This window comes from Drosophila suzukii, chromosome 2R (genome assembly GCF_043229965.1).
Source record: "Drosophila suzukii chromosome 2R, CBGP_Dsuzu_IsoJpt1.0, whole genome shotgun sequence".
Taxonomy (NCBI): domain Eukaryota; kingdom Metazoa; phylum Arthropoda; class Insecta; order Diptera; family Drosophilidae; genus Drosophila; species Drosophila suzukii.
In genome coordinates, this window is record NC_092081.1 from 22,560,235 (window position 1) to 22,693,000 (window position 132,766).

The window sequence follows — 132,766 nt, forward strand, 5'->3', positions numbered from 1 at the left end:
CAGATTATATATGATGGTCAGCCGAGTGCTGAAAGATAAGATAAGGGTTTTTGTTATTTATATGACGCATTTTCTCGACATCAATTTAATTTTCCACCCAGCTGTTGGGGAAATCTGATGACCACTTTTGCTGAATTAATTATAGAGCTTATGAATACTTTGATATTCACATCGATTTTTCAAGCTATCAAATGTGTTATAAGGTCAATCCTTAAATAATTTAAAATGACATTTTCTTGGCTATAATATGGCATTATAATTCTACAACCCTTCTAAGACTATGTATTTTAAATTGAGATCTGAAATTCTGTACGACATTTAATTTAAATTTCCTATATCTAAAATGCATCTGCTTTCATGCTTGACTGGAAATGTCCTTGAACTTTGAACCATCTGAAAGAAAAACTTGGCCACGCAGCCAAATAAATATAAATGGCAAAACACACGACGTGCGGTTATAGAACATATGCATTTCAGAATACCCTTACTCTCAGAAGAACTACCTGTGGAACTGTTTGAAATTCAGAACTAGGGAAGTACTAATTCTTATAGATCTTGTAGTCATAACATGTCATTTAAAAAATGTTATTTTCAGAAACAAAAAATTTCAAATATTTTAATTCAATACGAAAAATGTTAATGGGGATTTACGTTTTCAAAATGTATTTCCAACAGATCTATTTTGGGGACACACTATCGAACAAAACCGGCGACTGTTGGCTCCCAACAGTTGGCCATCCATTTCAAATTTAATTGATTTGACGCAGGCTAGGGGTTCGAGAAGTGGAATCGCAATAATTGCACAAAATAAATTCTTTCGATTCAAAAAGTTTATTCACAAAACACACATTTTCAGCTTATTAATGCACATTATTTTGTATTAATACCTGGGCGTTCTGGCATTTATTCAGATTTTAGAATCGAAATCCACGACGTCACCGAACATGGGACATTAGTCACGCGAAAGGCTGAAATTTCGCAGCAAAGAACTTGGGCTAGATTTTTAGCCCCCTTTTTGGGGGTTGAGTTGGGCAGTTCCAAACCCATCCTCCTCTTGGGGGAGTGAAATTAAAACGCAATTGGGATATTCGAGGCGCAGTGCAATTATAATTATTAATATTGCGCCGCTTGTGTGCCTATGAAAACACCCAACAATGAGTTTTTCTGAAAAACAATAACATTGAAAACTCATAATCGATGGATTTACGATAAAAACTGAAAACAAAGAAGATCGTTTTCTAGGTATTCAGAGGGTAATAGTTTGTACTTAGCACCCTCTAAAAATGAGACGTCAACGAGGAACTTCAGATAACGCCTATATAAAATATTTGTTTATACTTCAAGTTGTTGAACTCAATGTTGGGAATAATACAAATGTAAATACCATAATCAACGAATCAACAATAAATAAGAAAACAGAATCTTTTAAAAATAGGGTTCTACGTATTCAAAAAATAATATTTTGAAATGGAACTCTTGAATTCAAGTTACAAAGTTTCAAAACTGCTGAGAACGCCCATAAAAAATTGTTTGTTTACACTCCAAAGTGATTGAACTCAATGATGAAAAAGATTGCATTTCAAAGGTTCCGAATTTACGCGTTCTTGAGATCTGTTGAGAACAAAAACATTTATCCATTGCTTTCTAGCCGAGTGAACAAGTTTTCCCCCAGTTTGTGTCATTAAACCGACGACTGAGTAAACAAAAATCGAAAACAGCAACAGCCGCAAAAATATTCTGCGTTCGTCTGCCGGAAGAAAATGAAAGCGAAATAAGTGTTGTTTAGAGAACCGAATATTGTTTACTGATCCGATCGCAGATAATGATGAATCGATCATCGGCCTATTCCGCGCAAAGCTTTCCAGACAGGGCCGAAATGTGTGCTAATACCTAGCGCCAGACTGATTTGAGGGGGCCAACACTTGTTAGCCCACTTGCTAGCCACCCTATAAGTACACCCACCTCTTCCCACCTCCCCAGAATTCTGAGACCCCGCATTGACGCAATTGAAAAGAATAACAAAATTGTTTATTTTGCGCTCGCCGCTTCGCAAATAATTCTCGTTCTTAAACCCGATTATTAACCATTTTTGTGCCCGGCCTTTCTGTTGTTATTCCAATTTTGTTTGTATTATTTTACAATTCTCCGTATAATTCCCATACAAAAATAATTTTTCCACGCCAAATTTGGTTTTGTTTATGAATTTGTATATAAACTGAAATATTTTAGGTCATGCTTTTTAGGAACTGTTGCCTTACAATATTTGAATGTATAATTTTATTTATTTACATTTTCTGAATTTTAGTGAAAAACAACACGAGTACAGTATACTAGTCATAAAAATATAGTTACTTGCATTTATTTATTGAGTGATATAATGTTCTATTGACTCATTCCGATTAGCTAACATTTTGAAATATTAATTTTGAGCTGAGTTTTGTTTTACTGTATGAGTACTAACAAATTAATGGTTAAGTAATATTTTATAGGGTACTCCTCTGTCGGTCCCCCTAAAATATTTATCTTGTCGCTTTCATTCCGTCACGGACTTCCAATTCACACGTTAAATCGTATTTTGTTTTGATTTTTCGACTCAACGATGCTCTGCATATTCGTGTTTTCTCACGGAATTTCATTTTTGGCTATATTTTTGGGCTACAAATCGCTGCATTATTAATCACAGCCCGTTATAAATTATTTAGTATCACTTTACAAATAAGGCGTTTCCCAGCTGGCCACCTTCGTTTCGTTTAATTTAAACTTGATCTACATTTGGCCGACGGCAAATACAAACAATTGGGCAAACAAACCAAATACTCTTTAAATATTTATATAATTTAGTACAATTATAGACTGTCTACAGATCGAGACAATATTTTTAGCACTATCGCGGCTGCTTTTTTCGGCTTGCGGCGCAATTTCATTTTCATTTCCGATTGCGGCTCTTCAAAAAACGAATTGCATGTGTAGAAATGTTTAGATATATAAAAAAGAAAATCTCTTATGAAAGTATGTATTTAATGGGGGGCACACGAGCCGAATGGGGTTTTTCTGGCTTATCTTCTTCTTCTGAGAGTGGGGCGTGTGCTATTGACATTGCACCCATTTGGTCATGAATCCGCTGGTCGTCGTCGTCTGGCGAGCTTTTTGGCTGACTGCTCGAGCGAAGAATTTCAGAATCTCAAGGCTCCATTTGGTTAGATACACCCCTAAAACTGGGTGAAGGATAACGACGAAAGCGTAGAGCCTTGTTCCAATTTTAGCGCGATAACAAAGAAGGAACCCCCTTAATATCAAACTTTGGTTTTCCAATCATATTAAAGTTTGAAAAACATATACGATTTTGTTAGAAAAAATATTTAAGATATAAATAACTTTATCCAAAATGGTTTCATAACAAATTCTACAAATATCAGTACAATTTAAACCTTACTGAAAATGTATTATATTATATTTTGTCAGAATCTAAATTCAATTTATTAAAATTACAAATAAACTTTTGTAATATTTGGATAAATTTCTCAATAATGTTCTAAATATGACAATGCTTTCCATTTTATGTTCTTTTGCCATTGGGCTGTACGAGCTTTATGGTTTTTTGTATGTGTTTTTCTGAATATTATCAAATATATTGTGGCCAGTCTTGTTGCCAACCTATAAACACTACATTTTAAAACATTTGTTTTTTAATGTTACTTTAATTTATTTAATTAGTTATTTTTTTGGTTAATTTTCTTTTTCTAGTTCGACTTATAGTCATAAATATAATGGTAGTGACTCTCTGTTTAATTATTTTATGTATCCTTATGACTATAATATTATTATGGTTTGCCTATCAACATATATCAAATGTTTTGGAATGATTTGTTGCCAACTTAGGATCCATTGGCCAACCAAAGGGTTTTCTTTTAATAAGGGGAATTAGTCTGTTTGCTCCGAACACATGCGAATCACATTCATCATCTAAATGCCGGCATTTGTGATTTGGCAACTGGCCACAAATATTCTAAATTCGAATGGGACTAGATTTGGCGTGGTCAGTGCCAGAGTGAGTCGCCCCCGAGTTGGAATTGTGCACCATGGTAACCACATGGCTGTTAGATTGGCCCTGAAAACACGTCTTTGTCAGGGGCGAGAATTCCCGGGCTTTTTTCTCTGCCGCCGCGTGCCCGGGCAACGCCTTCTAATTTCTTTAACATTTTCTTTCTGGTTGCCAGACAGAAGACCCTCCCCCTATTTGCCCCACCCACAATGCGGAAACGTACCCGTCTGTTTTGTCATCGAAGCGCCGGCGGAGATCACGGCACCAACTCGTGGCCATTGTTCCGGTAACCGGTGACGTCTCCTCGAGATACGACTATACATTCCCTCTCCGATTCTCAATCTAAAATCTAGATACATCGGGAAATACTTGGCATTGTACGAAAAAGTAAGATTTGTAGAATTGGGGGAATTCTCCTCAGCCAAACAAAAAAAGAAGGCAAACGAACTAAGACAATGCATTGATTGAAATACTTTTTGGCTATCTTACTTTCTATATGCGGCGTTCAATGTCAGGGTCGGTTAAAAAAGTTGAAGATCTCGCGAGGGATCTCCCAGTTCTAGCGCTAAATACTAAAATGCCATGTCAACGCCTGGCTGCCAAAAATAAACATTTTTAATTCAAAATAAAATTAATAAAATTCACTTTTCGGTTGCCACACACTGCCAACAATTTCATTTCATCAAATATATGTGTTGTGCAATGTGTAAATTAGATGTTGAATTAAACAAAATTGTAAGAATTTGTCAAAGAAAATAGTAAAGGGTGGGGTACTAAATTGATGTATGTACATATCTATTCTTGATAGAACCTGAGTTCTTTTTTTTTAAAGAATCGGTTATATCCGGTTTGGGGGTTTACTAATTGTATAATGATGTGGTTTTGTTGAGTACATCATAAAATGCATTACCAATGAAATCATTGAATAAAACAAATCATTGTGATATTCCTATACATATCATTTTTACCATTGAATATTGTAAACATGATATTGGGAAAAGGTATTATTTAGTTATTATTTACTGATAAAAGTATTTTTGATAATTGAGGTACATTTCAATTAATTGTTTTTCCATTTAAAAAAATTTTAGTTTTCGGCTTTTTTAAATTTTAAATTTAATTAAAACGTTTAGCTCTCAAATAGATACGATTGGATATGAAGTCTGTGTTTCTTAATGACTCACTAACCTATCAAAAGCGTTATTAAGAACTCCTGATATCGATAGTTTAGAATTCGTTTTAATTAATTGGCATCAAATGGATCGCTGACTAATGGAAACCAGCTGATAAACACAATTTATTCGCTGCGTGTGATTCATTATTGGCCAAACAAGTAGGTAAACGACGAATGACGAACAATCTCCTGATTGTCGGCGGGCCATTTCAATTGTAGTTCCAGTTGTTTGCTGTTTTGCCGGCTGATTTCAATTAAGCTTTTGGGTTTGAGACACACGAGCGACTGGCGCGTGTTTTCAATAAGACTGGTATCAATAGGAATGCACCAGACAGCCAGGCACGGAGCGGAACGATCAAAAAACCATTTGAAAACCCCTTTCAAAACCATTTTCCCAACTGTCACTCTGAAAAAAACGAAAGAATCGCCACCTGGCACGCATCCTGCAGAGGAATATACCTCCTGACTAATTGACATTTCTGGCAAATCCACTTTTAATCCTGTAATGCACATCCAATGCCATTTCCATGTCCTTGCTTCTAGCTAGAAAAAATCGATTCAGTGGGTGGGGCAGGTGCATTTGCAGGCGAGTGTCCTTGCAGAAGACTGAGGCGGAAGGTCGTTACTCAGCCATCAATCAGATAACCAAATATGCCTATAAATATAAAAACCTAAATGTTACCAAATAAAGAGTGATTGACGTTGATTGGCCTGATCTGATACACCGCCTTAATTTTCATTTTCATTTTCATTTTAATCATCTAAATCCACGAGTCTCCTGAGTGACAGCTTCCCTTTTGCTGTCATCCAAATTGGCCCACTAGAAGAGCCCGGATGAGTAATAAGCAGCACGTATGACTCTTGTTTGACTCGCCTGACAGCGGAACAAGCCCCAAAAAATTTATAAAAACACAAAAATAAAATAGTCATATATTTGCCGACTGACAGTTTCCCCTGTCTAAAACATAATTTGCAAGATGCGCCAGGGAACACGATCAAATATTTACTTGGGAGAGTGGTGAAACAATCATAAAAAATTAATTAATGGGATTTTAGACAGATTTAAGTAAGTAAGTGGAATATAAGAAACAGGTGACTGTTATTTGCATTTTGTTCTGGACAAAAACAAATTAAAAGGTCTTAAAACTTAAATAATAGATATATCTTTTGTGGAATCATTGTGTAGAGTCAAATACGATCTTAAAAAAAAACTTAGTTTACATAGATATTAATTCTAACAATTGGAATAATATAAGTTGTTGACAGACTTTGTGAAAATGGCATGCAAATCAATTCGTTTCATGTTTCTCAGTCTTAAACAGTAAATAAACTTATATCTTATGTATAATATGAGATTAGTTATACTCAGAAAAAAAGTGCTAGGGTCTTTTTGATATTCCATGGAATATCATAAACTAGGTATTAAAAATTAGTGTTTTCGATTTCTCCCTCTTCGAAAATACATATTAATGAAGTATGGGGTATCAACTTCAAGAGTAAACGGAACTTAAACAAATCAAATATGATTTCTTTATAAATATGTTTATCAGGGTAGTGGAAATATAATTTCAAGGATTTAATAATAGTTTTATTCCCGGGCATATTGAGTTTAATAAATGCAACTGGCTCCATTAATTTATATTTCGTCCTTTTATATTTTATGTAAATTACGTTGTAGACTTCATTCAGTTTCACATCCTGAAATCCTTCCCCCTTTTTTCATGTTTTTCGAGAATGGAATATAATAGAACATACATACATGCATGTCATATGGGGAAGTGAAGGCCTCGCCTTTTGGCTGCATTCAGAGTCAATGTCAAGGATGTGAGCTTTATAGAACAATGGAGGCTACGAGCGATGTGGCGCCCACTTATCCGCAGCCTTGACAATGGCCTTCCTCTGCCAAGCCCCCCTTTGGAACCAAACGTTCTGAGGGCTCTTTGAATAAATTATTCATGGGTGCAGCACGGACACCCCAGGGTCAAAGGGATTGTTTCTGGGATTGGGCTGAATTTCAGGCCAACTCGGAGGCATAACTCTTATCGGTTGTGAATGGGTTTCCCAGCTAGGGGGTTATTATTTTATTTCGGGATTGGAGAGTGGGTGGTGGAATGGGACAGGAACTAAGGGCTGCCTATCTCGACGAGTCTGCCGGGTTTATCACACATTGGGCTTCTGGTTGATGCAAAAATACCCGAAGGTTGCGTCACTTTTACCATTTCCCCATCCGAACGGAAACCTTTTTAGTTTAATTTCGGGATGTGGATGTGCCAGAAATGAAGAGCGAGTCGAAGCTCACGCGATTCTATTCGGGTTGCTCTGGCTTATTACCATTTATATTATCTATTCCAAAACGACGTCGCCAGCAAACACTTCCGATAATAGCACTATTGTACCTGAAGTAAGTGTAAGTGTATCTGCACAATGAAAAAGTTATTGAAGAAATATTTGGATAATGTATTTAAAAAAATATATTTTACTTTAATATAATGAGTAAACATGAATACTTTAAAATAAGTCCTATAGTTTATTGAAAATCTTTTACAAAGTTGTCATATACCAGCCCCCAATCGTATATTAAATGTTGTACAAGCGATGGATTTTTTTTGTTTTAAAAATGGTCCCATAATTTTTTGAAACTTTTTTATATGTATTTATATTATATGTATATCATGCAAAAATTAACCGGTCTTAAATCATCCAATAGTTTTCTCAGTGTCTCGTTTATGTACTCTGTCTGACGTGATATTGTTTGGAGCTTTGGGAAAGTTCTAGAGCTCCCCAATAAATGAATTCTCAAGTGAAAGCTAGGCCATAAACTCAAATTTCAAGTTGAATTCCTGACACCTGCTGATAATATCTGCTGATGGCTGCACATTGGAAGTAGTAAAGCACCTTAATCTTTCGCCGATTCCCTGTCAAGAGCCTCCAGACAGTCTGTATCAGTATCACGTTACCCCTTGCACCGATTAAACTTTTAGATTGGCCATGCCATAGTGGAACGGAAAATTCTGAGATAAGATGTGAACGATAAGGGCAAACGGAACATTTGTCAACATCAGCAGCTGTGCGAATTTCTTTCTTTTCCCAATTTTGTTTGGACCTTGGTAATTTAATTAGGCCGCCCGCCCATTCAAGCGTTCCAATTGTGCGGAAATCGCTGGGAGCCCGATTCCATATACTATATATGGTTGCTTCCGTCAACAAATATTTACCCTGGAATTTTTATGGCACAAACAGTGGGCAGTCGCCGGGATTAAGAGGAAAAAACAGTTTACCAAAGAGATTTTCCATTGTTTATTGTTTTTGTCACCATCAGCAATTAAATTGCTTTCTGGGAATTGCAGACTGGATTTCCAGCTTAGAAGAGGAAGCTCCATAAGTAGAATGTATCTGTCAGGAACCTTTGTTGACCCACTAAAAGATACAAATTGGAGATACCTTTCCGGGGGGAATATTCTGAGCAAAGCGCGTGTCCTGGGACAATTTGTCATCTAAATCCAAGCACAAGGAAAATCAGTTGGGAAATAAGAAAAATATCTTTTGAGCTGGAAAAAGAACAAGAAGGAAAAAGAGCTGCAACTCTCTTTCGCTGAAGAGCATGAAAATGAGGGTGGGCAGCGAAAAGAGAGCTTATATACACGCAAAAAAATACTTCGCTAGTTACAGAAATTTAAACTAAATAATAAATATTATGATTTTCTGAGATACCTAAGTGTATGCTTTAGGGGGCTTGTCGATGAATTCGATATTGCTGCAAGAATTTAAAATGGCCGGAAAATGTACATAATTTTCGTCTTTTCAACACTAGAAAGACGCGCTCGATAGAAATTCCGCAGTAATTCTGGTACCACTCTCTTTCGATAGGCAAGGCTGGCGGATATCGGTTATTCGGCCTTTTTCATTTTGGACCTAGTCGAGTAAGGATCGTTCTTTCCTGAATAATTATTTAATCAGTGGGCGTCGTTTTTATTCTACCCAAATTAAATCTACAAAAATAACAGCCATCCTTGGGCTTGGTAAAGCTTTTTCTTAACCAATAAGTTGCTGTCTATTAAACAAAGTAAGATATACTATTATTAAGTGGCAAAACCCCGATTCTTAGGAAACCATTTGGCTTATAGGAAATGTCTAAAAGAAAGACATCCTGCATCACGTGGCTAAGGGCACTTATTAAAAATATAAATTTATAATTTTAGTTAAAGTGATCTATCCTAAATCTTAGTGCTATCAAAGATATATTAAGTGAATAGCTGTTAGACCCCGAGAAGCCTAAGTCCTTAGTCGCTACCGCTTCATAAGTTAGCTCATGGTTTTAAACTTTAGGTTTGCTTTACATAAATAAAAAAAAAGTGAATAAGCAAATCTCCCCATGCGAGCAAGTGTTTGAGCCCCTGGAAGTGTTTTCCGAATTTCTATCCCCACAAAGTCAAACTGAAATGAAGTTTCTTAATTTATAAACAAAATTACAGCCAACAAATTGAAAAGAGCTTTCAATTTGTTGGCTGTAATTTTGTTTATAAATTCATCGTTGGAAATGGTGGGTAAGTAATCACTTATATATTTTTATTAACTGTATTCAAAAATATTGATATTATTAATTGATATTGATATAAAGCACGACTAATTAATCGCTTCCTCTTTAACCCATTTTCGAATCAAATTGGAAGCCCACTCTCCTTACCGACGGAACAAGAGCCGGAACCAGCGCGTGCACCCACTACCTTTCGTTGCTTTTCAAATCAATCGAGGTATGGAATAATCCATTAAGCTTAATAATAATTAAATATTTTTGTAATTTAAATCAAATCAAATCAATCAAGTTGTTCCCAGTGTATCCGCTACTCAAAAAGTATCTGGAGAGCGCCTCGGCTCAGCTAGCCGTCTCGCTCGCTCTCCCGCAATCCTCGCCGGGTGGGCGAACAAGTGCGGAGCGACCAAGCGGTCGTCTCGCTCCCACCCTCGAACCGTGGCCATCTGAGCAAGCAATGGTGCTCGTTTCTTTCAATTGTTTTTCAAACCTCGTTCGGAACGGACGTGTGCGCGCTTAAATAAGGAAAAAGTAAAGAAGTGAAAAAGTGTGTGACAAAGTGCAAATAAGCCACAACGCGCATGTGAGAAATCAAATCAAATTTAATTGAGAAGCAGAAGCATCCAAAATTATTGTATACATATCGGGCATACCGAGCGTGTGCCAGTGTTGGTGTTGGTGTGGTTTTCCCTCAATCGCAGTGGAAAATATGCAAACTGAATGAAAAACTCGAGAGCAGTCAGCCAGCGTCGAATTGGAAAAGAGTAACTCGCATTGGGGACACGCAGAGGTGTCTCGAACTCGAAAAAGGTAAAATTCGTTACACAAAAAACGACGCCAGAAAGCGATTAGCGATTTTTTGTCTCAGTGTGAGTGTGTAATTTCGGTGTACTGTGTGTGTGCGTGGATTTTATTTAATTTTTTTTCGTGTATGTGCACTGTAAAAATAGCTGAAGAGAGGGAGAGCTAGTGCTCTCTCGAGAGAGACAACTGCGACGTCATCGTTCACGCAGTCAGTTTTTTTAAGTGGCGTTTCTTTCTTTCTTTTTTATGTGGCTGCTGATGTGCTTCTTCTTCTCCTCCTCTTTTGGCTATCTGCTTTGTGGTTAATCTTTTGTTTTGAAACTCTTTATCTACGTCTGTTCTGGTGCTTCTGTGTGTGTGTGAGTGAGGTGATCTTCTCTCCGCTGGTACTTTCCTCTCTCTTTTTGTTCTTACTTTACTTATTTTGTTTTTATTCGTACACGTAATTCCCGTAGATATCGAACTCAGCTGCTTTTTGTTTTGATACGTGAAATCCATAATCAACCTGCTATCTTGCAGGTAGAAACAGAAAATACGAGAAGAAACCCGTTTTGTGGTCGAAAAAAACCACTTGAAATGTATGCGAATATCTGGGTGTAAAACGTTTAAAATCCCCGCCTGAAAAAGTATTAAACTTTCCATTACCCATTGAATTTACTTGTTTGTCGCCCCGAGAACATGACTAATTGCTGATTTAATTGTTCATTTGTTCAGCTTCAAGTGCTCAACTTTTGTTTTTATCGCAGTTGCTTGTCGCAATACTTAGACTGTTTCACCCCGAGTCCAATGATAACTGTATTGTTCCTTTGAAGGTGCTCAGATTCCCGTCGCGAACTTAATACAATACAAATATTGCCATTTTATTTACTGGGCAGTTCGCATTGCGCTGTAAACGCCTTGTTTTTGTTGCCAGGCACTCGCCAAATTCAGTTTCATTTGATTACTGGAAAGCTTATCAGTGGGCAGAGTTCACATACGATTGGAAAACAGAAAAGGGGGGGAATTGGGGGGTCTTATGGGGTCCAAACAAACAAAGGCAGGCCTCCTTTTTGTTTAGTATGGGTATGGTGTCTGCTGCTCTCATTTAAATGCCTGCAAAATGCTAGGAAAAATAACAAACAGCTCCGATTCCGCCTCGTTTCACATTGCTTCCTACTCCATTTGCAAATTGCGAATTCAGTGAATCCACTTCGCTTGGCAGTCAGCCAAACAATTTGTGTTTACCTACCGCGTTAAATTTCCCAAACGATTTGCAACTCTGGTTTCACACGCAACATAAAGCCTAATCTCAATTTAAACAGCTCAAAAGTTCAAACTAAAGTAGCACAGAAAAAGTTGTGGGTGTTACACCGATTTCAATCATTTACTTTTGGTCTCAAGCTAACCCATTTTCCATTTCAACTTTGAAGACATTTGGGTGAAGAGGCATCACAATTTTACCACGGAAAAATATTTAATAATAACAACCTTTTCCTTTTCAATATCCTAATATCTTGCCCCTAATTTAAGAATCCGGTTTTCGTGCCTTTTAAAAATCCCCCTATTTATGCTTTCTTAAAAAAGCTAAACCAGTCTTCAGATAAATTTATATAATATACAACAACGACACATCTTTTCCACTCAGTTTCTTTACCACCCCTGATTTTATTATACTAATATTTTGTATTATGAATTCCGTCTAAAGTGTATAGAACGGGAATTGGGAGCAGGGCCCAATGAACTTTCGATCGCTGAAAGCAAAACACTTTTGTTAGTATGTAAATAAAGTTGGACTAATCAAAGTTTGTTTAGCTGGCAATTCACACTTGTTTCATTGTCTGGTTTTTCCTTCAGTTCTTAAAGTTGCCAAATTCAACGGATCGGTGCTAAAGTGAGGCCATTTTTCCGCTTTATTTGTTCACTAAGTGTGCTGCAATTGATACGTGTAATAGGCTGTTGTATCTTCAGTTCAGTTTCAGTTCTATTATCATAGCTGGGGAATGTTGGTTCTGTTTGACTACCTTTGTCTGGGGGAACAGCTGTCAGCTGCTTTCAATGTTTTTCCCTTATTTGTTTTGATTTTGCAGTCGCGAGTGCTAATCAAATTTGTTTTAGGCAACGCACTGACAATCGCCAGACATAGTCTGTTCACTCAAAAAGGTATTCGCCTTGTATTTTAGAAATTGGGAGTCTTTTAATTAGGTTTTGTTCAAATAAAGTAAAATTTTATAAGGCTTACGGACTTGTTTCTGGGTCGCCATGCCTTTAAAACTGAAATAAAAGAAAATTTGTACTAAAAAACACTAAGTCTAAATTCTAAATCCCAGGGCAAATACTTTTCTGATTGTTGGAAATCCTCCGGCGCAATTGCAAGTGTTTCAGAGTCAGTCAGAGTCCCCAGTTCTCAGTTCCCAGTTCCTTTCTCTGTCTGCGTTATTCGCTGTCGTTGACCCAGTTTCTGTCCACCTTATATATTTACATATGTATATGCAAACAGATACACCACACAAACCCCACCAAAGTGGGGCATTTACAGAGTGAGGAAGTTAGTTCTGCGTCGTACTTGCTTTTATATTCCCCAGTTTCCCCAAAGTTTTCCTTTACACATACCATACATTTTGCTGAGTTTTTTCCGTTGGCCGATAAGGTCATTGTTTTTAGCTTACTCATTCCATCGCGATCTTTGCGTGATCTTCAATCTCTGACAATCAGTTTCAATTAATTGCCCGATTAGCTAGCTATACTTGAACCGCCGTATACTGTGTTCCGTATGCCAATCAATTTTCGCGACTTTCGCTTGACATTTTCCCTGGGGTAAACACTGATTTATTTAAAGGCTTTTGCTATAAATAACGCTGTCGAAATAGCCGCCTTAGCTCTTGGAAGCGGCGGTAAACTTCTCCGTATAGCTTTTTTTGGCGTAGACAAGACAACGGAGTGAATCACCCCGAGTTAACGAACCTCGATATCGGAACACTTGATTCCGTCAAGTCGGTTAAGTACCTCTTGTGGTTCCCCTGGCTGTATCTTACAGCTGCTATGTGTATCTGCTCTATAACTATCTGTGTATCTAACTGGGAGACTAGCAAATGCCGCCGTCTGGTCTCGATCAGGTAATAATTACAAACCCAGCAGCTGGCAAATATGCATTTTGCTATCTTTATGACGTCTGCAGTTCCCTATTTGCTTTTCAGATTAGAGAGCAGTGATAAATAGAGGCTGAAATAGGTGTGTCTACAACGCAATTCGTAAATCGTGCCACTTTTTTCGCAGCGGTTTGATTAAATTTATAATTTGCCGGCCCACTAATTAAAGAACCTTTGATTCCAGAGCTACACTATCAGCTACGGAGATTCCCGTTCACGTGCTACACGCTTGACTAGTTCCAGTAGAAACCCCTGCTCATGATTATCATCCCACTCTGAATTCCCATACCACTCCCCTACTTCCAATTCTTTTCAATTAACAGCACGCTTCGTTAAAAGTTTTCTAATATAGCGCATGGTTCACCAGCTGACTTGATTGCTATATGCCATAAAGCTAGACAATATATAGCGGCAATTCTATTGTATATTGTTTATAAAGAGAAATATAGACATCTCTATCTGTGAGGGGCGCTAGGTTGAATGTTAAACGGATCAGTCAGCTACAAAGTGACAGATTTTCTAAAGCGCACTCGAAATTGGATGTACGTGAAATGTTATTGATCTTTTGTTTACTGGTTAATGATCTTTGAGGTTATAGACCAAGTATGAGTAAGATAGGGCACTTAAAGCACCTGTTAGAGAAGAGCTTGAGATAGCTTCTCAATCCCATCCCAACTTATTACTCCGTCATCAGAATCACAATCGTAGCCGGAACACAATTTGCATTCTACGTAGTCGCGTGTCGAGTTTTCCGTGGCGGAAATGACATTGAACCTCTGAATGCACTTGCTCCCATACTATATGATATGATATGATGCGTTGTGGGAATGAGAACCGGTTCCCGGGGCAGTTGATTGAACGAACAGGGGATGATTCAGGCCATCAAGTGATCAAGTGTGTGGCAGGTTAAGGCCATCCCGTATTTAACCCAATTTTAACACATTTCTATCATTTCTATCTCTTTGCAGTCTGAACAAAGCGGCAGCAGGATACACGGATTTCCCAAGCAGGGCGACCAGCGGGAAAAGCTCCGGGGAAAAGAAAAGCGGCCAGCAATCGTTACACTGTTTCGCGCGGCGGGGAATGGTATATTTCTTGGGGGATTGGGGCATGGGAGATTCTGACTTGTCGTCATATCAGCAACATGTTCCAAATATACAGCAGCCGCAACGCATCCATGGACATGATCTACTCTTGCAACAGCAACAGCAGCAGCAGCAGCTCCCGCAACAGCAGCAGCAGCAACGCCAGCAGCAGCAACAACAGCAGCAGCAGCAACTTGTGGCGCAAATCTCCAGTAGCCTAAGCCAGCTGCAGCCGCAGTTGCAGTTGCAGTTTGCCAGTGGATCCAGCTTCCTGCAACAGGGCACAAATCCCTCGCCATCCAACCAGCAGCAACATGTTGGCCCTGTCAGCAGCAGCAGCCTCGTAACTGCCAATCTCCAGCAGCTGTCGGTGAGCAGCAGCAACTCCAGCAGCAGCAGTAGCAACAACAACGCCACCAGTGGCTGCAACACTCCCACCAAGCCGCAACCGCAGCAGCAACAACTACTGCTCCCAGAAGCAGCTGCTCCGGCTGCCAAGTCCTTGAAGAACCCGCAGCTGAGCAAGGATCTTCTGGACAATGAGGATGAGGTGGCATTGCACCCGCTCTCCAACCAGGTGAGTAACGGAATAAGCTGCATTCAGTGTCATGTATCGTCGAATCATTTGTTTCTTAAAGATTTCTTTTGGGGCTCTATAAAATCCGATTTTTCAAGATGTTCTAAAGAATTCGCGTTACTCTTTATAGGGATAAAATCCTTTGATCGTTGGATTATTAAAGTTTTTATTTGGGTTCTTTTAAGAAATTGATGATTAAAATAACCAATGTCAGCCATATAGAAGTTTATTTAAGCCCCTTAGGCTACCTCTTTTTGATCTCGGAGAGTAGGGCGCTGTATAGGGACTGGCAGAACTCCTCGAGTCCCGCGTACGCGTTCTTCTCGATGAACGCCTTGACCACAGCCCACACGGACTTGAGGAACTTGACCTGGGCGAAGACCAGGACGTCCGTGTACTCCTCGACGGTGGCCTTCAGGCAGAAGTGGATCAGGACGACAAAGGCGTCCGCGTAGGGGATCTCGGCATTGACGCTCTGCACGTCGATGGAGTACAGCTGCCCGGGTTGGCTGCACTCGCGCATCACCTGCGTCTCGGTGACCTTGGCCGTTTTGGGCCCGACGTTCGCCTGGAGTGCCACGGTCACCGTGACGACGCGCTCGTTCTGGCCAGCGGCGTTCCGCTTCCAGCCGCCCATGCGCAGATCGGTGGACTTGCGCCGCTCGTGGAAGCTCTGCAGGAACGGCGAGGCGGAGAAGAGCATGTTGAACAGTGCGTCCACTTGCACCATCAGTCGCTCCTGCAGCAACTTGCGGCCCTCGTGCGACGCACTGCACCGGGCGGTCAGCTCGTCCGGGTTCCTGGTTCCTAGCATGATCGGGGCCGTTTTTAGTTGGAGTAATTTCGATGGGCTCGTCTGTATTGAGTTGCGGTCGCCCTTGGCCTTTTTTCCACTCTTACCGGATATCTGCCGGACGTTCTCCCTGCTGGTGATCGCCGTGCCCGCCAGGGAATTGCACTGCGCGTTCTTGGTTTGCAAGTGGCGATGCGATCGGCTTCTATCCGTCTGGGTGAAAGCTGATTGCCTCGGTGATTGGACCGCGGGCTTCTTCTTTCCGCCCGCCGTCAAGTCGACCTTGGAGCGGCTCTTGTCGTCCTTGCCGCCAGTCGAGTTTCGCCGGTTGCCCCAAAAGAAGCGGTGCTTGGTGTCAGCTGAGGTAAGATCCTCGTCCTTAGTCTGTGGACCTCGGCTGCTAGTGGCTGCTTTTCGGCGGGAAGGGGAGCTGCGGCTCATCCGGTTGTTTTTGCTGCTGCCCGCACTGGACGGCTTGTCCATCACCAATAGTTTTCCAAATCGGTGCTTCAGCCGGGCCTTGTGCGACTTCATATTCTCTAGCCAACGTTCAACGTCATCTTCAATTAAAACATTGTCAATGACCCCGTAAAAACGAAACACTCGAATTTTGTCAGTTAGGTAAAGGAACTAAACGGATAACCAGGCCCAAAATGTCATGGGTGTCTGGAGTTCTTTGCTCGAAAGTCTCTCGACAAGCTAGGTATTTTTGGCTTTTTTGATTAGAGCCAAGAAGTGACGTAGGAGACGATAAGATATCAGGCCTATGGCCACGCGCCAGTCATATAATTCTAAAATAGACTAGTTAGATTATCTTTAACATGAAGTGAAATCATAATATAAAATTAAGAATCGCGTTGAATTTTTCGGGGATAAAAACCAGACCTAAAGAATTCGCGGTGTACTTTTGAATTGATAAAAATTGTTAAAATTATCTAAAGAATACGAGGTTTTCTTTTCCAAAAGGAATAGAATTGAAATTAACCAATTGAATCCTTTTAAAAAAATTTTCAGATATTCCTAAGAATTCGCGTTTTTTAAAGGGGAACCGTTTTTTAATAAAAAAAACGTTTGAAAGCACAGCGGATATGCTAAATAAAAATGGGAATCGTAGAAATGTATAATAATAGCTTATTTTACCCACTTGAGCTTGAGCTTGTAGAAATCGGATTAGATTTGGCACCATAAAGATAATAACATACCACCATCATTCTTTTATTTTAATCCCAAACTTTTCTTATCAAATGTTAATATATTTTTCCTTATCTTCCAGGTCGGAGGACACACTCGCCTGCTGCTGCTCAACCAGTCGACGGTGATCAAGCCGCTGAACCTGCGCGAATTGGACTTCTACCAGAACATTCCGCAGGACATACTGAAGTTTGTGCCCAAGTACAAAGGTAAGATACCGACTGTTTCACCACCCGCATCAAAAACTGATCACACGTTTAAATACCAATTATCGATTCTGTCGAAGCGCTTCATTTGCTCTTTCGTTTCGAATTAACTAATTCATACAAAAAAAAAGAAAAAAATATATATAACATTCTGAATCGCGCCAAGCATTTGTCATGTGTCTTGAGTTCCGAAATCGCCAATTTTTTATTGAATCGAACTTTTGTTTTTGTACTAACTCGCAACAAACAAAATGATAAAGCCAAACAACCAACCAATTTGCGTTTGCTCCTCTTGTATCGTCCCTAGATCAAACCAATCGCATTCGAATATCATTTTATTTATAGTGTTTTTTTGCTCTACTATATATCTAAAAAAATGTGATATCCTTAGTCTGTAAGTTGATTATTGAAATGGAAATAAAACCGATCTTAAAAAAAAGAAAATAAAAAAAAGAAAGAAAGAAAAACAAACAAAAATAAGAAAAGAAGTGACGTAAAAAGACTGAACCATATACAATAATATGTAGCTTTAACGATTTGTAAAACAAAAGCGAAGATCGAAAATAAAAGAACCAAAAACGTTATAGCCGCCACATGCCACAAACATTCTCTGACTCGACGACGCCTGGAACTAGTCACTAGTCCGGGTCCCTGGCTCAGAGACCTTTTCCGATTAAACCCCCTTAGTTAGTAGAACAGACAACAATGGGTAAGTCGCAAACCAAACAAAAGAAATCAACCAAACTCCAACCCATAAGTAAAGTAAAGTAACTCTGATAAATGTTAAATCCCCTCCATAAGGATTGTACAGTTTTTGCCAGCAAAAATTGTACAATCGCTTGACTGGAAATGGAACACTTTAAACCCACATGATGCACTCCCTCGATTCGGCGCATGTATATATACAGAGATTATGATTGCCCGGATCGGGGGGCGTGTCCCCGCCACTACATGTACGTCTATGCTCGTATTATCCAAAGGTTCGAGGTGCCTGCCTGACCTGACAGACCCGATCGAGATCTGCCGCCGTACCAAGCAAACCTCACCGAACCGAACTGAAATGATCCGAACCGGAGCCTCCTCTAACTATCGGGATCGATCGATAACCGGGAAAAAGGGAAAGCGTAATGCCGAACCGAATCTGAGTGTAAAGAATTCTTTTTTTTCCGCAATGCAACAACGAAAATCGAGTTTTATTTTATGTGTTTGTTCAGAACGCACATCGTGCCGCCCTCCTCCCCTCAAACGTTGTGTTGTGTTGTGTAGTCATCGTCGCCGTCTCCGCTCCGCTCGTCTCATCTCGATATCGATCCCGATCCCTAGCGATCCTAAGCGATCGGTTCCGCCCTGCTCTCTCTGTCGGTTAGAATGCAGGCGAGCCAAGTCGAATGGGTTTGTATGATTAAACACATCTATCTATCTATATTTTACATATGTTAATTTACCAATATACCATACAAATACGATACGATAGTTAAGATTACCCAGTTTACAGTACGTTAAGTTAAGTTGAGGAAAATCGAAACATCCCAGTGAGATAATCTGACAGTTCTTGTATCCCATGTTTCCACTTTCTTTTGCACTTGTTACTGCGTCGGTTCTATCTGTCTATTGATCTGTTTTGCACCAACCTAGTTTAGGAATAGGAATAGTTAATACTTCTATTTAAACGCATAAACATTTGGAAGCCATCTGATTCCGTCTGATGTTGGAACTGCATGAAGCACTGGTCGAAAACTCATTGCACCAAAAAAGAAATTTTTGAACACTCTGATCAGTTGATCAAAGAACCATATTCTGGCCTTGATCACCTGACCAGAGTTCCATTGCCATCTTCCATGAGAGTTATCGTGTTTGTCTGTTCTGAAAAGCATTTCGTGTGTCTGCTAACCAAAACTCGGGAACCGCTGCCTCAGCCTCCATTGCCACATCTTAATAATCCTCCTAACCCATTAAACCCCGTGTCGATTCGATGCTAAACTACAAAAGAAAACTACAACCAGATGAGAAATACTTGCTCGTTCGCAGTTTAGTAATCCCTTTCCCCGGCTCGTCTCTGTGTCCATTCCAGGCGTCATGCAGGCCACCACCATGGGCGGAGTGAAGCTGGACAAGCGCTACTCGCCCAGTTTCCGGGATGAGGCCGCCGCCGTTCCCGTCCGCAAGATGAGCGCCTCCAAGAGGAAGCGGGACGAGGTGCTGAGGTGGGTACACTATATTATAATGAACCCTGAACCTGGATTAATTTTTGATTTTGTTTGCAGAATGAAGGTGCACAAAAATGGACAGGCAGCTGAGGTGATCAAAAGCATCTCTCAACTGGACAACACCAATAAGCAATGTAAGTTACTCACCCACCAAAACGTATAGCGAACTGTTTTCCCAGAAAACCGATTATTTATATGGTTACTCCCCTCGTGAGGTTTTTGTTTTCCCATAAAAATAGTAAAAGCTTGTTGGAAATGTAAATTATTATCTGTTAAGCTACCATAAATAATTTTTAAAATTACCCAAGTTATAGGCTTTCAACAAAAAGTGCGCATGTAGACAATGGGATCTTCAATCTTATTATTGAATTCTTTAGAACTATTAATGACGTTACTTCCTTTGAAAATTGGTAAATTATATTTTTAAATGTAAATAATAATTAATAATTATTTTGGTCAAATACTATAAGATCTTAAATCATAAAATTGTATTTTTAATTTATAAGAAATATTTTTTTTTAGCTCCGAATGTGTACAGGATTTCTTAGAAATACTTTTTCTTGTGGCTATGTATCCAAATCCTCAACGAAGTAACCTTATTTTCCTACCTTCCCTTGCAGACTTCCTTATGCTCGAGAACATCACCTCGCAGTTCCGGAATCCCTGCATCCTGGACCTGAAGATGGGCACTCGTCAGCATGGCGATGATGCCTCGGCGGAGAAGCGCTCCAAGCAGATGGCCAAGTGCGCAGCCAGCACCTCGGGATCGTTAGGTGTTCGCCTGTGCGGAATGCAGACCTACCTGGCCGATCTGGAGCAGTATGCCAAGCGGGACAAGTACTGGGGTCGTGAGCTGAACGAGGGCGGTTTCAAGACGGCCCTGCACGACTTCTTCCACAACGGCTACCGTCTGCGAATTCGCGTCATCCGCAAGATTCTACAGCGCCTGCTGCAGTTGCGCCGGGTGATTGAGAAGCAGTCGAGCTATAGATTCTACTCCTGGTGAGTCAGGGGATGATAAATAGTTTCCCTAACTAGCTGATTCACCCATGTCGAATACGATACTAATGATTTATTTATCATTTACAGCTCACTGCTCATTGTGTACGAGGGCTTCGAGGAGAATCCGATGGCCTACCCGCCCTCCATGGGCGTGGACGAGTGGCCGGAGGCACCCAGGTCGGCCACCGTGCCCGGCACCGTCTTCGACTACCATCCGGAGAACAGCATAGACGAGGACGATCTGGAGGACGAGGACGAGGCGGGACACGAGGCTGGCGACGAGCTGGAGGGGCACGACACCGACGAGGATCTGCATCTGGTGGCGGCCGACAGCGGCAACGCCTCGGCCACCAACAGCAGCACAGGGGGCGATGCCTGCAACTACGATGCGGATGCCTCCAACGATTCCAGCTCATTGCTCAACCTGGCCACCAGGCGTCACCTGCACAAGCGTGGATTTGCCGAGGCAGCGGCGCGGGGCGTCAAGCAGACGGCTGCCAACAACACCACCACCGACGAGGAGGAGGAGGAAGAGCATCCGGCTGCCATGCCGCCGCCAAGGAGTTGCGGTGTCATGGCCGCCAAAGCAGCAGCGGCTGCGGCTGCAGCTGGCCTGGCCGGCAAGGGCCAGGGCGCATTCATTCCAATCTCTGAAGAGACAGTATTCCTGGACCCCGAGCCAGCGCTCCCCAGCGTGACGACCTCATCGCCACATTCCGGTGACTCGTGGATGAACTACAGCAGCAACAGCAGCGACGACTTCTCCGGATTGTCGGAGCAAATCAAGGCTGTGGCCAGCGGGCGGCAGACATGTAAGAAAGATATTAGTTCATAAAATTTATAGATTGTAATAACCATTTCTCCTTATTTGCAGGCAACAACAGCAGTGATGACGCCAGTTCAGATTACGAGAGCAGCATCATTGGACCCACAGAGGCCATGTTCAAGCGCTACAAGTCGCAGCAATCTTTTGACGCCGCCGCAGCTGCCGAATCAGCTTCCTCCCCGCCCCTCACTGCCGGCAACTCGAGCATCTCAAACGGAGGCACCACAGTGCGCTCGCTGGTATCGCCCGCCTCTTCCAGCGCCTCCTCCCTCAAATCCGTAAAGGGTGCGGTGAAGAGGCTGCGCTGCAATGACGACGACCAGCAGTCGGCGGCCCTCGGGGAGTGTGACTCCAGGGAGGCCAAGAAGTCCGTGTCGGCCGTATCCTCGCCAGCCAAGACCGCTCCGCAGCTGCGCAGCTGCGAGAGCATCTCCACCAGCATCTCCAACCCGAACTCCCTGCTGGCGGGCCTGCTCCTGGACAACAACAATGAGCAGCGTCGCAATGCGGCCCTGCAGCACAGCTCCAAGTCGCTGGACATGTCGGCCCCGCCAACGGATGACAACCAGTGCTTCGTGGACGTCCGCCTCATTGACTTTGCCCACACGGCATTTGTGCCGCGCAACGGCAGCATGCTTCCCACTCCGGCGGCAGCTCCAGTGCACCACGGACCCGATGGGGGCTTCCTCACCGGCCTGGACAGCCTCAACCGCCTGCTCAACGAGATCCTGGCCGAGGAACGCATCTAAGAGCAAGAAACAAAAGGAATATGAATATGGGAATATGAATATGGGGAACTGGGGGGAACACAAGTTAAGAGTACAATTTGATTTCAGCATACCTAAATTGTTGTAGCAACATGCGTTAAATTATGAAACAAAATCAACTAATCTTTAGAAATTCGAAATGTGATTCAAGCAAACCTATTTAACAACCGGATATGGATATGTAGCCCCTAACTTTTAATCTTTAACCGACGCGTAACATTAAGTGAAGGGCGGAGCGTGTTCCCCCGATCTATCGCAGCATTTGTGGAAAGCGAGGAGCAGAGAATTTTAAAGTAATTTGTGAACAAGTCGCTTCCAAACGTAGATGAAAGTAATTAGTTTCTTAGATTGATTGATTGTGCATTCTGCATTTCACATTCAGATCGAATATGAACTGTTTCGGCAAAAGTGCATATAATTAAACCTTTTTTGAGAGTTCTCGTGGAGCACACCTATATATGTATTGTACGTTCAAGCGAGGACACTCGGATCGTGCGTTTTTATACCTAGCCATTACAATACAATGCAAAATGACAGCGACAGAGCGTAATGATCAGTATTTCGTTGTATGTATCTATATGCTTAAAGTCTTAGCCCGTTTCCTTTTCCAATTGTAGTGACAAAGTTTCGAAGAGCCGGAGTTTACTATATACATATATTATAAAAATACACGCAAAAACACATTTTTAAGTTAACGATTAAAGAGAGAAACGCTATTAATATATAGATCCTACAAATATTACTATTACTTATTGTGTAACTAGAGAATTAAATGGAAAAACAATTTATGTATATTTTCACTTAAGCACGTTTTAAAATTACAAATGTTCTACAAATTGCAAAATACCTTTAATGAATAAATAAATATGGAAAATTAATGATGGTTCGTTTTTGAAAAAGTCAAATTGGCGCCAAAATTGATAGTCGGTTGCGGTATTTTTTAGTCCCTCCCGGCGATATATCGATACATCAGCTGTTTTAGGTCTATCGTCTACTGTTCATCTCTAAGTCAACTGTGCGTATTAACAATTTTTTTTAGGAATTTTATATTTCGGCTGATTTTGGTTTAATTACGAGTATTTAGGTGTGATAAATAAGTTATAGTTGCATTTAAATTGGGCGTGCACTTGGTTCACACAGTATTTTATCTTAAGCAGGCCTTAGAGCCTGTCAAACGTAAACATTCTTATGTAATTGTTCAGGGCTAGGTTAAAACATAAATTTCTCCTGGAGGATACTGATCTTTACTGAATTCCAGTGCAGCAATGGGCGGACATCACGGAGAACCCTACACGGTGCCGCATGCATCGGCCTACAAGGTGGAGAATGTGCCCCAGCTGGTGGAGGTTAAGGAGGCACTGGCGCGCCAAGGATTGAAGGATCCCTGGCTGAGGTGAGCTATTGGAACGGGATCATTCTGCTTTCCCCATCTCATAAGTTTTATTTTCCCAGGAACGAGGCCTGGCGCTACGAACCCAAGGGCTTTGGCACCCACAGAACCCGCCTGAACACCTTCCTATTCCGCGGACTGGGCGTGGGATTCGCCGCCTTCCTGGCCACCTGCGCCGTGGAGTACGCCTTGGGCATTGGCAAGGGCCAGGGTGGACATGGTCATGGCCACGAGGAACACGACGATAAGGGCCACCATTAGCTATATTGAATAAACCCCATTGTGTTATCAATCCAAATCTGTTTATTCGCAATACATATACGTGTAGGGGTTTTCACTAAAACTAAAGTAATCCTCTGATCAGTTGATACGCGGCTTTAGCTCGTCGTAGCACGACCGCAGGAAGATCTGGGGCTTCTTGGCCGGGTTGAAGTACTCATGGCCCTTGGACCAGTCGTAGCCCACGGCGTAGGCGAAGATCTGGCCGTTGGCATTGAATCCGCACTTGGTGATGGACTGATCCATGGCCTCACTGGACTTCAGCTTGGTGCGGGCATCCTTGTCCCAGAAGCTGAAGGTGCCATCGGAGCCGACGGTCACCAGGGTGCCGTGCACCGGGTGGAATGCTATGTCATTCACGGCATAAATGTCCTGGAAGCCCGAGGTGCCCGTGGAGCGGTGGCACTTGAAGGTGAAGTTGTCTTTGGGATTCGCCGGATTGACGTACTGTATGGCCACGCGACCCTCGATGCTGCCCAGGGCATAGCCAGTGGGCTCCTTCTTCTTGTCCTTGAAAATGGAAATGGCACGGTGCTGGTACTTCAGCGGACTCTCCTGTCGTTTGTACTCCGTGGGGCTGTTCTGCAGCGAGTATATGATGAGGCCCCGGTTGGCAGTGCCCACCACGGCCATGGGGTAGTCCACATCGGCGCAGTAGCAGCGCTCGGGGAGGTTGATGGCCATCATGGGATTGGGAGACCGCGTGTCCCAGAACTAAAGGCGACAATGATGAATGAAAAGTAGGTTTTTCCTATTAGATGGGCTTACCTTTAGAGTCTTGTCCCAGGACCCTGTCATCAGGCATGTGTACGTGGGACCCTTGACCATGTGGCACGTCTTTACGGGACCATCGTGGGCCGCCACCTGCATCACCTGGTCGGAGGCCAGGTCCCAGAGCTTAACCTGCTTGTCGCAGGAGGCGACGAACACCTTGCTGCCGTCGTCCGACCAGCAAACGTCCAGCACGGGTCCGCCCATGGTCTTCATGGATTTTGGAACGGTCGCCCCGTTTTGCTCCACCTCCCAGCAGCGCACTGTGCTGTCCCAGCTTCCGGCCATCAGGAAGTTCTTCTGCACCGTGCTCGGACTGAACTCCAGCGCCGAGACAGAGTCGTCCGGGGGCGAGGCCACCTCGAAGTCGTTCATCCGGTTGGTAGATTGTGTGGCGCCAAACATGATCTTCTGCTTCAGATGTCGCAAAATGTTTGTGTTTATATTATTTCGCCGACGAAGGAGAACCTATCGGTTATCGGTCTTCAGCACGCGAGCAGAAAAGTGTGACCAGACAGTCCAAGAAACCGCGATGCGAGAGCCGGATGATAGCTTATCGATATAAACCGAGCTCCCCTATTGGCGGGAAACCAAATTGATTTCAAAAAGTAAAAAGCTTACATCTTAGGTTAAAAATAATAATAAATGGTTATACAAAAACTAAGAAGAAATACAATAGCACTGCGAAATAAATAACTACAAGAACAAAGTAGATTTGAAAAACGAAAGGAGACCCGTTAAAGAGATTTTACTTGTAACTCATTAAGATTGTTTTAATTTCTTGATTATTAATCAACTTTACCTATTATTATTAGAAAGGGTAACTATGTTATATTGCCAGCAACCAAACGCAGCCCTAAACTCAATAAATGAATATTTCCAATTTGTTTTAAATTTCAATCCTACGAGTATGCAATAAAGTTCGACATTAGGTATAATAATTCTTATTTTCATAACGTGGCTTTTGATATTTATATATAAACATGTGTTTCCCTTGACTTTCCAAATCAACCCTTTTTTTAAACATATTACTTAACAGTTCAACGCTAAATATCTGTTTATTATTTAAACTTAAAAAGTTTACCAATTTTCATTATTAAGAAAAGTACATCACCCAATCAAATTAATGGTGACAGTGATAGTGACATTTGATGATAATGGTAATTAATAATAATTCTAATAAATAAATTATCTTAACTACAACTTTTGTATTATCGAGTTTCCCAGAGATATTAAAAGGTGATTGCACCCAAAGTCGCATCTCCGGATATTCATACCTGTCATCCCAGTTAAACCAGTAAATGTGAGTGCAAAGGTGGCAGCCGTAATTCGGTAATGAATTGTTGCTTTGTATGCCACTGTCACCTCAAAAAAAAACCCCCGAGAATTAATATTCGGCGCCGAAAGTCCGTAACCAAGGGCACCTATAGGAAAGCGAAATGTACATATTTAATCAGTACCTATATCGATAGTGCCTTAAATGCGTCGCGTGCTCTTTCCGGTGACAATGGAAATAGGTCAACTTGCTCCAGTTTTCAGTGCATTAAGCATCACGATGATTAAGAGCCAGTTCTTAGAAGTTGTGAACGGCACGACCCGACCGCAGATTGTGGAGTGCTTATGCTGAGGAAAACATTTTTGGAATTTACTCATTATATTATCTGTGTAGATCACCAAGCTCCAAGGGAAATGTGAAGTACGCTCAGATCCGGGGATTTTTTGTCCTTAAGGCAAAAGTTAGAAAGAAAAACACCTCAACGTATTTCTTTTAAACATATATATTTGTTTGGTTTAAATCAGATTAATCATTCTCGGAATGAAGTTTAAGCTTTGTTCATTACGACTATTCATACATATATATTTCCCTAATCAGTGGGTGGCTTTGTGATTACTAATGGATATTCTAGACTAGCGACGTGGCGTTTAATACTTGACGATGCTGAATGTGTTATGATTAAATAGCAGTCGGAAGTCACTTATAAGACTTGGTAACTTGGTATAAGCAGTCGATAGGAACCGTTGAGTTCGGCGGCAAGAGTTGCAGTAGACTAATCTTTGGCCTAGGAAGACTTAGAGAGCTCCATTATTTTAAATGCTCACATTGATGGCATTATTGATCACAATATTCCCAGCTCCGTGCTGGACGGTAAACTTGCTTTCGATCTCAACGCCCCCGGATCTGTTTTGGCTGGAATCCGTTGTCTGGGGCTTTTTCGGTCGAGAGCTGGACTTTTTCTTGGCATCACCACTGAGATCCAGAGATTTCACCACCTTGAGCAGTCCATTGCAGCCCGTGTAGTCCACAACTCGCTGCGAAGAATTGCTACCCAGGTATATCCGCCCATCATTTCCGGTATACTTTATAGACCCACTGTTGCTCTGGATCTTAAGCCTGGTGCTGTTGCCAATGATTTGCAGGCTCCCGGAGTTATTCACTATACGTATCCGGTTGCCATTGCCGATGACCCTCAGATCCCTCGAGTTATTCTCGATGCGGTACTCCTTGCAGTTGCCCACCAGATCTTTGCTGGCATAGATGGTCGTCTCCTCCGTTGGAGAGGGACTCCTCTTGGTCTTGTTGGGGGGTTTACCCTGCTGCTCTTTCTGGCAAGTAGAGCACTCGTCATCGTCATACGAATCGCTCGCCGAATCGGTCTCTATCACACGAACACCCATTTTAGTGTGAATTACCTCAGGTTTCGTTTCTTTCCGCTGCTAATCACTCGTAAAAATCACCGCTCAACGGTCCGCTATCTCATTCTCTAGTTTTTTTCGGGGGCTATACTATCTCTCTTTCTCTGTCGCTGGGGGAACTCTCCGAACGATGAGCAATATCCAATGGTTGCTATGTCACCGCTGCCGACTAAGGTCAAAAGTATCCAATTGTGTGAGCATCGATGATACTATAATACTGGGGGATCGTCTGCTTCCGTCAGGGGACTCCCTCTGGTTTTTGTTTGTGATTTGTTTTGAGTTTGCGACTTTTGGGGATCGCTTTCGCCGTGCTCAACGAACACTGGCACTGTGGCTATTAAACGATAATGCCGCTCGGGAGCCGCTTTTATACCAGCCAGAGAGTCTAGCGGCGGGGCTTTTTTATTTCGCCCGAGGGCCGGCACCAAAATCACTTCGTAGGCATGAGGGTTTCGAGTTTTGACCAGCTGGGGAGACCTTTGATAAGGTCGCCGAATTATTCGGGGTGACTAATACGCACCTGTGGGGCCCGTCGTAATGGGCTCGGCTATCTCTTCCATTTAGTATGTCTTATTCATAGGACCTTTGGCTTCCTTAGGGTTCCCAAACTGAAGAATGACTATTTTGTACAGAGAAAAAAAATCATTTTTAGTACTAGTTCCTTTTATTATTAACAGTAAATGGGTAATTTTTTTAAAATTGATATTAATATACTTTTGTCGACTGTTTCGTATTACACTTAGTATGTATTTTGAGTATATAGCATGTATATTGATTTAAAAAATATATACTTTATATAATAATACAATTACAAAATGGGCATTTTATCCTTTGTACATTTGAAATATGAATGTCGATTTTTGTTATAATATATATATATATTAAATAAAAATAAAACAAAAATAGTATACTTTACTATTACTAACATTTTAAAAGTATTTATTTTGAAAAACCTTACAAGCCTTGACTTTTTTCCTGTGCAGATTCTTATCAGCTTACGATGCAGCCAAATTTTAATGGGGATTTTTGGCAACTCCCTTATCATTGTTAAGCCCCTTGATTATAAACAGGCTGATTTCGGTTTGGTCGTAAATGCTGTGCCAAAGCGCCATATAGTTGAGACCACCTCAAAACAAAGGGGTAATAACCCCGATAAGACGATAGAGTTTTCCGCCTTGCACTAGAAAACTCCAATCTACATATTTGATAAATGTTTACCCGGTTGTCAAGTGATCACTCCAGCTGAGACATTCGTTTCCTTGTCAGTTTGTTTACAAACAAAAAACTCACACCTGCAATTTGCACATCTGATTTCATTAGCATTCGATTTACAGCACATATATATAGAATGTACGCCCCGAAAGCTTCCGATTTCGAGTCGTCTCTTCTCGATCTTGGCATTTGTTTCAAGTTCAGCTCTCAGTTTCAATTTCGATTTCAGTCGATCGTGGAGCTTGCAGGCGAACAGAACAGGGAAATATGAAATACATGTATCTAGATCACCATTTGAATAAACACGCTTTAATGTAAACAGTGGGGCGAATGTTTCTTCGTTTGGGGAAAGCACCGCAGCTATATAGATATAGATATATACATATCAATAAATTGAAGGGTGCACTACTGCCAGTTGCGTAAACTTTTCCTGTACTTTATTTTCAAGGTTCATTTCGGTTGACAAATCAATTATCTCTTTCGGAACATTATAAAATGATTTATTTGCTAGATCGCAATTTTAGGGCAGTAAACGGGGACTTTTCTGCAGTTATCTCAAGCGTACTCGACACCAATCAAGGTCGTAATAAAAAAAATAATAATGTGAAGCCATATTAAGTACAAATCGGTAGGTATTATATCAGCTAAATCGTGTATAGTTCCAGATATGCCTCTACGTAGTTACAGCACAGGCAAATGGAGAAATTGTGCGAGCGAAGAAAAACACCCTTTTTTAGTATACCCATCACAGCCATCGGCACCTGCAGCTATAGATAGTACCACGCTTCTAGTACCGGTACTAATACCCCCACCGACGAAAAAAGCACCTTTATCTTTTATTTAGATCAGAGAGAGACGCGTTTGTTGTTTTTCAAGTTTCGAACCGAAATAAATGAACTTTATGTTACTTGTTCTGACAGACACTCGATAAGGTGAGAACACTTTTAGGGGACTTTCGGTTAAGATAAACTAATGAATGACCTCTTACCAGGCTGGCAGACAATACTGTTATTTTAAACTTATCAAATATTGTAGCTGTAGTTTAACTTCATTGTTTATTGTTCACAACATACAGTATTTAGCTTCCCCAGTTAACTCTTTGCTCATAAGTGCTTCTACTTCATAATATTTTCTTTTTATTTAATAATTCTCATTAAAGCTATCTATGTAGGACTAGAACTTAACACGCGTATGAGAAGAGGCCTTTAGAAAGTTTAATTTTATATATATTTATTAAACACAAACGTTTATTGTGAGCTTTTATTGTAAAAATAATTAAACTATAGTAGCTACACATCGAATGAAATAGTTCCGATTGACTCATTAGCAAGCTAGACGTCATGGAGTCAAAACCAAATATTTTATGTTTTGGAACGGAGACTGAAGAAGCGTTGGAAAGAGCATCAATAATAAAAATTCATAAACGTAATTTCTACTTTAGATTTACAAAACGTATACAAAAGCTTCTTTTGGGTGGATCTCCTCCTCTGAAAAAAACCCCCGATGAAGGCTCAGTGGAAAGATTTTGCGCAACAAGCACTCGGAGAAATGGGACACAATATTACGAGTTTAGGCCAGACGACTATACAAAGGGAATTGTTTTATCTGGCCCAGCATTTGATACCAAAGGGCTTATATTAATTGTCAAGGAGATGATCAGCAAGGAACACTGGATAAATGAAAGTGTAATTAGGTACCTTAACAATTCAACTGCTGAAATACAAAAACTTGTTTGGGACGCCATAGTAAAGGAGGACCAAAGAATATATAATTACCTGCGATATTTGCAAGAAAATCGTTAAAAAATTCCAGCTAACATTATATCCATTTTATACAGAGAGAAATTTAAGTAAGAAGTAAAGTATCAAGTCCACCCTAACTTGAAAACCTTCGTGACTTACCATTCACACAAGTTTATAAACAAAAAGGCACCATCACTAATTGTGTGCTTTAATGTGAGCTTTGGCTGGAAATATATCATTAGTAAATAAATAAAGGAGAGCACCAGTTGATTTTAAAATTCATTCAAGTAAGTTAAGTTTCTAGTAGCAAGCTGTCTTCTAGTAAAATATTTTTCAGAACCCAACATGGCGTCAAAATCTAAAGTTTTGACTATAGGAACAGATACCAGTGAAATCGAACCTAAAGTACAGATCCCAAAGAAGAGCATATACTTTTTTAAAGACGATTTTAAAGATCATTTGCAAAAAATTCTTTTAAATGGAGCTAATCCTATAGAACCCGAGCCTAATTATAACGCTGTCCAAAGAATGGCTGCAAATGAAGTTAAAAAGAAAGGGCAATACTATTACGAGTTTGCACCGCAGTTTATAACGGGTAGTTGGATTATGATCGAATCTACCTTTGAACCCAAGGGAGTTCTAAGACGAATTAAGGATCGAATAAGCAAGGACCACTGGACTACTGATAACGTGGCCAAGTATAGCAAAGATTCCAGCTTATTTATACTACAAACCCTTAGCGCTGCGCTTCATGAAGAACATTTTGAAATTTATCAATATATATGTTATCTGATGGACTAAGAAAGTTTAATTTTATATATATTTATTTAACACAAAAGTTTATTGTAAGCTTTTATTCTGAAAATAATAAAACTATAGTAGCTACACATCGATTGAAATAATTTCGATTGGCTCATTAGTAAGCTAAACAAGCTTAAAACAAGCACTCGGGGAAATGGGACACAATATTACGAGTTTAGGTCAGACGACTATACAAAGGGAATTGATTTATCTGGCCCAGCATTTGATACCAAAGGGCTTATATCAATTGTCAAGGAGATGATCAGCAAGAAACACTGGATAAATGAAAGTGTAATTAAGTACCATAACAATTCAACTGCTGAAATACAAGAACTTGTTTGGGACGCCATAGTAAAGGAGGACCAAAGAATATATAATTACCTGCGATATTTGCAAGAAAATCGTTAAAAGATTCCTGGTTATATTATATCCATTTTATACAGAGAGAAATTTAAGTAAGAAGTGAAGTACCAAGTCCACCCTAACTTGAAAACCTTCGTGATTTACCATTCACACAAGTTTATAAACAAAAAGGCACCATCACTAATTGTGTGCTTTAATGTGAGCTTTGGCTGGAAATATTTCATTAGTAAATAAATAAAGGAGAGCACCAGTTGATTTTAAAAGTCATTCAAGTAAATTAAGTTTCTAGTAGCAAGCTGTCTTTTAGTAACATATTTTTCAGAACCCAACATGGCGTCAAAATCTAAAGTTTTGACTATAGGAACAGATACCAGTGAAATCGAACCTAAAGTACAGATCCCAAAGAAGAGCATATACTTTTTTAAAGACGATTTTAAAGATCACTTGCAAAAAATTCTTTTAAATGGAGCTAATCCTATAGAACCCGAGCCTAATCAATCAGCTGTCGAAAGAATAGCTGCAAATGAAGTTAAAAAGAAAGGGCAATACTATTACGAGTTTGCACCTGAGATTAGAACGGGTAGTTGGATTATGAACGGACCTACCTTTGAACCCAAGGGAGTTCTAAGACGAATTAAGGATCGAATAAGCAAGGACCACTGGACTACTGATAACGTGGCGAAGTATAGCAAAGATTCCAGATTATTTATACATCAAACCCTTAGAGCTGCGCTTCATGAAGAACATTTTGAAATTTATCAATATATATGTTATCTGATGGAAAATAGAAATAAAAAATGATAATAATTTCTTTTAAATATACAAAATAAAATTTTTTGGTCCATCCTAACGTTAAAACACATGCTATTTACCATTCACGGGTGGGTTGTAAACAAAAAACTACCATCACTAACTTTGTGCTTTTAATGTGAGCTTCCTGGGAAATTATTTCGTTAGTAAATAAGTAGCGAAACCTTCTTATACTTATAACGAAATCAGACATCATTATATCAGAAAACAGTTCAGAAAACAAAATATATTTGCAAAATACAGCATGGCGACGAAATCAAACGTGTTGACTATTGGAACAGAGACCCAAGAAGTTTTAGATGGAGCTCGGATCCCAAAGAGCCACAAAGAGTTAAAAGACTCAGATCTAGAGATATATTTGCAGAAAATATTACTAAATGATGCTAAGCCATTGACTGAAGTATATGTAGATGGATCTGTCGAAACGTTTTCAGCGAATGAAAATAGGAAAAACGGACAATATATTTACGAGCTTGGTCCGAGTGACAAGATAAACGGTTGGATGATTAACTGTCCTACATTTGAACCAAAAGGCATCATCAGGCGTATAAAAAACAAAATCAGTAAGGAACACTGGATATCTGAAAACGTTGTTAAGTATCCTAAAGATTCGAGAAATGTTGTAATGGAATCTGTTTCCAAAGCTGTGAGTGAGGAAAGCTCGGATATATATGATTACTTGTGTTATCTGAAGGAACACACTAACAAAAAGAGAACTTAAGAACATATGTTTTTGCCATTACCCAGGGCATACACAAACCAAACCCCCATCACTAATTTAAAGCTTTCAGCTGATTTCATTTGTAAATAAATAAAAGGACTGGTCATAACGAAATCAGACGTTATTGAGAATAACTCAGGTATGCTGAAACAATGTCACATTGAAAGAGTCCACTAATTTTAATATATTTCAGAACCTAATATGACGTCAACTTCAAATATTTTAACTATTGGAAGTGACACCTGCGAAACATCAGAAAAAGTGCAGAAAACTAGTAACCCCGAAGCTTATTTTGAGTTTAAGTTTGATAAGCATATGCAGAAATTACTTCTCGGCGTTAAGCCTCAAAAACCGGATGAAACATGCGTTGGGAGATTTGCAGCTACTGAGACAATGAGAAACGGAAAACAATATTACGAGTTTGGACCTGATAATTTTAAAAATGGATCTATTATAAGTGTAGTTTCATTTAGTCCCAAAGATATGCTTTTACGAGTAAAGAATCGCATCGGTAAAGAACACTGGGTCAGCGAAAATGTAATTCAGTATAAAAAAGATTCCATGTACTTCATACAGGAAATTGTTTCCGATGCCTTGAAAGAAGAAGAAATGGAAATCTACCAATTTTTAAGCTATCTTAACAAAACTAGGTGAAAAGTGATATTTATGAAACCAATAAAGTTATTAGAAAGTTTGGGTTAAAATTAAAAAATAATTTGGTATTGTTTTTAACCTTTGTCGATATTAATTAATTTATTAATGTTTTATAGGAAAAAAAAACATTTATCACTAATCTAGTGCGCCAAGGTTCACCCTAATTAAAGAACATATGTTTTTTTTACCATTCACAGGTAGATGTCAACAAATAAAAGTGACTAATACTAAGCTTTTGGTTTTCGTTCTATGTGAAATTATTTCTATATTGATTCAACAACCTAAGTATAGGTCCAGTTAAATTTCAGTGCCGCGTTAGACCTCTAGAAAGACAAACTTCATAAGAAACGTTAAAAAAGCAATGGAAGATCAAGCTAATAATACCACCAGCAGCAATCCCAAACCTTCCGAAACACCCGTGCTTAATATTTCAGGAAAGGTTGAGACAACTCAAAAAACTCCCCGTACTATGGGCAAAAAGAAAGCGGATCCTCCACCCCCCACGGTTCCTGAAACTTCAAAAATCAACCCTACCACCTTTCCAGTGATAATGGGAAGGATCCTGTTAAAAAGTAATGACCCACCTGAACCGGTTTCAAAAATGAATCTGTCGGACTTTAAGCAATATCTTTGCTTGTTGTGCATGGACAAACCATCTAAAAGAAAGCTAGTTTCTCATATGTTCATCTCCAACGAGAAGGAGTTGGATAGTGACTTCTTAAAAGTGCGAAAAATTTATGAAAATAGAAAAGACCTCAAGATTTTGGAGCAAGTAACAGTGTACACCCTCTGTGCAAGATCATTGTTTCACCGAGTCCAAATGAAATTAACCGATGTTGAGTGGAACAAGCAGCGAAATATTTTCGAAACTGACAGAATTGGAGAACGGGATGTTTGGAATGTTACAAGTAGATTGTATGATCTGGAAAACGAGGAAACAGAAAAATTATTCAACTATGCCAAGTTCCTGAGCGCTACGAATAGCTGAATGCTTAATAATACTTTCTATAATTTGAAAATCAAAATTTAAATAAATATTTTTATAAAATTCAAGTGTTATACTATTCTTATCAGAAAGCTCAACCTAATCGACAAACTTATGATTGCCATTCCCTTGGAGACATTTATAAACAAAACCATCACTAATTCTGTGCTTTGCTATTAAACTTTTGTGTTGTGAAATACATATGTATTTCGATTTGGCACAAAACATCCCATCTACTTAATCAGCGGTTTTCGGCTACAAGAGTTCAGTACTAATTTGGACATTATACAGGAAGGCATTCAAATAATAAAAGAATTTAAAATCATGGAAGCTGAAGCACTGGAACATAATGATACACCTTTATCAGCAAGTGGTTCCAAAACTGAGTCATCATCAGAAATACCAGTGCTTAATATATCCGGAAGGGTAAAGCCGAATTTTAATGCTCCCCGTATCAGGCGAAAAAAGAAGAAAACTCCCATCCCAGAGGAACCTAAAGTGAATCCAACCACGTTTCCAGTGATTCTAAGCAGGATCCTACTGAAGAGTAATGTGCCACCTGTAGTTCCCCCAAAAATAAATCTGGAGGACCACACGCAGTACCTGTGTTTCCTGTGCCTGGAGAAACCAGCCACTCGAAAGCGCGTCTATCACATGTTCATAACAACAGGAAAGGAGTTGGGAAAGGACTACGAGCATACAAGGAGGCTCTACGAGAATCGGAAGGAGTTCAAATATGTCAACAACATAACCGTGCAAGCAATCTGTGCTCGAGCATTGTACCACCGAGTTCAGAAAAAGTTCACAGATGTGGAGTGGAACAAGCTGGGTAATGTTTTTCAGACTGATATGGTCGGACACAGGGATGTCTGGGGTATTTCTGACCGAGTTCATGCCATGCGCATCGAGGAACACGAAAGGCTTTTTAATTACATCAAGTTTATACACTCAACAAAGAGCTAATAACTAACTTTCGCATTTAAATTTCCACTAGTTTAATTTGTGATATCTTGTATTAATTCATTGTATTAAATCGCTTCTTTGCACACACTTTAAGTATGGAAAATTTCGGATTGTTTGATTACAGTAACTTTCTGTAGCTTATCTTAAACTGGGTGAACCCGTAGTGACTCAACAGCTGCTCCAGAATATACCCGTTAATGGCGAAGAACACGGCGCCCTGCACTCCGATCCAGTAAAAGGTGTTCCACGTCCGGAACTCCAGCAAGTAGGCGGGCAGCAGCCACAGCGCCTGGGCGAGCAGCCAAAGGAACAGGAGACTGAAGCACCTTCTCCACGACAGCAGCTTGAAGTTGTTTAAGCAGAGCGGAAGGATAGCCAAGTACCAGATGAAGTATTGCGAGGTTACCACCGAGTTGTACGTGACGATGACGAAGGCCAGGGCAAAGATGCAGAACGGTAGGGTCTGTCGAAACTGGCCAAAGCTCAGGCTCAAGTAGAGGATAAGCAGGAACTGCGGGGCCACCACTAGGAGTTTCAGGATCGCAGAGGTTTCCGCCACACTCGGTGCACTGCCCAGATACTGCAGAAGGAATTGCAGCGAAAAGTTGTGTCGCGAGTCCTTGCGTACAAAGTGATACAAATAAGCCTCGTAGATGTAATCCCAGCCGTACATTGAGTAGAAGGTGTAGGTGAAGCCCACTAGGCTGACAAGTGTTCCGATCACCAGGCACAACTGCTGCTTGTTGGGCCGCAGGATTTGGCACAGAAAATCGAGGGGTGTTTGTGTGAGGCGTGTGGACAGCGACAAGTAGTACGCCAAACTGAACAGCAACGGATATAGACGCAAGTGGATCACCAGTCCGTGAGATAAGCCTGCGCAGAATATAAGCCAGTGACTCCTGGCGACATGGTGCTCTGATTTTAGCAACAGGTAGATAGTGAGTATCACGAAGAAGCTCGAGAAGCAGTCGCCGCTTCCACGGGTAGAAATTACAGCCGTCAAGGGGTTGTAGAGCCAGAAGCAAGCAGAGGCGCGGGCCAAGTTCTCCGGATGACTTCGCGCGTCCAGGGCGTCCAGCGATTGGTCAGACTCCCGTGGCCTGTTGAACTTGCTGAGCAGGTGCTGCACGGTCTTCTGGTACTGACTTTTGATCTCCATGTGCACCAGGCGGTAAATGAGCGTGGCGATGAGCAGATCAAAAGTGGCATAAAATAGCTTACCCCATGCCGGATGGAGCAGAATGTTGAGGGTCTGCAGGTAAGCCATAATCGGGCTGTAACGATAAGTGTGTCTGGCGAAGGGAGTGTCTCCATCCAGCACACGACGAGCTCCATCCGTCACTACTTTGTAGTCTATATCCGTGTAGGGCACGGCGGACTCACTATCGTGTATTTGTCCGTAGCAGATTAAAGCGATCCGCAGCAGGGCGGAGATTAGGATATGGGTCCGAAAGCTGGTCTCAAGGATGCGGCGACCCAGTCGCTGCCATCCCGTAGTCGCAACCTTTGTTTGAGGCATTGTGTTTTATTGTTTTCGATTGTCTACAGCTTGGTCTTCATTTCCAGGGCGCTCTTGCGGATGCAGTTGAGGAACTCCTTGAACTCGGCGTCGCAGATCTTGTGCTGAACGTTAAGATCCCGTGAAACGCACACCGCATACGCCGTGGCCTTGTCCGCGCACTTGGTCAGCAGAACCGGGTAGTTGCGGAGTCGTTGGTTGGCCTTGCGCACCGATTCCATGCCTCAGTCTCAGCTCAGCGCTTGTGCGGCGGCACCTTGATCTCCAGCGGCGGCAGGGGATCGGCGATGAAGCAGTCGTACAGGGGTTTGGAGAAGAATATCAGCAGCGAGCCGGTGAGGAAGGAGATCTGGAAGAGGCGTGGATTCCGCTGGATCCACGAGCGCTTGGGCAGCACAGCGGTTCGTCTGCGTTGATTAGCCTGCTGCTGTTCCTTTTTGTCTAGCAAGTCTTGGATATCCTTGGGAGGTTTATACTGCGGTATGGTCATTATTTGTTCCTGCAAGAGGTGGGGAAGTGTTGGAGCCCTAATGGGTACGAAAATCTCGACCAGAACTCACGACTTGCCGGTTGGGTTCTGCCCCTTGGAGGCTTCTGGTTTGTAGGACTTTTCCAGATCGATTCCACTGCAGCAAAGCGATTCTTTATGCCACTTTAGACAGCACTGGCGCATCGCCTCCAGAACATCCAAGCACTTGTCCTCCTGGTAGTTATTCTCTGCAAAAAGTCTCGCGAAGCTTACATAACCATCGAAAAGGGAGTCATTGCCGGCTGCTTACCGTTCAGACAGGCTTGAATGCGGCAGGCGTTGGCTTTGCAAGGATCCTTGCGCGTGTCAGACATGTAATCCCGTCCAGATTTCCTGAGATTTTAAATCCCAATTGCAAATGTGTGAAAAATACAGGCTGTCAGGTGTGCTGCTGCTTCTTTCTCTTCTTGGCGGTTCTGGCCATTCACAGTGACGCGAAACAAGGTTGCCAGATTGTAGGAGGGGATAGCTGTTTGCCAGTATGTGAGCCTAAAAAATAAAAGCAAAATAAAAAACCATTAAATAAATCACTACAAAAAGAATTAACATAGCTGTTAATTTTGGCAAATTTTTGTATTTTAATAATATTATTTTGAATACCAGCTAGTTCCCGGTGAATACCCCGCCTGCTGCGAGAGCGAATGCCAGTCACCCACCCACGCCGACATTCGGGCACCAAGGAACTGTTCTTGTGTGAAAAACACACACACATTTGTTTTATTTCGCTAGGACTCGCGACTATTACTTCACAAATCGGAAAATGCCATCGAAAAAGAAAAAATACAACGCTCGCTTTCCGGCGGTAAGTGGGAAACCCAGTTGGCGGCCGGGAAATCGCCGCTGTTTGGCGGCCATGAACGCCGAAGATGGGTTATCAGTTTTCGGGCATGTGTACATATGTACATCTCGGCATACATACATACACGCCTCGCATAATCAGAGGCTCGAAAAAAACAGAAGATTATAATGTTTCCATATACCCCCATATACAGGGCCGCATCAAGAAGATAATGCAGAGCGACGAGGAAATCGGGAAGGTGGCCCAGGCAGTGCCCGTCATCATCTCGCGCACGCTGGAGCTCTTCGTGGAGTCGCTGCTGACCAAGACGCTGCGCATCACGAATGCGCGCAACGCCAAGACGCTATCGCCATCGCACATGAGGCAGTGCATCGTGTCCGAGAAGCGGTTCGACTTCCTTAAGGAGCTCGTGCGGAACATACCCGACATCAGCGTCGCCGAGGAGGCCGCCTACAACGAGGACGATGTGCTGCGCAGCTCCCCGGAGGATCAGTACCCCGATTCGGACACGCCATATGATCTTAGCCTGCCATCGACCTCCATGCGCTCGCAGGCCAACGGAACCACCGCCTACATGCGCTCCATGAGTCTGAATAATGGAGTTGGAGCAGGAGGAGGTGGTGGTGCCGCCACCAAGCGGCAGTTCCAGCCACAGCCTGCGCACATTTCCCATCCAAATCCCACCAGCACCCTGCCCGCCAAGTTGGCCCGTTCCGAGTCAACGCCGGCCTACACGCCCCGTGGCAGGCCACCCAATCACCTCAAGAAGCAGTCGGTGCAGCTCGACACTGCCATACCTGCACCGATCTGCAGCTACGAACTCAACAAGCCCATCGTCAAGATCGACTACAGCCACATGCAAATGCAGATGCCCACGGCGAACCTCTGCACACCGGATGCCTCCGATTCCGGCTCGGGATCGGGCACAGGATCCGGGGCGTTCAACTTTGACATCGCTGCTCCGGTCATTAATATCGATTTGACAAATATCGTGGCCGCCGGAGCCGGAGTCGGAGCGGCGGGTGGCCGATTGCCCCCCGCCTCCATTGGATTCGCAACGGCCACGCCGGCGGATAACAACAACGTGAACCAAATGGCTGGAAAGAGCAGCGCTCCCATCATTCCAAAGGCCACCGCGGCATCAGCGACCCCCACTGAAACCGTTTTCGAATTAGACGAAGACTATGACAATATTTGATTAGGATCTATGTGAATGCGCTTTTAAATTATTGATACATTAATATGTACTATAGGTCTAAGTAATCACGATACAATTTTTTGCAAAATAAAGACCATGCTGGATTTTAAGCTGACAAGGTTGAGTGAGTTAAAAAAAAGTAATTGAAAGCAACGAAAAATTAAAAATATTAACATTTTAGGTTTGAAACTTTACCAGAAATTTACTTAATATTTGGAGTAATTTAATTTGTAAATTGTAATATATATATCTTATTTACTTTGAATAGTGGAAAGAAAGCGAAAAATTGTAAAATTTAAAAATTATCAATAGAGAATAGCATATTAAATCAGTTTATTTAAATATCTCAAGTATACTTAGTACTTAAATCACAAAAAATGTTTGCATTCATGGAAAATGTAGAGAAGCCGCCTCTTGGCAACCGAAAGTCGTACATGCCCATCACAGAAGCCAGGTTAATAGACGAAGTCGAGAGGTACATTGCCCAGCCGGAGTTCTCTTCGGATGTCCAAGTGGCCCTGAAGCTGCAACGCATCTTCTATTTGCAGTACAGCGAGCTGGCTGCCAAGTTGGAGACTGATCTCGCTGCAGTGCTAACGCGGTTGGATGCTGCCAAGAGTAACTTGGAACTGGTGAAGAAGTTCATAGACAATCCAGGCGAGGAGTTCCAGAGCCTGGTGCAAGTAGCCCAGGGAGTATTCAGATGGGTGACCGTTCTGCCAGTGGAAAAGGTTTCCCTTCAAGTGGGCACGGCACTGCAAATGAAGTTTGACCTGCCCGAGGCTGAGGAATTCATCAGAAAGGACATTACAAGCCTGGTGAAGCAGCGGCTGCAGCATGAGCATGATATTGACTTTCTGCAGGACCAAGTCAACACAATCGAGATGAACCTAGCGGTTTTGTATAAACATGGTGTCGATAAGCAAAAGCGAGTTACGCAAGGTGGCTTGGCGGGCCCTTCTGGTCCTTAGTATTTTGTAGTTTTCAAATTCTTTGTGTTTAACGGGTCATATCTTTCAAATTTTTCGTTGCATACCAAGTAAAATTTAATGAAGGAGTTTTCTATATATTTATGGTTAAAGTCGCGCTTAAAGTTTTGTTAAATTAAATAAAGAAGCATATAAAATACCACAACATATTTAAAAAAAATTTACGTTCAATATTATTTTAGAACTTGACGTGAATTCAAATTGTTCTTATTTTTGCTAAAACAAAATATACATATATTCAAAATTACTAAATTTAAAGGATTATAACTTAATCTATCAAAATGTTTTCATTTCTGATAATAATGAGATTATCCCTGCTTATAGACCGTAATTGCTTGGAGTTTCCCCTTAATATAAACATTACAATTACACTATTAGTAGTACCGCAAGGAGGTCAGAAATTCGGGACCGCGGGATCCTAGCCCGTGCCCTACTAAATAGTGACCTTTATTTACCGTGCTTGGGTATTTATAAGCGTATACACATCATAATAATTATTACTTAATTTCGCCAGGGAGTACCGCTTAGTCATTGTGTAATCCTCGGTCACAGCCAATTACAATTGAATGCCTTTCAATCCCCTTCGTCCAGCTCTAGGATTTCCCCTAGCATTTCGTATATTCGCACACGCAATCTGCCAGCCACAATTGATATTAATTTGTGTCCGATGTGGGTCAAGCTATGATGTTCTATGCCTCTTCCCCACCCTCATGGGCACACAAAATAATATGGTAATGGTGAGGACAAACCTGACAAAATTGAGGAGCCTGGCAAAGTCAGATATCGCGTGGGAAAATCTTATTGCAACCGAAATTGCTCGGCGCTCCCAAAGGTGCAGCTCTGAATTATATGAATTTTCCCCCATATGGGTTCGGCATAATTGATTAGGGTCAGCATTAGGGTCAAAATATGATTAGCCAAGCCCAGATTAGATTGCCAATTCGCTGCACACAAAAAACTATGTAAAATCAAGTCATATTGTTCCATTAGTTGAAGAACAATTGTACGGACAGTTAAATTTTATAGGTTAATTACTTTTATCTTGGAAGCCTACTTTTTATGAAGCAGTTTCAAATTTAAGTCGTTGAATTTACATAGGGTTTCTCTGTGTGTAGTACCTATCCCCAGATCAAATGGCTTCTTCTGGGGAACCTCTATTACAGGAACGGGAATCGAAAATCTGGATGTGCACACCTGCATTCGTGGACTCCACTATGTCCACCTGTCTTGAGTCATGGCAAAAACGTTTGAAACAATAAAAACAACTTGCGGCGCGCCGCCAGTGCCAAGTTTTCATGTCCAAGGCGTATTTATGTCAACCGGAAGTAGGTTTACTGACCCACGTATACCCGTGCGGGCTGCCCAAGGGACTTCGGCTTTCTTCGGGGCTTCTTCCTTGGGACCCGAGTGGTCAGTACGCGGAGTTCCAGAGCGCAGGACGATGTATAAGAAGGTATTTGCCCACGGCGGATTAGTTTTTCTACGAACGGCGAGTGCAGTGCATCGGATCGATGCAAATGCGCGTTGATTTTTTTGGGTACTCAGTTTTTATTTGAAATTCTTTTTTTTAAAATAACTCTACAAGTAACGGTCGATTTAAAATCAAAAAAAACCTAATTCAAGTGTGCCCAAAACCGGAAATAAATCGTCGGTTAAATCGAACTCTTCTAAACTTTAAAACTCCTTGGTGAAAAGAAAAAAACCTAAAACAATTAACTCATAGATGTCTCTAGGAATTCCCCGAGTTGTGACTCCGTGACTCCACTTTTTGCTGAACTCGCGGTTTGAGTTGGTTGGAGCTGGCCAAAAAGGGGCGGTTTCTGGGGGCTAGCACGACATTAGCCAAGGATTTCTCCGGCACTGCCACTTCAAAATCCCCCTTATTTCAAGCGGTTCTTGGGGGTTTCCTTTCGGTGGGCTGTGTTTGCACACATACCTGTCCTTAAGCGTTATTGCTGCCATTGCCGTTGTTGTCTTGATGTTGCAACAGTGCCCGGGTGGCCAGGTGGCCAGGTGGCCAAGGAGGAGTAGCTTCGGGCCAAGTGTTGTTGACTCCTAGCCGCTGCACAAGGCAACGCGAATTTGTTGCGGTTTTGACCCTATTCCAAAGCCAAGGAAAAGTGCAGTGTACTCGGCTAGGGTCTTAATACTCAGCCGAGTACAGGAAAAACGTTCTCAGCCGGAGAATTTTACAATGATTATAAGCAGAGCTCTCATTATTATTTAGATGAATGGGGTAATTTTGGAACCGCTTAGGATTGTTCAAATTAATTAAAAATCCATTACAGTCTGATCTTAGAAAGTTTACAAATGATAAGGGTATCTTATAAACAGTTCAGATCATTCTTTAAATTTATCTGAAAACCGTTCAGAACATTAAAATCCAAGAAAATATAATTTAAATAATCAATGTCCTAATTTCTCTATTTTTGTCATTGAATTAAATTTCCATTTCGTTAAAAAATTATATCTCTCAGTATCTTGTTAAAATATAAAAATTTACCTTCTATTACTTTTCAAGTTTGTAAGACCGATTTATTCACAAGGTCTGTGCCTTTCGAAAAGTTAACATCATATTGAGAAATCGAAATCGCATTCCAAAAAGTTGAACTTAATGTTAACTTCTCTAACTATAACCTTAACATGTCATTGAAAAATGGGACCTTAATGCTTATATCCACCTACAATGCTCACTTACCTACCTCTCAATCCTCAGCAACGTAGTTATCAAATGGGTCTCTCAAGAGACCCTCTACTGTACCATAACACATCAAAAGCGAACGTTAAGAGTGCATTGAAGTGAAATGAGCGAAAGTGCGTGACTGTTTCGAATGCGTGCATTTAGTAGATCACTGCCATCGAAATCGAACTATAGCTACGGGGCATCCCCAGCAAAATGAAAAATTAGTGGCGGTAGAAGTGTACGAGTGCTCGAACATCGCGTGCCACAGACATACCAACAGGTGTCACAGTAATCAAAAGTTGTCTAAGAGGCAGAAAGAGCTGAAAAAGAAGCACACGCCGAGCAGATGAACAAAACATGCAAACACCAAATGCAGCCGCCTCGGAAAGCGGCGAAAAGCGGAAAATTCGCGTGGAAAAACTCACGGCGAATTGGCCTCCCCCGGTGGCTTTTCTTTTCGGCTTTTCAGTTCGCCAGGCCCAGTCTCAATATCTCAGCGGGTCTGCGTGTGCAAACTGTTGGGGAATGGAAAAGCAATGTGTGTGGGGCCATTCATTGTGTGCTGTTTTGGATTTGAAGTGTAGGCAATATTTCTCTTGAAGGCCTGCCTTTTTGCTCACTTACCGCTGGGCGGCCATCAGTTTAAGTTTGGCAGCGGCCACGTTTCGTCGCGTTTCCATTATTTGTTGCGGCTTTTCAGCAAATAGAATGCTATTTTGGCACAAGTGTAAACTTTAAACCCAAATGTAAATTATATAATGGGATCTAAGAGCTCTATGAGCGAAAAGCTAAGCAATATAAAAAGCCAGTGTGGACGTGGCACTAATTAAGAGACGTTATTCAAGTGTGACCGCGTCTTAATGAGATGCAGGAAAACTGCGTGTAATGCGGCAAATGGTTTAAAAATACGAAACCCAATTCGCGAATGGGCAGCTAAAATCAAGGAGCCGGCCAACTCCGCACACGCGTCATGGCCACAACAAGAAATAAAAAAAAAGCCGGCCAAGTCACTTCCTGTGGCCCAAAGTGTGTCACCGAAATTCGAGCGGCGGGCCATAAAATGTAGGTTAAATATTAGGCAGAGGAAAATCAATGCGAACAAAGGCCATTCATTCACACCTACCTTTCCTCGGGCTACGTCATTCCGCAAAAATATCTGCGTACTCCAATTAAACCATCGCTTATTTTTGGGTGATAGTCCCAGCCCGCTCGCTTTGGCTTCCACATCTCTTGGGTCGTTCGACTTCAAGTGCAGTCACTAATGCGGCAATTTGCAACATGCAATCCCGGTGCAGCCAAGCCAAATGCAATAGCAATTCCCCCGGGGCTGTAGAGACCTCCTCATATAGTTATGCTCTCGTTAGCGCCTAGCCAAGACAAGCTCCAAGTATTTGGGAGCTACAGATTGTGAGCCATATAGCAGGTGCAGGTGCCTTCCATTCCATACCGATGGCTTGGGGCGGGTTTATCAGCGCCTCACACGCAGCTATTTATAGGAGTGGAATGGCATTAGAAAATAAAGCCGTGCAATAATAATTACTCTACTGTTTTGAGGCATATCCAGTGATGGAGGGGGATCTATGTATCTAGGCAGTTGTACCTAATTGCTTATTTTTAACAATAAAAAAATAATGGTGTTTGAACTAAGAAATTATGATATAGGTACTGGATATGTTACATTTATAAACTTTTACTCAAGTTAAAAGTAGGATTTAAACGTAAATCCTACATTTATCTTACCAAGAATGCAAAATAATTTGATTTTTCTTAAGATGACAATTCATTAATATTTAAATTCCCTTGTCAGTTAAACTTTCAGGTCTAACTTTCAGTTAACCTTGAAATTTCTTTGGTATAATATCATAAATAATAGTATTCTATTTTATAGTTTAGTTGTCTGAGATAACATTCAGTTATTCAGCAAATCGCTTTGTTAAATTTACTGTCTAGTGAAACAAATATAACCTTTAATTAAATTGGTGATTTCTTTGGTATACATTTCTCAAAAATATCAACTACTTATCATTACACATGGTATTAAAATCAATATTCAAAAGTTTTTGGAAAAAATAGGTACCCATCCAAGACCATATTTCTCGAAATCTGCCTAGGTAAACGTAACTTAGTACCTTTCCAGTCCCTACGAATCGGCAATAAAGCCGGCAATCTCGCGCTTTGGTTTTTAGTCTTGGGTCTCTGGGTCTTTAGTTCTCCGTTCGCCCTACTCCAAATCCGTACTCCCTACATAATCCCTCGGCGAAGGCGTCGCGTGTACGTCTCTCTGACATTGCAAAAAGCCGGAAGGTCTCGCTGGTCTGTCTGTAAAATCAAAAGATGTGTGCGAATATGGGTGTTGTGTTGTGAGTGATTTTTAAATACATTCTGTTGCTTCGAATAAACAGCTCCTGGCGTCATTGGTTTTGTGGCACTTAAACTGAGCCGAAGGACGAACGCGGTGGGGGAGTATCCACCCATCCATCCATCCTGCGAGGGAATCGGAATCCATCCATCACCCAACCACCGTCTACTAAATTTCGTGCAATAAAACAAACAATGGATCGAAAAACATCATAGTGAATGCATGAGGGCCGAAGATCGGTTAGCACCCATGTCAAGCCATGCAGCAGACCCTCTCGTACTCATCATCATCGCTATCGCCATCCCCATCCCCGATGCCCAGGCCTTCCGCATCAGCAGAAGCAGCAGCACCTCCTCCACCGATCCCCAATCTAAATCTAAGCCCAAATCCCAGTTCGAAACCGAGTCCGCGTCCCAGATCCACAGGCGGCGATTCCAGATTACAGCCGTCGATCATCCCAGTGATCCCGGACTATAGCTATCGCACCCACACCACCCGCTCCATCATCTCTGCCCAATCGATGGCTCCTTCCACCTTCGCCTCCAACCAGAGCTTCGTGCGCCAGCCCTCGGAATTGGATGTCCAACCTTATAGTAGCCTTTTTGGGGATCCAGTTCCACCGCCCATCCAGCCAGATGATTACTTTGGAACGGCGGCCTTTGAGACGCTGCGAACGGGATCCGTGGAACTGCCCAGTTCCGAGGAGGATGCACTGGTGGCCGCCGTGGCGCTGAACACACTTATTCCCGGAGCGAGGGAACGCATCTTTCCAAGCGTTCCCTACTCGAGGACTCCGCGGGGATCCCTCCTGCCGTACCTGCAGCCTCCCGACATCCAGATCCTGCCCAACTCGAGCGGTGGTTCCAGTTCGGAGCAACTGGGATCGCCCAACTATCGACTCCTGGCTCCCGACGACATCCTCAACAAGCCGGACATGTACGATCTGGAGAACGAGGTCGAGGAGTACACCGTGGTGGGTCAGAGGATGTCCTTCGACGGTGAGGAGGAGCATGAACCGGCGAGGACTCCCAGCCAAGCGCCTGCCAAGTTGAGTGTGTCCAGCATTACGACGGAGGATCCCAGAGGGTGGGTATATTTATATAAAAATAGGATATCGTCAAATCTTTAATATCCAAGTATCTTAGTAATTTCTCCAATTTATATTTCATAATTCGTACATATACTGAAAATATTATATTTTCTTATGTTATTTTAATGCTATATATTTTTATATATGTTGAGATTTTAAGTGTTTTGTACTTAAGAGAGAGACCTTTTTTCAAAGTCTGGGAAGTTTTTAGTGATTCCAGGCAAACCATGGTCTCCACAAGTTTTTGCGCAATTTATCATCTCTTTACAATTCCTTTTAGATTGATGAGTGACTCCTATTCTGGCAGAGATTGGTTCCGTCCAGCGCCGCAGCACTTCCCCGAGTTCACGCGCATCCCCCGATTGCGTCCCAGTTCCAAGATGATCATGTCCATGAAGCAGGACGAGGGACCTCTCTCCCCGCTGGCCACCATGATCCAGGACATGAACAGCTCCAGCAGCGGAGGCGAGGAGCGGGTGGCGCCCAGTGAAAGGATGTCAGTTAGCAGGGACGTTGTACTCTCACCGCAGAAATATCTGGAGGAGCAGTTGGGTCTGGAAATGGGCAGCCAGAGGCAGTCTCTGGAGGACTACGGAATGCCACCGCCTCCGGCTGCTCCGCCCCCTTGCCACAGGTCAAGGACACTCTTGATGGAGCAGGAAGACAACCAGAGCGTCGAACCTACTTCTAGCTTAAAGCGAGAAATGTCACCCGTCATCATCAGGGACTCCATACCCATGGGGGGAGATTACAGGTTGGTAGTATAGGCATCAGGGACCAAAAGTATACTTTGTATAATCATTATAATAAAAATGTATTATATTGTAATACTCGGGTATTCAAATATACCATTGGCTAAGATTAAACTAACATTTAAAGAACGCTTATAATGATTATATCTGAATGGAAATAATATCTTTATATCTTACCCCTTAGAGTGGACCAACCGCGACCGCACAAGAAGACTGCTTTCACCATCCTTTCCGCGGGTCAGGTGGCTCCATCTCCATCACGGCCTCCTCCACAAGAAGCTCCTCCCACCAGCCGGAGACATGCCTCCATCCAGTCGACATCGACGACTACCTCATCGCCGGCCGCCAGGCCACAGATCAGTCCTCGCCGGAGATCGATATTCGGCTCAGATTCCCGACTGCCCGAGCTGGGTTACGCTCCCTCCTCCAGCCACCTGCTCCTCCAGCAGACCACGGATGACTCACCACGACCCTCTGTGCAGTTCAACATGAGCGGACGGCACAGCCGGAGCAAGCTGGCCATTCCGCAGAAAGGCATTCTCCAGCAGCGGGACTCGCTGACCTCCTCCATCGACACCTTTACGCCAAGGGCGCAGATCAGGAGGGGATCCATGGGCAGAAGTCCCACCCACAGTCAGCTGCCCTATGGCCAGAAGATCAGGAGCATGGAAACACTGCCGCTGATAAGGGATCATTCATATGGCAGTGGCATTCCCCGCCTGCACTATGGTTCCACCATGGATTTGGGCGCTCCGGAACCGGCTGTCTTTCCACCTGGAGCACTCCCTCGACCATTGAAGCCAAATCAGAATCCCACGCGAAGGCAGCGCGGCCTCCTGAAGATCATCAACAAGGAGGAGTCGCTTGCATCATCCCAAATCCCGCCGCGTTCCAACTGGTGCAGCTTGGAGGAGCTGAGCAGGCCCACTCCCAACCAGGCAACCAGACGTCGCTCCAGCTCCACCTCCCCAGAGCGGAGGAGCTCCACCCAAACTGCCTCTGATCGGAGGAGCTCCAACCTGAGTAGTGTCACTGCCACCACCTCGGATTTCAGTTTCCGACGACCCACGCTCTCCACACTGCCAGCGTCTCTAACTCTCTCCAGGATGCGTCGTAAATCCGTTCAGGCTCCCAGTCCCAACAGGATTCCCAATAGGATTCCCAGCTTTGGCCAGCGAAGGCAGTCCATCTATCAAAGGGATCAAGATAAGCGGGATGGGGGTTCCAAGCCTTTGAGCAGGCATGGAAAGATTGCCAAGCCCAGCACCTTGTCACCCATAATTGGAACTCCCAATAAGGACAGTAGCTCTGCCCAGAGTCCCACCCACAGAAGCTCCTTAATGGGAGATGCAGCGGATACCCCATCAGAGGTGTCTACAAGAAGGGATTCCCTTTCCCGCATCCCGATACGCAAAAGTCCCGAATCTCGCTCTAGTTCGCCTCTAAAAGATTTTGGAGTCACTGCTTCCGGAAGGAGTTCAAGGGCTAGCATAAGTATGTCGCCTTCCAGAGGAATGAATGTCCATACCAGCAGTAGGTCGCCTTCAAGATCAGTACCTCCAAGCAGAACACCCTCAAGGGAGAGTGGTAGACCAGGTGGAGACTCGCGTTCTGCATCCAGGGGACCATCTTCGAGGCCAGGTTCTAGGTTGGATCAGGTGGGAAACCGCTTGGAAAGGTCCAGTTCGCGTTTGGATAGATCTAGCTCTCGCTTGGAAAGACCGAATTCACGTTTGGAAAGGTCCAACTCCCGTTTGGATATCTCCCGTGGAAACTCCAGAGCTAACTCACGACTGAGCATCAACTCATCCCTAAGATCCTCCAGCATTTCACCTGCCACCATGGCCAGGAATAGAAGCATGAGAGGATCCATCACACCAAGTCGTCGGAAATCCATTTCTTTAAGTCCAGCAAGTGCGATGATGACGGGTCGTCGAAAATCCATCAGTCCCGAAGCTTTTAACCAAAACAGAAGAGTTTCCAGTAGGGGAAAACCAGTTGTTCCTCCAGACATACTATCTCGTCGGAACTCCCGCTCTCGTATACCCACCAGATCGACCATAGTCGCCTCCAAATCTCCGCCGTCTTCCTCCAAGAAGAGATCAAAGTCGCCGGAGAAATCAAAAACCATTGGATCGACGCCCAAAAGCAGCAAAGCTGGAAAGGTTACAACCACCAAAGGAAGCCCCAAAGCGAAGCCCAAGATCCCTGCAAGTGCCAAACCAAAGACCAAGACGGAATCCTCCTTAAAAGCCCCACCAGCTAGAAATGCTAAGAAGGCTCCGGCAGGTGGTAAGCCCACCACTGAGGGAAAGAAGCCAGCTGGCAAGGGGATTCCAACAAAGGATGTGAAGGTGGAGAAGGGAAAGGAGAAGGGCAAGGAGGCAGGAAAGGTTGTGGCTTCTAAAGAGCCAGTGCCTCCAGTGAAAGCGAAGTCCCAGGTTAGCAAGAGTAAACCCTCTGGAGGAGCACTCTCCACAACGGAGACCAAAAAGCCTACCGCCACAAAAGCTCTAGGAATAGCACTGGAAAAAGGAAGTAATGGATCTGACTCTATAGGTGGGATTCATCCACTGGCTGCCCAAGTGGGTAATGCAGTGCTCCAGGCTGTGGAAGCTGTTCCTGCGGTGACCAGCGAGGTAGCCATTCCCTCAACCCCAAGTGGCAAGGGCTCTGGAGGTGCCAACATGTCCAAGCTGGTGCGGATGAGCTCCAGGATGAGCCTGCTGAGCAACAAGAGCAACAAGATCCGTTCGGATTCCCCTCAAAACCGAAAGGTGGCCACAGTAAAAGAACAACCCAACGAAACCGAAGGTGGGTCTCCTTTATGTTCCTTATGAAACACCTATTTAACCATCTCTCCCTCCAGAAACAGTGGGTCCCAGCTCGCAGCAACCCATGTCCAATGAAGCCGCGGCTATTCTGGAAAAGTCCCAGAAAACCCTGGAGAACATTCAGAAGACCGTCACCGAGGCCACCGATGAGATCCACAAGACCATCACCGAGAATCTCACCGATCTAAAGAGCCTGGAAAACGACCTGGCCGCCGATCCCTCGCCCACACCCAGTTCTGGAACCATTTTGGCCAGACCAGGTGAATCCGCCTCGCGAACAGGGACGGCCGATGGAAGCATTGCTCCCCAGAGTTCAGGGGAGTTGCCTAAATCCCCGTTTCCACCCACGCAACCTATCGAAGCCTCGGTCTCGGTTTTGCATCCCAATGAAAGCTCCGCCGATCGAATTGCCAGCGTGCCGGAGGTGGAGTGTGAGAGCTCCGATCTTCCAACTGCGCTAGATGCATCCGAATCCGATCTGGGTGGAAATGTAATGCCCACGCCGGAGAGTGGAGCGGACTTCAAGGTGGACGCCAAGCGACGATCGCCAGACGGACAGGGAGGATCCACAGCGGGTAGTGGCGGTCTTGCCAAGTAAGTAAAAAAAGGGTTATAATATGAGGAATACCAAAGATAGGATTACAAAATAACACTTTGTGTATAAATAGGTTCCTTTAGCACCCCCGATAGAAACGTATAATCATGTTGGTCACAGTAGGTACTGTAACCATCTGAATTGATGTTTCTGTAACTCATCTTGTAATGGCATTTCTACCAAGAATGGTTAACGTAATAAACTTTCCTAGTACTATTACTTTTATCTGAATACATTGTAAAATGTTCTACCAGAAACAGATACTTGAAATATCAAAATACTCACACGTTACTATTAAGTAAGTTTTACTATTAAGTATTATCCGAAGCTACAAAGAGTACATTCTACTATTGATAGTAAACTATGTTCTACAGTTACATATCTTTCTATATTGGTAAATTTCATCAATTTTGTTTTGTCTAGTATACTAGAATCCGACACTTTTCCCAAATTAAATGAACCCAGCTTAAAGAATTGTTAATTTGACCAATGAAATAGTAACTTACACAACTAAGTATTGACAGGTTACTATTTAACAGTACTTTACCAACATTGTTTGTATATAATGAACTTAAAATAAGTTATATACATTTTTGGTAGTATTTCTTATAAAATGTTACTTCACTTTTAATCATAACAATGCAAGGACTTCGGATGAAAGAAAAACATTCATACCAATGTGATCTATTTTAAAATATCCGTTTAAAGCAAATGTTTAAGGCCTACACATTTTATTAAGGTAACTTATAAGGTTGAATTCCAATGCCCATCAGTGACCTTTGAGATCCCCTAATATTATACTAGTTTACTTTTCTAAGCCCCTTGAGAATAGTACTAGTTCCGTTGTTGTCACCAAAGGACCCAGCGACAAAACCATTATAAATTCCCCATGTTCGCTTGACCATTATGAATATTCATCAGTCAAGTCGCCATACAATCTGTCCGTTTCTAGTCAGCTAGAATTTGAATTTTCGGCGGGAAGGCTGGCTAGAATGGCCAGTAATACTACTAACATTTTGCCTCGACCCTAGGGTCCCCACATAAAGCACCCACCAAGGCTTACAGCGCCCGGCCAGCCAATTTGCATACAGGAAACCCCCAGGGAGGAGGGGTACTAGCCCAACAACTATGATACATAAAACTTTACAGTGCCGTGTGGGCAGGAGTTCCGTGCTCTAGACTCTGCTGGCACAGGTCCGTCAAGCCACTCATAAGTGCGTCAATAAATTTCGAAGAGAACATGGGGCTGGGATGGGTTGGTATGGGCTGGCATGGGTTGGCCAAGACCCAGGAACCACCTTTGAGGAAATCCGTTCGTCGGCAGGTCGCGAAGTCCCAATCGCCGAAGGTAACGATGTCCTTCAGTGCATTGTTTTTCCAGCCATGCGAGAAACCCGCAAGAAACCGTGTGACCGACCAGTTACAGTGGGGATTCCCCTTCATTAAAATCATTAGCCCTTAAGTAACCGTGTCCACTATCGGCCAGACAACACTGTACAGTATAGCGTGCGCGGAAAACAAGGGGGAAAAGTATTTTCGCAACACGACTTAAGTTGCTTGCCGCAATAACAAATCAGTTCGGGCCGGACAATCGCGCCAACCGCAGCACTAACTCGCTGGGAAATTCCTACGGAAAGTTGGGAAACTCTAGTCGATGATTTCCCAGCAATTAATACGGCAATAACCATCCGAGACAATTCAGCGAAACCGAAATGCTGAACGGAACGCCGAACAACGCGGTCATCTACACAGTGGATCTGGCCCAGGATCCCTTCATCGATGGCGACAAGTACTTCTTTAGGTAATTAGGAATGGGATTCAATTATAGGCTATCGGTGGGCGTGATCTGCCAGCGGGTAAATAAACGCACTGACCTTGGAAGAGGCATTTAAGGCCCAAGAATGTACGGAAAACTAGCTCCATTCATTTCGACTGTCTCGCAGTGTTGTTTGAATTTCGACCGGAGCAGGTCAAATAAATTGCCGACCTCCAAATTGCGTTTGGTCGTTGGCTCGTGCACAACGGAATTACAAGCGTGCTGTGGTTCAGGAATATATATTTTGATGTATACTATACACACGTGAGCACATGGACCCTTAAAGAAATTGTGTAAGCGTCCGAAAAGCAAAACTCTCGTGACATATTTTAGTGGTTGGCGTTGGCATACTCAAAATCGACCCAAAAACGAAACTTCATTATGCCAAGATTAAAGTTCAAAAGCCAAAGATTTAATATTACACGCCACTCAGCAACTGCAACTGCATTATTCATAACTTAAAGAGACTCTATAGAGAACTTTACATAGGCCCACGCTAATGGTAATTCACTTCCGAAGGTGATTAAATTTCACGCCAGCAAAGTGCGGAAGTGATTCAGGACTATCCCACAAACTTGAACTTTCCAATCATACAGCACTTCCGCCGCCTGGCACTTGGCCAATCCCAGAAGCCATAAAAGCTTATATCCGGTCGACTGGCTAGTCAAGGACATTGGGGAGGACCATCCCTGGCTAGACGGTACTTTACAACGTGTCATAATCGGTTTAGTTGCTACGTCTTCTAGTATGAAGAAATTAAAGTGGCCTTAAATACTTGTTAGGTAAAAGTGTAAACATTTAAAGATTCCGCAGATATCGCTAGGGTTTTGAAATTACAAATAATGGTGGCTCTTTATGATTTCGAAACACTGTTGGTTTTTATAATACCCCAGTTCTTAGGTTTTCAACTGAACTTTTACCCCGTGAAAAACTTTAGTTCCCAAAAGGGAAAATTGTTCTCTAGGTCTATTAAGACTTACATTTTTAATAGTGCGTGCTTATGCCTATTGAAAAATCTTTTTTTTGCAGAAGAACTCAGATCTTTTCAGAACAATAATAATTTTTTAAAGAATCTATCACTCACCATTATATTTTAAATGCTTAATAAAATACCTATCCCTAAAAATATCCTTCTTAGAAATAAGTAAATATATTTATATATATATATATTTAAAAAAAAGGCTTCTAACAACATTAAAATGTTTCTTTTCGCTGAAAATATAATTAATGCATTTTATATATTTTATCCCACACCGTTTGAACCAGGAGCAGCAGTCAGGAGTTCCTCGAGGACAAGGACAATGCCAAAAAGGGAGGTCTGTGCGGCTGCTGCTCCGCGCTGTTCATGCCCTGCCGCCGATCCCGCTGCTCCCGTTGCTGCCGGCGCCGCGAGAGGAACCAGTCCGCCGAGGACCAGCCCGTCCTGTGGAGCGGCAACAGCAGTGCCACCACGGCCACCAATGTCCAAGTGATTGATGAGACCAAGCCGAAGCGCAAAAAGGCCACCGATTGGTTGAAGTCCAGCTGCTGCCGGAGCTGTCGCAAGAAACCCGTCCACTCCGAGGGGGAGGAGGAGGATCCTGTCCAGGAGGAGGTGTCCAAGAGGACGAAGCAGGGGGCCAACATGAGCACGGGACCAAAGCCGCGGGGCAAGTGCGGCCTCTGCCTGAGCAAGGTGTTCTGCTGTCGCTCGGTGAACAAGGTGGATCCCACCACGGGCGATGAGACGGAGCTGAGTAAGTGCTGCTTCTGCATACCCTGTCGCAGGGGAAACCGACCCAACAAAAAGGGCAGCACCGTGTCCTGGCGGGATCAGGACCCCGAGCTGGGAATAAAGCCCACCGAGTGCTCGGTGGTGGAGGGCACCTCTGAATCGGCCATGTCGGCGACAGCGGATGCTGCAAATAACCAAGTTCAAGAGTGAGTATTCTGGATTTTTGGTGATATTTGTTTTGTTGAGATCCCATAAGAATTTTAACTTGATCAAAAATCTAAAAGGTTTTATTGCGGAGGTAGTTTAAACTTTAATCTCTACTTTTCACCTTCAATAGTTTTAGTTCTTCCGATTTCCAATATCAATTCAACATTATTCAATTGTTGAAATTATACGTGTAAATTCAATGTTCCACAAATCTGATTTTATACTCAAAAGGCTAAAATATGTTTTTATTTTTAATATACCAATTTATTTCAGGGGATGCTGCAAGCGTTTCTGGCTGATGTTGCTGTGCTGTCGCAAAAAGAAGCGTCGTGAGTCCAATGCCCGGAGGCAGAGTATAAAGGCGCCGCCACCAAGCGAGGCAAGTATTCCACTGAAATAATGCTATTATATTATTAGTAAATAATAATGCTACATAATCAAACTATATCTCTACCATTAGGACACCCGTAAGAAGCTGCACGTGGACCTGGTCGAGTATACATCCAAAATGAAGGGAGCTATTCCAGTGCTCCCGCTGTATTTGGCCTGGTTCTGCGCCTTCTGCAATGTGGTTTTTCCAGGTCTAGGTGGGTTGTCAAAATGTTTGTCCTAAACAGCTATTAAGTTAAAGATTCCCCACTAAAGGCACCTTGCTGTCCGGACTCTTTTGCCTGTGCGTGGGCATTCCGCGCTTCTCACAATTCGACAGCGCCCGTGCAAGGATTGGATCCTTCATCATCAACATCATTGTAGCGGTGTCCCAATTCTTCTGCGTGCTCTTCTGCTTTGTGGGATGGGGCTGGTCGATTTGGTGGGGCACCATAATGCTAAAGTGTGCAAGTAAGAAGAATGCGATCTTATTAAAATCAGGGACCCTCATCGCAATTCCTATCCCCTTTCAGAGAAACTGAGCAAAATCAAAAAGGTGGAGCGCTTGGAGCTGGAGGAGGAGCAGCGGCAGGCGCACCTGGCGGAGGCAGCCAAGAACGGCGAAACCGAGGCGGCCAAGACATAGTCCTCCGATCCCGGTTATAAATAAGTTGCTTTTTATACCATTGTGTACATACTTTTGTACAAAACATGTAGATTCCACAAAAACATGCACTTCCACATGAACTTCCAGGTTAAGCGAAATGGAACAAAACTTCCTTTAAACATGATATGCATTACTGTAAATGTATTAAAATCATTAAACTTCCACTAAAATATGAACGTTTTTTATTATTCCCAAACAAATAACGCAACGAAAGTATTAAAGTATCTTTCTTATATTATATGTATATATATGGTACAAAGGACATCTGAAAACTGCCTATTTTATTGCAGAAACACGTATGGTTACTGATTCCCAATTTAGTTTTAAAATGGTAGAACCTGAAGCATCTAGTTTTTAAACTTAAATTCCGGGCAGGGTCTGAATGACCAAAACATTTGTATAGATCCTTGCGAAGGATCTTCTTAAATAGTTTAAAATTTAAGCTAATAATTTATCTTGCGTAACAAAATACAAAATTATTTCAAAGGATAGGGAGCAACAGTATGCCATTGGAAAATATTCCTAATACGTAGCTGTTATGTATTGTTTTTACAGCATTAATTTTGAATTTACTAAAGGTTCTTAAAAGCTTGAAGGGATTCCCCTAATAATTTCCACTTAGTGCGACCGTAACCCATTTGTTTTCATCGGCACATGCCCATTTCGCAGTGCGGTCACACCAATTCGTTCTTCTTCTTTTTAGCGTTCCTTAAAAAAACACGACGTCAACTTGCGAATTTTACACAATTTAGCCGTAGAAAATGTCGCACCTCGTGAAAATGGAAAACGGACAGAGCCAGACGATCCAGGAGATGCTGGGCTGCATCGAACGGTGAGATTTGGACAACATCTTTGGTATCGATAAGGGTACATAAACATAACCTCGCTTTTCCTGCAGCTACAACCCGGATCATCTGAAGACTCTGGAGGCCTATGTGCAGGATCAGGCGAAGAACAACACCTACGACCTGGAGGCCAACCTGGCCGTGCTCAAGCTGTACCAGTTCAACCCGCACATGCTGAACTTCGACATCACCTACACCATCCTGCTGAAGTCGCTGACCAGCCTGCCCCACACGGACTTCGTGATGGCCAAGTGCCTGCTGCTGCCCCAGCAAATGAAGGACGAGAATGTCCAGACCATCATCGACCTGGCCGACATCCTGGAGCGCGCCGACTTCACCCTCTTCTGGCAGCGCGCCGAGGTCAATCGCAGCATGTTCCGTCACATCTCCGGCTTCCACGATTCCATTCGCAAGTTCGTCTCTCATGTGGTGGGCACCACCTTCCAAACGATCCGCAAGGACTTGCTGAAGGAGCTGCTCGGCGGCATCGAGGACTCGACGCTGGAGAGCTGGATCAAGCGCAATGGCTGGAAGCACCAGGGCCAGGGACTCGTCGTTGTGGCCACTCAGGATGATAAGATCAAGACGAAGAACATTACGGAGAAGATCGAGTTCGACAATGTCGGCGCCCTGATGGCCCAGTGCCTGTAGGAACAACCTCCTCCTTCGCGTTCATAGTCCATGTCTAAATTTCTACGAATAGTAATTAACGGAAACAACAAATAAAAGCCTGTCCGTACAGCTAACTTATTTTGTGGTTTATTCTCGATCGGAGCTGCTCGCCAGGCTGCTCCCACTCACGACTTTAGACTTTCGGAACTACCGCCGACCTTAAAACGAACACGTACAGAACTAATAAAGCGCTATCCTATTTATGACTGCTTCTTGAACTTTTTCAATATGGGGAATATCTTGTCAAAGGCGTCGTAGATCTCCTGCCGCACCTTGGCGCCGGTAAGCACCACTTTGCCGGACACGAAGATGAGGAGCACGATGCGGGGTCGCACCATACGGTAGATGAGGCCGGGAAACAGCTCCGGTTCGTAGCTGCTGAAGTTACAATGGGTGAGCACCAGGCCTTCCAAGCGGATGGGGAACTTGACATCGCAGGAGCCGACCATGTTCTGGATCTTAAAGTCAAGGAATTTGGCCTGAAATGGTTAAAGTATAAGAATGCTGATGTTTTTTGCCTTGTAAAGTTCACTCACAGGAAACCCAAGCTTTTGAATGATGCGCGCATACTTCCTGGCCGCCAGTCGGGAGTCGTCCTCGCTTTTGGCGCCTGTGCACACCATCTTGCCGGAGCTGAAGATCAAGGCAGTGGTTCGGGGCTCTCGGATTCGCATAATCACGGCCGCAAATCGCTTCGGGTTGTACTCGGCGTTCCTCGCGTGCAGCGCAATCTTCTTGAGGTCCAGTTTGCAGCACAGATTCACCGTGGACACGATGTTCTGCAGTTGCGGCACAATGCCGGGATCAGCGGATCCCGGAGTGGCGGGAGTCATCGGCGTGGAGGGACCCATTGTCTGGTGGATGTTGCTGAGGCCATCTCCGCCGCCTCCGGCTCCCGAGCCGCCCACACTGCGCTCGCTCATGGGCATCATGTGGGCCATCATGCTCTGCGGCGTCTGGGGCTGCATCATGGACTGCGGAGTGCTTCCTCCTTCGCCGGGCTGGCTCTGGAGCTGCTGTTGCTGCTGCTGATAGGATGTCGATGGCTGGTAGCTCTGCATCTGCTTGTGGGCCAGTGGGATGGTGGGTTCCGGCTGCGGAACAGCCGGAGGGTGGTACACCGGATTGGCCACAATCTGCTGGTCCGCTTCCATCTGGTGGAGCGGCGTTCCGATGCTCGGAATCGAGAAGTTGGGGCTGAGCATTTGGTCCATCTTGCAGATGGCTTGTTGTGCGGTCTCGTCGGGATTCTGGGTGAGTCAGTTCTAGGAAATTTCCGGATAAATTTGCATGCCCACGGAGCGGGAGAAATAATAATAATATAATTGCAGCCGCGTTCGTCGTTGTACCTGTGGCTCCTTCCGTGTGAATGGCAAAAGCAGAGTAGCATTTCACCGCCAGTATCGATTACGCTACGCATTACGTTTCCTTACGTTTTTACCATTTTAAACGACATTTTCTTGGTCAGATAATAATTATAAATTATTATCACACTTCTACGGATAGCACATAAACACCTTGGATATTTTGGTAATTTCTTTTAAAATTTATTGCACTTTTGTCTTCTTCCTGCTTATGTTTTGTCTCCCCTAAACGTCTTTGCCTATCGATAATTGAAATGGCGCGCTTTTTTGAATGTTCTACAAAGAAAATAATGTATTTTTTTGTATTAGGAATAGGCATTATTGTTTATAAAAATTGGTAAGCATAATGGGAACATTTACCCAAAAGTTGTATATGTGTAAGTATACTCAGACTAAATTAAAAAGCGCTACTACATTTAAATGTACGCACATGTAAAAATGAATTTCTATGGAGGGTAACGATAAACACTGTGCTTAATTAATAAATTGAAAAATTTGCATTTTAAACAGCCAATTAAATGGTAATTAAACTGAGTAACAAAAGTAAGACGCCGCCCGCGCTGAATCCCAAAGGTGAAGAAGCCGAAATCATTTCATTCGTCGTGGAAGAATGAGTGTGAGTGTAGGTATTCCCCTGTTCATCGGTGTAAACATGTTGGCCACTTGCGGGAGAATTCTGGAAGGTACCGCCCACGCCGGGAACTGTGTAGGGTCCTTCATTTTGACCCCTTATATAGATCTCATTTCCAGGTGTTCCGAATTGGTGGGGGCCATTTCTTCCATCATAATTCTGCTGCGCATTTGTGGCTAATTGAAAAGAGAGTTTATTTAATTTTGCGCTTCTCAGGTTCCCACACTCAACTTACCGGCTAAAAAACTGCTCACAACAAAAATAATCAAAACAAACGTTGTTCTCATGATGCAGTTTCCAGTCACTGAGCTCAATTTCAACTGAGAGCAGTCTGGTAATTCGAAATCTATTTATACGAATCGCGAGAAAGACGAGCTTTTGCCAATTAGCGAATGAGAAGTTCAGAATGGGTGACATCACAGCTTAGAATGCGAAAATGGGTTCGAAATGTTGGGCTCCCCATGCATGATAAACATTGCAAATAAAAACAATGCACCAATTTCAAAATAGATGCACCCTATTGGCAAGATATATAATATTTTGCGCATGCTTTTACCCAGCTAATGACATTTTTAAATTTAGTTCACTAGCTTGGGAAGAGAAAGCAAACAAAGAGTGCAATATATTGGGAATACGGCAACATACATCGACATTTAAGCATATATAGACTTTGAGAACCATTATATAATGTGCACTCAAAACAAACGAAAAAATAAGCAAGAGAGGCAACACTTCGAAAGTACAAATATCGAATCCTGAAAATTAAGCAACATTACCCAAAAACATAGTAGGTTTTCAGAATAGTGTTGGACAATTTGGGACCGTAGCTGCTAAATTGAAGTACTCCAGAAGAAAAGAAAAAAAATTAAAAACGAAATGGAGAAGGTCTGCCAGTTTTTCCGCAACAATTATGTGCTGGCCAACTGCGAGGATGCCATCCACAAGAAGGCGTTCTCCCTGAATCTGTCCCACTACCAAATGACCGAGGTCCCGGCCATTATCGAGCAGTGCGAGACGCTGATGAAACTATTCCTCAACCAGAACAAGTTGACAAAGGTTGGCGGAGCCTCTTTGGCATAATTACTTACAAGTACGCAATAATCGAATAACTCCTTGATAGATTCCATCCTCCATTGGCGAGTTGCTGCGTCTGCAAGTCCTCACTCTGGACTACAATAAACTGGATGAATTCCCGCAGTGCATCTGCCGTTTGGTGCGTCTGAAGTTTCTCAACATCAGTTGCAATAGCATAAGTTCACTGCCCCCGGAAATCGGCTATCTGACCCTGCTGGAGACCTTCTGGTGCAACAATACCGGACTCTTGGAGCTGCCCTCCGAGATTCGCAACTGCGAGAAGCTCGAAACGCTTGGAGTGCGTGGTAATCCCCTGACGAAGCTGCCTGATGCCATCGGTGCTCTGACCGCACTCCGTTGGCTGACCGCCGAGGGTTGCGAGCTCACGGAAGTCCCGCTGACAATGGCGCTGCTGGCCAATCTGGTGCACCTTAATCTCAAGGGGAACCGACTGCGACAACTGCCCAGAATGCTGATGGCCATGCAGAAGCTGCGCTTCCTTTTCCTCAACGAGAACCGCATTGATGAGCTGCCCACAAGGCCTCAGCTGGAGGAGCTGCGCTCCCTGCAGATGCTCAACTTGTCCAAGAATCCCATTAGCCTTCATCACGACCTGCAGCAAATGGCATTGGTGAGTCTCCAGGCGTGTTCTTCAGTCTCCTTTAGCTGAGTTCCTCCCTTGCTTTTGCAGCGCCAGACGAACCTTTATGTGGAGTTACCGGAGGATCCCGTGCAAGCCTGTGATGGCCTGACCAGTCGAGCCAGCCTCAACACCCAGGACCAGCAGGAGGACCAGGCCAGAGGGGCAGGACAGGACATGGACTCCAACGAATCTGACTGGGCTAACAGCGTCCGCACCAGCGAACTGGACACCACGGACGAGAGCACGATGGAGAACGCCATCGAGGATCTGAGTCTCATGCTGCCGGAAATGTCGCGCTTTGTCACCACCTTTTGAAGGCATCGACGTGATAGTTGGGTGTTATGTAGCACACATAAATCTGTGGTTTATTCTCTACAACTGGGTGTTTTGTACATGTACCTCTAACAATCGTAGCGCCTGAAAAATGCACATTGGTTAAGTGGAAATGGGGATGGGGTTATGGGGTGCCAGGTTAACTAGACATCTTCTTCATCAGCTCTTCGTCCTGCATGGACATGGCCGTGAGCTTCTTGCCGATCTTCTCGTGAATGTCCAGGTACTTGGCCACGCAGCGGTCGATGCAGACCATCTCGCCCTTGCCTGGAAGATAAAGAAATCGTTGAAGTGAAAAATGTGAAGTTGGTGGTACAAAAAATGTTATATCTTGGTTTAAACAACATTTACTTTGTTGGGGAATAAACTAAAAAGTGAGGTAATATATTTTTAATATTTCATCAGTTTTATCTAAAATTTCATCATTAAAGCTTGCACTTCTTTTAGACTTATAGGCAACAATAAAAGCTAATAATATAGCAGAAGAATAGGATCTGAGCAGATTCATTATATAAATTCTAATTAAAAAAGCTTCCATTCTTAGATATGCATACAAATGTATTCAATTCAGAGTTTTTGGAGTGCACAAAGCAAATATACTGATAATAGTTCTAATAGTAGTAAGCAAAACAATCTGTACATCTGATTGTAAAAAAGACTGGTAAATAAATAAAGGCGATTGTTTGAACTCATCGAGCTTTGCCGTGCGTTGGTAAATAGGGTAAAAGGAATAGGAGACCCGCCCTATCAAATACTCTATGATAAATGTTTATAGCTATACCTAGACACCTATTAGTTACAGTTATTAACACCTACAATCTCCTCTAGAACTCACCCAACTCCGATTCGGAGTAGCGAGGCGGGATACACTTCTTGTGGCAAGCGTTCGTCATGCGGTTATATAAATCGGACATCATTTCGATCTCCATCTCCTGCATCAGCTGCAGCTTGGCCTGGTCGGCGGAGCTGATCTGGGGCAGAGCCATCTTTGCTTGGATACGGTTCTCCTGGGTGCTATATAGTGGGTTCTACTGGTTAGTAGTCGAATCGCCTGTCCGATGCTGCGGTTGAGTCGTAATCGCCCTGGTTTGCCTTCCTCATGCGCTCACGAACTCGCATGCTCTCGTAACGCCGGTTCTCAACGGATTGTTTCGACAGCACAAAAGCGTACACGCCACCCACGGTCAGAACAGTCCTGGTGCGGGAATTCGGAATATCGAGTGGGTTTAGTAAACCTTTAACCCTTTATTTGCATTTTCCATACGAACCAACAAACAGCAATTCGCCCTGCGTTGCCCAACGACATAGCCTGCTAGGAAAAAACGACACACTAACGCCTTTCAGTGGAAAGTGTGCGGGATTTTTTATCACTGGCACGTGTGACAGCTGCGGCGATGGAGGTATTCTTTGTGCTACGAGTCACTAGATTCGGAAACTGTGACTTACTTTTGGTGAAAGAAGATGGAACTTGTATCCCGGATTTAAATGCTAACTTACTTAGTTAATTGATAAGCTACTTATTCATCAAATTAATTTTACATTCGTTTAAGGTCAGGAAGTTTATCGAAAACCAAATCTATTTGCTACTTTGAGGGACACTGATCATAATCTATCTGTAGTTTTTTATCAAGGAAATGAAAATAAGAAATTAGTTTAATGGTATCATTGGTGAATAACCTTAATAAAATTCCAATAAGATTCCAAAGCGACTTTTTCGATCGTTTTTAGTATTTTTCTAGTATCCTGCAGAACGTTGCCGGCTGTCGATTGACGGTCATACTTAAATACTACACTATATTTACTCAGTTCTTTCGTAATTTTAAGTCATATATTATCAATGAATTAAGATAAGGCGCGAGCAGAGCAGCCCCAAACCAAATGACTTCGCAGATCTACAGCCAGAAGAAGTTCGTGCCCACGCCGCCCGAGAAGGGCTCCTTTCCTCTGGACCACGAAGGCCTCTGCAAGAAGCAGTTCCTGCTCTACTCCAGCTGTCTGAGGAAGAACGCCCAGGACACGAGCCATTGCCGCCAGGACGCCCAGAACTATCTGGCCTGTCGCATGGACAACAATCTTATGGAGAGAACCGAGTGGTCCAAGTTGGGCTTCCACGATCAGAGCGAGAAAACCGAGCAGAAAGCGTCGGATAAGCAGAAGCAATAGAGTTAGTCAATAGTTAGACGATGAAAGCCGAACGTAATGTGATCATAGCGGCCACCGGCAGTGTGGCCACCATCAAGATGGCCCAGTTAATCCGGGAGCTCTCCGACGAGAGTCTGCCCTTTAAGTTCCACCTGAAAATCCTCGTCACCGAGTCGGCCAAGCACTTTTTTGAACTGGAGCAAATACCCGAAAATGGTGGGTCATCACATCCTACGATATCCACATAAAGGGTGTTATGGATTGATAATATATAACCTAACTTAACATCAAAAATCCAGACTTAACTAACTCATATATCATCATTAATTTATAACATATTCATTTAAATGAAGAAGTTTATTTGTAAACTTTCATTATAGTGTTAGGTTTGATATTGGCCAATTTTTTCTAGTGGCTTAAAATTAAAATGTCAATACGATATGCTCATTTCATCTATCTATGCTCATTTCATCCTATCTTGCATAATCCCAACTCCGTGGAAATCCCCTTAATTAGTCTTATCTTCCAGTACCCATTTACCACAACCGCGATGAGTGGATAGCCTGGAACAAGCGAGGAGATCCCGTCTTGCATATTGACCTGGGCAAATGGGCCGATCTGCTGGTGATTGCGCCCCTCAGCGCCAACTCCCTCTCCAAAATGGCCACCGTAAGACAAAACCCACATTGTGAAATTCTTCGTACATCAAATATCTTTTCTGTATCTCTTTATGGCAGGGGATTTGCGATAATATTGTGATGTGCGTGGTGCGGGCCTGGGATCTTCAGAAACCTCTTCTTTTCGCCCCGGCGATGAACACCCGCATGTACGACCACCCAATAACAAGGGAGCAGATCGACAAGCTGACCAGTTGGGGCTACAAGGAGATACCCTGCATCTCCAAGACGCTTATGTGCGGGGATACCGGAAACGGAGCCATGGCGGAGGTTCCCAAAATTGTGGAAGAGGTCTTGTCTGCCTTTCAGCCGGCCAATTAGATAAGTCCAGAAATTGTTATGCACACAGAGTTTATATCGCAGAATATTTTGTTACAATAATTAGACAAATAATAATAGGGAATTGGCTATGCAATCTTAGAGATCCACCACCTTCATGTCCTCCAGGGAATTGTTCGCCGATTGGCTGATCAGCGCCTTCTCGGAATCCGTGAGGTTGATAAACTTGTGCTTGGACTTCAGCTCTTGCTGGATGGAGGAGAGTAAATCCGGCGAGCATCGTCCCGGCTTCAAGCTCGTCTTTTGATCACCGGTGATCTCCATTTTTGGCTCCACAATGGTCTCCATCTGCAGGGACTGTCGTTTGCGACGCATCCTCTTGGAACCCCTGGTGATGAGCACCACGGCTGGGGACTCAAACGGCAGCGCCTGGATGACTGTCTGCAGAAGTTTCGGTGGCGGTGTTTTCGGATTGCGGTTGCCAATTACCACATCTGCCTGGAGGGCACTGCGGGCTCGCTCGCGCTCCTCCTCCCGCTCCCTGGCTGCATTTTTCCTCATCAGTTGTCGGGCTCGCTTCTTGAGAATCGCCTGTGCAGTTGGATAGTAGGCGATGACCTCGTTTAAATCGGACTTGGACAGCACAAACAGGTTGGAATATCCCTTGGATCGAACGTCTGCTGTCCTGCGGTCAGCTCCATTGATTCCCAGCAGGCTGATCTCGCCGAAAACGGAGCCTTCGGTCAAAGTGGCAAGCACCACATCGCTGCCAGGACCACCCATCACCTGGACTTGACCCAGTTTAACGATGTACATCTCTCTGCCAACCTCACCCTTGCGACAAACGAAATCTCCCGGTAGGAAGGTTACAGCTCGTAGCTTTAATACCAGATCTCTGAGCAAAGCCTCTTCGCAATCGGCAAAGAGTTGTACCTTGGAAAGGGTTTGAATGTGCACGGAGATGGCGATGTCGGTTTTAAGGTTGATGGGCAAGGCGTCTAGGATGTTGGATTCATCTGAGAAGTCAGAGATTTGTTAAGACATCTAGAACTTGTCCTGGTTATACATACCCAAAGTGCGCTGCTGCTCCCAAGTGAACTGAAACCACATTTTGACCCTGGACTGCACCTCCTGGGAGAGATTAAGCCGTCGCATGTACTCCAGCGTCTCATCCTCCAACTGGCGATACTCGTGTTTGTTTCGAGTGGCTGTCGAGATGATGTCTCTGATCTGTCCGATGAGCAAGGCGAAGACAAACACGCCCATTAGCCAGGCCACCGTCATGAAGACGTACTCCCCCTGTCGTTCTGGCTTTGGGTTTTTCCCTATCGAGGTGGCCGTCTTGGTGGCGAAGGCGAAGCACCTCACATAGGGATGACCCTTGCCGCTGAAGACCCAACGATTCTGTCCCAATCCCTGGTAGTCACTGTAGGCATAGTAGAGGGCAGCCGTGATGTGGATCATGTACAGCATGTAGGTCAAGGTTTTGGCCACTCGAACCTATAAGATGGAACAGTTAGTAAGGGGAATTTCGATTAGCAGTAAAAACTTACAAAGTGTGGTGAAGATATCACACGATCCAAAAGGCGGAACACTTCCCAAAAGCTTTGAATCTTAAAGAACCGGGGAAATCGCAACCAAACGGCTCCTGTTCCCAACTGTAGGTATAATAAATCCAACGGGAGAAGCGCCAGAAGATCCAACTGGAAAGATAAATAAAATCATAAATGTCCAGATTTTATATATACTTTCACCCCCCTTTCCTATATGCATCTAGTAATATTTCACCTAATACCCACCTTGAATTGCAGTTTTCTCATGTAGTTCTTCCTGGTTAGATTCTTGTTCTTGACCCAAAATCCTTCAAAGAGGTACATAACCCGGTGCTTGAAGAAGACCACATCCAGGAGGTATACTATGTCAGCACAGTAGTCGCAGGCCAGCCAGATGTTGGTGTTCTCCTTGGTCTGGAAGGGAAACGAGGCTCGCAGCGGGATGACCCAGGCGTTGTAGAGGAAGGATAGCGATACCACGCACAGCCAGGAGATGTAGATCTTGCCCTGGGGATCCAAGGTGCGCTCATCATTGTTCGCGCCGCAAAGACTAGAGCAAAGCCACACATTCGACCGGGGAGTGTCGGCCTCGAAGAGTCTTCCTCGATGGGGAGACTGACCTGCCGGCACCAGACGCACCTTGTGCTGGGGACTGGGATGCAGACTCTTGGTTGGAGGAGGAGATGGCGAGCTGGCCGTGCTGCTGGAGGAAGGAGTTGGTGGCAGCTCAATTCGGGACTTTACCTTATTGGCTCTGGCTGTGAAGCGGCGAACCAAATGACGCACTTGATCGCGGAGGAACTGCTGACCCTGGGAGTCCAAGCTGCCGGTGCTGCTCGGCTTGCGGTGCTCCAGGTCCATCTCCACATTCATTTCCATGTCCGGTTCATCCACTGCCACAATCTCGCTCTCATTAATGGAGGGTGTTCCTCGCGCTCGTTCGTTGCGATCTTCGTTCTGGAGTTCCGGTGACTCGTTGTAGCAAATCTGCACATCCTGCTCATCCTCGTCGATAACGGGAATGGATTCCACTGGATCCTCCTCCTCCGCGGGTAGAACCACCTGACCCGTGGCGGCTGCCAATTCCTCTGCCCGCTGAATGGCAATGGGATCGGGCACAGTCTCGGGAACAGCTCCTGGTAGAGGGACCATTTCGAAGCTCTCCTCCTTCTCCTGTTCGAGCACCCTCCTCACACTATCCGGGCTCACCAGAGGCTTCTCGTGATGCAGTATGTGCTTGACCAGAGCATGGGTGGCGCCCACATTGTTCTGGTGCTCCGTGGAGTCCACACAACCAATCTTGCCATTCCTGAAGTACAGCCTGGAATGGTAGAACCGTGGGCTACCAGGTCGATGCCTCCTCGGCGGAGCCTTGTAGGCGTTTATCTTGTAGGTGACCCTCTTAACCGGACTGGGGCATTTGTTCTCCTTGTTGGAATTCAGGACCTGCTCCTGCTCCTTCTCCTTCTGCAGCAGCTCCTCGGTGGCGCTGACGAACTGCTCGATCTCCTTGAGGTCCTTGGTGATCTCCTCCAGACTTCGCCGCACCTGGGCTTCCTTCTCGCCGGGACTCGAGTAGCGGCGCACACTTTCCGGCTGCCGGTTGATCACATTCCGCATAAAGGCATGCCGCTCCAAGGTGTCGCAGAACTTGGGCTCCTTCCGCGACGAGGAGGTGGACGAGGATGAGCTGCTCTGGGAGCCGGAATGGGCGGTGGGTGAGGTGGCCATGCGCTTGAGCAGCGGGTGATTCGCCGGCTGGAACTCGTCGTAGGAAAAGTTCTCCAATATATTCGGGGATGACTTCAGCAATGATGCACTCGCCTCCGGTTCGAGCTCCTCACTTGGACGACTCGCCTGCAAATGAATGGATGAGCCGCACGTTCAGTCGATTGAGGGTCGGTTTTGTATTTTATTTTTGAGAAATAAATAAAAAACAAGGCGAACAAGCACGCAAATGCAATAAAAACAACAAAAACGTGGGGCTGTGAGTGTGATTCGCATGGTAATTGCCCCGAGACACCCGCACAACGGTTTTGGAACGCCAAAAGCTCATCTATCGAACTATCCACCTGATATCTTTACTTTTGGTGTGTTAGCCCAAAGGGTCGCGAGTTCAACTAACTGACTTTACAAGTGATACTTTGAGATATGACCAAGGTTAAGGCTAACATAAAAATTTTATTTCGGCATATTCTTAGCAGAAAACTAAAAAATGTGATTGTTAGGAAAATAAAGCCTCATAAATAGATTTAAACGTGTGAAATATTTAATACATATTAGGGCTGGCTATGAAGATCAAGAATATTAATGTGTTTCAAGTTAATAAATATTTTTAAGCGGTTCAAGTATAACTAAGGGGTTAAGTAATGCTAATGCCCTGACCAAGTATCTATGGTATCATAAGGGGCCTAAGTGTTGGAATTGAACTCTTAGTTCCCATCTTTAGAAACTATATTGCTCATCAAACGAAAATTTTTAAACTTACACAGATAATGGATCCTGATTTAATAGTTTTTACTTCGATCTTAAAGGCAAATTTAAATATTCCTCAACCAATAGCTGTATTACACTTAAAATATCGGAACTAATATTGTATTTAGAATAACAGCTTTTATTAGGATAATATATCTTGACTTGGTAACTTGCATTTCAAATCCTAGAGCTACTATTCCCAAAAGAAATAAAAGTAAAGTAGTTTCAAGGACTGAAATTTTTAAAGTATTTTGACATTTCTTATATAATGCATTCCATTCACAACAATCTTGCGTTCTATTTCTAACCATCAATTATACCCACAAGAGCCTTTACCCTAATGAATTATATATAGGCGTTGACCAAAGATAATATAGACCACTACTATTTTATGGTCTTTGCATTGACCATAGCTTACCTTGCGAAAACGTGCCATGCTGGACATTCTGTTGACCGACTTGCCGCGGGGCAAGTTCAGTGTCACCGGGGGTTCAGGGTCGTTAGCCTGTAATGGCCTGTAGCCTCTTAGCCTGTAATTAAGCAGGGGAAAGAGAACGAGTTTAGCTTGGTGCGTGTTGCACACGGCGTATGATTAATGTGCTGAGTGGACACGCGAAACGCAATGCACTTGACCTTATCGAGTGCTATCTCTACTCAGCTTATTACTTTGAATTTCCATATGCTCTACGCACTATTGATTTTTCCAGCTGTTGCAACTTGGAGTGCGCTCTTTGTTTTCCACGGTGGCTTTTCTTTTATTGCTGATAACGAAGCTCAACAGGTGGTTAAAAATTCATGGAAACTTTACCTGGATTTTTGTTCAAGTATTTGGTTAACACAGATTTATTTTCTTGGTTTTTGAGCAATGGTTTGCACTTTGTTGGTAATAGGGAGTGGAAACTGACTTTCCCTACTCCTTTGGCAAAATTTTGTTTTTTTAATTAAGGTCCCCGATCCTAGACAGAAAGTCACCGACCATCGATGCAGATGAAGATAAACTGGTCAATGAAAGGCGGGACATCTATATAGTTAGTCTAAACAAAGTTAACGCAGGCGCTGTTGGCTCCATTCAAGTATAGTGGTTCAAAACCTTTGAAAAGTATACCAAACTTGCAAGAGTTTTGGAAATAGGATATTTTAGAAAACCAATTATCAATCCCAGAACACATTTATAATTATCTGATTATATTTAGAAACACGTTTTACTTATAAGTTCAATAAAATTTTAGTTTATAACATTTCTATCACCATATAAGAAACTATTCTATATAGGAGCACTTAAAATTCAAATAAGAGATCCAAAAAAATATTCATTTCTCTTTTATTTTTAAAAACCTTTTTCGTTTAACTCTAATGAACAAAATCTTTGTCGATATTATTTCTACCATCATCTAAAAAGCTCGCAACGAACTTCAAGCATATAAAGTTCCATTCAAGTTCTGTTCATATGAAAGCTTATAATCATTCATAGCCAATCCCCAAACAATCCCAAAAAAGTCACACCAAAGTCTTGAGTTTTTCACATTTTGTTTTATATATTTTTTTTTAAATATTCCATTCAGCTCTACATTCACAATTACATATTTGTAATATTGGTTTTTTGTTTTTCCTTTTTAAATTACATAATATATATTTAAATATATATTTATGTATATAGTTTAAAATGTATGTATATATTTATAACTTTTTGCTTTCGAATCGAGGGACTCAAAATTCAAATAACTTGATGCGATCGAAAGTGGCTAAAGGGGGCGAGCGGGGAATCCCCTCTTGGGGGCAGTGGGCGTGTCATACATATAGATACATTTATACGTACAAACCTAGAATATAAGAACAGTTGACTGGAAATAATGTGTGTGTGATTTTTCACTTCTTTAACTTAGTTTTATGGTTTATGCTGTGTGTTTGTTGGCATGTGTGTATCGGTGTGTTCTCATGTTTATGGATTTAGTGCATATTTAAAGATTTAAGGTCTTAATTCATTTTTTTGTATGTTTTTCATATTTTTTTGAGATTTTTTTAATTAAGTTTTTTGTTGGTTTCCATTTTTGTGGGTTCTCTTTTTGTCACTTAAAAAATTACATTAATAAAATGTATTTTAAAACTTATGCAGAAAAACGTTGCCCAAAGCGGAGGCTGCAACCGTCTACTCGCTCTCGTCCTCCTCCTCCTCCTCGGAGGACTCTTTCTTCTTGGCCTTCTTGGCGGGCTTGGCGGCCGCCTTCTTTCGCTTCTTGGGCGCCCCCGAATCGGTACCGCCGTTGGCCTCGTACTCCTTCACCGCCTTGTTGTACTCCTCCTTCATCTTGATGGCCTTCTGCTCCCATTCCTGTTGAGAGGTGAGGGAATATTGTATCACTGGGTCACCTATGGGTGGGTAGTGGTACACTTACGGTCTTATCCTTCAGTCCGCGCCAGAGCTCGCCACCCCGCTTGGCGATGTCTGTCACCTTGCTGCCGGGATTATCCTTCTTGATCTGTTCGCGGGTCTCGTTGAGCCACAGCATGTAGGCCGAAAGGGGACGCTTCGGGCGGTCTCCACTCATGTTTGTTTCTGGTTTGGATTGATTTCTTTCAAGGAAAATGTGAAGGCTGAGCTCTTAAGCAGCTGAAAGAGGGAAAAATAATTATAAATTAATATATCACTTACGAAAAGAGCTCTATTGTGTTATGACTTAAAGTTCAAATTTATATTTTGGGTGCCTTATACAAAACATATCTGGTAATTAATTGAGACCCCTTTAATAACACCGTCAAAAGTTTTAAAAATTATTTACTGTCTTAATATTTAGAAATGGAGTTTTTAATCTGAATTTTAGAGGAATGTCTTGCCAGAAAGAAATAATTTTTTGAAAGGTTCCTATAAAAAGTTCTTTATTCAAAACATTCATAGAAAACCTTCAAAAAGCTAAATAAATATTTAAAAATGTAGATTAAGTGTTTAATTTCAAACCATAATCTCTACCCTTCGAAAAGAAAAACAAATGTTTTAATAGATACGTATTAATTAAAAAAGCAGACAATATCCTTATGTTTTACTTTTGCTGTGCCGACTCGTCCGATTGAATATTCAATAATTGCATTTTGGGCCTGTGCGCAAACAGGCATTAATTAAATATGCCTGCCTGTACGCCAACGCACAGATTCGACCCCCGGCCTCAACGCCCCCTTATTTCCACCCACGTGAACCAATGGAATGGAATACTTTTAATACATAATCCTTGCGGCTTTATATAACCCCCTACATAATGGCTATTTATGGCAGCAATATTTCCAATTAATTGTGGGTGTCGATTTCTTGTACATATATGTACAGCTACCTTATGTACTGTGAATCACCATATAAGTGCTGAATATATACCGCAGAGGTCAACGACCCAAGAGAAATTCGTTGCAGTGCCACTCAAACCCGACTTAAAGCACCTTTTCGCCTTAGCAAGTCAGCTGGGAGATGGCATGCAAATGAAGCGACAACGATGACGACAATCTGCCCCCCAAAACAACGGCCAAGAGCCGGGGAGCCATGGAGCCACTGCACTTGACCCAAATCCAGGAATTCAGCGCAAAACGAGACATCGACAGGCACTGAAGGGGGGCTCAGTGGGGTTAAGGGGGTTCGTTGTAGACGGATGGAGGAGCATAACGACGTGAATTGGGTTAACAAACGACTCGCAAGCAAAGGAATCTGCGGCGCCTGAGGAGCGAACTGCAGGGGGATTCAGTGGGAGGCATCAATCAGGCAGCCGCCATCGCACATTGCACAACTCCCCCCCCCACGGATACTGCATACATACACACATATACATCCCTATCTGCGTATCCTGTGTCCAGGAGCAACAGGAAAACGGCGGCAAAATTGTTGCTAGTTCAACGCGGGCCCAGCACAGCCACACGCATCCATAAGATAGACGGTTGGCTGGCTGGCGAGGCTTCGCATATTGCGGCAACACGTGATGCAGCCAGGACTCCACCTCCCCTTTAACCCCCTGTATATATATATCTTCGTGCATAGAGGGGGTCCTCCTAGAAAATCGAAAGCGAAAACCATTTCCCGTCTGTGTATGTGCATATTCGGTTGGGTAAATACATCTGTATCTGTTGTTCTGCGCTGTGAGCTTCGGTTTTTTCTCGCAAACAGGGGGAAAACATTTTCAACTTGGCATAACAGGACTTAAAAAGAGGCTATACAACTCTGTATAACTGAATACAAGTGAAAGACACAACTCACACAATATTAAAATAACTAAAAAGAGTTGAGAAAAATATATGTTTAATACATTTCAAATAAAAAGACGATATCGAAAATAAATGCATTCAGTAATTACACTTATAATATATATTAGATAAAAAAAAAGGTTTACAAATATTTAATTTTTTATTAATACTCGTAGGTTTTAAGTTTTCAAAGTTTTATAAAATAACAAAACTTTTAAAAAAACCTTAAAGTAGAGCCATATAAATCCAATTTTCATACAACTCTGTTATAAAATTATGCTTATAATCACAAGTTTTATGTTTTCAACCTCAAAATGCATTACTATCTGCTCGTTTCCACCCATAATTCCTCTGATTAGCAGCCAACTCATCCACATTGTTAATTTACTCCCCAGCATTACGCATACGCAGCGTTGGCAACTCTGGCGCGGCACATTACGCATACGCAACGTGTTGCGGCCGCCCCTGGTGCATGTGGCATATGGCGTAATGAAACCCCAGACTAACGGCAAACAGAACCCACACAAAAAAGGCACACAAAGGACATTAAACGGAATACAAAATAAGGAGCTGCACAAAAAGGGAAAAATTAAAACGCAAAGCCTTCTCAGTGGAAAACACTACTGCCATTTTGTCGATCTAAAATTGAAAAGCAGACGTCGACTGAGGCAGAGGCAGCGACTGAGGCAGAGGCAGCGGCGTTGACGTCAACTGAGAGACAACTGACAACGCTTATCTGGTCTGTATGGACTGTATGTGTTTATGGCGTGTGTTTTAATGCCCCGTCCTGCTGGAGAGCCAACCTTCCATGCAGCACCAGGCACCACCAGTACAAGTAGCAACCACCGAGCCACCGGGCCACAGGAAACCATCCACACATCGAAAAACCACCCAAAACCACCCATGGAAATACCCAGCGAAGTACTGGCTTGCCTGCAGCAGGAAGCTTGTGCGCAGAACCAGCATTTTAGGGTAGATACTTTCCCAGGGATTTGCGCACTGGATGGCCTTTATGTGTTCCTTCGCTGGAGAGCACGGAACGCACAGTGGTGACTTTCGACGAGGGTGTACATAGTGCTCAAAGTGCCCTCGTTTAATGGCCCTTTTTTCTGTATCACTGATTTTGCACAGTGTATACTGTGCAGTACAGTCAGGGCAAAAATAAAAGGGTAGGTAGGTCAACGCTTGAACGAATCGTACGAAAACGAGTCACTAGATGGCGCCATGGTCTTTTTCGTAAATTATTCACTTCATTAATTGCGCAAGCCAGTTTAATTTATTCCAAGGGATAGTGCTAAAATATAAAACATATTCTTCCAGGGGAAAACAACTTTCTTTTAAAGGCTAATACATAAGCCAAATCGTATTGGGGATATTACTAACTTAAGAGCAATGTATGACTGAATTAATATCAACGCGTTAAGTTCATGTTTATAATGTAGGGATCTTCGCCAGCTAATTCCTAATGTATAATCGCAGTTGTATGTCTGCTCAGCTATTTTGAAATCAACAAAATTTAAGAGTTTTGAGAAGTTTAGTAGTTCCAGGAAGAACATCCAAATCTTTCAGTCGTAAATCCTATTACATCAGAATTAATAAAGATAAAAGTGGTCAATTTATTGAGCTCTTATCAGAGGACCTAGTAGCAGCAAGGTATTACCATTTATTTTTTACCAGAGTGTTAACCCCCGCCAACAACGTGACAGCAGAGAGCCCATGGGTGATATCGCAAATCTGAGAAAAGAGCGCGAAGAGATACGATCGCCTGTGACTTTGAGGGACCTCATAGATTAGCCGTATACGTATACTCGTATAGTCGCGTTCGATTAGGGAAACCAGCACAAAAGTGGCGCGAAAAGAGCTTTGTAACTGTAAATGCCCCCAGAACAGAAGCTTTGCCGCTCTATCGCGCTCTCCTTCTCCCCGCCTTATCGCTGTGTGCGTTTTCTTTTTCTGGCTGTGTGAGTCAGTGGGGGTACCGAATGACAAAACTTTTGGCGCCATTTTTAGTTTGCACTCGAGAGTGCAGCACGCAAAGCGCTAAAAAATACAAAACAAAACACGCACGCGGCAGGAAAAGCGGAAATAACAATCAAATGCCGCCTAGGAGAAGTAAAAAAGGTGCAAATCGGATAAGACCGGGTCACGATCCATCAAGATCAGTTAGGATCCTTAAAAAAGTTATATCTTTGAAATAAAAAATATGTTTTTTTCAAAACGACCGTAATTAATCAAGTGTCAAGCGTCAAGGAAAGCAAAAGTCCCTCTTGACCACTCCAGAAAACAGGATTAGAGCCAAGTGGGAAATGCCAAGGAAAGGCTGGAGCCAAGGGAAGCCGCAGATGGCGACAGGTGGGTGGACAGCGGGTGGCCATTTCCCGAAGGTGAGACCCAAAGCCGATCAGAAATCAAGAGCCCCAACAAGCAGGTGCGACTGAAAGTGACTTGCACTGGGGAATGTTTCGCCGTCAGCGGATGAGACAACAAACTACACTGGCCAAACAGAACTTTGATCGCTGAAATCGGGTTACAAGACTGTATGTTGTGAAAAATTAATATTATTACAAAAGAGAACCCGTCGATTTTCTAAAGATAACCTAAAGTATATATATACTAATAATATATCATTTAAGGGTTTTGTTCAATCTGTAAATTTTTTATAAATTCAAATTTTAATCTTAACATATTCCCCATAATAAAAATAGATGCGCCAGAATGTCATTAATAAATTGCTTCGAAACTGATAACAAGGTCCATTCAACATTTTTAGATTATATATGCACATTTACCCTTCAAAACACTGACTAGCTCAATATATTTGCAGTTAATGATTAAATCAAACAATCTCCTAGATCGAAAATTTATTTATACCAAAACATCGACTTAGTCAATTAAAATTTTAGACCTATTGTAGTATATGAACACTTTAGAAAAAAAAATTTCTCCTGACTAAAAAAGTATTGAAACCCTTAAGAAAAAAAAAAATATCTCTTATTTTCATCACAAAAACATTTTAAACCATATGATAATTATTAACAATCACTAGATAATTTCAAATTATTAAAAAAACGCACATGAGTTTACTTCCAACAAAGATTAGAACTGATATGCCTATCTTTCAATTTCATCACGAAACACCCATCAAGAGCGGTTAATTATTTAAATACATAAACGAACTACAAACTAACTTCGAGCACATGATTTGAATTCTGTAAGTTCTCACTGGAGCCCTGTAAAAGCCTGCGAAGCACCTACAAACGGCGATTAATTAGTTAAATACACAAAACCGCGCACATGATTTCACTTGAAGCAAAGATTAAGGCCTGACCGACTAATTTGACGACGAGTGTAAATGCGCTTGGCCAGCAAAAGTGCAAAAAGTCGTATGAAAAATACTCGTATATTGCCCATATCGTACGTACTTTGCCTTGTCGCTTGCTGTTTACTTCACTGTATACTGGATACTGGGATACTGGATACTGGCACTGGATACTCTGGTGGTACTACTGCCTGTGAAAATCGCCTCGAACGAACTGAGACCGCCGAGACTGAACAAAATGTACTGGTACTGGCTGCTACTACGGCGGCTATAGGCAAGCGAACTGAACTGAAATTCAACTGAAGCAGCTGTACCAGGCAATGGCCATAGCCAGCTATACAGAAACCCAACCAAACCGAACCGAAACCGAAACAGAAACACACATAGCGCAGGGTGGAGAGAGCGAGAGGGGTGCAGGGGAGGGGGGAGGCGGCACAGCACAGCACACACAGCACACAGCACAGCACAGCAAAAGCAAAAGCAAAAGCAAAGGCAGCGACGAACAGCGAGACCATCAAATAGCACGGCGTACGTACGTACAGGCAGCCAAAGCAAAGTATCTGTATCTGAGAGTCGAACAACCCAGGCAGTCGACCAACCAACACACAGGGCGCTTCGGGGTAGGCGACTGTGTTCGCACAGTGGCGGGCCTTCGGGTGTGCACGGCTCAGGCTTCGCGACTCATTTGCCTGCTCGCACACTGCTGGGCCGGCAAATTAGAGGCACAGCGCATGCACAGTAGAGGCACAAAATATTGAAAATGCCTTTGTTTCAAAATATTAAACAGCTTGGTTATAATTTCAAGGCTTGAAAAAGGGGATTTCAAATGGGCCACAAAGAAACATTTTTTTTATAATTTATAAAAAAAAAATATATATATCCCTTTAAAACTCTATTAAAACCAAACATATTTAAGACTGTCCCCCACCAAACACCCTAAAATTTAACAAGACGCGCATGTATACGACTATTTTTGCCGCGACTGTACATATAAAAAGCATGGAGCTGTGAGAACGAATTGCCAGCAGTATTTGGCGGCGCCGCTTTCCCCTCTCCGTACCCCTCCATCCCCTCCAATCCCCCTCCTCCCCACTTAATACCCCAGAGCTCGTCAGAAACGTCGTCACTGCCGCCCGCCCACCTGTGTACCGCCCACCCCGTCCCGCAGAAATTAAGAAAAAGTAAAGCACTCCTACTTCAGCAATTTGTATCTTCCACTCATCAGCCATCATTAAAACTTATGGGCAAACATGTTGGCTTTTCCTTGTTTTTTTCCAAAAAATCTTTAACCTAGAATATTGATTTGACATTTACATTTCAATCGATTGAATAATCAGCCCAGCGAATCGTCTAACATCGCCCAATGCGTTCGCATTTCAAAAAATAACCGTCAATATTTCGCGCGCGCCCTCCATTCAAAATTTCAATTCAATACGAGCACGATGTGGACGACGAAAGCCACCTAACCAAAAGGCGAAAGCAGCCAATGGCTCTATGTGGGACCCCAAGTATAGTGGTAGAGTGTATAACCCACGCTGCCACCAAAAATTGGGTCGTTCGGTTTATTTAGCAAAATTTATATAATAAATGGCCACCGTGGCGCTATATCTTGACCAGATTATTTCGGCGAGACAATAACGAATCAATCGTAGTGAAGCACTTGACACTCACCCGTATGAAAAAGTCGCGTAATTTGCGTTTTAATTGCAGCAAATCGAGAAAATCTGCTCGCTTTGGTTCAGTTTCAGTACAACTGCCTCGGTTCACTGTATAAAATTTTTCTTTCCACTGAAAACCCAAGCAAGTCGCTTGAGCGTAGTACAGCTTTTGCCTTTGGAATATGAAATACACAGCGTAGAGTGAATGCCAGAGACCAGAGACCAGAGCCCAGAGCCATACGCCATATAGCTCGAGTACGACGCAAACGCAGGCAAACTGGGTCTGTCGCTGTGTGCGTGCCGAGTATCTGTGTGTCTGTGCATCGCTCAGCGAGTTGGTACTCACAGATACAGAGCATTGTATCTCGCCTGGCTGGCGAACGCTTGGCTGTATGGGTGATTTTGCTTTGGGTCTGCCTTCGTTCGTTATATGAACAGCACACTGGCGGCAGAGCAGATGGACGTGGACGGTTGGATGGGGAGCGCCGGAAGAGCGGCGGCAGAGCGGAGGCGGTCGGCGGTGGAGGTAGTATCAACGGCAAGAGCGCAGAGTCAGAGCATTGAACATGGCCGCCTGGTTTCGGTCTGGGTCTGGCCTGCCTGGCCTCTGGTTCGCTTTGCTTCCCATGTATCTTTCGGTTATTCGGTAAATTTTGGATCATTTTACCACTAACATGGGGTGTACCGAGTATGCAGATATACTAGAGATACATCAATCCTATTAATGTCATTTAAGAACTATTCATATTTAATCGAGAAATAGGAATTTTAGGACTTTTTCTTCGAATTTTTACTATAATAATTGAGGTAACTCTGGTTTTAGTACTAATTTTTAATTTTTTTTTACTATCTTTGGGTGTACTAGGTATGGGAATATGTTAAGAAAATACATATCTATAAAATGGCCTTAAAACTTTTACTACTTATATACAACAAATATGATTTTTTGGTATTACCTATATAAGGTGAATCAAAATTTGTGTATTTTAGTACTAACATGAGGAATACTGTATATGGGAATATTTCGGAGAAATATATATCTGACAGTTCTCATTTAAAAATTATGTATGTTTTGTCTAGAACTTCGAATATTAAGGCCTTTTTCACAAATTTGTAGGTAATATTAGGTGTATCATTGGAATTTTAATAGACACTTGATTTTTTACAACTACTGTGTAGTTACTGGGTATAAGAACATGATAGGAAAATATAAATCTTACAAATGCCATTTAAATCTGAAATAAATATATATAATGTGATATTGTTGGCCCTACATGTAAAATGGTTAGATTTCAGTGCAAAATTAAAATGGTTTACTGTAATGGTAAATTATGATTTAATGTTCAGCTCATTATCTTAAAATAATAACTTTTGGAAGTGACAATTTTGATGGATGTATGTTGTTTTTAGAGTTGTTACTTAAACCTATGATAATAAAAAAATACCATATATTGATTAAAAATTTTTGTCATGAAAAAAATTTTCTAAAAATTCATTTTAGTGATGATAAGCATTGAAAATATTTTTAAAATTCCTGAACATTTTACGTACTTTATAAATAATAAAATTAAGGATTTAAACCCTCTAATTCACAGAAAAAAAATAATTAAAATGATCAAAACATGGGTGTAAAATTACAATGATCATACATAAGCGAAATGACATCAGATGTGTGTGTTGCAAAGGGCCTTATCTAATCGAACAGAGTGACAGACGGGCCATCGAAATTTGGGCCACGAAAAAGCGCACACATCGAGTCGACCAGTGCCGCCTGTTTTTCGTTCACCAGTATCTCGCTCTATAGAGCCGTCGAGCTGTAGACCGCAGTACAGCACGGTTGTAGCTACAGAGCAAAATACGAAAATACGAAGCGAACGAGTGTCTGAAGGGGAGTCGGTGCGAGCGAGACGGGGCGGCGGGTGCGAGGGAGAGCGACAGAGGCGGTCGTTCCACATACGCGACTGCAAAGCAAACACAAACAACACATGAAACCGAAGAACCCGATTCGTTTGCGTGTAGGGTATGCGCAAGGCAGTGGGACAATCTGGACCCGGTCTAATGATGAGCCGCTTAACGGATTAACCAGATTTCTGATCTCTGATTCCTGATGCAAGTCCCAGTGACAATTTCGCATTGGGAAAATATGATATAGCCATCTTTATAGGGAACTTACTATACCATCTTTCAGAAAATAAATGCGGTTAGCTGAAAGATACAGATACGCAGCGACAAGCTAGAAAACAACCGATCTCAATTTATAATTCATTTCGAATATCGCTTAAGGTTATAAAAAGGTTATGATTGGATTGGTGGAAGCCACAATTATTCTGAAAAGAGGTTAATTATTGCGTATCTAAAACCTCAATAATAATAAGAACCATATCCGGTGATAAATACTTATTGAGGAAAATTAATTATAACATTCTATATTTTTAAGAAAAATACTTAAATGGGATTTAAAGCGTCCTTTGGCTTGCATTTGGTTTTTCATGTGGGATAGGACAGTGAAGAATACTGACACACCCTTAAAAATAAAGTATTTTTTAGAAAACAGGATTAAGGATACCATTTATCTAGATCTACGGTGAAGTGTAAATATCTTTTGGATGTTTTGAGCAACTGTATCCTTTGGCGGGACAAACAAGGTAACGAGTTTTACAGATCGTTGACCTCAACCCAAAACAGTTCGGGGTGCCTACGTGAGAAAGGGGTTGCTTTGCCGCATATAACATAATGCCTCTGGTATACCAAAATCCGGAAAATAATATATCTAGATTCAGAAATGCACATTTTTTTGGCGTTGCTGATTATTGGTCCCACCGTGCCAGTGGGTCGGTCGATTATTATGGCTGTTTGTCGTCTCATTTCAGCCGTGTGTCTGTGTGTAGCTCATAGCATGAAGCCAACGGCCCATAGGATGATATCGTGGAGGGTGTTGGGTGGGCTCTGATGTTATGGCTCGGTGTTGGTTTCGGTTTCGATAAACGGGGGGAGGTGAGAGACCCAAGCTGACTGCAGTCGGCGACTTTCGGTGGTGGCAATTGTCGGCCAGCTGGGGACGTGGATGAAGGGGTCTCCTGCCGCTCATCAGGATTGGGGGGATTCGCTACTCTATCGGTAGGAGTATGCAAAAACGAACCAGCTAACGAGCCGAGCGAACTGGCGACACCGCTTCATCGAAACGGGGACGCATGAGGCGCACATTTGACAGGATGTGGATATAACGAGCCTGCATGCGTATGTACTTCGTGTAGCTCTCGAGACCAATCTGCTCGAAAAAGCAATGCTCTAAGTTGGAAATGTAATATAATATGATATAATATAATATGAAATGAAAGAACTTCCTACCCATGCTTTGAGAATAACCTGTGTTGATTTAAAGAATCGTTTAAGGCTAAGAATTATTATTTATTATATATTTAGTTGGTATCAAAACTAGATAAACCTATAACAAATATCCGATTTTAGTAAGTTACAATACATCTTTTAACAAATAAATGGTTTCATCATGTTTATGAAAACTAAGAGAGGCATATTGGATCCTCGAGCAGGAGATACCCCATACACACACATTCTTCTTGCCTGCCGCAATCTGCTGCAACTTTTCATCTTGGTAATGGCCTAAGAGTATGGAGGGTCTCTGTACTTTTTGTGTGTACTAAGCATTCCTCTATGAGATCCTTGGTGCCTCGGTCTACCTTCTTCTCCTTTCCCTTCCCCCGACCCTGCTTTACCCAGCTTAGGTTGATTTTCCTGCTGCCTGGACTCCTTGGACAGGCAACATGAGAATATGGACTCTGACTTGGTTTCGCCTGCAAAACATCTCGCATTTGTTCGGTATACGAGAATGTGCGGATTGGAGGGTCGAGAATTTGTGCCTTTCATGGAACTGAACTGCATGGGTTTCGCCTTGAGTAAGTGAATGTTGCCAACAACACAGACATACTCGCGTATCCTTGTTGCAGACAATCAGGAGACTGAAGTACTCACAGCAGGATGCGGCAAACATCCCAGCAAACAGGGGTTCCGCATCGCAGGAATAAGGAACACGGGGCACTTGTTGTTGCCGCTCCTCAACGTTGCATCGGTTTTACCATACCATACCATCCGTACCCATCCTACTCGAACCAATATGGTTGGCATATGGACTAAATGTAGTTGGTTCCTGTCTTTACGGTTACGTTTTATAGAGGGTCTTATGCGCTCTAAAGGAAAATAACTTTTGGCGCCACTTTTTTTTAGGGGATCGTTTAGTAGTGATTAAGACGGGGTTAATGAAGTTATGATTTCCCCTTTTGCAATAATTCATGTAAAAAAGTTCGTTAATTTAAATTGCATGTTAAGTTAGGACAGCTTATTGAAAAAAATGCTGTTTTTTTTCCTTATGCACGATGTTATTGAAGTGAAAAAAAAAGGTTTTATAAATATACTTTAGAAAAAGCATTCTTGAAATAGAGCACAGAGTAAATAAACCTTATCATCATTCTTGTGTTTATAACATTGGTTAAAATTTGGAAGCTTCATTGGAAATAGGATAAATATTCAGCCTTAAAGTTTGATATCTGTATTTTATATTTGATTTAGTTAATTATTTTAATATTTTAGTAGTTAATCTCTGGAGTATATCTTTAATTTTGTTCTTGTCATATATTCACTGAATATCCCCAATATCATTTCTTCACTCTTTTAATCCAGGGATTAGTTGTATGATACTTAAGGATCAAAGCATTGGAAGGGAGTATTCCGCTGTTAATTGAACCTTTGGTTAAAGCATGTTTTAATTGTTATCCTTTTAATCCTTCTGCTCTCGATTGAAGTCGAAGTCTTTCAGATTCAGATTTCTAATAAGCACGTTCCGTTCTTGTTCTGAATCGTATTCTCTTTCGATTTCTGTGTCGGTTTTGCACCTTCCACGATGTTCGTTTCAGCCGAACAGCTGATGGTGGCGTTGCGATGATGATGATGCATGTGCGCCGAAAGGGGGAAATCGGGGCAGAACTTGGGGGCTGTTCGCTAAATAATACGGATGGCGATGGCCCGACGACGCGATGTTGTTTCGCCAGAGTGTTTTGGGTAGAACTCGCCGCTAGCAACAACGGGTATGGGTATGGAATGGGAATGGGAATGCCCCCACCGGCCTCCACGGCCAAGTTCAGTATCTGTATCTTCGGCACATTCCATGGGGCCTATTGTTGCACCACCAAACAGAGAACCAGTGGCAAAACCAACACGAGCAACAGGACCAACTCCTTTGTGACCCAATTTAAAGCGAGGCGCTAAAGTGCAACCTATTCCCCGTCCATGTGTGGGCGGTCTACAGTTCAAGTTCTCTAAATCGATGGTGGTTTCCTGGTGGCTGTGAGAAAAGTGAGATTCAAAAAGTATTTAAAAGATGCTGTTGACACTACTTTTATGGTTACTTATTCGATAAATTTACAGACTTTTAACAAAGAATCAGATCTTTTTATTAAAAGTATAGTTTTAACCGATCCATTTCATTTTTATATATTCGTTCTAGTATACATATGTATGTTTTCTAAAATATTTTTCTTTTTTTAGTTCATAAAAGATACTTTTTGATTTAGGGCTTTACATCTCGATTTTGTTATTTTCCAATATGACAATAATTTAAAGAATTGCTGAATTTGGCAGTGGGGGAGTCCTTTCTCCAGTTGATGCTACATCCTTGAGGACACTTTTTCCATAATATTTCATAAACCTACTTTACTTTTATTGTATAACAAATAATTACATTAATACTAAAAAAACAAATTTGAATTATACAAAGGGAAGTTCCACTGTAGCAGGTGAACTGCCCAAGTTCAATACCACCCGCTCTGGGTGTGATGCTTCGATCTTATCGCCCCCAATTTGAAGGTCGCAGGTGAAGGCCCTCTAAGAACCGCTAAGCCCGACTTGCGATTTTGGGTAGGGTGTTCATATGTATGTTGCGAATAAAATGCCAAAGCTGATAAGCAAAAACAACAAAAACCGTGCGTTTTGTTGTCGCTTGTCGTCCGGTTTCACAGTCTCGGTTTTCTCTCTTCTTGAGGATTTATTGAGCACACACAGCGAATAAAGATAGATGTGTGTGTGAATGCGTCATACTGGCTGAAAAGGCCAAAATCGGCCATAAAAAGATATATCCACAATTCAACAAAATAGTATCTCCGACTGAGAAAAGATTTAATTGAATTCTACACACCGCATTACATTATGTCATATTTACACGCACCTTACACGCGTGTATTTTACACGGCCCACCAACACGAGTGCAACTCAGATGCGAGAGAGAGAGAGAGCGTCTCTGCCGACGTCGGCAGCGTTTCCATTTCGCCTTGCTTTGCGGTATCGGTACAGTACGGCAGTTCTTTAAAAAAAAATGTAAATTTATTATACACATCATTTTTTTTGAATTTAACAAATTAATATACCAGTATTTTAACTTATGCATACATACAACGATAAATTTAAACATTTATAATAAAATACCAAAATATCATAATGAAATTTATAAGACTAAGAATAAACAACTACTTCGGGTAGGTGTAGGACTCGAACCTTTCGTTTCTATTAGAATAAATTTAAATTGATATTATGATGAATATTATGAAAATGAAAATTTTGAACTTAAAATATCAAAATAATTATAGGGACTTTCTTTGTGAGGAGTAGGTCTTAATCATGGGTTTCTGTTAGCATACGAGTACTGTCGTGCTTGGCCATCATATGATGACTTCCAGTAGATTTAAATTAAAATTCAAAGTCATAGTTTCTCTTTCAATTTTATTCAAGTATTTATATGTTATTGAAACAATTAATTCACTTCTTAATTATAAGAAAGATGAGGTTCTTTTCAGTTTTCAGTTTAACACAATATGTTACTGCAAAAGTGTTTTCCAACAAAAACAATCTTGTTTAGTTCTTAAATTAAAGATATTCTTTCAAGTTATTCAAAAAAATAACTGAGAATCGTATTCACAGATAGGTTTAAAGGAATGTTTTGTTTATGAAAAACAAAAGATATTTTAAAGTACGGTTGCCCTCGCTGGTTTTCAGTTAAAGATATCCACATCGCACGAGTGTCCGCCTATCTTGCGACGCTCCATGGAGATCATGTACTGGATTTTGGATTGCATCACCATAGCACTGGCCAATGGCATATTTCGGATCTGAGCAGCTACGCTGAGTCCGAAGAAGGTGAATTCGTCTTCACCTCGCATGCCCACTCCCAGTCCAGCTCCATTCGCCCTTCCAGCTACCGATGATCCCATTCCCATTCCCAATCCCAAAACCTCACTCTTTTCAGAAAGAGAGCAGGCCGTCGACATGGGGAGTGGCATCTGGGCAGGTGCCGAAAGTGGAGCTGTATTGATCTCGGCGATCTTGGGCAGCGATGGCGGCGGGGTGGGTGGCTGATCCATAGGCATCGGTGCTGCAAGGACAGTAAACAAGGACGACGGTGTAGGAATCGATGGCATCTCTGGAACAGACATGTCATCTGGATCCGGTTTTATCTCGGTCTGGAGCTTGATGGGCTTCAGCCTTGTGAGGCGAATCTGTAGGCGCTTCAGTTGCGGAGTGGTTGATGTTTCGAATTCATTCTGGGAAAGGATTGCAGGGAAGAACCCATAGATAAATATTTATATGATATACTGCGTCAAAATGAGTAAAGCATAACTAAAATCTTCGTGTCCAACTATACAGCTTTTATAGTTTTCGAGATCTCAACGCTTATATGGTACATGATAAGAAATCATTGGCAATGAAGATATTGCTAAGTTATTATCTTAAAAGAAATAATGGCAAATATCTAAAAGACCTTTTGATAGGAATCAAATTTCCTAATGTCTTTTGGAAGTCAAGACAAAGGACATTTATTAAGAGATTGATTTACTGGAAGTAAACCGAAAGATCTTCTCTTACCGTGTCCAAGAACTCGGCCAGGAATCCGTGGAGTGGGGCAAACCAAGGCGTCTTTGGCTGATAGCCCGAAATGGTTCGGATCTTCTTCAGCTCCTGGTGGTACCCAGTGCGGAGATTCTTGATCTTCATCTTGACGCCCTGGATGGTCAGACATGTTTCGTAAGGCTCAATGTCAGCATTGATCCCCGCCTGAATTCGCCGATAGGCTGCGTTTCTAGCTCGCCGTAAATAAGGTCGCTTGTTCCAAAGACAAGGTTCCCGGCCGTAAAGCTCGACGAACTTGACCGTACGTTCGTCAGAAAACCGATAGGGAAGCCCGACCACGCCGGGTGGTACCGCCGGATTGGTCATGGCTGGATTGGAAAATTGATCTTTTTCGGTAATACTTTCTATTTTCAGAGAACCCGCTCTATGAATATTATAATCTGTATGCCTTGCCAAAAAGCAGAAAAGGGAGAAAGCACAAATGATAACCTCTCCGAACAACTGCTGCTCCCCAACTGACGTTGAACATGTTGCTTTCTGCTTTTCTGCTGCTTTGCTCGGCCCCACTCCCGCCCCCTCTCCTGCTGTCTCACTCGTCTGATGCTGCTTATGTGATGCTTATGTTTTTGCAAGTCTGCTTTCAAGTGGGAGGCAAAGCACAAACGCAAGGAATTTAACACCGCTGTTTAAAACCCAATTTGAGACTGGATACGAGCATTCTTTTACGAGCTACCAAACGAGAATGCATTTTCAGCTCGTATAAAAACTTCACTTTGTATTTGGAATATATAAAAAAAGTTTGAAAATATCCTTGACTTTATCGAATTACTGTTTAGAAAAGTTTTCAACGCCCAAAACCCCAAAATAAAGCATGTAAACAACGATTTTTTCAAGCAATTCCAAAGCAAAAACGAATGAAAATTTGCTGACGATGTGCTTTGTTGCTTTTACGGTGCTGCTCGAGAGAGAGGCGTAGCGAGAGAAGGCGCAGGTCCGTTATTCGAGAGGCGCTCTTAGAGCACAGTGGCGGATCCAAGGGGGTTTCGGCTTTGGAAGCACCAAAAGGGAGTGCTCCAACCAAAACATCACGCTCTGATGTGATATAACCCCCTAGAAATATGGTTTGGGGCCACTACTGTGCTAAACAATAAACTTTGTAGTTACTGATGCAGCAAATATGCTTTATACACGCAGAGTCTTAAGCAAGGGGTTTGTCGGGTTAGAACTACATCATAATAATAACATCTATAATTTAGATACAATTACTATAAATAATTAAAGATGCAGACATTTTCAAATTGATTGGTATGCTTTCTTGTACTATTCTGAAACCTGAAAACTTAAGATCTTTTCCCCAAATGAAATCCTGCAAACGCCCCTGCCAGTTTGTATGTTATTTCTACATACATACAGACATAGTAAAGCTGAACTGAAGTTATCATAGAAATGAATGCTCTCTCACTTTGCAACTGGAGACTGAAGAATTGGAAAGGGATCGCCAAGTACATACATTGAACATTAACAGCAGCTGTTAATTAACAGAGCGCTTGTGTATTTTTGCATTAATATTGCATTTCCTCTAGAGTCTAGACTCGTATACCATTTTTTCTTAATGCGCCCCTCTTGCAATCTGGATGCAACGGAATGCAGTTTCTGGTTCCCTTCAGGTAGGTTCCATCTTCTTCATCTGCCTGTTTGTCTTTCCCTTCGCCATCGCCCCTTCCCTCGTCCTGTTTTATCCTTGGCTATTGTGAGCTTGCAACAGCGCGTGACATCGTTATCCTTTGTGCCTCCGGGAGGAAAAACTGCAGCGGCAATTCTGGGATCCATTGTTACGGTTTTCGGGGCATTTACGATTTGATTGTGGGAAAATGCATGGCAGCATCTGCCGCCGATAATCAGTTCGAAATGTAACGGTTATTTCCCTATTAGGATTTTCTAGGAATACTTTCCAGACTCCGTTTCAAAACTATTAAAATATTGTAGTTTTAAATGTTATAGAAAATACATTTAAATAGGACATACACTTTAGAAACATTCAGAGAAAATCCTTAAAATGTAAAATGTAATGTAATGATGATAAATATGGTCAAGGATTAAATGAAAAATTTTTTATGTTCTGTTAATAACTCAAAAATTTCATTTTAATTAATAAAATACCTTCCAACTACGCCAAGGAAAGAATTTATTTATTAGGGATAAAACACTTTACAAATAACATATTTTTAAAATGAGAATCAGTATTGCCTTTGACTTATGATCTGATCAAACGTTTGTATGGGAAATATCGAAATACAGATGAAAAATTCGTCAAGAAAGGAAGAGAATTTCTCGTACTACAAGTAAACCGAGCAAAAAAAATAGAGTGTCTATAAGGAGTAGAACAGAACCAAAAAGTTTAAAGTATTTTATAGCAAGGGTAAGTTGACAAAAAAAAACTTTTTTTTTTAGAAATAATTTCGATTTTTAAAAATTCATGTGTTTTGGTAATGTTAGTTCGGTAACTAACTTACTTGCTGGCTATAAATTTTTGGCGCCATTTTTAAAAAGCGACCCTCGTTCTTTTTGCGGTATGCGTTTCGTTCGACTGAGAGAGTTTTCTGGTCTGGTTTCTTTGCAAGTATGCGTATGCAGAAGAAAATTCGATACTGCAAAATAGTTACAGTCCTTTTCTCAGGAATCGTAGGGAAAATCGCAGTAGATTTTCTTTTCCCAACTAGTTGGTCTATTATCGTGGCAAAAGCATTTTCTTCCTTTGCTGCCTAGCGTTTTATTTGTTTTTACATGCCATTTATCGCCTTCCGCTTTGCTCGTCATCGCAGAGAGCATCTCTCCCTCTCTCCCGCAGCCGCGTCGCTGCCGACAGCGCTGCCGCTGCCACTCGCCTTCGCACTTTTCGTTCTGCCGGCAGACGCGTTCTTCCGTACAGTTAATTTCGAGCCACACAAGCGCAAGGTTGGTTTCCTCTCCCAAATCCCAATAACATTGTGCAAAATACATCAGAAAAAGTTTATTTAATAAGTTGCCAGACTTTTATTTGTTAAGTGCCCAGTGAATAGTCTGAAATTGCCGTTTTTCGCCGTGAAATTAGTGACTACCATTTTCAGGCAGCGCCTGTCTGTACCCCAGAGCAAAAACCAGAGCGGAGAAATCGAATCGTTGCCATTTTGGCTTTGGCTTCTTTCCTTTGCTCGCTGCTTCTTAGGCCTCGCCTCAAAATGGCCGCCGATGTCGCAATTTTCCCTGTTTTCGTTCAAAACTTGCAGTTTTTGGCGGAATTAGTTATTAGACGCCTTCAAAAACGCGCGCTTTTTCGCCTATACTATTTCCTATAAGATATGCGTTTTTGTGCATTTGTTTTTACCCGACATTTAGCGTTTTCTCTTTTAATTCGCCGGTTCGGCGAGAGAGAGAGAGAGCGCGCTTCCGCTCTCCCAGAGAGCATCCCTCTCCGAGCTGTACTCTCTAGCTATTTTCTTTGTTAATAATTTGTTTGTTTTGCTTGTTGGCTATTAGAAATTGGAAAATAGGAGGTATTTATCAAATCCATATCCAAAGATATAAGTATGTAGTGGCAAAAGTAAAAGAAAACGCAAAAACAAAGCCACGCTCTCGCGAACATCTGCCGCCTTCATTTTTTTTTTGCGCAACTCTGCCAAAGCCGGCGTCGACTGCGGCAGAGCACAGCGAATACGTGTGAGAGTGCCGCCTTCATTTTTGGCAGTCGACGCCAACTCGTTCAGTTTTTTTCGAAGAACAAGCGGCAAAGGTTGGTTCACGGAGCTCTGAAATAAATCATCTTAATAAAATAATAGAGATACTTGTTTAAACAATATAAATTCTGTGATAAACACAAAGTGCTAGCGGGCTGCTTGGTTAAATAAAAGAAATATTCATTGAAGAGAGAGTGAGCGATTCCCAGGAGAGTGGTGACCAAACACGTTGAACTAGCCACTTTAATTACTGAAAACCCTATTAGAACAGCACTAATTGGCCGCAAAATAAGTGTTTTCTTAAAAACCTGTACCTCAAAATGCCATTTCCCCAGCATTTTCGAGGTTTTTGCTCAATTTTCCTTACATTTTGAGAGCGCGTCGCAGTCTGTACCAGTATAAGGCAGTCATCGCATACAGAAAATGTGTGTCTTGCCTTTTCGCTGCCTTTCGCACTCGCCAGCGAAATTAGTGCCTCTTTTTGGGGCTAAAAGAAGGACTTCTAAGCCCTCTAAATAGTTGCAGTCCCAAGGGTCCATACAATATTGCCCCGTAGAACGCCAATTAACTTCATATTAATTATTAAGTGGCGCGCGTTCAAGCAGATAGAAGAAGCAGCAAGCGCGAGAGAGAAGCGCGCGCGCGCGCATTTTTCGGTTTCTTTTTCTCCTGAGAGTGCCGAGCGTTAGCAGTACCAGTAGTTCCATCTCCCTTGCGCCGCCATTGCTCTGCCTCCGGTGGTGGCTTGCTGTCCCGCTCTGCCGCCGCCGCTGTTGTTGCTTTCGCCTTGCTGCTTGGTACAGGAACATGGCGCGCTGCTAAACGGAAAATGTGCTGCCCATAACATTTTGAATTAAATGTTTAGTTTTGGCCCGGGAGTACAGTTCCACAGAGCAGTTATAGGTTATTAGTTAGAAGATCTATAAAAGAAAAAATTTAAAAAAAAGTAGTAAACTCATTCAGAATTTTCTCTATACTATATAGTTTAAAAAGATCAAATATTGCTTGGTTGTAAATTTTTTTAATACAGGAAATTCTATATGAGTTTAGAGGAATGATCTTTAAAAAAATGTATATTAAATTGTTTAATGTTGGGTAACAAAGTACAGTAAATCAGTAGAAATCAGTTATAGATAACTAAAAATAAAAAAAAAGGGGTCTAGTCTTTGTTATATCATATGTTTCTTATTAGGAAGTATATTCCAGCAGTTACCATAGATCTTATTTACATGTTCAGAAGTAAATATCAAACTAATAGAAACCAATAGGCAGTACAGTTCTGCAGACAGGTAGTTATAGATTATAAGTTAATTATAGTCGGTTAATACTAGGAAAATTGTATTCAATAAAGTCTGTAACTTGTTTTTATAGCTAGGCAGTCTTAAATTATATTATATCTAACCAATTATTCCTTTTCTACTTGCAGCCAATAATACCTAGTGTAACACTTGTTAAATAGTTTCAACAAAACACAAATAACATGGCCGATAAACCAAAACGTCCTCTCTCCGCCTACATGCTGTGGCTTAACAGTGCCCGCGAGTCGATCAAGAGGGAGAATCCCGGCATCAAGGTTACCGAGGTGGCTAAGCGCGGTGGCGAATTATGGAGGGCAATGAAGGACAAGTCGGTGAGTAATCAGAACCCTCTATTTCCCATGGACCCCTTACTTATACTGCTCTTCATTGGTTCTTAGGAGTGGGAGGCCAAGGCTGCCAAGGCCAAGGACGACTACGATCGGGCTGTCAAGGAGTTCGAGGCCAACGGCGGTGGTGGCGGTGCTGCCAACGGTGGAGCCAAGAAGCGCGCGAAACCAGCGAAAAAACCATCCAAGAAGAGCAAGAAGGATGAGTCCGATGAGGACGACGATGATGAGAGCGAGTAGACTGCTCATACTTACCCCTTATTCATCACCAAGTCACACACACACCAATCCAGAACCAGAACCCACAAGAATACAAAACACTGGTGGCAACACCACATCTCCCGCATTTGCATCCATAAAAGTCCCCCTAATATAGAATGCCAAGCCCGATCTATCATCAACAAACGAGATCTGTTGAGGTTGCAACTAAAATCACACACCACACACACGAGAGAAGAACAAAAATACGTGAAAATAAGCAAAATTGTATTTATACATATGAATTTAAGTTTATAGTAGAGTCGTTTCTCTTATAATAATACCCCAAAATACAAAGAAGAAAGGACAACCAACAGGAAAGGAGAAGAATGTAAGAAGGAAGTACGTTGAGGTGTTTTTTTGTTCAGTTTCTGTTTCGTTTCGTTGGAAAAAACGATTGCGTTTCAGGGATTGAAGAGAAAATCGACCTTGCATATAAATTTGTAAAGTAAACGATAAAATAATTCCATTAAAAATAAAAAAGATACAAAAATGGCAATTGTTCTCTCAGTAGTTGGATAAAATCGACTCGATTACAAACTGTAAACTTTAAGATCGGGCTGGAGAAAAAGGGATAAATATCCACTTCACGACAAAATACACACGAAAAAAAACAAACAAACAAAACACCGCAAATGAAACAAACGAAATTTCGCTCAGGTCTTTTCGTCATTTTGCATTAAACTTAATGTTTAACGTCTTGTTAGCTAAAGATGTATAGCAGAAGAGGAAATCGGAAGGTAGATGAGACAAGCAGATGTAATTGCATTTAATCGGTAGTTTTAATTGATAACTATACGTATAATTTAATGAGAAAACCAACAAAATAAAATAAATACATTTTTTAAATGCGTTGAAAATGGATCGCTCTTTTATTTGCTGCGAAAAGAATAAAAACACGGGGTTCTTGGTACTTTAAACGTTTTATTTTAAATATCATTATGAATTCAATAGTGATTCATGCTACACTCTAAAATGATTCCTTTCGTTTCCGTTAGTAATGCAAAAATCAATGCAATGACTTCTGTGGGATTTAGTGAACTATTATATATTTAACTATTTATCGTATGGGATTATCGCATACAAATACCATCAGAGTTCTTGTCTTCACTTTGGGATTAGATTATCAAATGTTAACAGATATACAATAGAAACAACCCTTTAAACAATATCTTTTCAATGCGATGGAGTGATGATTCGGTCGAGGGTTGAGATTAAAGCTTAAATTTAGATACATGCTCCTTGAGTGGTGCCAGATCTTACAAATTAAGTATGGGGCCTTTGTTTCTTGGTTTTCCACGGTGTACAAAACAGAACGGTGTTGCGCTTATTTATTATCGAGCTTAGACTACGAAGTTATGTATGGCAAACAAAAAACAAAGTCTCTCTCAGAGCCTTTCCACAAAAGAAACGATGAAGTCAAGAAACGAAAGAAGCTGTGTTCCAAAAGGGTGTCCGTAGCAAGGTGGTGGTCATCCTAGCACCCACCGAAGATCTCCGACCATCTCAGCAGCCTGACCCACACACCTAATTGCGATTCAGCCAGAATATTGTCTTGAGTACGAAGTAGGCCAGGCCCAGACAGTAGACGATCTTCTCCCGCTGCGTGCGCTGCTCGTTGTTTATCTCGATGTTGAGCACCCGGCGATTCAGCTTGGCCAGCTGGCGCCTCAGATACAGGATCTCCTCGTGGGGCGTCAGCTCGCCCATGGGCGTGCCCTCGCGGTGCGCCAACATCGAGGCATCCAGGTTGTTGTGCTGCTGGTTCAACTGCGAGCGTTTGCTGGCGCTGCCCGTGGTCAACTGAAAGAAGTAGGGCATTCGAGGATTAGTGGTTTACAAGAATGGGTTGGGGTTATATACCATTTTGAAGTGTTTGGCTATGAAAAATACAGCGGAGGTGGGGAATTTTGGAGAATATTTGTGTAATCAATGTGACAGACGTATTAAAAGACTTGAAAGTTGTATATAAAGTTTCAAATGTTATACCAACTCAAAAAACTACATCAATTCCGAATTCTCAAGAATTCGCGGTCCTTCGATAAGAGAAAAAATACAGTGAAAGTGGAACATGTTAGTGTAATCTTTATGAATAGAGAGTTGCAAAGATAAACATCTCAAGTACCTACATTTATAAAAAAGGCTAGAGAATTCGCGTTCCTTTAAGGATATTTTCTTTTGCTAAATTCTGGGATGAGAACTGTAGACCCTATTTTGATTGTTGGTCATGGGCAAAGAGATTACAGATTTTCTGACAAAAATAAGAGGTACTTCGCTAAGATTCCCCCTAACATTTCCGGTGTCGCAGTAGCTTCTCTATAAACAATCAACATTCAAAAACCCCCTAAATCGAAATTTCTGTATAGTCAACAATTCTGATTTTTCGGTCCGCACAATGACAACCAGTCCAATCTTCGCCGACGTTGCTGAAAGCGAGCTGCCCAAACTAGAGGCGATAATCAGTGCCTTGAAGTGCGAGCAGACGGGTCACATCATGGAGGCTATCCTGCTCTACGAGGAGAGCATCTTCAAGTTGTCCCAAATGGCTGAAGCGGAGCCGAGTCGCCGCCAGCTGTGTGGGAAGTACCTGAAGATGTACGAGTCGCGGGCCAAGCAGCTGAGGGACCAGGTCAAGGGTCACCTGCACTCCAGCCGCATGCTGGATCACATCACCATCGAGCAGGGAGCCAGGGGCAGGAGCTACCAGCGGTTGTTTGGTCCCTACTTGGACGACGGTGTGAGGGAGGCCCATCTCAACGAGCCTCACCTCACGGAGCCGCCTCACTTCAGGAACCTGCTCAACTTTCTGGAAGTGCTGGTCAAGAACTGTCGCTATCTGAAGTACATTCGCCTGACCACGAGACCCGATGCGGTGGCGCCCAAGAATCAGTTGCAGATGCTGCAGCAGATGAAGAACGACCTGGCCGGTGGCAATATCCAGATGAACTTCCAGATGGACGACAGCCTGCACGACCGCAAGATTGTGCTCAGCTCGGGAGTGGTCATCAAGATTGGCAGAGGCCTACACTACTTTGAGCCGGCGGAGGGCTCCTACAACCTGGGCCTGTGCGATTTCGACTTTCGCAAGTGCCTGGCCACCGAGGTGGACATCTGGAAGTGCCGGGCTTTTGCCAAGCGGCTCAAGGACTCGGAGGAGGACGAGTACCTGCCGTCTAAGGAGGATCAACCGGAGGCGCATGCCTACTCCAGCGATTAGCAAGTGAGAGTGCGATTTCCGCATGGTCGCTTGAAATTAGGTCAGTCGCCTTATCACAGCAGTACTAGAAATTAATAAAAGCAGCAGGTTGTTAATCTCCCAGCTGACTGAATGGGCGGATCGCTGATTTCCATAACCTAGTACTCCATTGCATCATGATTGCAGTTCAAAAAGCGTATTTAAATACAGTAAAGGTTAAAATAAGTGGATAAGCACAATAGTGATTTCGACGATTTAAAATATAGTAAGGGAAAAATGATGTGAATAAGCCCATTGTAGTCGTCAATAAATCAGCTCTATCAAATCAAGTGATACTTAAAAGTAACACTGAGATTACTGATAAGTCAACTTATAATTTCACGAAGTGTCGCGAAAGACAACAAATTCTAACACGTTAACTGAAGAACCACATGGACAATTCCTTACAAAATTAGGAGAATATTTAAAGGTAACTCAATGAACTTAATTTATATATTAAATCAAAACATACATGTTCAAAGAGATCCAGTCAGTTGGGCAAAATTTAAACAAGTTCTACATATGTGTATGTCCATTAACTTCGATTCTGAACTCCTAAATTAGCACTGAATTACATTTAAATAAACAGCGAAATGGTACGAATAAAATGGAATTTAATGAGGAAATGCTATTGTGTGTTTTGATTGTAACTCCGAGGGTCTGTTGAGACATCCCTTTAAATGGAATGTTAAATCCACTTAAAATAGGAAATGTATAAGGAAATGCTATTTACAATCGAACAAAAAAAATTTGAATAAAGAACTAGAACCTCTTGCAAACTCGAGTTACTGATAAACTCACCTGGGAGTCCGATTCCACGGAGTGGGTGTCGTTTGTGTGGAATCCCATGCGGGCGACCCCATTGGCACGCACATACTGGGTGGCCGCGTGGCCCTCCTCGTCATCGGCGTCCTCGTCGAGATCGTGGCCATACAGGTGGTGACCGTTGGCCCGGATGGGCGAGCTCTCCTCGGAGGCCGAGGGGAAGTGGTGATCGGTGAGGGTGATGACGCGCGGCGGCGTCTGGACGCGCACCAAGCCGATCGAGGGGTTCTTGGGCAGAATGGAGTTCTCCAGCTGGATTTCCCGAGGCGCCGAGCGCGTCTCCAGGTGCTGGTTGTGTCCGAGGACCACAATTCGGTCCGGCACATTCATGTCGATCTTGTCGTGGTAGTTCCAGGAGCTGATCATCCCGTTCTGGTTGGACAGCAGCAGGTCCTCGTCGGAGAACTCGCCGGTGGCCTTAATCCGCTTGGGAACCCGCATCCTGTCGTTGATTTCGTGGGCGAACTTGGCCTCATTGTACAGATCATCGTCCAGACCATTGAACATGGGCGTCGGCGATTGGGGGGTCACCATGGCGATGTCCTGGGGGTTCCTCAGATCGTATCCAATATCCTATATGGATTTACTTGCTTTTCCGCAGCACTTCTGATGGGTTTTTCGTCGATTTTCCAGTTTTTTTCAAGGAGGCGGCCGTGAGAGAGACGTTTTCATAACAAATTAATAACCAGAATTTGGGAAGCGCAACATTTTCGTCTGTCTTGTTTGTGTGTTTGTTGTTTCTGTTGCAGTTGGTGTTTCTCGAATGCCTAATACTCACATTGCTCTGGAAAATGACAGGAAAATGTCCGGGAAATCCGTAAGAATTTACAATTTTTCTCCTGCCTTTTGTTATGTGTGTGAGGAGAACGGAGATAGAATGTGCTAAAAAATCCCAAACATGACAGGCACTGTTCTGTTGCGCGCCAGATCTGGCTGGTTTATAGCTAAATTAGCAGAGGTTCGATAAAAATCGTTTAATTTAAATTACGAAATTATGTTAGCTCGGAACTGTAATGGTGAAGTTTTCTAAGTAATACTTGCTGTGGATTTATTTAAATAAATACATATATGTTGTTTTGAAATTTGTGTTCCTATTTATTATTTTATTTTAATTTACTTGGACTAACAAATTTAACATTTCTTGAACTACCCTGTTAAAATATTACTGTAAACTTCTTACTGCGCGCTGTTGGGCGCATGTGGTGTTTTCCAACACTGAAAAATACAAGCGCAAGGAAATGTATACAATTTTGGTATCGATGACAATTTATGATATTATTAAATTTATGATATATTTTAAGTTGACTTAATTATTTTGTTATTTTTATAAAAAAAAAAATAAAAAAAAATTTTGAAACTCAAACTTAAAACTATTGAACACGCATGTGACTTAAAGACTTAAATTACTAGCAATTTCTGGAACGCAAAGATGCTTGACAGACAAGCCCGAGACGCAGAGTTTCTTTTAAATCATAAGAAAGTTATTTCGGTACTGAAACGAATAGTTTACATTAATTAAAACATTTAGGTGATTTTAAAATGACCCAAAATATCACGATATATATATTTTTATTCAAAAAATATCGATATATTGACATGGACATATTTTTCCCATCCCTACTTTACAACAAAACTTTCGCAGCCGCCGACAGCCAGACGCGCGTCTTTTTTTAACCAGTGATTTGAGCTGAATTTACGGCATTTAATTAGCCGCAGAGAGTGAAAAACTTCAACTAACCAGCAGCAGCAGTGAGTAACTAAGTTTACAAGTGCTAATATTAGATAAAACATAGTTAAAACAGCGTTTAAAAAAGAAGCACCCAGCGAGTGCGAGAGAGAAAGAGAGGGGGAGAGCGGTCTCTGCCAGCGTCGCTGCCTGCGGAATGTACAGTTGCGGCAGCGACGTCGCTTTTCCTTTCGGCGCGCAAACACAAAAAAAGAAAAAAAAAAAATTAGAGAAAACACAGAGAAAAAACAACAAGAAGAAAAACTAGAGAAAGCCACAGAGTTACTTAAATACATTTACAGATTGTGTGTATTTTGTAAGCTATAAATAAAATATAGAACTCGCTCATGCAGAAACCAAAGATAATGACTGACAGTTTCCATTTTGCAGCACGTTTTTCGACCGGAATCAGCAATGGATCGTCGCCTGAGACGCCCGCGTCGCGCGGATGAAGTGTCCGGCGGCCCAGTTCTGCAGCAGTCCTCGCAGCCCAGTCTCCTGCCGGCGACCCGACGGGCGGGATCCCTCTCAGCGGCGGCGGCGTCCACCACCGGTCCCGCCACCCGCACACGTGCCTCGCCCTCGCGCAACAAGGTCGCCGCCCCGCCCTCGCCCGACCTGGGACCCCGCACCAGGCGCTCCAGTCGCCCGCGGTCTTCGGTGGGTCCGCTCACCACATCGGGACCGGGATCCGGTTCCTCGCTGCCCCTCAAGGCCGCCATCAAGGCTCGCACGCCCATCAGAGAGGTCTCCGAGGTGAGTACTTAGGTAGTTCCCCCCAGCGAAACCAGTTTTCCGCAACAGAGACAGAAAAATTGTGTATCCCTACCTTATCAACATTACCAGTACTATCAGTTGTTACTTGTGTTACATGTTTACTTTAAGAATATCTGTTTTTGTTCAATATTGCAAGTATCATCTGTTTATAGTGTATAAATGTATATCTTCATTAGACCAATTCAAGTACTATCATCTTATTATTTTATATGATCACCAACTAAATGTATACGTACACTGGATCCGTATTGCAAGTATTAACAGGCAGCTATACAGAGTCCTATACAACTATCACCAATTAATTATTTATGTTTTATGATCAGCGATAAAAGTCCTACGATATTTAGAATTCAATATATGTATAAGTAATTTCAGTTGTAATAACCTATTTATATTTACGGAATTAATGTCCAATTTTTTAATCAGTAAATTTAAATAGACATAAAGAACTTACATGCTTGTCAGTCGGTATTGTTACCAACATATAAAAACTACACATGTGTACGTTCAGTACTATCAACATATTGTTTATAACGATTATTGTTTATTAATCATTTTTATTATAATTAATACAAATCTTTACTATTAGTTGTTTTCTAACCAACTATTTCATATTTCTTATCAACATATAGTTGATTAGCATTATTGTTTCTTAATTAAATCAAATATGGACGAGTAATGCTTGCAATCGTGAATGGTTTGCTAATTGTTAGTTAATTAGTTATTACTTCCATGATCCCAAAAATAAGTGTAGAGGATATATTTCTTAATTTCCCATAGATTATCTTTATTTTGATTGCATGTGGCATCGGGCCACTTAGCTGATAAGCATTACTCGAAATGCTTATCAGCTCAGGGCCTGCGCTACCAAAACATAATTTCGGCTGTAGATTTTGGATTTATAATGGCCGTGTTAAACTGCTAATAGCAGTTGTTGATTACCCAATAAAAATATAAAACGAAATCGAGTAGCCAGAGAGGCTATTATTTATAATACCTCCTTTCTTGCACATAGCACTAGAAAGCCTTACTAATTTTAATCTTCCTTTAACAGGTACCGTCGCCCGCTCGTCAGTCGACGGCCAGCAGTTTGCCCCTGGCCTTGACCACCAACACATCCAGCGGTGCCCCAAATAAATTATTCAACACAAGCTCTACACACAGCGGCAACAACTTCAGTCGCACCACCACAACCAGCTCCACCACAACCACCGAGCGCATCGAGATCCGCGCCGAAGGAGAGGGCGAGGTGGACACAGACTCCATTCGCAAGCGCATCACCGAACGACTCCGCAGATCGGTGTCAAAGACCATCTCGAATTTGGCTGGAACCCCAGTGACAAACACCGAGGAGGGCAGTCGCTACAGCCGCAGTGTTTCCCGATCCGTGTACGACGACGAGAAGTCCTCGAAGCACAGCTACTCCACGGGCGAGGAGGATATCGAGGAGGAGGAGGAGGATCAGTTCCGTAGCTTCAATGTAACCCGGAAATCGGCCACACCGGTGGAAACATCTTGCCGCCAGTTGAAGGCTCCCCGCGAATTCGGAGGATGGCTGGGTGCCTTCCTGCTGTTGCTCCTGCTGCCTACCGTCGTGTACTATCTCACCTGGAGCTGCACGGCCCGCAATTCCTGTCAGTTCAAGCATCTCAATCTGGGCATTCTGCTGGATGTGAACTACCTAACACGTCAGGTGTTTCAGCCACGAGTGGTCGGCGCCTTTGCCGCCTACCAGGCTGTGGTCTTTCTACTGGTGGCCCTGCTGCCAGGACGACGGGTACATCTCACCCGGGAGACCTACAAGTTCAACTGCCTGGCAGTTGCTCTCACCCTTTTGATTGCCGGTGGAATAGCCGAGTATCTGAAGTACCCAGTGGTGACCTTCGTTCTGCGTCACTATCTACGTTTCTGCATTTTTGGACTCGTCGGAGCATTTTTGAGTGCTGCCTGGAGTTACTGGCTGGTGGACAACGCCAAGTACAATGTGCTGCGCCAAACGCTGACGAATGATTACGGCAGGACTGGCAGCTTCGTGGTGGACTTCGCCCTGGGCAGACAGCTGAATCCCAAGTGGCTGGGACGCGTTGATTGGAAGCAGTTTCAGTACCGCCTCTCCCTCATCAGCACTTTGCTCTATGCCGCCTGTTATATCTACCAAACACTCGTGTGGCCCCAGAAGCCCCAGATGGCAGAGCAGGGGGGCTATCTTTACGTGGTTAAATACTATTGGAACAACGTCAACTACGATGCGGGCACCCTGCTCTCGGCCAGCTGTTTGCTGCTCTACGTTCTGGATTCGATCATTTTCGAGCACCACCTGAGCTCGTCCTTTGAATTGCAACACGAAGGATATGGCTGCTTGTTGCTCCTGCGCTACGCAGCCACTCCGTATCTGCTGACGGCGGTCACCAAGTATTTCTACGAGCAACGTATAACCATCTCCTGCTGGTATGCTCCGCTGGGAGTGGCTGCTCTGCTGTCTCTGGGATTGCTGGTGAAACGTTTCAGCTGCGCCTACAAGTACAAGTACCGCGTGAACTCGCAGAGTCCGATCTTCGCCAACATTGAGACCATCCACACGTACCAGGGAAGTCGCCTGCTGCTTAGCGGGATGTGGGGATGGGTCAGGCAGCCCAATTACCTTGGCGACATCCTGGCCCTGCTGGCCCTGGCTGCCCCAGTGGCCCTGCGTCCTGCCTGGCCACCTGTTTTGGGTCTCAGCTTGATCATCCTGCTGCTGCTCCATCGCGCCACCCGAGCGAACGCCAGGAATCAGGCGCGCTATCACTCCTCGTGGCACCGCTACTGCACCCAGGTGCGCAGCTACATCCTGCCTAGGATCTACTAAGGACTTTATTGAAGCACTAGTTGACCTTTTATTTTTGTGGCCATTTTTATTTCGATTTCAGTTTGTTTATATTTTATGTTTCGAATTATATATAATGTATGTATATATATAAATACGTATTCATATTGCTCTATACCATCAATATGCCCCCCATACCCCATTCTTTTAAGTACAAAATTTGATTTTACTCTCGCCGACAAACATTTAAGAAAACAACTTCTCGCACACTAGCTTAGGTAAAAAGACTCCCAAAACATCTAGATGTACGAACTTATGCGCTTAAGATCTAGACACCTTAAAAATAATCATAACTTTATTAATCTATATGGTATGCATATAGAATTTACTTTTTAAACTTAAATATGAAATAAAAACTTAAGTTTCTATGCTCTAAAGAAACGCACGACGAAACGAGTTATTATTTGGTTAAGAAGGGGAATTCCTGTTTCGGAAATTATACCATATTTTAAGGGATTTATGATAAATCTGCAGTGCGACCATTTTTGTCTTAACTCCTACTACCTATTATTTGCCGCAAAAAAACTAGGTATTTTGTCAATCATTTTTCCAAATTAGGTCCGAATACGAAATGACATACCTCGTTGAACTCGTAATCAAATTCCCAATCGATTGGCATTTAAACCTTAAAAATTTAATTTTTGACAAATTTTTGCAAACAAACTGATGTAACCCCTTATGAAAAATTGGAAAATTTGTCAAAAAATGACATTCTTGAAAAGTGATAAGGATCGGTAGCGTAGGTTGTAGGCTGCTCAAAACAGTCGGTCTTTCATCTGTGCGCCTTGTTTTGACCAAGTTTTGATCGGAAAACCACAGGAAAGTAAGGGTATTTTTGTCCGAAATCCTACATTTTTCTACCTGAAAAAGTACTAATCAATTGTATTTAAAATATTTCAACTGGCAAATATAAATATATATTAAAATCAAATAGGATAAGGACAGGCTGGAGCGATACAACAAAACTTCGCCCCAAATATTTAAAATAAGGATAAAGCTACCTTTAAAAATGTAAAGATCAATATTAAATAGAAATTTACATGCAAATGGGATCAGATATTTTCGGGTAGGTGGCAAAGATATGACGATAGGTAATATCTGCATGCAAAAATTTGAGAAAAAATCAGCCTTTGAAAGTTGAAGTACTTGAGTTAGCATTACAGTTAAATTATTCACACTTATTCAAAGAAATCAGTTGAATCTCGATAAGCTCTATGAATCGATTTTCACTTAGAACTTGCCAGACTTAAAGGTCAGAACAGCCCCAAGTGGATTTCAATTTGAATCAAAATACAAGTTATGATGGGGCATATTTCACGGGGTTTGCCAGAAAACTGCGGCTGATGATGATGATGAATGTCAGTCAGCGAATAAAAGAAGTAATTTTGTGTAAAAATACCCGCTCCACCGCCTTTTCGGTTGGCCGGACGTACCGCACAAAATTCTGGGGTGTGGGCGTGCCCCGAAGCCGTTACAACTGTTAATGACATTTACGAATGTTTGCGAGCAACCGAGACTTGGTAGCCCCATCCGTTCCCTTCGCCCCACACACATAATGCCAAAATAATGACGAGGTCTGGGGTTGCACCTCCAAAGGACTTGCTCATGACATTACACAGAAAACTACAATTTTACAGTAGAGTTTTGGTTAACCTTTTTGTATTTTTTTATAACAAAACAAATATTTTTAATAAAAAAGAAATATTGTTATGTAAGTATTTTTGGTACTCCGGATTATTTAAAATAGTTATAATCGATTGAAATGGATAAAAAATTGTACGTTCTTATGTATTTCATCTATTTTTAGTAAACTTATATTTTGGATACCAAATAATATCATTTTTTCTATAAAGAATTTAATATTATCTATTTTGTTTGGATCATATGATCCATGTTCAATTTGTTTTGTATATTCAAAAAAATGTATAGTCCATTGAAATGATAGAAAACAACTTATTTTAATCTTTATTTCATAAACAGAAGTGAAAACTTCTTTAAAAATTAGGTGTTATATTTAAATCAAAAACAATTTTCTGTGTAAAGTTCCACAGAAAAATGACGCGGAAACTGTCAAAAAAAGTAAGCAAATGGCGGGTGAAAAAATCATGGAAAGCGGCTAGGAAAACCTCAGCCTCGACATTTGCGGTTTGCCATACAAATGACCGACCGCCGCCGACTGCCCCGCCCACTTAACGAAAATTATACAACAATGGCGTCAACATTAGCAAATTGTGCGCTTGTCGCAGCTCCCATTTTGGACATTTTACCACCCAACCCCGCCCCCTAAATTCCTTCCCTAGTTCTCCTTTAATGAGCGTTTAAATTGGCGAGTCCTGGCTTTTGCCTTGCTTTTTGATTGATTGCCCGTGTTTTCTTCCTCTTTTGTGTTTTGTGGGAAATGCATAAATGATTTAGCCAAGTAGGCAAATTAAATGCTTGGCCGGTTGTTGAAAAAAATAAAGAAATGTACTAGTAGTTCCCACTAATTTAAAGTAAATTACTTATGGTTTTGGGTTTACAAAGTACGTTACCCTCGGAATTTATGATGAAATAATTTCGGCACCTTTTATCAATATACAAATATTTTTAATACAACTTTATCAATAGAATAAATAAAAGCAATCAAATTAAATCATGGAAGGTTACTATTTTAGACAAAATATGATATTATAATGTACTTGATAAGTACTTGCAAATTGCTAATGCCGTATAGGACATTTAGGGCATTTAATAAAGGACATTTTATGCTATACATTTTACTTCTAACAGTTCTTCTTGACTTCTTACTTATAACTTTTCTCATAAACTAAAACAGGAACTTAACTAGCCATTAGTATTAACCACTAAACTCGTTTGAAAGCTCAAGCAAACAAAATGGGAAAAGCAAAGAAAAGAAAAACTCGGCTCTAAAATATAAACAAACATACTCGGGCAGACATGGTATAAATCACGCCTTTTGTCAGCATCAGATAACGTTTGGCATAAATTTAGTTTTAATTGACTTAATGCTTGTACTTTTATCAAATAATTAATTACAGAGCTAAGTGTGGGCAACACCCAGCCAGATGACAAGATACTTTGGGATCAGGTAACACTTTGGTTGGGTCAAGAAAAAGGAAGTGCTCCTGTAGAGGCGTCTTTCTATATAACCACACTGAAAAAAATAGAATAGTACAAATAATAATCGGAATACTGTATACACAGATTCAACTTAAATGATTTAGTACGAAAATATATGAACAAAGGCTTAAAATATTAGATACGATGCTACTTTAATCACTCCAAGTTATTAAAAAATCAAATATAATACATTAATATCATTATATAATAACAATTATAAATTATTATAATTTTTAAATTTTAAATTTATATGTTTTTCAAAAATTAAAGCAAAATATATTAAATTCAAATGGTTTATCTTGTGATATATTAGGGTTTTCTTTAGTTCTTAGATATCTTTCTTGACTAGTAGATACAACTTACTTGGCAGTGGGCGTCTACAGTCTCTGCAGTTAGTTTGTCAACCAGTTTACCAGAGTTGTTTGCTTTGCGTGGGCGGTTTTCCCCCCTTTTCCATTCAATTATCTAGTTTTCTATAAATTTTCTTGGCTGCAGCCTGCAGTGAACTCGGTGCATTTTGTTGGTTTGTAATTGCCCCATGTCAACAAGTAAGATCGATATCGCTGCCACAATTTCAGTTCTGACATTTTCGCTTTTGTCGTTGGCCGAGCAATAAAATTGTTATTGATTGTAATTAGGTTTGTAATGGGGTTATTTATGTGTGTCAGCCGTTGTTTATGTAGTGCAGTGTAAGTGCTGACTCCGGGCAAAAGTCCTGATTGATTGATGGCCAGTAAGTAATTGGTGGAAAAACAACTTTTAGCTGCAATTTAAATCAATTTTCGATGGGCCTGTGACTGCAGGCCTTTTTCACAAATAAACGATTCTGTTTAGATCCATCGTTTAAACGTACACTTCTTTATTCGGCTTTTGTATACTTATTTTTTAAAATAATTTTGATCCAGGAAAAATATTTTTGTTGTTATGTTTAGGGCTTAGCATTTTGATCCCATCACTTTAAATTAAGTTAAAGGAGTAAAAAAAAGGTATTACATTTATTTTAGAAAAAATAATTTCTAACATGCATAAATATATAGACTTTATAAACTCTTTAATTTAACATTGTGCATTTTGAAAATTTAAAAATGTAACTAATCCCATTGCCATGTGAATACAATAATTTCACAATTTAAATACTTGGTTAAATTATTTTTATTTCCGGAAAATGCAACTTAAGGCTTTTCCTGTTAAAATATTTAAGTCATTCCTTTTTCCACGAACCTTTGAGTAACCACAAGGGACATAATTAATTCAAAGACTGTTTTAACCAAAGTATCACTGACCAAGACTTTTCAAACAATTTATGCAGGGACCTTGAAAAAGGCTCCTGATAAGTTCGTTGGGGCAACAATGAGCAGTGGACAATGGGAAAATAAGACAGGACACGTTGCCCATCCTTTTGTTCGCCGGTGTCACATCCATCTTCATCAGTCCAAAGTTTGCATTTAAATTGGTAATTAACACAAAGTGAAAGCGAAAGCTGCAAGAAAAATGCGGGCGAATAAGCACAAACACAAAGGCGCCAAAACAACAAGATGACATTGAGAAGTGAAAGGAGGGAAAAGCGGAAACAATCAACTACCCGAATGATAAGAAATGTGTGGCACAGGAAGTGAAAGCCAAGGGGCAGGATATCAGCTCAAAGTGCGAAATTGGCTGTCAAAGCTAGAGACAATCAACTGCACTGTTCAAACTTGAAAATTAAGAGGAATTTATAAACATTTTATTGTACTATTTAAACTAAGCGTATCTAAAGTATTATAACACATATTTACATAAAAAAATTTTAAAAAATCGATTGTTATTAGAACAACATTTGTTCATAGATGTATTAATAAGTTATGAAATTTAAAATGCAGAGGGTTTCTTACTAACAAATTCTTCAATGATATGTTCTCTTTAGGGATGGTACAAATTTACAATATAATAAATTTCACATAAATAACAATTGTAATGAATTCTATTGAATAGTAAGCTTTAAATGTAAGTTAAATTTAAATTTATTGTATAAATTAGAAATTAAATTTTTTAAGAGCATCTATATCAAATCTCAGTGAATGTAATAATTTCGTTGCTTTTGCTAACTGCACTCCCTTCATCTTCTTCCACTTTATCATTTCATTAAATCGCAAAAAGAAATAAAAGAAAGGAAAAACAATAAAATAGAAAATGGGGAGATAGTGGCACGTCCTTCCATTGAACGCTGCCAATTGAATGTAAATAAGAAAGTGACAGCCAAAATGGCGGGAATAAGTGGGAAATTCGGAGGAGAAAGTGCGGTGGAAGGAAGCTAAATCGTGTTGAGCAGGTCATCAAGGACAATCTTCGAACTGATGACTTAGTTGACAAAAGTGCGAATCAAGTCATCGGACAGGTGACAAGCAATTTATTAGCCATCAATTCTGCAAATGGCCTGGAGCAGCAAATAGGATGCCATTATTTGCAAAGGGAAAACTCTTGAATTAGGATTTATTTACTGAATTCTTTTCTTTTTGGAAATCATTAGGAAAATTGTAATCACAATAAAGGGAAGCACAAGGGTTATCTGGTTATAAGTTGAACAGTCGTCTTAATTCCTTTAACAAATTCCCTTTAAAATGGGTTAATCAATTAAAAATATTTATCTGAATAAACCTTTTTCGGTAATTGTAAACACCTCATTGCTGCGGAAAAACAAAGATCTGAGCCAACACAGATGATTTCCATTTAAATGAAGTCCCAAACTGAATTTTAATCAACAGGCCACAAACAAAAATCGAATTCGGCTCTCGAAATTAAGTTTGTAGCTCCTTCTCGACAGAAAGCCAATTCCTGCATCTCCGGCAACAACAATTAGTGCAATTTCTTGGCCAGAACCAGAGCCAGGACGAAAAACCGAGAGCCATTACCTGCTCGACTTGGCCATAAACGTAACGCCCAGCAATGGGATGAGTGAAAAGAATATGCCCAGGCAAAACAAACTTAATTGTCTGCACAGTTTTATTTACTCCTCAGAGGGACAGGACTAACCATGTCCTTGCCACAGACAGATCCTGTAAGGATGAGGAAGATGGGAGGCCAGGCGGATGGGTCTGCGTCTGCTTGTAATTACTGTGCTACGAGTCCTGCGAGTCCTACGAGTCCTTCGCCCGCTGCACCCACTTAACGAACATGGCCAAGACTGACCAAACAATAGGCCTGCGCTGCTGCCTCTGAACCCTGAGATGCACTGGGAGAAACAAGGAAGTATCTTTCATAATTTGTCATTTCAATGTTAATAGTTACTATTTAAGCAATTCAAATTTAACATTGTACTTTGATGACCTATATGTTTGTAATATGCAACAGAAAACGTTTGAATAGGCTAAAGAGACCGCGAATTCTTTAGAGCCATAGGAATTAATCATTATCACACTGACATTTTTTACTTGAATAAAGTAGGACCGTCAGATCTGTAAATTTTTCGGATTCACTGTACTATCTTTAATAGAAATTCATATATTATTTGGTATACAACTTTAAAATTATTTAAAGATAATGCATTCAAAAGTCTTACAAAAAAGACCTGTAATATAAATCTGCAAATCTTATTTGTATAACAATTATTAGTTAACAAAAGATAATGATAGGAATGGGAAATGAACTAATTTTTAAAGATCTATATTTCATGAGTTACGCCTAGTACAGATTTTTAGTGTACTGGGGATGGCTTCAGCATGCACGGCTCGTTGCCCGGATAAGTGATGCAGATCCCCCTTCCGTCCCCTGCTTTTGGTCTTGTTTAATGCTAACACAATAAACTTGACCGAAAGGCTGTTGTCGATGCAGCTGGAGCTGAGAGTTGCCGGAGAAGCTGTGAGAATCAGCGAGGATGAGGATGGGGGCGAGGATCCCCTCTATATGGTTGGCCAGGCACTGGGAACAAGTCTGTGGCCATGTAGTAGGTGTTGCTATCGTATTTGCATCCAGAATGCGTCCTCCCCTGCCTTCCTGCTGCCAATAACTCAATCAGTGGCGCACTGCAGTGGCCGTAGACCATTCATCATCGCCAGACAAAATATTAATCGCTCCTGCCCTTGCACTTACACGTGGCCAAATTGGATTCGAACGCGATTATGTCACAGGGAGCAACGCAAGGTTACAATTTATAATTGTCAGGCGAATGTGGAAGATATGCGGATGCAGCGATACACTGGGATACGTGGTCCAGACAAATGGTGTATGGTATATGGTGCGGTCCACAGACCAAATTTGCACTATCCCCGGTGATTTATGTGCCCAGGAAATTGACTTGTGATATATGGTTCTTAATGCAGGAGGGACCTTGAAAAGGTATCGCAAAATCAATAAGATGAAAGCGGTTAATGCAGGGCAGGTAGGGTAGAAATATAAATAATACATAGATGCTTGAAGTTAAGAGAAGTCAATGTTAGGTAGGCTTTAAGAAAGTTTAATTTAGTTAAGGATAATTTTGTTGAAGCTTTGTATCTCATTAGGACGAATTGTTAATAAAATCTGTTCTTCTAAAGCTAAAGAAAAAAAACAACATTAAGTTCCAAAATTTCTAGAAATGACAAATGGGAAGTACAATTAAAACTAAGCATTACAACAATGCCACAGGTAGGTTCTAGTGACCTAAAATTATATCAATTTAAATCGATTTATTTTTCGTAGTGGAAATTGGTGTATATCATACCAAATACGTTTAAAAAATAATTTATTCATATATTCAAAGACCTTGAACAAACTTAAAAACCAATTACCCCACGTGTGAAAGCAATTATTAAATCGATATTGGCATTGACCAGGCCTTAAGTTCAAGCACAATGGGGCAACTTTGCCCGACACAAAACTCTCGAAGGCTTAAGTGGATTGACCACTCGATTCGAGGTCCTGCAAAGGATTTCAAGAGAGCAGAACAGGAATGGAAATTAAAGCAGGGCAAAGGGCAAAGCTCGTTGGCTTTGCCTTTTTCCGTTTCAATTATGACATGGCCGTATCTAATCCGGGCTTTAATTAAGCCCAGATAACTTAACCAACCAGAACAGTAATGGGAGGCATTAGGCGGCCTTTGAGCCACCTCACCTTTTTAATGAGGCACAAAGTTGATGCCACATAACGATGTCATAATGGCCATTGTGTGGCATAGAAACGGCGGAGGATCAGGATGCAGGAGTCGCGGTTTTAGCGCCTGGCGCTTTTCACTTTTCACAATGGCCAAGACGGCTGGGCCGAAAGCTTTATTGTGTTTTTAATTAGAAAAACTTTTGCCACTCTCCACCTCACCGAGCCCACAATTGGTGGGGTCGAATTTGAGGCAGGAACATGGCCGCAAAACCCCAAAAACCCACAGAATGCAACAATTTTTGGGGGTCCCAACTATTCCTTAGCTTAGCATAATATTTGCCAGAAGCCAAAAGTGTTGAATATCGGGCCCGGGCAGAGTAGCAGTCAAAAAATGCGAGAAAATATTGAAAGAAAAACAAGCTGCCTGGAAGTGCCGCAAAAATTCCGGTTGCAGAAGGAACCTCCTTCCGAGCAAAAAGTACCCAACACTCGGCCACCGGAGTCATCATAGCCACCCGAGCACAACAAAGGCGCTTACCAGGTGTTAGTGCTTGCCAGGAGCGGAGGAGGGGCGGTCGGGGGTCCTGGTCACAACCACAAACTCTGGCCAGGACTCCTATTTGGTCCTTACACACTTGCAGAAAAAAGATATGGCGGAAATGCTTAACAAAAACATACACCAAAATTAATTGACAAGGGCAAAAGTGTTCGCAATTTGACAATTCAGAAGACTGTTCTTGAAATCAAGGTGAATATGCTCTTAAGATTATCTCATAAGACTTAGCGCTCTTGAAATAGAGATGAATATTTTCTTGAATTGGTTTTTTAAGACGAAGGTAGTTATTTCAACTTAATTTTGATAAGTGGCTCACTTCTGAGATCAAGAGAATGGTTATGAGATCTTTTTTCTGAGTGTATATTTGATCTTATAACCTAAGTAGCCCTTGACTTAAGACATTTCTAACCTTAAATATTGTGATCAGAAGTATCTCGATTTAAATACATAGTTTAGTAGCTATCAAAAAAGTTAACATGAAGTTAAATTTATCAATGTGATGGTAACCTTAAGAACGAGAAATCTTTACAGAATCAGTTATTCTCATTTTTTTTCAGAACAGAAAATAAACTCAATGACAAACGTTAACATGACTTTGGGAAATCTGCCTTGAATGCAATTGTTACATTTTTTCTCAGCGCATATTCAAAAGGAGGAAAAACAAAGAGCACTGGGCTCGGGGAGCCATATGCGAAATTGTTTTATAGCTGCCCGGGAACGGTCAGTGCGGAGCGTTGAGTTTGTTTATGGCCACAGCCAGCTTGGCCCAGAACGGATGTTGCCTTTAACTTGTATATCCTTTAGTCCGGCAAGTCCTTCCCCCAAAGTACCCTACCCCGTTTTGCACTGGCTATCTGAACGAGGAAGTTCCTGAGCATTCGGTTTCATGTTGAAGCGTTTAACAAAGCGCCGTAAATTGCATCAGGCGTGCAACCACAAGCTTTCCCCCATTTTCTGGCATTTTATACAGAGTTTCTTATTCCCATGCGGTTCAGGTAAACTTTTATTGCCCGAAAAAACAATTTAAGCTAGGGATATTAGGTATACGAATAGGGATAGGGATAGTAGGCTTTTAGCATGGTCGAAAATTAGATTATTGGCTTGTGGCAAATGTTCTTCAATGCTCATGGAATCATGGAAGCTAATGGCATGTGGTTGGTATCCTCAGCAGTCGACGACGACAACTACAATTTATGTAGCTCAGAACCAAACTGAAATGCAAATTCAATCAGCTTCCTCTGGCAGACTGCAATTAAAACATTTGCTGAATTTCCATTTGGCCCTCGGGGCTCTCCAATCTCTAGCAATTATGAGAGGTTGTAATCAAAGCTCCAGCTGCGCATACAATTGCCATATTGCCAATGTTTATTGAAGTCCGCGAATGTGGCCAAAAACAAATGGCAGGGAGCGACATCGCGGGAGGGTCCAGAACGCCCAGCCACGCCCATTTTGGATCGGTGGCAAGTGCAGCAAGGCGTTGCTTTTTTAATAGAGTCATAACTTGCTGCCAACTAATGGGCTGGCAACCAAAACAGAGTGCACTGGAAAAAACACAATGCTTAAAGGTTTCAAAATCACTAATAAAAGTACCCTGGCTTTTTTAAGTTATTTATGGGATTTATGTACTGAAAATATAATGTTGCATAGTTCTAGGCATTTCTGAAGAAGATTTTTCGAATAAAAACATAGAGTTGCATAGTCTTAAGTTAAGAAACAGATCTTAAAAGGTTTTCAAAAGTGACTCTGGTATGGTATTTTTATAAATTTATAAGGTAATAATATTTTAAAATTCCTAAGGTATTATTATTGGACATACTTGGTTGATATATATTATATATTTTGGATCAAGTTCTTATCAACTCTTCTTCTCTTTCTTAAGTTCCCAAATGAAACAATAAAATTATATTTAAGCATATTTTCAAACTTTTTTTACAGCTACTTTTCTCTAAGTGCTTTTTGTCCGGACCTTGGTTAGCCGTAACATAGACCCCTCGAGTTTTAATCCTCCTCTTTTTTCCCCAACCTTTTTGGTGACTCGGCTTTGGTTACAATTCAATTTGCAGTGGTCGCTTTTTCTTGGCCACATTTTTTTTCGGGCGGTCGCTGGGCGCTTTAGAAAAATTTGTTCCCTTACCTTGGGCAGTGTCGTAAATGTGTGGAAATTGTTGGGTGTTATGCCTCGTAGGTATGGCTGCCAGTTAAGCAACGGGCGGTCGGGTCTCCAACTTCGTCCCCGTTCTCCCCGAGCCATTATTTCCCATCTTCTCCATGGAGTGTGTGGCATTTGGCCAACAAATCTCTCGCTTTCCCTGGCGGCGCTCGCCGTCGTTTTATTGTCTTGGCATAATGTTGACGTTCTGGACTGGTTCTAGAGATGGGGTCTCTAGATGATGACTCCTTCTTGGTGGGTTCCTGGGGATTGGGTGGCCATGTGGTCCCTCATAATTGTCTTGCGCAAATGGTCGTGTAAAATTTTAATTGCTTTTTAGTGCAAACTCTTGGAAAATTTGTAGTTCCCAAAGAGGCCAAGACCGGGGCTAAGCTCGAGTGTTCCACTCTCCCACTTTCGTATGCATGTGAAGGGTCAACTTTTGAGGGCTGATTAGGAAATGTTTATGACGTAGGTGTTTTGGCTCTTTTGGACAATGGTTCCGTTTGGGGCCAGAAAAAGGAAGTACTTAGTGCTGTATGAGGATTTAGTTTAGGGTTTAGTCTACTAATTGTATGGTTGAAAATGCATTTAATTTTGAAGGAATTTTCTGATTAATAAAATCCAAGGTAACTTTAATTATCCTGGGGAGGTACAAAAATCTCTTGGGGTTTAAAACTACTTAAAAAGTAACCTACAAGTATGCAGTGAAAAGTTGATCCATTCCTTGAACGGTATGAAAAGTTATCGTTGCATACTTTTAAGCCACTTTATAAGTAATTTAAAATGGGGCTTTCCCGAATGAATTTTATTATTTAAAAATCTGAAACAAACTTGAAGATGATACTGAATTCTCGCGCCCAATTTTAACCATCAAGTGGAAATCCAAACAGAAGCAACAGCCGCATCTTAACCGAAATCAGCAGACAACTCATTAAAATCCAAAGTAATTTTCCACACCATATCACCATGCATGACACATATATCAAAAATTTATGTGCGAAACGTCAGAAAGTTTAAACACGGCCACCATAAAAACAATTTGAATACATTTTTGATTACATTTATGGAGGAGGCGGTGCTGGAAGGAAACCAAGTCAAGCTGAAAACAACTTTCGAACAACACTTGACATGGAAATTTGTGTGCGTATGCTCGGTTCCCCTCTTTCTATGCAAAATCCCTTGCAGGATCCCAAAAACCCAAACTCAAACTCAAACTCTGAGACCCCAAGTCCTGTGACGAGGGCAAGTGATACGGGATGTGTGCGAGTCCAAATATTTGTACTTTTTCTTGTCTCTGCCAAACTAAACCGAACCGAAATTTACAATTTCATAACTTTAAGTGTCCCTCATCATTTTGATATTTTTTCCGGTTTCTATTTTTTTGCCTTCCTGATAGTGAGAGATTTTTAGCTATGGCCATTGGGGTCGTTAGCATTTTTCCGGTTATCTCTTGCCAGATTTATAGTGCTCATTGCCCCAATGGCTGAGGCCCGTCATTTACGGTCACAATTTTTGACATTCATTGGCCTTTTTCCTCCGCTCCTTGGGCTCCTTCGTTCTTTTTTGCGGATCCTTGGCCTCTCGATAGGACACGACACTCAAACTTAAATAGAAATGAGCGCATGAAGCGTGAAATTAAATTTGATAAATTCTATTTACGTATAGAGATGGAAGATTTGTGGGCGCTTTTTGGTCAGGACAGCGGGGAGTTGGAAGGGGATGCCCGTTATAAGGGTAGCTGGTCCTAGGTCATAATTTAAGTGTATCGAATGGGTTTTTTAACGCTCGGTTGTGCAGTGTAAGCGTGATTAGGAGGGGCATAAAAAAGCAAGAGATGGGGGAGGTGTATAAAGAAGGAAATAAAAAATATATATTAAGGTAAATTAGAATGGGTCTTATCTCGGTTTTGCTTAATTTCAAGAGTCCTGAAACATCAGCATTTTTTTTGGAAAAAAGTTTGAAATCAGGAATCTCAATAATATAAAAATATATGCCTTCATATTTGATATGATTGATATGATATTGGTCAATACCCATGTGATATGTTTAAATGAACAATTTGCTTACCTTAGAAAAAAAGTAAAGTACTTTATTTCCTTAGCCCCCCTTGCTCATTATTCTCAACGCTGTTCATTAAGAATGCACCACCCAAGTAAAGAAAGGAAGCCATAATAATATAGTATATACAAAATAATAATGTAATCATAATCATCTGAAGAGCAGGCCGAGGAACCGCCCACATAAACGGAACCGCAGAATCACGGAGCCCAAGAAAAAGAAGCGACCGCAGCAAAAGGTACAACAGACACTGGGCGCATTGAAAACTTTTAATATTCACTCTTGTCGGCTGCATAAATTAAGGCACTCGCAAATGGGTGAGATTGGATGGTAGGGGGTTTTGAAGGGGTTTCAATGGGGCAGAAGCTGAGTGTTGGCCAGTTGAAAATGCAATAGCGAAACAACAAAAGTAGCGCTTGAGGGACAGTGGTGGTCACAAAAATAGCTATATATTAAGCTCGAAAAACTACCTTATAAATATATTACAAATAATATTGAATTATAAATAAATCGTATGTATTAAAATGTTTGACTTAATTCTATATAAGGCTAAGAGATTAATTGGAAGTCCAGAAGAATGGAATATTAATAATAGTAGGTTTATAAATTTTTCTCATGTGAATACTTTGGATAAGTGGAGAATTTAGATAAGCATGTTATTGTATTTAATTTTTTAAACCAAGACTTGTCATTGTGATTGTAGTTCATCAAAATTAAATAAAAGATGTTTAAGAAAAGTAAGCAAAACGGAGTATTGAGAGAAATTGTTTTTCTTAATATTCTTAATATTACTTTTTATAAAATCGATTTTTTTTAGTTCCACAAAGGGACGAAATGGATGTCTGAAAAGTAGCCAAGTTGGCAGCTCTGTTCGGGAGATGCTGCTGATGGAGCAGATAACATGCAAACCAATTGGAAGCACTCGACTGAAGAGAGCGCGGCGCAAAATAAAAAGCCAACAACAACTTGATGCAAAGGTTTGGGGCAAGAAGAAGAAGAAGTAGCAGAATAAGTCAGGGGGGGGGGGGGGGGGGGGGGGTGAGTACGAGGGAAATGCACAAAGCGAATGAAGTATGAAACGGCAGAGCCAAAGGGCTGCCAACTTGTGGCGCCTTTTGTTGTTGCTGCCACTGCTGTTGGTTCCTGTTTGTTATTGCACTTTTGCGTGCAGAAAAGAGACAGAGGGTGTTGGGGGCGAAAGAGAGGGGGCGATCGGCGGTGGAGCAGCCAAAAATTGCGAACCCAGTTGGGCCACTCAAACTCACTTCAATGAATACTTTATGGGTTAATAATCGTAAAACCATTCAGCGCAAGAGCCTCGTAGCCCTTTGGGCCTTTTGGCCTGCCAGCCAATGCACTCAAAAAAAACTGGCTAGAAATAATGTATATATCTAAATATATTTGCGAGAAACTTAAATAATATTTTCTAAAATTTCTAAGTAATTTTCGAAGAGCAATAGAAATTTGTTAAAATTCCCAAGCAGTTCTTCGGGAAAATTCAAACCCTATTGCTTGAATGTTACTGAATCGATATGAAAATACAAACAATTAGAGTTCGGTTTAGGATACGTTTTCCAAAACTATTATAGAAATCCTACTCTTACCCGAAAGATAAATATTAAAAAACTAGATTAGATAAGATAATATAAGATTAGATAAAAAGGTTATATAATCGTCTGTGCTTAGATTTTAGAAAATGTCGTTAAATATAAAGTAAAAAACTAAAAATTAAATATTTTTAATATAACATCATTTTTATTTTCAGTGTAATCACCCCTCGTTACCTTCTTTTCTTCCCATGGGCAAAGTTTTTGTGCGCGAGAATTCATAAACAATGTGCATAAAGCGCAAAATGTAGCGCTTCTGAGGGGGGTTTTTCAAAGGGGGATGGATTTTAAAGGGGTCGATGGATGCGAGGGTTACGTGGGCTTCGGGGGATCGGGTGACGTTGAATGTCCCAGTGCAGTGGCAAATTGTTTGGGCCCCTTTGTTATTGTTGCCTTTGCTGCAACATGCTGCTGTTATTGTTGCAACTTGCAACTTGCAACCGGCAGCTGCCTTTTCGAGTTTGTCAGGTGAGTTGGAACATCGCTTATGCAAGTTTTCGTGTTTCCCCTGATTTTCAACAGGGCTCCGTGTGGGTGTTGTCAGGACCCTCATTGTTGTAGTTGTCATTGTTGATGTTATTGTTGGCCAGGTTCTTAGTGGATAGACAGAAGTTGGCGCTGACAAACGATGTAAAGAGGATTTCGGGATGAGAGATGGTAAAGTGATTCGAGATGATTGGTTGCGAACAGGAGGGAAGTACGATAATTGAGCCGCTTAAGTTGTAAACTGTAAAAGCAGTGACTTACATTTATTAAAGTATGATCATAATTAAGGCTCTTTGGTTAAATGATTTTGTGCACAGATCAGTAAGTGCCAGTCATGAGTTACCATGGATTGGTCTAACCGTTTTCATATAAAATAATATAATTCTAAGGTCTCTAAGATATTTGTTTATTATGCTTAATATAGTTATACGTATATTTATTTTTCAAATCTCACTTATTATTACTCACTTATTAAAAATGTAATTAAAATGAATTTTCGAACTTTTTACTTTCTCCCAACCCTTTGGTAACCCACTTATCTCCCTTCCAAATTTTAAACACTCATAAATATCGTGTTATTAATCATCCACTGGTATTCTCCCGGCTCAGTTACTAATGGAGTACAGATAAGAAATCCCAGAAGTACGTTCATCCCCTCGAAACAAAAGTTTCAAATGCCAATAATTCAAAAATAAATAACTCATACGCAGTGTGGGCCTGAGAAGAAAACAAAAAAATGTAAAAGGCAACTGGGGAGAAAAACTGGAACAACCAAAACAATGAAACAAAGGTAAAGTCACGCCTGCCAAATGGTAAAAATGTTTCAGAGTCAATTGTAAATATTTTTGCCATTGAGTTTTATTTGAAAAGTTGTTATTGAGGGGTCTGTAAAAACGCCACCACCTAATGAAAAGCCACCCCCAAAACGTTAAGGGGCGGTGAGGGTGGGCTTTATATAGGGTATATACCTGGGGGGCCGTCAGGTTTTACACGCTCGTTACGTTTGATTTATAAAAGTTGATGTTGCCGCTGTAAGGCGAACGCACAAATTAATTGCCGTTGTTGTGCGTTGATAAATTGCGTATACGCCGCACTGTACGCCGGAGAGTTCTTTAACAATTTGTTCAACGGCGGAATGAGGAAGCGAAATATTTAAGCGATAAATAAAATGCCAAGTCAAGTTTAGTTCGCTCCTGCAAAAATAATTCCCTTTGATTAACGCAGTGGGATAAATGCGGGGTTATGGTTAAAAGTTTGCCAGCCATTTAGCAGTTGTAAAGATATTTTAACAGGGATTCTTAGCATTTAATTAATGGCCCTAGCTGTATCCAGGTGCGATTAACAATAGCAGATTAAATGAGCTTTCGATTTTTAAACAAGAGTTTAGGGGTATTGCCATTACTAATTAAATCTTAGATTATTAGGTCTTAATATAGAAATACGTTCATATGTTAAAAGGCATCTAAAATAGTTTAAAAAATAAATTCTCTTATGAAAGATTAATTTTGTTTTTTATTTTAGCAGCAGTTTTTGTTATTTTGTATTTTGTATATATTTACTAATCTGTAAAATGTTTTTTTGGTAAGCTTTAAAAAAGTTACTCACCACATAAAAAAAATGTATGACTTAAATTATGTATGTATATTTCAGTCTTTGCAAGCACATGATAAAAAATGTACAACTAAAAATCAAAGCAGTTATTTAAAATACTTGCAAATATTATAAAAACCCTCTATCTAGCGTATATTTCGGATTCCCATTATCTATAAATAATAAATGTTATACGCAAGACAAAAGTATTGAACTTATAGAATTTATGTTTGAAATTCAACAACTTACAATTTATGTTTAAGAATACTTAACTGATTTATTATTTTATGGCTGAATTAAGTATTTATGAAAATGTAATTAAATGTAATGGTAGAAATGTCCCCTGCCCCAAAACGGTTATTAAACACTTCCCGTTGCTGTCTATCCTTTCACCTGCTCCTTGGCCCGCTGTCTCCATAATTTATTTTCCTTAACGCTTTTCCCCGCCTTGGGATTCTTTTCCGGCCCTGCTAATGCGCGACCCCTTGCCGGGAAATCCGCAGAAAGTCGGTACTTTGTTTTAGCATTTCTCTTAATTTGTTTTGGCAAGAAAAGAAAACAATATTTCTTTTGCAGTTTGGATATTTTACTCGGACCCGCTGAGTGCGGCGCCAGCGGAAATGAAAACTTAACGCTTATTTGAGCCTTCAACAGTGCACATAAATCACCAGACGACTGATGTTGCCCGGGCTGCCAGGTTTTCCTCCCGCTTTTCCCGATTTTCCCGCTGCTAAAATCCACTTTCGGGGTCGGGAGTCTTTTAGCAATCGCATTTGGAGTGTGTTTTAGTTGGTTATTTTCTCTATTTCGCTCTGCAGTTTGTTCTGTCTGGGGGCTTTGTCTGCGTCTCTGTCATAATTCCATCTCTAAATGTTTTTCGACCGCATTATGATGATTATGATGATGATGATTGGGCGCATATGTGCGTGAAAAGTGTTCCTCTCGCTTTTCCGCTTTTGCGGCGTGTGCAACTTCCGTTTCCGTTTGGCGCACCGGAAGCGGCAGACGCCTGTGGCAGGCACTTTCACTGATTGCTGCTCCCCAGAAATTCAACCCCCAAAACCCCCATTTATATCGCTCCCCCTCATTTGTATTTTCAGTTATTAGCCATGTAACCCCCTTTTTTTTTGCTCCCAGCCAGCTATAAAAAATCTTTCCCAGGGAACTGCATTTGATTGCCCTCGGCGAAATGAGAGTCTCGTCTTGAAGCGTACATTTTGAAGTAATCTCAAAATTTTTGCTTTCCTCATTTGATTCAATTACACCTTTGGGTGTTGTAATTTTATTTTTGCCCTCCTCTTTCACAAAACAAATGGCATCAGGAAAGGAGCACAATGGATAGCAAATGGAAACGAACGTAAAAGTAAAGAAAATTCAGGAAGAAACGAATAAGTGCAGCTGTTTTCGGAGAAAAGATGCGTCTGCTCTTTAAGTTGAATTTGGTAGGGTATCATTAGGTGCACTGCAAGAAAATACGAATTTCTTGATAAAGATATTACTTGAAATAAAAAATTATAATAACTTTTAAAATGGCTAACGGACAAGTTTATAAAGATTAGCTTTTTTCTTATCTTTTCCAGTCTTCATCAAAAATAATCCCTTTCTTTTGTGATGATATGTATGAAACCAAAACAAATTCTTTATTGTTTCATCTTGATTAAACATAGATTTATTATCAGGTTTCTATACATATATATATTAAAGTTTCGTGACCATTTTATGAATGCTATGATGATTTGTGCTGGGAATGGATTTTGGATCAAGTGAGCAACAAGCCTCAAATCAAAAGGTTAGGGTTCCATAGTATCAACTTACCCATTTTTATCTTGTATATTTTTTTAATATTGTGAAATGACTTTAAAATTAATTATTTTTTCTGGATTTTTTTTTGTGTGCACCACCAGTCTGAGGTCATTTGAGCTCCTTTTGGCTGCTTTTCACCACCAACAATGGGCGAAAAATGTGAATTTCGCGCTAGTTTTTATACAACAAGGCTGCTAATTTGATGCTGCAACAATGCAGGCAACAGTGCCCTGTTTGTGCCCCCCTTTTGGCCCCCTTTTCCCCTGATTACCACCCCCTCCTCCAGAACCACAAGCTTATAAAAGCCACGCATCCATCAGGGTGGAGGTCGTCCCTTTGGTTTAGCTTTAATTTCATGCTTACTTTAATGCCAACAAGAGGGAAGCCCCCTTCTGCCACTACACTATCCCCACCCATGTTGACTTTGTGCTGTAGTTAACGGCTTTTGGCAGTGGGGTAGCAAGTGGGTGGCTGGTTGGAGGTTAACTACTTTTCATGAGCTTAATTTTAAATTGAGGCTGCTGCGGCGGCTTCATTTACTTTGTGCCCCGGCCAACTTTGTTGCCAGCAAACTTTTACGCGGACTGTTTAGCGAAAAGGCAAAAGTTAACTTGTGGCACAGGCTACCCGGCCCCCTTCCACTTTAACATCCCCCCGCCTCTGTGGGCAAGAAAAATTCTATTAGGAAATGCAAACCGGTTGCAAGGCCATTGAGTTACTAAGCCAACTAATTGCTTATTTGCACTGGGGAAAAGCTAGGCGATCCGATCCTCGAAATCGCAATTTGCACTCAGCGCGAAAAATTGCCACTCACGCCCCTCACTTTCCAGGGGGCGTGGCCTAGCCAGATAGCAAATCTCCCCTTCCACTTTATTCGGCCATTCAAACAGCAACGCCTCTTTTTTTTTATATTTTCCTAGAGTGAGCCAAGTTGCTTGATTTTTCCAGCCTTGACTTAAGTTTTAATTGCGCGGCAAGTGGCTCATGATCGTGAGTTTAATTAAACCGCAGAGCTCGACCATTGCGTGTTGATGGCTCTATCAGGGGGCAGGTCTTATCTATCCATCTACTAAAATTAATATTTGATTTCTGCTTCCTCGATAGAATGCAGCTGAAAATCCTCTTCAAAGAGTTATGGAAAAAGTTATTAATTAAGTAAAGCTCTATAAAAGTAATGCATATAAACCTTTTGCGATGGAAAGGTAAATATTGGAATATTGTTCAAGAAAGACGACCTACCTCTCCGCGAATTCTTTAGTAAAGAACTTCAAAAATCCAACTTTTTCAAGTTGTTATTGAGAAACTTGCACATTTTATTCAATTTTTGTTGATCATTATGAAAAAACATTTAAATATATATTCAAATAAAAGATTTATTTAAAAGGGTGCTGAGCTCAGAGTATGAGCCATTAGTCATGGGAATTATGAGCCCCTCGAGCAAGGATTTAAAAAGCATAGATACAGTAGAACTTCTATAGCTCGAATTTAATAACTTGCATTTAATTTAATTTTTAAAATTAATTTGTACGAGCTCTTGTAAAAGGTACGATTTAAGACTGTAATGTCAATTAATATTTACTTTATATCAGTGCCGTTTTAAGTCTTCCTCTATATGAGATATATAATCATTTTCAAACGCATAAAATCATAAAAGTAAGATTCCCAACATTCATTGTATAATTAATAAACAAAGGTCTAATAAAATATTTCCCTAGATCGAAGCCTTTACGATTCTGACATTTTACTTGGCTTATGGGGCAAGCTTCGAGTTTTGGAAGTTCTACTGTAGATCGTTATCGGTTGTGTGAGTAAAAGAAATGTTTTGATAGCAGGCGACAAATTCTGGCCTCAGAACACATTCAAACTTCGAGCGGTGCACAATAAGTTTTCGGATCTTCTCAAAATTCGGCATATACATATTTTGTCGACGACATGGCCACTGTTGTGTAAGAATAATTATACCCGTTAATCGTAAAGAAAAGTAAAAGCATTTAATAGCATTTAAAAAAATCTTGGCTCAAAAGCTGAAATGTTTTGAATGCAAATCCATTTTTTTCGATAAACTAGAAAACAACCTACTCTCTAAGAACAATAATAATACTTTTTTTTCATTTAAAAAATCTAGTGATTATACATTTTTTAGAAATTCAAGATGATCAGTGATCTTTAGAGTAATCACCATCAGTTAGATCTCAGAATTTATATGTATAGTTTTAATGACAGCTTTCTGGGTTTTGCAGGAATATCAACAATAACAACAGCACCCCCGCTGCTCCCTTCCTTCCCTACCTCCCCATCGCAGCCCCCGCCCCCGCTGCCCCCGCCCCCGCTGCCCCCCCCACCCTTAAATACATCCCCGTCGTTGGACCAAAATCCTGTACAGTGGTCTGTCCCAACTGCAACCAGCAAGTGAGAACCCGTGTAACCCACCAGGCCACCACCAGATCCCACTTAATTGCTCTGTTGCTGTGCTTCACCTTGTAAGCTATGACATTCAAAATGTACTTTATAGTGTTAACTACTCCTTAAATCGTACAGTTTGTGGCCCTGTGCTGCTTGTGTCTACTGTACCCCATGCGCCCGTAATGCTGAGCATTACTGTCCAGCCTGCAAGGTCTTAGTTGCCACCTACGAGCGATAGGAAACACCCATCGGAAGTCGTTGTTGTTCCAGATAAAGAAAATACCACCAACTTGTGCTCTTGTATCGTTCCAAATAAAATATTCAAGAAAAAACAGAGATATCTTTTGTGTAGAAGGAACTTCTTAGGAATTTATATCAAGGTAAGTAAAATTTCCAACCGAATTTGGTTGGAAGAGATTTTAGTGGCATCATAGATGTTATTCATTTTTTAAACAGATATGTACTTATAATATGTATATATCCTGCAAACTATAAATAGGTATGAGGCTAAAATGAATTAAAAATTAATAGGGCAGAGCGTGGGGCGAAACTGACCCCCCTTTGAGTATCGCACATGGAGCTCCCAATAATAATAACATTTCAATAATTTGCAGAATTATCTTCTTTATTGCTACCCCATTTTTTGAAGGCAAGATTTTCAAAAACTTATTTTCTAACATGCTTGCATTGATAAAATATGTTATTCATGTCTAATGTATTTTAAGTATTCCTCTAATCTGCGCTTTTAAAATATCATATATGTATATGCCATTATCGGGTCCCCAAAGTCCAAACATTTATTTGTATGCAAACGAGAGTTTTATCAAACTCAGGGTATGAGTTGAATTGGGGCTTATCCAAGATAAAGAAAAAAAACACACTTGTTTTTAGATCTTTGTATAATTAAAATTTAAAATATTTTTACGATTAAAAAATACTTTGAACTTTAAATACTTTTAGAAATTGGTATCTATGAAAGCCTGGTCTTATGATACATATTATTTTGTTTACTTATTTAGTAACCCTTCCTCCTGTATCATTTAATTAGCTTTTACTTTAACCCCATTTAATCCCTTTCTTTACGCGTAATTAATAACTCGTCATAGTAACTTTGCAGACATTTCGCAGCTAAATATGAATTTGAGCTGTCTTTTCGCCCAGCCACTAAGCATTATGCACGATATCCCTGCTCTTTGCTCTGTCTGCATATGGGAGCAACTTTGGCCAAAAGCAAACCACTTAAATTCATTTTAATTCAAGCGGATAGGAACCCCAAACTTCCCACACTTTTCGTATATAACCAGACCCTTAGCTCATAATTATTTCACAACGCATACACTTGCCGTAAAATAATTTTCCAGCACTTTTTGTTTTTTCCCTTTTTTCCCCGGAAAATGTTCTCTTTTTCTTAGGGGTTTCCCTGTTTTTATTCATTTTCTGGTATGTCTAGTGCGTCTCAAAGGGTTTCACACTTTGAATGTTTGCGCCAGGAGCCAAAGGCTGCATATGAAAATATTTGTAAAGCCCTTTTGCAATGTGGAAGCACTTTATGAGACTGGGACGAGTCTGGGGAAAGTGTAAATGTAAATATTTAAGGCTCATTTTGGTTTATTATAGTTTCAGTGGAGTGGAATTATTTATTTAAAATTTAAGCTAAGATAGAGGTAGCTTAAAATGTTAAGCTCCTTATCACAGAATACTCTTGTCGATATAAGATAATTTTATTTTTAAGTTTTAAGTCATATTTGAGTTTTATTTAATTTTTATTAAAGGTAAAAAAAACATCTTAAGCCCAAAAGCTGCCTAGAAAACATTTTAGTAATCAACAGTAAATGATTTAAACTTAATATAATGAAAAAAATAGGTTTTAATAAAACTTTGAGAGGGCATTTTAAATATTTCAAATTTGCAGATTCCTTCTTAACATTTTATAATAATCTATTTTATTGAAGTGAATATCATACATCATGTGATCATACATACACCCAATTTCGACGTGGCTTTCTTGTAAGTGAAGTAAAGACAAAAATATTAAACCGTAATGAAAAGTACACAACATAAATATCTAATACCATTTTCCACTTTTAACACCCTCAAGCCAGGTTCCCAAAAAAGTGGAAACTACTTTTATTTTGTATTTTTAATTCATACCATTTTAATTGCCAGTTGAATGGAGAGCAATCAATTTGGTGAATGGTTCTTGTGCAAACACCTTAAAATGCCATAAATTCTGGACGACTATTTATTGTTTTTATCGGCTGACCCAATTTTACAGAGCAAACCAAACAGAACAGAAGCTTTTGCCTGCAAAATGGATGACCCTACACATCATTCATTGCCATATCTTTCGATACCTAAGCCATTGTTTTTTGGCCATTGGCAAACAATACGACAAATTGGTATTGCATTGTCTATCTTCCCTCTGCCCATCGGTTTTTGCAATTTTCGCAAATTGTTTTTACGCAAAATATTTGCGTTTAACTGCTGTTTCGAGGGCTATTATTATTGTGTGTGTGTGTTTGGGATATAGTATATCTGCCATTTATATAGGCCATTAATATTGCATTTTTGTTGCACTCGAAATATTCCATCGATCGATGAATGCGATTTTTGTCAGCGCTTTTTGCCCCCAGCTGCGTTTCAAATAGCAGAAATTCCCCGACATTCTCGCAGATTTGGATGTTTTTCGCAGTTTTGCATTTCCGCATTTTTGCATCGAAATTAATTTGCGTAAATTGTATTAAATGTTTTGCCATGCCCAGCAAACTGTGCAAATTTTAATTGAATGCCTTTTGTTTGCCTCTGAATAATTCAGCAATGTTTGCCTTTGTTGCTGTAGTTTTTGGCCTTGTTAAATCGCTTTTCCACTGCAATTTGATAGGCACAAAAAAGCAGTGCGGATTGGTTTGAACGCGATAAACGGATAAATCCGAAAAACCACCACAAGCCCGGTAAATGCAATTTGAACGGTTCAATACTAATTGGTTTATAGTTTTTATTATGCTTTAATTATTTCTCTAAAAATAGATGTGCCCTGCGGGAGATTGGGTATTAGTTTTAAGTTTTTTCTAGTCTTTATAAACCTTTGAGGGTGTATTTTTTGGGATATCAAATAATTGCTGGCAAGGAATTGACTGAAAATGAAAATCTGTTTAAAAGTAACTAACAACTTTAACAGGTAAACAAATTTTGCATTTCTGTTTTCTTTATATATAAATAAGATTTAAAGATTTGTAAAATATTACAAAACATATAAAAAAGAATAACATCAAATAAAGGTACCTGTCTATCCTAAAATGTTTAATTAATACTAAAACAATAAATTCCATGTTTAAACAAAAAATTAATATAAAGAATTATTATACATAAAAATCATTAGGTATAAGATGTTATAAACTAATAATAACAAAGTAACTAGATATAAAATATATAAATACTATATAATTCTGTAAAGTATATTGTAAAATTTATCTTGTTAAACTGCGGCTAGAACTATTTATCCTTGAACTTGTTGGCAGTTCAGCAGCAACTTCTAGACATCAATCAATCAATCAATCCTGGTGCAAGCATGCCCAGCATCCATAACCATGATGATGATATTGATGAATTACCATTTTGGCCAGTGGCCAGAGAATAAAAAATCCGCTTTAATTAAAAGCCGCCGAGGCGGGACTGTTGCACTTGCAGTGCAGCGAATAAATCTTTTGGCGCGACCGCAAGACACGAGGCGCATTCAAAATGCTAAATTAGTAAAATGTCACTTTCGCTTTCAAGTCGGGAGGGAAAATTCCAGGGGGCAAAAGGCTGGGTGCATTGTTGTCGGCACTGATCAAAGCCGCGAAATCCGACGACGGAGATGCGGCAGCCACATAAATTATCACGGCCTAAGCAGGCGCAGACACTTGCCAAAAGTGTTGGCCAAAAAGGGGAAAATGGGCGGGAAAAGGGGAGAAAAAGGGGTGAAATGCGAACTGGTGTCGTGCGAAATGTTCCACATGTGGCGAGCAATGCATTGACACACTTCAAAGGCCTCCTCAGTGAAACTAAGAGATTTAAGGGAGACTGAAATCAGGAGAGTTTAATGACTCCATACATGTACTTCTTTTGATTTTTCACATTATAATCTCAAACAAAACGTCCACTTCATTAACTTTTTGGGAGTTCAAAACTTAAAAACTACTCCTTGGAAAGAAATATATTTTGTTTAGAAATTATTTATCACCATTCAATACTATATTTTACAGAAAAAACAGCACAAACCCTCTTCAGCAAATCCCACGCAAGCCGAAAAATGTATTATGTTAACGTTTATATATATTTTTAACAGATTAATATCAGTTACCACAAAAGATTTGTGTAACGACTGCCCTGAATCAGTCGAATTAAGTGTGAAAATGTTGAAGTACCTTTGGCTAACTAGGAAATCCATACCATGTATCTCCTGGTGGCACACATTTCGGAGAACTGGATTCTTTGCTGTTCGCAATTGCAATTTGAATTGTGTATCGATACTCGTAAATATTACAATTTGGCCAGAGGATATGGAAGAAGTGAACTGGATTTGGGCCAATAAAACGCCGGCATGCATAAATCTTGAGCCGTTTATTGGGCAATCCCATGGATTGTATGGAGGGTATCTCATGAATCGTTTAGTATGGCCAACAAATTGCATCCGGTGGAATGGACAAACATTGTTTGTGGAATGCATTTGTAACCGGGAAATTAGTCACATGTCAGGAAAATTATTAGTTAGTAAATTGCTTTTTAATACGTTTTGTGTTTTTATTATCAGAATATTAATATTGATTGGCCAAGATATCTAAAATATATTTACGTACTTTAAAGGTTTTGAAAGGACCATAAAAAATTATATATAAAGATGAGTGTTCCTATGTTGAGAGCATAAAAACTTGAAATTAAATATCTATAATAACATTGATAGTCTTCTTATTATTGATATTCATATATTTATCTTGAGAAAAATTATAAATAATTATAGTACTTTGTAAAATGTTTAATTTATAAACCCTTTTAATCGCTTCTTTTTGATTTATCCCAAGTCTATAAATAAGTAAGGAAAAACCAATAAAGATCGTATAAATTTCTTTCATCTCTGTTCAGTTGTGATATCAACTTCAAATTGAATTCCATGGGATCCCATTGGACAACTATATTCCATCGGTGTGGACGTGACTTGGCCGCTTTCACGATGTCCATCGCCTAGTCAATCAAACAAAGTTTGATGTCGAGTAGCTCGCTGCATTTCCATAAGTTAACTACCGTTCTGGCACTCTGAAACACATGTCACGCACTTCTCTAACAACTGGGAAAAGCTGGAAAAGCCCACGCCGTGGCAATTTCAACTGCACTTCACAGCTGGCCAGCCAACTCAAGCCAGTCTTCGGGAATTAATATACATATACCCACGCCACGAGGAAAAGTCTCCAGGCCATCTGTAAGTGGAGCGAACAAAATAATCAAAATGAGAATAAAATCACAACACTGCGGCCACTGGAAATTTGCATGTATCGAGTCTGCTCCGATTTCAGCTCGTAAAAAAACATTTTAAACAAATTCGAAATATTAAAAAAAATATTTTAAATACTGGTTATATTAAAATTGATTGAATATATTTAAGGAATATATTTGGAGAGATGTTCTGAGTTGATGAGATTTGTTAAGACATTTTCAAAGAACTTTGTCCACAACCTGAGTTTATTTTTGTGTTTAATTACCAATATATCTTAAATGATAATTTTTTTTGTATTATAGAATTTTCATTTTTATTATAAAAAATATATCAATATTATGTTTAACGGATCTTTTTTACTAGTCTGTAATATTGAGGGTTCCCTGATTTAAGGATAAAAATCTATAATCTAAATCTGTTATTCCAAATATAAACTTAGATTATAATATTTTTCGCGTTTAAAGCACATTTTTTAATTGTTTAAAGGCTAGAAAAAAGCCAAGTTCTCATCGCTTGCCTACAGGCTACTTGAAGACATCGCTGGAGGCGCCTCTTTTGCAGTTGGCAGGGCGAAGTGGAGTGGAGTGGGGTGCAGAAGTGTGTTTGAAGACACTTGTTGGCTGCCCGCCAGTTGAGGACGAGGATGATGATGGTGATTGCGAATATAGCGGCGATGATGATCGCGACCGACGACAGCATAACAAATGAACATTTAGATGGAGTTGCAGGCGAGTGCCAGCGGCCTCCGCATTTCTTTACTGCCATCCCACTTGCTGGAAGAAGAATATGGAAGTGGGTCTGGGATGCAAGCGTTAACTAAAAACATCAAGTGTTGGAGCCTTAAGTCATACAAAACAAAGCTATTGGATACCAAATTGTGCATAAAGATTTCTTAAATTTTGCATAATTTAATGTGGATTTTTAATATTTGGAGAGAGCTCAAAAATTGTGCAATGATAGGTGAGAAAGAAGGTAAGGGATAAAAAGTAAGTATAGGTTAAATGGTGTCCTAACTATTACAGCCCCCCAAAAATATAATCAACTGATTCAAAAGTAGAAAACCCCTTTAAACCCTCTTTAAGTTAAGACTTGAAGAAAATGTATCTATATTTTAACTAGGGAGTACTTTCGTCTTAATATCAAAAACGATTATTCTTGAATAAGTGAGAGCACGAATTTTCAAAATGAGAACATTTGATATCAGTTTTGTTCCCGACCCCAATTCGTCTAAGTGAAGATTTATCTAAAACATATACACCATCTTAAGACTTGTAGAAAATGTATCTCTATTTAAACTAGGGAGTACTTTCGTCTTAATATCAAAAACGATTATTCTTGAATAAGTGAGAGCACGAACTCTCAAAATGAGAACATTTGATATCCGTTTTGTTTCCGACCCCAATTCGTCTAAGGGAAGATCTATCTAAAACATATACACCATCTTGAGTACTTTCGTCTTGATATCAAGAACGTTTCTTCTTGAATAAGTGAGAGCACGAATTCTCAAAATGAGAACATTTGATATCCGTTTTGTTTCCGACCCCGATTTGTCTAAGTGAAGATCTATCTAAAACATATACACCATCTTGAGTGACTTTGGTTAACTGGCCGTCGACAGCCTCATCGCGTTCATCACACAGGAGCAGTAATAACTACGATTGCGATGGCTCCGCCTCCAACTCGAATTGCCTTTATTAAACGCTGGCTGTCAGGCTCAGATTGCGATTTTTTCTGCGGGCCAGCTGGCTCGAAAGCTGCGCGATGAGTTGTTGAAAAGTTAAAATGGATTTTACGCAAAGTTTTTAATTTGCCGCTCTTTTCCCACAAATCGTTGACCGTTGCAGCACGTTCTATTCTCTTTACTGCGCGTAATTAAAATCTTTAATATCTTTTCTGGAGAAGAATAAACTTTTAGTTCAGCCATGTGCCTTAAAGATTATCCCTTACAGTATTCAAACTGAACAGTTTTCGATTGCATTAAAAACCTAACTTCATACTTGAACTGAAGCTCATTAAAAACTTTGATTTTGCTTCCATATCGCAACACTTTTCTTTTCCGGTTCCTTGTGTAAAGGTCTCATTGTTCCCTTAACTTTTCGCTGTTGTTATGAAACACTTTCGAAAACGCAATTTGGCCCCTGCCAGTTTGCATTCTATATTATCAACCACACCATTTTTGCATTAAAACTTACACAATGCCTTTAAAGGACAACCCACGCACCGTGGATGCAGCTTTTGAGCCAAGTCACCATCGGCGTCTAGACATTGGTAAACAAAGGACAAAAGACTCTTTTGCAACTGTGGCTGAAGAACAAAAGAGCCAGGGAACCCAACCAAAAAGTGCGTTGGAAGTTTTAGAGGTTTTCTTATTATACTTTTTGGCTCCTGATATTTGGTTTAATGCACTGCGAGCGCATAATTGCGGTTAGGTGTTGGTTTGCAAGGACCCTGGAGGAGTTTATTTTGATCCACTGTAACGGGAAAACATATTATTATATATTTTTATCTAAGCAAATTATGAATTTTTGGATTTCTGTTCATGAAAATTGGTAATATAATTTAGCGTATTTAAAATGTGGAATTATGTTTATGATGCGGTATATTTCATATGGGAATCATCCTAGTTAAATATTTTACTTCAATTTCTCTTTGAAAAACCTGATTCCATGTGAAAGACAGGCAATCCTACTCCACCTTTTCAGTTAGTCATTCAATCTACCCACTTTTTTAGCCCGTCTTTTTACCAAGCTAAGGTATTCAGCGAGCAATTTGCAATTTATATTTGGTTAGCCAGGTTGTCAAGGAACCTGGCTGCAGTTGCAGTTGCAGTTTTCAGTTTGCAGCTTGCAACGTGAGACAATTGCAACGAGCTGCACAAATTAGTTAAATTACAGGCGGTTGATTAGAAAAAGTGGCTTTGGCTGTTGCATCTTCTTCGTGGCATCCAAGGCACTTCACTCTTTGCTTTCAGATTGTTCAGATTGCCGTCTTGTCTTTTTTGCAGCTTTTGCCGCTAACGAAGCTCAATTCGAGCGCCAAATTGAAATTGATTGTGACATTTGATCATGCGTTTGCCTTGGTCCCCAGGAAAGAGATGGCAACAGGGCGGGGGAAAGAGACGGCCTGCTGTCTTTGGAATTTGTGCGGAAAATTGCTAAAACGGTAGGCGCGCAGGTGTGCGTAGTTTTTCCTTTTGCATTTTCCTCCTTTTCCCCTTTTGACTTCAGCATTTCTTGGCTGATACGCACTGGATTAATTGGACGGATGTGCATTGGGTTGATGAGTTGAGCCGAGACAACTGGGGAAAACTGGAGAACTGTGGGCTCAAATGCAAGCTGGTCTCTGCCATTTCTGCCAGAGATTAAGGTGAGTTTTATTTTAAGGCGCCAGCGGAAAAAAGTTTAAATTGCTTGGGCATTGGGTGAATGGAGAAAATGTTTCTGTTTGGCTGAAATGTGGGATGCGGGGATATGGTAATCCAGGCTGGATGGAAAAATAAACTAATTGCTGTTGGGGATTATCAACAGAGTTTCGTTTTTACTTTGGACATTTTTTTGAAGTGCGTACTGGAAATATTCACTTTAATATTTGTGCAACTAAATAAAGGAAATTTAACAAAATTGTATAAGTTCCTCTTAGGCTTAAACGTAAAATTGTGGTATGTATTTGCAAGATTCACAATTTAAAGGTTGTGCTTTAAGAAACATTGTCAATATATTCAAAAATCAATTACAATACATTTTAGAATATGTGTATCTTACCTAGTTAACTTATAGGTTAGTTAAATAATTTATTAATTTATAAAGATACTCCTACCTCCAATATTTAACATTCGTTCTCAAATTCCCCATTAGTTATTAACCACAGTTCATATGCGTTACCTGAGCTACTTACCCGGTCTCAAGAACTATGAATATGCAAAGGCACTCAGGTCTTTGGGGCTAGCCTAAACCCAGCCTCTAAGTTCATCCGGAGAGCATTTTACTGGCAGAGCTCGAAAGGGGAAATCCCCACATGAATAATTACAGCCCACGCAGTTCATTTAATTTTGCTTGGGAGGGTGGAAAACCCTTTCGAAAGCGAAATACGCGTGGCACATGAATGAAAATATTTAATGAAGAAATTTATAACAAACTTTTAGGAATGGCAGCAGACTGCTGGAAATGGCTGCGGATGAAGAAAGTAGCAGGGTGGTTAAAAATTATGAACATTAAATGTAAATTAAGCTAATCAATTAGGTCTAAATTGTGCTTAAGATTGGCAGCGCTTTCTTCAGTGCACAGAGAATAATAATTCTTTTTTTATTTTTATCTGGTCGATATTAGAAAATATTAAATATATGTTAGTTTGGCACAAAAGAAAAATATAGAAACCTGAAAAATATTATCAACAATTTCACAATCAAAAGTTTAACAACAAAATATTATATACAATTTTGTTAGATATTTGGTATAATATTTTTCCCTGTGCACACAGTTCAAAGTACGCTCTACCAGCGACTTCTGGCCCATTTGCTGCCTAACCCAATTAGCCGAGGCAGGCGAGTTCCTTCGTTCCTCACCCTCCATCCGCTATAAATGACCGACATTTAAATTGTGATCAATTGAGGGGCTCCCCATCGCCATCGCCATCACCAACACCCAACTCGTAAACCCTTTGAATACCGTGCTGTGTAGTATCTGTTGCCATTGCATAGCTGAGTTAATGATTGGAAATTAATTTGTCAGCAGGGGAATGGGCCAATGGGATTACGCAATTGCGTAGACAAATTGCTGGCAATTAGCAGGGAGTTCGAAGACGACGACAAAGGCATTGTTCGACAGGCGATTCTGGGTGATTCCCATAGTTCAGTTCAGGTGGATGGGCCTTTAACTCCATCTCCACTTAACGGGCAATGGCTATCGATCTGTGTCAAGTGTGGAGATAGTGTATTGCTGGGAATTAAGTAGTGGATTAATTGCCAGATGGGAATTTCTATTGCGAAAAGGATGAAGTAGTTATCACCTTAAGAGGTCATCAGTCTTGAAAAGTATTTAATTGTGTTGTTGTATATTGAGATGTATTGGAATTTATATACCAGGATATAAAGTGGCCATTAACGAAATTAAGGCTTAAATCCTAGAAATCCTCGAAATCCTAGATCAGGCATTTAAAACTTTTTCTAAAAATATTTTGTTTTTATTTTAGAGAACATCAAAACAGTGCAATGATTATTAAAAACGTCTTTAAATAAAGTGTTAGGATAAAAGTCCTGAGTAGTAGTCCTTCATCTAAAACTACAACTCACCCACTGTAAAAACCACATTCCTTGAAACCCCCAAAAATGACATTTTTAATGGTCGCCTCAAACGAACCGAGAAATTCCAGCCAAAGCAATAAAAAGGCGTCACCAGCAACGAGAACTTGCTGCCAACTTGAATGGCCTAATCAAATTAAGTACTAATCCTTGGGAAAAACCGCGAACAATTTAAAATGATTGTTAAGTAAATTTCCCAAAACAATTACGATGGTCTAGTGCACACTCATAGGAAATCTTCATGAGAGATTTACGTAGAGCGCAGGCGCGAGGAGAGGCGATTTATTATTGCATGCGATAAATTTGTTGCCTGTCGGGAAGAAAGGATGATTAAGGACGAAGGACTGGCGCTTTACATATGTGTAAATTGTTAGCAGATGGCCATTGAACAAGACAAGACAACAATAATGAGTTGGCTTTTTGGACAGCTGAGGGGGGCAACTTTTTGAAGTAACTGAAGGAAGGATAATCCACTTAGGAGTGCCTTTGGCTATACAGTGTGTGTGGG

At 41.3% G+C, this 132,766-nt stretch overlaps 32 protein-coding genes and 1 long non-coding RNA gene across 47 annotated transcripts; 18 read left to right on the forward strand and 15 right to left on the reverse strand.

Annotated features, from left to right (window-relative positions):
- Window positions 1-10,219: 10,219 nt before the first annotated feature.
- Window positions 10,220-23,208, forward strand: Ip6k (Inositol hexakisphosphate kinase). Of its 3 annotated transcripts, XM_017073782.4 has the most exons (9): window positions 10,220-10,557; window positions 14,645-14,762; window positions 14,838-15,338; window positions 17,405-17,531; window positions 19,600-19,732; window positions 19,793-19,869; window positions 20,356-20,737; window positions 20,825-21,549; window positions 21,612-23,208. In XM_017073782.4, exons 2-9 carry the CDS (start codon window positions 14,760-14,762, stop codon window positions 22,310-22,312), a joined length of 2,649 nt encoding a protein of 882 aa, XP_016929271.1. In that variant the 5' UTR covers window positions 10,220-10,557; window positions 14,645-14,759; the 3' UTR covers window positions 22,313-23,208. The 3 variants fall into 3 exon arrangements, with proteins under 3 accessions (XP_016929271.1, XP_016929270.1, XP_016929273.1); XM_017073781.4 differs by having other exon boundaries at window positions 14,645-15,338; XM_017073784.4 differs by lacking the exons at window positions 10,220-10,557; window positions 14,645-14,762; window positions 14,838-15,338; window positions 17,405-17,531 and adding an exon at window positions 18,779-18,920.
- On the reverse strand, window positions 15,488-16,798 carry LOC108009440 (protein Aster-A). The gene is made up of 2 exons (XM_017073785.4): window positions 16,239-16,798; window positions 15,488-16,145 (listed from the first exon to the last, which is right to left on the reverse strand). Exons 1-2 carry the CDS (start codon window positions 16,663-16,665, stop codon window positions 15,583-15,585), a joined length of 990 nt encoding a protein of 329 aa, XP_016929274.2. The 5' UTR covers window positions 16,666-16,798; the 3' UTR covers window positions 15,488-15,582.
- Window positions 23,209-23,315: 107 nt separating the features above from the next.
- ND-B12 (NADH dehydrogenase [ubiquinone] 1 beta subcomplex subunit 3) lies at window positions 23,316-24,018 on the forward strand. 2 transcript variants are annotated; one of them, XM_017072184.4, is made up of 3 exons: window positions 23,316-23,345; window positions 23,589-23,723; window positions 23,783-24,018. In XM_017072184.4, the coding sequence occupies exons 2-3, from the start codon at window positions 23,596-23,598 to the stop codon at window positions 23,979-23,981; spliced, it is 327 nt and encodes a 108-aa protein (XP_016927673.2). In that variant the 5' UTR covers window positions 23,316-23,345; window positions 23,589-23,595; the 3' UTR covers window positions 23,982-24,018. The 2 variants fall into 2 exon arrangements, with proteins under 2 accessions (XP_016927673.2, XP_070850775.1); XM_070994674.1 differs by lacking the exon at window positions 23,316-23,345 and adding an exon at window positions 23,391-23,414.
- On the reverse strand, window positions 24,001-25,269 carry Rae1 (ribonucleic acid export 1). Its single transcript, XM_017072182.4, has 2 exons — window positions 24,768-25,269; window positions 24,001-24,713 (listed from the first exon to the last, which is right to left on the reverse strand). Exons 1-2 carry the CDS (start codon window positions 25,173-25,175, stop codon window positions 24,081-24,083), a joined length of 1,041 nt encoding a protein of 346 aa, XP_016927671.1. The 5' UTR covers window positions 25,176-25,269; the 3' UTR covers window positions 24,001-24,080.
- Window positions 25,270-26,532: 1,263 nt separating this feature from the next.
- pirk (poor Imd response upon knock-in) lies at window positions 26,533-27,812 on the reverse strand. The gene has a single exon (XM_017072497.4). It carries the CDS (start codon window positions 27,444-27,446, stop codon window positions 26,859-26,861), a length of 588 nt encoding a protein of 195 aa, XP_016927986.2. The 5' UTR covers window positions 27,447-27,812; the 3' UTR covers window positions 26,533-26,858.
- Window positions 27,813-28,554: 742 nt separating this feature from the next.
- Window positions 28,555-31,975, forward strand: LOC139352477 (uncharacterized). Of its 2 annotated transcripts, none has more exons than XR_011603685.1 (3): window positions 28,555-29,608; window positions 30,118-30,705; window positions 30,756-31,969. It is a non-coding gene; the product is annotated as an uncharacterized lncRNA (long non-coding RNA). The 2 variants fall into 2 exon arrangements; XR_011603686.1 differs by lacking the exon at window positions 28,555-29,608 and having other exon boundaries at window positions 29,692-30,705; window positions 30,756-31,854; window positions 31,905-31,975.
- A 517-nt stretch (window positions 31,976-32,492) lies between these two features.
- Window positions 32,493-33,116, forward strand: LOC108008593 (uncharacterized). The gene has a single exon (XM_017072472.4). The coding sequence runs from the start codon at window positions 32,637-32,639 to the stop codon at window positions 33,111-33,113; it is 477 nt and encodes a 158-aa protein (XP_016927961.2). The 5' UTR covers window positions 32,493-32,636; the 3' UTR covers window positions 33,114-33,116.
- Window positions 33,117-33,314: 198 nt separating this feature from the next.
- Window positions 33,315-34,116, forward strand: LOC108008595 (uncharacterized). Its single transcript, XM_017072473.4, has one exon. The coding sequence runs from the start codon at window positions 33,315-33,317 to the stop codon at window positions 33,765-33,767; it is 453 nt and encodes a 150-aa protein (XP_016927962.1). The 3' UTR covers window positions 33,768-34,116.
- A 12-nt stretch (window positions 34,117-34,128) lies between these two features.
- On the forward strand, window positions 34,129-34,820 carry LOC108009701 (uncharacterized). Its single transcript, XM_017074258.4, has one exon. The coding sequence runs from the start codon at window positions 34,129-34,131 to the stop codon at window positions 34,753-34,755; it is 627 nt and encodes a 208-aa protein (XP_016929747.2). The 3' UTR covers window positions 34,756-34,820.
- A 43-nt stretch (window positions 34,821-34,863) lies between these two features.
- LOC108009700 (uncharacterized) lies at window positions 34,864-35,808 on the forward strand. The gene has a single exon (XM_070994673.1). It carries the CDS (start codon window positions 35,077-35,079, stop codon window positions 35,713-35,715), a length of 639 nt encoding a protein of 212 aa, XP_070850774.1. The 5' UTR covers window positions 34,864-35,076; the 3' UTR covers window positions 35,716-35,808.
- On the reverse strand, window positions 35,731-37,234 carry PIG-M (Phosphatidylinositol glycan anchor biosynthesis class M). Its single transcript, XM_017074255.4, has one exon. It carries the CDS (start codon window positions 37,232-37,234, stop codon window positions 35,834-35,836), a length of 1,401 nt encoding a protein of 466 aa, XP_016929744.2. The 3' UTR covers window positions 35,731-35,833.
- Window positions 37,221-37,455, reverse strand: LOC108009706 (uncharacterized). Its single transcript, XM_017074261.4, has one exon. It carries the CDS (start codon window positions 37,453-37,455, stop codon window positions 37,258-37,260), a length of 198 nt encoding a protein of 65 aa, XP_016929750.1. The 3' UTR covers window positions 37,221-37,257.
- On the reverse strand, window positions 37,221-37,724 carry LOC108009702 (uncharacterized). The gene has a single exon (XM_065863902.2). The coding sequence runs from the start codon at window positions 37,722-37,724 to the stop codon at window positions 37,470-37,472; it is 255 nt and encodes an 84-aa protein (XP_065719974.2). The 3' UTR covers window positions 37,221-37,469.
- On the reverse strand, window positions 37,445-38,185 carry LOC108009703 (cx9C motif-containing protein 4). The gene is made up of 3 exons (XM_017074260.4): window positions 38,014-38,185; window positions 37,795-37,951; window positions 37,445-37,733 (listed from the first exon to the last, which is right to left on the reverse strand). The coding sequence occupies exons 1-3, from the start codon at window positions 38,075-38,077 to the stop codon at window positions 37,724-37,726; spliced, it is 231 nt and encodes a 76-aa protein (XP_016929749.1). The 5' UTR covers window positions 38,078-38,185; the 3' UTR covers window positions 37,445-37,723.
- A 207-nt stretch (window positions 38,186-38,392) lies between these two features.
- NC2alpha (negative cofactor 2 alpha) lies at window positions 38,393-39,878 on the forward strand. Its single transcript, XM_017074256.4, has 2 exons — window positions 38,393-38,565; window positions 38,756-39,878. The coding sequence occupies exons 1-2, from the start codon at window positions 38,524-38,526 to the stop codon at window positions 39,758-39,760; spliced, it is 1,047 nt and encodes a 348-aa protein (XP_016929745.1). The 5' UTR covers window positions 38,393-38,523; the 3' UTR covers window positions 39,761-39,878.
- Window positions 39,879-40,032: 154 nt separating this feature from the next.
- Window positions 40,033-40,892, forward strand: LOC108008847 (prefoldin subunit 3). Its single transcript, XM_017072753.4, has one exon. The coding sequence runs from the start codon at window positions 40,138-40,140 to the stop codon at window positions 40,729-40,731; it is 594 nt and encodes a 197-aa protein (XP_016928242.2). The 5' UTR covers window positions 40,033-40,137; the 3' UTR covers window positions 40,732-40,892.
- Window positions 40,893-43,306: 2,414 nt separating this feature from the next.
- stum (mechanosensory transduction mediator stumble) lies at window positions 43,307-56,022 on the forward strand. 4 transcript variants are annotated; one of them, XM_036813537.3, is made up of 10 exons: window positions 43,320-44,494; window positions 45,835-46,877; window positions 47,162-47,635; window positions 47,818-50,447; window positions 50,503-51,061; window positions 54,145-54,798; window positions 55,073-55,178; window positions 55,260-55,386; window positions 55,445-55,639; window positions 55,702-56,022. In XM_036813537.3, exons 2-10 carry the CDS (start codon window positions 46,051-46,053, stop codon window positions 55,812-55,814), a joined length of 5,685 nt encoding a protein of 1,894 aa, XP_036669432.2. In that variant the 5' UTR covers window positions 43,320-44,494; window positions 45,835-46,050; the 3' UTR covers window positions 55,815-56,022. The 4 variants fall into 4 exon arrangements, with proteins under 4 accessions (XP_070850773.1, XP_036669433.2, XP_065719512.2 ...); XM_070994672.1 differs by lacking the exons at window positions 55,260-55,386; window positions 55,445-55,639; window positions 55,702-56,022 and having other exon boundaries at window positions 43,307-44,494; window positions 50,509-51,061; window positions 55,073-55,214; XM_036813538.3 differs by lacking the exons at window positions 55,260-55,386; window positions 55,445-55,639; window positions 55,702-56,022 and having other exon boundaries at window positions 43,308-44,178; window positions 55,073-55,214.
- Window positions 56,023-56,503: 481 nt separating this feature from the next.
- On the forward strand, window positions 56,504-57,426 carry eIF3k (eukaryotic translation initiation factor 3 subunit k). The gene is made up of 2 exons (XM_017072128.4): window positions 56,504-56,667; window positions 56,734-57,426. The coding sequence occupies exons 1-2, from the start codon at window positions 56,597-56,599 to the stop codon at window positions 57,329-57,331; spliced, it is 669 nt and encodes a 222-aa protein (XP_016927617.1). The 5' UTR covers window positions 56,504-56,596; the 3' UTR covers window positions 57,332-57,426.
- Tbp (TATA binding protein) lies at window positions 57,418-58,728 on the reverse strand. The gene is made up of 2 exons (XM_017072126.4): window positions 57,889-58,728; window positions 57,418-57,831 (listed from the first exon to the last, which is right to left on the reverse strand). Exons 1-2 carry the CDS (start codon window positions 58,564-58,566, stop codon window positions 57,553-57,555), a joined length of 957 nt encoding a protein of 318 aa, XP_016927615.1. The 5' UTR covers window positions 58,567-58,728; the 3' UTR covers window positions 57,418-57,552.
- Window positions 58,729-59,050: 322 nt separating this feature from the next.
- Window positions 59,051-59,846, reverse strand: BaraC (Baramicin C). Its single transcript, XM_017075092.4, has 2 exons — window positions 59,583-59,846; window positions 59,051-59,523 (listed from the first exon to the last, which is right to left on the reverse strand). Exons 1-2 carry the CDS (start codon window positions 59,632-59,634, stop codon window positions 59,231-59,233), a joined length of 345 nt encoding a protein of 114 aa, XP_016930581.1. The 5' UTR covers window positions 59,635-59,846; the 3' UTR covers window positions 59,051-59,230.
- A 118-nt stretch (window positions 59,847-59,964) lies between these two features.
- Window positions 59,965-61,442, forward strand: LOC108010238 (uncharacterized). Its single transcript, XM_017075091.4, has 3 exons — window positions 59,965-60,403; window positions 60,468-61,052; window positions 61,113-61,442. The coding sequence occupies exons 1-3, from the start codon at window positions 60,224-60,226 to the stop codon at window positions 61,377-61,379; spliced, it is 1,032 nt and encodes a 343-aa protein (XP_016930580.2). The 5' UTR covers window positions 59,965-60,223; the 3' UTR covers window positions 61,380-61,442.
- Window positions 61,397-62,523, reverse strand: Tim10 (translocase of inner membrane 10). Its single transcript, XM_017075093.4, has 2 exons — window positions 62,233-62,523; window positions 61,397-61,664 (listed from the first exon to the last, which is right to left on the reverse strand). The coding sequence occupies exons 1-2, from the start codon at window positions 62,381-62,383 to the stop codon at window positions 61,537-61,539; spliced, it is 279 nt and encodes a 92-aa protein (XP_016930582.1). The 5' UTR covers window positions 62,384-62,523; the 3' UTR covers window positions 61,397-61,536.
- On the reverse strand, window positions 61,397-62,804 carry LOC108010242 (uncharacterized). Its single transcript, XM_017075094.4, has 3 exons — window positions 62,666-62,804; window positions 62,233-62,592; window positions 61,397-61,664 (listed from the first exon to the last, which is right to left on the reverse strand). Exons 1-2 carry the CDS (start codon window positions 62,701-62,703, stop codon window positions 62,433-62,435), a joined length of 198 nt encoding a protein of 65 aa, XP_016930583.1. The 5' UTR covers window positions 62,704-62,804; the 3' UTR covers window positions 61,397-61,664; window positions 62,233-62,432.
- Window positions 62,805-63,168: 364 nt separating this feature from the next.
- Window positions 63,169-63,560, forward strand: LOC108010088 (uncharacterized). Its single transcript, XM_017074907.4, has one exon. It carries the CDS (start codon window positions 63,276-63,278, stop codon window positions 63,558-63,560), a length of 285 nt encoding a protein of 94 aa, XP_016930396.2. The 5' UTR covers window positions 63,169-63,275.
- On the forward strand, window positions 63,532-64,636 carry Ppcdc (phosphopantothenoylcysteine decarboxylase). Its single transcript, XM_017074906.4, has 3 exons — window positions 63,532-63,755; window positions 64,069-64,208; window positions 64,277-64,636. Exons 1-3 carry the CDS (start codon window positions 63,581-63,583, stop codon window positions 64,535-64,537), a joined length of 576 nt encoding a protein of 191 aa, XP_016930395.2. The 5' UTR covers window positions 63,532-63,580; the 3' UTR covers window positions 64,538-64,636.
- Window positions 64,551-69,240, reverse strand: CngB (Cyclic nucleotide-gated ion channel subunit B). Of its 2 annotated transcripts, XM_036813358.3 has the most exons (6): window positions 69,216-69,240; window positions 68,942-69,053; window positions 66,295-67,905; window positions 66,049-66,198; window positions 65,566-65,995; window positions 64,551-65,511 (listed from the first exon to the last, which is right to left on the reverse strand). In XM_036813358.3, exons 2-6 carry the CDS (start codon window positions 68,966-68,968, stop codon window positions 64,634-64,636), a joined length of 3,096 nt encoding a protein of 1,031 aa, XP_036669253.2. In that variant the 5' UTR covers window positions 68,969-69,053; window positions 69,216-69,240; the 3' UTR covers window positions 64,551-64,633. The 2 variants fall into 2 exon arrangements, with proteins under 2 accessions (XP_036669253.2, XP_016930392.2); XM_017074903.4 differs by lacking the exon at window positions 69,216-69,240 and having other exon boundaries at window positions 68,942-69,072.
- A 793-nt stretch (window positions 69,241-70,033) lies between these two features.
- HmgZ (HMG protein Z) lies at window positions 70,034-77,942 on the reverse strand. Of its 2 annotated transcripts, none has more exons than XM_017074866.4 (3): window positions 77,729-77,942; window positions 70,917-71,131; window positions 70,034-70,852 (listed from the first exon to the last, which is right to left on the reverse strand). In XM_017074866.4, the coding sequence occupies exons 2-3, from the start codon at window positions 71,067-71,069 to the stop codon at window positions 70,670-70,672; spliced, it is 336 nt and encodes a 111-aa protein (XP_016930355.1). In that variant the 5' UTR covers window positions 71,070-71,131; window positions 77,729-77,942; the 3' UTR covers window positions 70,034-70,669. The 2 variants fall into 2 exon arrangements, with proteins under 2 accessions (XP_016930355.1, XP_016930356.1); XM_017074867.4 differs by lacking the exon at window positions 77,729-77,942 and adding an exon at window positions 76,161-76,387.
- A 6,597-nt stretch (window positions 77,943-84,539) lies between these two features.
- LOC108008590 (uncharacterized) lies at window positions 84,540-86,156 on the reverse strand. Its single transcript, XM_017072469.4, has 2 exons — window positions 85,642-86,156; window positions 84,540-85,319 (listed from the first exon to the last, which is right to left on the reverse strand). The coding sequence occupies exons 1-2, from the start codon at window positions 85,990-85,992 to the stop codon at window positions 84,771-84,773; spliced, it is 900 nt and encodes a 299-aa protein (XP_016927958.2). The 5' UTR covers window positions 85,993-86,156; the 3' UTR covers window positions 84,540-84,770.
- A 2,403-nt stretch (window positions 86,157-88,559) lies between these two features.
- Window positions 88,560-91,741, forward strand: HmgD (High mobility group protein D). Of its 2 annotated transcripts, none has more exons than XM_017074463.4 (3): window positions 88,560-88,581; window positions 90,766-90,969; window positions 91,036-91,741. In XM_017074463.4, the coding sequence occupies exons 2-3, from the start codon at window positions 90,820-90,822 to the stop codon at window positions 91,222-91,224; spliced, it is 339 nt and encodes a 112-aa protein (XP_016929952.1). In that variant the 5' UTR covers window positions 88,560-88,581; window positions 90,766-90,819; the 3' UTR covers window positions 91,225-91,741. The 2 variants fall into 2 exon arrangements, with proteins under 2 accessions (XP_016929952.1, XP_036669342.1); XM_036813447.3 differs by lacking the exon at window positions 88,560-88,581 and adding an exon at window positions 89,265-89,395.
- A 405-nt stretch (window positions 91,742-92,146) lies between these two features.
- On the reverse strand, window positions 92,147-96,236 carry Tango11 (transport and golgi organization 11). 3 transcript variants are annotated; one of them, XM_017074459.4, is made up of 3 exons: window positions 96,081-96,236; window positions 95,279-95,908; window positions 92,147-93,045 (listed from the first exon to the last, which is right to left on the reverse strand). In XM_017074459.4, the coding sequence occupies exons 2-3, from the start codon at window positions 95,834-95,836 to the stop codon at window positions 92,770-92,772; spliced, it is 834 nt and encodes a 277-aa protein (XP_016929948.1). In that variant the 5' UTR covers window positions 95,837-95,908; window positions 96,081-96,236; the 3' UTR covers window positions 92,147-92,769. The 3 variants fall into 3 exon arrangements, with proteins under 3 accessions (XP_016929948.1, XP_016929950.1, XP_065719972.1); XM_017074461.4 differs by having other exon boundaries at window positions 95,279-95,905; window positions 96,081-96,229; XM_065863900.2 differs by lacking the exons at window positions 95,279-95,908; window positions 96,081-96,236 and adding an exon at window positions 93,106-93,124.
- LOC108009796 (MIT domain-containing protein 1) lies at window positions 93,435-94,602 on the forward strand. The gene has a single exon (XM_017074458.4). It carries the CDS (start codon window positions 93,638-93,640, stop codon window positions 94,457-94,459), a length of 822 nt encoding a protein of 273 aa, XP_016929947.3. The 5' UTR covers window positions 93,435-93,637; the 3' UTR covers window positions 94,460-94,602.
- Window positions 96,237-96,917: 681 nt separating the features above from the next.
- On the forward strand, window positions 96,918-101,056 carry LBR (lamin B receptor). 3 transcript variants are annotated; one of them, XM_017072057.4, is made up of 3 exons: window positions 96,918-97,051; window positions 97,419-97,784; window positions 98,860-101,056. In XM_017072057.4, exons 2-3 carry the CDS (start codon window positions 97,443-97,445, stop codon window positions 100,651-100,653), a joined length of 2,136 nt encoding a protein of 711 aa, XP_016927546.3. In that variant the 5' UTR covers window positions 96,918-97,051; window positions 97,419-97,442; the 3' UTR covers window positions 100,654-101,056. The 3 variants fall into 3 exon arrangements, with proteins under 3 accessions (XP_016927546.3, XP_036669341.2, XP_065719452.2); XM_036813446.3 differs by having other exon boundaries at window positions 96,937-97,051; window positions 97,405-97,784; XM_065863380.2 differs by lacking the exon at window positions 96,918-97,051 and adding an exon at window positions 97,329-97,344.
- A 19,897-nt stretch (window positions 101,057-120,953) lies between these two features.
- On the forward strand, window positions 120,954-121,794 carry LOC139352489 (lipopolysaccharide-induced tumor necrosis factor-alpha factor homolog). The gene is made up of 3 exons (XM_070994719.1): window positions 120,954-121,035; window positions 121,330-121,569; window positions 121,628-121,794. Exons 1-3 carry the CDS (start codon window positions 121,022-121,024, stop codon window positions 121,728-121,730), a joined length of 357 nt encoding a protein of 118 aa, XP_070850820.1. The 5' UTR covers window positions 120,954-121,021; the 3' UTR covers window positions 121,731-121,794.
- Window positions 121,795-132,766: the final 10,972 nt, after the last annotated feature.

Bases quoted from the DNA above. Each gene is read 5' to 3' on its own strand.
- Ip6k (XM_017073781.4), top strand. From the start codon at position 14,760: ATGGTATATTTCTTGGGGGATTGGGGCATGGGAGATTCTGACTTGTCG. The intron at 19,733-19,792 runs GTGGGTACACTA...TTTTGTTTGCAG, and splicing joins AAGCGGGACGAGGTGCTGAG to AATGAAGGTGCACAAAAATG. The intron at 19,870-20,355 runs GTAAGTTACTCA...CTTCCCTTGCAG, and splicing joins GGACAACACCAATAAGCAAT to ACTTCCTTATGCTCGAGAAC.
- LOC108009440 (XM_017073785.4), bottom strand. From the start codon at position 16,665: ATGAAGTCGCACAAGGCCCGGCTGAAGCACCGATTTGGAAAACTATTG. The intron at 16,146-16,238 runs GTAAGAGTGGAA...CGATCATGCTAG, and splicing joins GAACGTCCGGCAGATATCCG to GAACCAGGAACCCGGACGAG.
- ND-B12 (XM_017072184.4), top strand. From the start codon at position 23,596: ATGGGCGGACATCACGGAGAACCCTACACGGTGCCGCATGCATCGGCC. The intron at 23,724-23,782 runs GTGAGCTATTGG...TTATTTTCCCAG, and splicing joins TTGAAGGATCCCTGGCTGAG to GAACGAGGCCTGGCGCTACG.
- Rae1 (XM_017072182.4), bottom strand. From the start codon at position 25,175: ATGTTTGGCGCCACACAATCTACCAACCGGATGAACGACTTCGAGGTG. The intron at 24,714-24,767 runs GTAAGCCCATCT...TGTCGCCTTTAG, and splicing joins CCTGGGACAAGACTCTAAAG to TTCTGGGACACGCGGTCTCC.
- pirk (XM_017072497.4), bottom strand. From the start codon at position 27,446: ATGGGTGTTCGTGTGATAGAGACCGATTCGGCGAGCGATTCGTATGAC.
- LOC108008593 (XM_017072472.4), top strand. From the start codon at position 32,637: ATGGCGACGAAATCAAACGTGTTGACTATTGGAACAGAGACCCAAGAA.
- LOC108008595 (XM_017072473.4), top strand. From the start codon at position 33,315: ATGACGTCAACTTCAAATATTTTAACTATTGGAAGTGACACCTGCGAA.
- LOC108009701 (XM_017074258.4), top strand. From the start codon at position 34,129: ATGGAAGATCAAGCTAATAATACCACCAGCAGCAATCCCAAACCTTCC.
- LOC108009700 (XM_070994673.1), top strand. From the start codon at position 35,077: ATGGAAGCTGAAGCACTGGAACATAATGATACACCTTTATCAGCAAGT.
- PIG-M (XM_017074255.4), bottom strand. From the start codon at position 37,234: ATGCCTCAAACAAAGGTTGCGACTACGGGATGGCAGCGACTGGGTCGC.
- LOC108009706 (XM_017074261.4), bottom strand. From the start codon at position 37,455: ATGGAATCGGTGCGCAAGGCCAACCAACGACTCCGCAACTACCCGGTT.
- LOC108009702 (XM_065863902.2), bottom strand. From the start codon at position 37,724: ATGACCATACCGCAGTATAAACCTCCCAAGGATATCCAAGACTTGCTA.
- LOC108009703 (XM_017074260.4), bottom strand. From the start codon at position 38,077: ATGTCTGACACGCGCAAGGATCCTTGCAAAGCCAACGCCTGCCGCATT. The intron at 37,952-38,013 runs GTAAGCAGCCGG...GACTTTTTGCAG, and splicing joins CATTCAAGCCTGTCTGAACG to AGAATAACTACCAGGAGGAC.
- NC2alpha (XM_017074256.4), top strand. From the start codon at position 38,524: ATGCCATCGAAAAAGAAAAAATACAACGCTCGCTTTCCGGCG. The intron at 38,566-38,755 runs GTAAGTGGGAAA...CCCCATATACAG, and splicing joins ACAACGCTCGCTTTCCGGCG to GGCCGCATCAAGAAGATAAT.
- LOC108008847 (XM_017072753.4), top strand. From the start codon at position 40,138: ATGTTTGCATTCATGGAAAATGTAGAGAAGCCGCCTCTTGGCAACCGA.
- stum (XM_036813537.3), top strand. From the start codon at position 46,051: ATGCAGCAGACCCTCTCGTACTCATCATCATCGCTATCGCCATCCCCA. The intron at 51,062-54,144 runs GTAAGTAAAAAA...CGTTTGAACCAG, and splicing joins GGTAGTGGCGGTCTTGCCAA to GAGCAGCAGTCAGGAGTTCC. The intron at 55,179-55,259 runs GCAAGTATTCCA...CTCTACCATTAG, and splicing joins AGGCGCCGCCACCAAGCGAG to GACACCCGTAAGAAGCTGCA.
- eIF3k (XM_017072128.4), top strand. From the start codon at position 56,597: ATGTCGCACCTCGTGAAAATGGAAAACGGACAGAGCCAGACGATCCAG. The intron at 56,668-56,733 runs GTGAGATTTGGA...CTTTTCCTGCAG, and splicing joins ATGCTGGGCTGCATCGAACG to CTACAACCCGGATCATCTGA.
- Tbp (XM_017072126.4), bottom strand. From the start codon at position 58,566: ATGGACCAAATGCTCAGCCCCAACTTCTCGATTCCGAGCATCGGAACG. The intron at 57,832-57,888 runs GTGAGTGAACTT...TAACCATTTCAG, and splicing joins TTCAAAAGCTTGGGTTTCCT to GCCAAATTCCTTGACTTTAA.
- BaraC (XM_017075092.4), bottom strand. From the start codon at position 59,634: ATGAGAACAACGTTTGTTTTGATTATTTTTGTTGTGAGCAGTTTTTTA. The intron at 59,524-59,582 runs GTAAGTTGAGTG...CTTTTCAATTAG, and splicing joins TGTGAGCAGTTTTTTAGCCG to CCACAAATGCGCAGCAGAAT.
- LOC108010238 (XM_017075091.4), top strand. From the start codon at position 60,224: ATGGAGAAGGTCTGCCAGTTTTTCCGCAACAATTATGTGCTGGCCAAC. The intron at 60,404-60,467 runs GTTGGCGGAGCC...ACTCCTTGATAG, and splicing joins ACCAGAACAAGTTGACAAAG to ATTCCATCCTCCATTGGCGA. The intron at 61,053-61,112 runs GTGAGTCTCCAG...TTGCTTTTGCAG, and splicing joins ACCTGCAGCAAATGGCATTG to CGCCAGACGAACCTTTATGT.
- Tim10 (XM_017075093.4), bottom strand. From the start codon at position 62,383: ATGGCTCTGCCCCAGATCAGCTCCGCCGACCAGGCCAAGCTGCAGCTG. The intron at 61,665-62,232 runs GTGAGTTCTAGA...TTTATCTTCCAG, and splicing joins CTACTCCGAATCGGAGTTGG to GCAAGGGCGAGATGGTCTGC.
- LOC108010242 (XM_017075094.4), bottom strand. From the start codon at position 62,703: ATGTCGTTGGGCAACGCAGGGCGAATTGCTGTTTGTTG. The intron at 62,593-62,665 runs GTTCGTATGGAA...TTCCCGCACCAG, and splicing joins GGGCGAATTGCTGTTTGTTG to GACTGTTCTGACCGTGGGTG.
- LOC108010088 (XM_017074907.4), top strand. From the start codon at position 63,276: ATGACTTCGCAGATCTACAGCCAGAAGAAGTTCGTGCCCACGCCGCCC.
- Ppcdc (XM_017074906.4), top strand. From the start codon at position 63,581: ATGAAAGCCGAACGTAATGTGATCATAGCGGCCACCGGCAGTGTGGCC. The intron at 63,756-64,068 runs GTGGGTCATCAC...CTTATCTTCCAG, and splicing joins GGAGCAAATACCCGAAAATG to TACCCATTTACCACAACCGC. The intron at 64,209-64,276 runs GTAAGACAAAAC...TCTTTATGGCAG, and splicing joins CCCTCTCCAAAATGGCCACC to GGGATTTGCGATAATATTGT.
- CngB (XM_036813358.3), bottom strand. From the start codon at position 68,968: ATGTCCAGCATGGCACGTTTTCGCAAG. The intron at 67,906-68,941 runs GTAAGCTATGGT...ATTCATTTGCAG, and splicing joins GCATGGCACGTTTTCGCAAG to GCGAGTCGTCCAAGTGAGGA. The intron at 65,512-65,565 runs GTATGTATAACC...CTGACTTCTCAG, and splicing joins GGAGCAGCAGCGCACTTTGG to ATGAATCCAACATCCTAGAC.
- HmgZ (XM_017074866.4), bottom strand. From the start codon at position 71,069: ATGAGTGGAGACCGCCCGAAGCGTCCCCTTTCGGCCTACATGCTGTGG. The intron at 70,853-70,916 runs GTAAGTGTACCA...ACCTCTCAACAG, and splicing joins GCGGACTGAAGGATAAGACC to GAATGGGAGCAGAAGGCCAT.
- LOC108008590 (XM_017072469.4), bottom strand. From the start codon at position 85,992: ATGACCAATCCGGCGGTACCACCCGGCGTGGTCGGGCTTCCCTATCGG. The intron at 85,320-85,641 runs GTAAGAGAAGAT...ATCCTTTCCCAG, and splicing joins TGGCCGAGTTCTTGGACACG to AATGAATTCGAAACATCAAC.
- HmgD (XM_017074463.4), top strand. From the start codon at position 90,820: ATGGCCGATAAACCAAAACGTCCTCTCTCCGCCTACATGCTGTGGCTT. The intron at 90,970-91,035 runs GTGAGTAATCAG...ATTGGTTCTTAG, and splicing joins GGGCAATGAAGGACAAGTCG to GAGTGGGAGGCCAAGGCTGC.
- LOC108009796 (XM_017074458.4), top strand. From the start codon at position 93,638: ATGACAACCAGTCCAATCTTCGCCGACGTTGCTGAAAGCGAGCTGCCC.
- Tango11 (XM_017074459.4), bottom strand. From the start codon at position 95,836: ATGGTGACCCCCCAATCGCCGACGCCCATGTTCAATGGTCTGGACGAT. The intron at 93,046-95,278 runs GTGAGTTTATCA...TACTTCTTTCAG, and splicing joins CCGTGGAATCGGACTCCCAG to TTGACCACGGGCAGCGCCAG.
- LBR (XM_017072057.4), top strand. From the start codon at position 97,443: ATGGATCGTCGCCTGAGACGCCCGCGTCGCGCGGATGAAGTGTCCGGC. The intron at 97,785-98,859 runs GTGAGTACTTAG...TTCCTTTAACAG, and splicing joins CCATCAGAGAGGTCTCCGAG to GTACCGTCGCCCGCTCGTCA.
- LOC139352489 (XM_070994719.1), top strand. The intron at 121,570-121,627 runs GTAAGCTATGAC...TAAATCGTACAG, and splicing joins CTGTTGCTGTGCTTCACCTT to TTTGTGGCCCTGTGCTGCTT.